Consider the following 140,600-nt stretch of genomic DNA (forward strand, 5'->3'; position numbering starts at 1 on the left):
CCATTCATCCATTCCCGACGAGCCCACCTCCTACACGGAGGCTTCTAAATTTTCTGTTTGGCGTACTGCCATGGCTAGTGAATTTGAAGCACTTCTCCGAAATGATACTTGGACTCTCGTTCCTCCCCATCCCAGTCAAAACGTTATTGGTTCAAAATGAGTCCTTAAGACCAAACGTCTTGCCGATGGGACCATTGAGCAGCGCAAGGCTCACCTTGTCGCCAAAGGGTTTCATCAACAAGTCGGACTAGACTACTCAGAGACCTTCAGTCCTGTAGTTAAGCCAGTTACCATTTGGCTTTTGATCTCTATTGCAGTGTCTCGAAAATGGCCTCTTCATCAGTTAGATATACAGAACGCATTCTTACACGGGGACTTGGAGGAAGATGTCTTCATGCAGCAACCAACTGGATTTGTTCATTCTGATCTCCCTCATTTTGTCTGTAAATTAAAAAAATCAATCTATGGCTTGAAACAAGCCCCTAGGGCTTGGTTTGCCAAACTTAGTTCAAGATTATTGGCACTCGGTTTTCATGCCTCCATATCTGATTCATCACTTTTCATTTTTTCATTTGGTACTGCTTCCGTTTATGTTCTAATTTATGTTGATGACATAATTGTTACTGCCTCAGATTCTTCTCTTATTATTGATTTTATTCACTCTTTGTCCAAATCTTTCCCTGTAAAAGACCTCGGTTCCCTTAACTTCTTCTTAGGGATTCATGTTTATCGCACGGCCGAAGGCCTATTCTTATCTCAGTCTCGTTATATCTCTGATCTCTTGAGGAAGACTAATATGCATGAGTCCAAAACCGTGTCAACACCGATGTCCACTTCTGATAAACTGTCCATTCTTGATGGGTCATCATTTGAGGATCCTCACCTCTACCAAAGTGTTGTCGGTAGTCTCCAGTACCTTTCCTTCACTCGTCCGGATATCTCATTTGCAGTCAATAAAATTTGCCAGTACATGCACAGCCCTCGTAACTCTCATTGGCAAGCTGTCAAACGCATACTGCGTTACCTCAAACTCACAATCTCCTTTGGCTTATTTTTCTATTCTGCCTCACCTCATAAACTAATAGCATTTTCTGATGCTGATTGGGCTGGTTGCCAGGATGATCGAAAATCGACGGGTGGTTTCTGTGTTTACTTTGGGTCACATTTAGTGTCTTGGGACTCTAAGAAACAACCAACAATAGCTAGATCTACGACTGAAGCAGAATATAAATCCGTTGCAAATACTGCTTGTGAACTTTTGTGGATACAAGCTTTATTTAAAGAATTGGGAATTTTTATTTCTGAAGCACCACACTTGTTATGTGATAACATTGGTGCAACTTATCTTTCGGCCAATCCTGTTTTACATTCACAGACTAAACATGTGGATCTTGATTATTATTTTGTCCGTGATCGTGTTGCTAACAAAACTCTCACTGTCTCCTTTGTCCCAAGTAAGGAACAAATTGCAGATATTTTTACAAAGCCGCTCTCCTCGGCACGATTTGCCCTTCTAAGTTCAAGCCTCACCATTCTACCGGTGCTGCTTGAAACGCGGGGGAATATTAGAACACATGGACCTGCCTTAGAGGATACTACCTCACAAGCCACGTTCTCCACGTCCGCTGCACATTCGCAACAGAAAGTCACCTCCACTCCTTCCGTGGCTGCCTCTCAACAGAATGATAAAACCAATTCTTCTCAATAGAATGTTGTAGACTCTTCTAGAAAGATTCTCCTGTAAATATTTCTTCTATAAATTGAGTGTTACTGTATTAAGGAAGTAAAAAAATATACACAGAATACTTGTTCAGACTCTAGTCTTCTTTGATGCTTTTTCTCAAACACCTTGGGTGCACTCTGTTATTCACTTGGTTTAACGGGGGTTGGGGGTGCTACTTTGCTTGGTTTTGTGTCTCTCAGCTACGCTACTTCTCGTGTATTATTTTTACCCAAATGTAACGTTTGTTGTTTACCTTGTCGAATACCAATAGTTACTTATTCATCAAAGACAAATAGAAAACCCAACATGACCCTTCATTATTTTATAATTTTACTACTCTTAATAGAAAGTGAGGGAGATTTTCTCACATACATAAGATGCTATCGATGCTTATGAAGCTTATCTATTGAGTAGCACTGACAATTAATGGGGGAACTCCGATCCGGAGAAGATCAATATATATTTCAACTTTCAAAGATGGCTGCTTTGTGAAGGTGAGAGACGTCACTAGTCCTACTTGTTAAAGGTAGCCACAAAACTGATTGGTCCTTTGCCAGTTGCAGCAGCTTGGATTGCAAAGATGAGGAAGACCACCATAGCTAGCCTACCATGCTTGATCTCTGCCAACTGAAGCCTGGCCTTCTCGTCGGGGTCCGCAGCCAAGCCGAGGGGATCGAAGAACTGGCCTCCGGGATATAGCCTTTTTTCAGGATCGAGTTCTGCGTTCCTTTGGATTTCAATGTAGCCAATAATTATTACCTCAATCCATATCAGTGTGGTCAAAGAGAATGGAAGCGGGAGACCTAGGTAGGACGATCCTTCCACCAACTCCACCTGATCATCATCATCACCATGATCATCAAAATAACCCCACGCACGAATTTATTTTGTTATGAATGGTGACCATGCAAGGAAAAGCTAATTAAGGGTAAGTACTAGAACGAGCTAATAACAAAAACAATATTGCACAAAGTTATGTCTTTTTCATCATCGCTGTCGTTTCTGTCGCTGCCCTTATCATCGTCATCTGCAACAACGACCGTAAGTTTTGAGTGGATTTACAATAAGACACGATGAGCAGAAAGCTGCGTCAGGTACTTCAGCTCCTATATACAGGGGACCATGTCACTAGGTGACAAAGAAAACTTCCAACCGAGTGAAATAAAAAATCAACCTCCATACGAGGGAATTAAGGATTAATTATCGGCCTTCAAGAGACATTTTCCATATTAACTTTTTCGTTTCTTTCTGTCAACTTTCTTTGGATAAAAAGAAAATAAAATCCAGCCAAATCAATGCTAGCTATGATGCACTTCGAAGAACAATTAATAATGCGTTACCTTTCCTGCGTCCTGCCATGCAACCCCAGTGAGAGCCTCGACAGCAAGGGCACCAAGTGCGCCCAGCATTGCCCACCTACCATGGATGAGTTCGCATTCTCTAAATCTCTGCAACCCAAAAACCTCCGAGTATGGCTGAAAAGGTGTCGGATTCAGCTCCGCGACCTCGGACCGGGTCCCGATCACCTCACCGGCCTCGTTCTTCGCCAGGTTCTGGTCCAACGAGTCGAAGTCGAACTGCAAATACTCCGCCGGCTTCCCGAGCCCGAAAGGGTCGAAACCACGGTCCCCCACCATGGTCCCGTCGAGCCACTCAGGAGGTTGTGCGCCGGGGAACCATACGGGACGGTCCGAGACCAGCTTTGGGGCAGGTTTCTTTGGAGCCGGAGGTGACTTTTTGGCGCCGAATGGCCCGAACCCGAAGCGGGCTTGGAATCTTCCGGAGCCAGGGTTTGGGTTAAGGAAACGAGTTCCGAAGAAGTAGGAGGTGGCGGCAGATGTAATAGTGGTGGCCATATTTTGTGGAGTGGTGGAGCAGGGAGGAGGGACGGTGTCAGTGTGTGCGTACAAATACGAGGTATATATTATATAGTAGATTTTGCGAATGCCACATCTCATCTTTTTGCCTTATCTGCTGGCCTGTGGTGAAGCAGAATGGTTGGTCTCGCATTTACCCCTTTTTTTCTTTTCTTTTTTTATTTTTATTTTTTATTTTTATTAGATTTTTTTTTTTAAAAAAAATTCTATTTACAGATTGCAATGTACAAATCTTTTATTAAATAGAAAAAATATTATTTTGATAAAAATATTATTATAATTTTAAAAAAAATTAAAAATAAAATTGACTAAACTTGTAATGTAATCTTTAAAATAAAAACTGTACCTAATATTACTATTTTTTTATATCATTTTTATTAGAATCTTGTAACTAAGTTATTTTGTAGGTTAAAATATGAAAAATATATACTTTTATAAAAACAAGTAGAGGAGATCTAACATATTAAATTTAAGCACGTCAATTCATTTTCCAGAACACTCTATATTGAATCTGGCAATTTTTTAAACATATAAAAATCACTTCTCAATTATTGACTTCTTCGTTATGTTCTCGGATTATACTCACGAGTCGCGAATTTGGATGTTGAAATAGGATGGAGTAAGATGAGAAATTTAAAAATAATAATGAAATATTACATAAATAGCAGTTAAATTGTTTGAATTAATATATTTTATAAGATTTTAAAAAATAGAGAGAAAAAGTTTAATAGAAAAGTTATAAATTTAAAATATTGTTAGAATATAATTTTTATTTTAGAATTTGAAAAAGTTGAGTTATTTTTTATATTTTATTTGAAAGTTTGAAAAAGATATAATGATTAAATAATTATTAGATGAAATAGTTAAAAATTTGAAATTTAAAAATGTTTTATGTTTGAATGATATTTAAATATTGAATGAGTTGAGATTATTTCAACATCCAAATATGATCTAAAAGATTTCAAATGAAATATAAGATATGAAAATGCAGCACACCACTCTACCATTTTATTTTTATGCTACTATGTAAGATATAATAAATTTATTATCATTAGATGAAAATCAAAAGGTAGTGTAGCGTATAGGATTATCACATATATAGATCTTTTCTTTCTTTTAGTTACATTGAAGTTTGCGGTTTGAATGTGTCAGATAGAAAACGGTGTGTCGTATTGGAACGACGTCAAGGGAGAGAAGCCACAGTCGCCCAGAGTGCAAGAAATGAAACAAATTGAAATACGCAGGGGGTGAGGTGTCTAAAATTGGCCATTCCTCACTCAGCAGGTTACGCAATCATAGCCCCCCAAAACGAAAAATTCTCCCCAAATAAAGTGACCACGTGTCGCTTTCATGGAAGTCCCACAAATATCTTCTCGGCATCTTTTCTCAGTATCACTGCTTAACTTTCGTCTTGGATTGCTGTTTTCCTGATCTCTTTGGTGTTTGCCTAGTTATTCCCCTCTCTTCTATCAGAAGAGGTACGTTCAATTTCTGTTAAATAGTTTCTAAATTTTAATCGTAAATTTGGGCATGCGATGCTGAATATTATCTGTCGTCTTTATCTTCTTCTTCTTTTTTTTCCCTAAAATTTGAGCAAATAAAATGGGTACGTATTTATTTGTTCTTTTCGAGCAGAGTCTTATGAATATATATATATATATATATATATAAAGTTCTGGACTTTAACTCTTTATGGGTATTCAGTATTCTTGTTTCAGTTATTATACTTGTGATTTATTTTAAGCTATTATAGGCAACATAGTCACGTTTGCAAGGAAGAAAGGGAAAGAAAAAGCCTGCTGACATGTGCTTGACCGATCGATTTTCTTTCGAAGAAGGCAAAAATATTGTAGTTTTATGGCTTTGCATGGAAAGCGAACATTTATTTTGCACATGAAAGCTTCAACATTAATATCTTATGTGATCATAGCTACTAAAGATCCATATATAACGCCAAACACAGCTTTAAGATGTGTAGTCAGAAATTTAATGACAATGGCAATCACCTTTTGCGGGGACTGCAGCCGTGTCAATCTAGTTTTAGCCAATTTTAGATCAATTTCATTGTTTATCTAGCACTTAGTTGATGGTGTACTGCATAGACTTGGCTTTAACTGAATCATTTTATGTTAGGGATCTTTATATTGACAATGAAGATTGCGAAGGGAAAATCGTCAACAAGGAAGGACAAAACAGAAGTATCAAAGCCGGTTGAGGAGAGGTAGTTCTGTTTCTATTGGATTTTGCATCCGATCATTTTTTACTTTTTGAATTGCTTACTTATTAATTTAAGGTTAATCATTTATTAGAGAGTCTAGGTGGGGTTTGGATAGTGAGATGAGATGAGATGGTTTTAGATGAAAGTTGAAAGTTGAATAAAATATTGTTAAAATATTTTTTTTAATATTATTATTGTTTTGAGATTTGAAAAGATTGAATTGTTTATTGTATTTTTTGTGGAAATTTGTGAAAATTATAATGATGTGATGAGATAAGATGAGATAGGTCGAGATGGTTTTGTTGTCCAAACGGAGCCAGGCATCCTTGCTTTGCTCATGAAGTAGATGTGTTTTTTACTGAATGCTAGTGTCAGATGTGTTTTTCAGTGAATGCTAGTGTCATGTACGCGTTTTCTTCTTCTATTTTATTTTTATTTTTATTTTTCAGAAAGGTTGGAAAGCGAAAGGCAGCAGTTAAGGCTGATAAGAGTCGCTTGAAATTGACCAAGAAAGCAAAATTGGACAAGAAAGATCCCAACAAACCAAAGAGGCCTCCAAGTGCCTTCTTTGTTTTTCTGTAAGTCTCTCCTAATCTCCAACGGTTTAGTGTGCTGCTCTCTCTTTATTTTTGTTTTTTATTTATTTATTTATTTTTTTTTTGGGGGGGGGGGGGGGGGGGAGGTTTGAAGAGTTGCTAAACGTATACAATGGAATCACTGCAGAGAAGAGTTTCGAAAAACTTACAAGCAAGAGCACCCCAACGTGAAAGCTGTTTCAGCTGTAAGCAGCTACCTAAATTTTGTGTTTCTAGTACTTACGAAGTGTTTTTTCTGAGTTTGATAACTCACTTTATCTGTAGTTGAAACTAATCTAGCTACGGCCTGCTGTGCTGCAGGTTGGAAAAGCAGGAGGTGCGAAGTGGAAATCATTGTCTGCCACGGTAAGTAATAGACTATTTTCCTTGGAAGGTGCTTGAACAGGTTGAATGAATTAAGGACAAGTCGTGCAATCACCTCTTAAGCTGGTTACTTCAACTTTGAAAACCTATGGATTCTGTTTGTAAAGGTGCTGCGTAAACCTTTCACTGTTACTTCTACTGGACCTGGCTATCGGTGACTTTGAACTTCAATGGTGTGGCCAAGCCAATCCAGTCTGTTGTAGACTACAGATGCCCTTAATATTTTGTATTGCTTGGGCCTGAAGAAAGGACTGGATAGTGGAATTTGACATATATATCCCTTAATTGATGCAGCAAGTTGGAAATTTAGCACATACATGAATTAGCTGATATAACTAGTTATGCACAGGGTATTAAGTTTTTTAGTGCTGTAAGTTCTATTCTCCATCCATGGCTTGATTCATGCCAACTGAATATGTAGAGATTCTTGCATTTGTTAATTGATTTTTAATTGGACTGGATTTTGGCAGGAGAAATCTCCATATGAAGCTAAAGCAGCACAAATGAAGTCAGATTATGAGAAGCTTATGACAACATACAATAAAAAACAGGTGAAATTTTTTTATCTTTCTTTTGGAAGAATGAAGTGCTTTATACTTTTATGCTTCATATAGTACTTTACTCAACTGTTTATTCAGGAAAGTACGAATGATAATGATGATGAAGATGAAGAGTCAAAATCTGCTCTGAATGATGAAGATGATGAGGAAAGTGGGGAGGTAATAACTACAAGCTATGATTCCATGCATACTTAGGTGCATTGTCTTCCTTCAAGTCTTGAATGTGCAGCAGTTTGCATCTAATAGTAAAGCAAACTTTCTCGTCTGCATAATTTTCTAACTATCGCTGACTTTTTTGGCTGTTAAGTTAGAAATAGAAGTTATCCATCGTAACATGAGCAGTATAATTTTAAAGTACTCTTGAGACTGAATTATTCAAGATTTCAGAAAGGATTTAATGTCTGCAATTGTTCTTAATGAGGCAGCATCCCCCCCCCCCCCCCCCCCCCCCCCCCCCAAATTTTCTTTCTCCTCTCCGTCTTTCTCTGCATCTACATCAGATCACCAAAAACTCCATTATTCTGACCTTTTTTTTTGGCCGTTCTTTGGACTTTTTGTTAGACATTTTTTAGAGAAATCGTTTGACCTGCCATCTGCACACATACAAGGATTTGACCAAAAAAAGAAGATAAAATAGTTTTGCGAAATGTATTAGACAACTACCCTTCTACCTAGGTGGAGAGCTAAAAACTTGTGAACTTATCTAACCTATTGTTGGTAAATAGGTGCATTTGGTGTGTAGCGGCACTTGATTTTTTTTAAGGAGTTTTGGTAGGTAATAGGTATAATCATAAGAGCTTAGAACAAGTTTCCCTTAAACAATCAGTGGCTTGCTTGCCTCACTTAAACCAAAGGCACATTACTTCGACTGTGAAAAACTGATGCAAGCAAAGTTCCTCAGTACTTATAGGCCAAGCGTTTAATAAAGCTTCGCATATTAATTACCGATTGCCATCATCAACTATTGCTGCTTGCATTCTCATCTAAAGACGCAGCTGCAGATACGGTCTTTTTGAATATGTCATATCTACTGGCTGTCTATTCACCTTCCGTTACTTATCATATTGTTTGCATTTATACCGAACTTAGATCTCTCCTGACACAAGTTGGCTTTTACTTATGTATAGGATGAGGAAGACGATGAGGATGAGGATGACTGAATCCAGCATGCTTTCTAAGTGTCCCGAGCGTGAGCTCCGGACCTTGTACTGTTGTACATTTGGGGATGTATAATATGATTGGTTTCCTGAGATGGAAAATGCAGCTCTTAAAAAACTACTAAGTAGGAAAGGTTGCTCCCGTATGTGCATTGAAGTTACTCTCGACAGTTGAAAAGCTGACTGGGAAATTTGACCTCAACTAACAATTACAGGCTCTTGTAGTTGTATCTATATTGCTCATCTTTTTCCTGTCTCTGGCAGTTAGAGTTTGTCTTCCCATATAAATCTAATACAGCAAGTAAATGCCATTTTTAAGCGAAAATCTCACACTGATCTGTGTTTGATATTTTGTTCGCTATTATCAACCATTTTGTTATTAATGACTCTCTCTTTAAAGTTATCAACACCCCCTACTTGGATGCGCACAGAACCCCAAAGCACAAACCAAATTTATTCTAGCATCTAGACCATCACACTTCCATATTCCATGTTTGATGCCTTTGTTCAAAACCAATGTCTGTTTCAACGTCCATAGAGTCCATCACATTTGTGTCCACGTCAGCAGATCATGGTAAGCGGTCATGGGAGGATTTGGGAGGATTAGATAGCTGAAACCGACCTGAAATCCAAATGGGCCTTTTCTTTTCAAAACTGGGGGAAACTTCAGACCGAAACAGTAACACAAGCAGATGTCTCTCATCAGAGTCTGATGCCTAGAGTACAGAAGAAAACCGAAACAGATAAGATGCCTATTTACTCCAAGCTCCCCATTTCCCTGTAAAACCAATTTTCCATATATCGTCTAACAAACATTTCTTATGATTTTATTTCCCCTGGCTTATGGGATAGAATCACAGAATTAAATTAAAAAGGAAGGTAGAAACATAATGATAGGTTGGGTCCATTGAGGAGAAAAATTAGTCATAGTGGACTCTTATCATTGTCCATGTTGGATCATGGGCCACTGTAAAGAAAAGAAAAAAAAAAAAAATCTTTTTTAAGCCCCTATTATATTCATTTAGAGTGCACAATCCAACTTTGTAAAAGTCTGATCAACAAATAGACTGTAAAGAAATGCATATAATAAGATTAAAAAAAAATTAAAGGATTTAGCAAATGATCATGAGGTGGATGCAGAGAAAACATGATTCCCACGTGCGGATGTGGGAACATGTTGCCGGAAAGCCAGAAGGGGGATGCCCACCTGGTCGCTTTAGAACCGTCAAAGTGGAGGAGTACTGCAAGTGCCATCATCGTCGATTAAAAGCTAAAGCGAAAAGAAAAAGGCCTCCCCCACATGAATGACAACATAAAACCATTAATCTTATTTTTCTTTCCATGTGTTTTTATTTTATGCTAATCATGATTTAGCCTATTATTCAAGCTTTTATCATTGTATCGCATAATCTCCAACATTAATCATTCCCGATGTCAGTTCCATTGACAACATTGATGGATTCTGTTATTAGCGTGAATCTGTTGTTTCACACCTTGATGTCGGAATTTTGTCGGTGATTCCAGCATTCACGTGTGGTATGGGTGAGAAATAATTCTGATCTTCCTGTACGTGTTTGCTTGGTTTAGGCTTTAATGATCAAAAGATGTTAATACCGGATGACGTGACTTGAGACACTATCTTTTTTGGTTTTTTACGACTTAAAGAGTACGTATTATTCATGTTGATGTATTTTTCTTTTAAGAAAAAGATGGTAGCTATAGCTCGATTTTACTATTATTCTTCTCGCTTACAGTTGAGTAATACCTTGTGATACAAAGAGAAGAAACTTGAAGGTTATATGGATAGAAAGAGAGTCCCAAAATAAAGTTCATATAAAATAACTAAAGATTATATATAAAAACATAATACAACGATCATATGAATTAATGTAAATTAGGGGGTCAGCAATGGGGCCCTTCAACCCGTTCGCCTCGCCCCCGCATGGGTCAGGCAGGGATCCATGTTGCCAGATGCGGGGGGTGGGTGGCCCCGCCTGCATTTGGCTCCCCAGCAAAGATGGGGGATGGACTAGGCCCAACCCCGCCTCGATTTTCCTCCGCCCCACTATATTATATATATATGTGTGTATTTATATAATAATAATAATAATAACTCTCAATCATAAAACAACGTTGTTTCGTATCTGACAAAACGGCGTTGTTTTATGGCTAAGGGGTTTTTAAAACAACCCACCCATACTAGAACAACGTCGTTCGGTCATAGTTTCCCATGGTGACTCCCTCTTTCTTGGCCCCTTCTCTCTTTGTCCTCTGAAAAGTGAAACCTCTCTCTCTCTCTCTCTCTCTCTAGTCGTCTACTTCGTCACTGTCCATCCGTCGTATGCACTACATTGTCTATTTTGTCGCCGAAGGTAAGTTAATCGAATCGATTCACTTTATTATTATTTTTTTAGTTATGGAGATTGGAGGAATGATGAGATTAAATGGAAGAATTGGAGGGTGGTATTGTGTCATTGTGAATTTTGTGCTGTAAAGATTCAATTTGTGCATGTGGATTTTGTGACTTTAGGGTTTTAGATTGGAACCCTAAATTAGTTTAGGATTTCAATCCGAAACCCTTAATTATGTTAGGAGTTTCAATTAGTTTAGGGCTTACGTAAACCCTAACTTAATTTAGGATTTCTCTAAATTAATTTAAGGAAACCCTAAGTTACAACTTATAAAGTTACAACTTACAAATGATTTGAAAATTGGTTGTGTTGTTTGCTGAATATATTAACTAATTTGAAAATTGAAAATTGATTTGAATATGTACAATTGACTTGAAAATTGTATTTTATATTAATTGCTGAAAATTTCTAAATATACCAAGGATTCACATAAACATGTTCGTGCTGATGTTAGTGGTATGTTTTCATTTCAAATTTTGACTGTTTTGGAGAATCAGGAATGTCTACTCTAACAGATTTTAGTGATAGCTTTCCTACCCCTATCCCAACACCTAACCCTATACCTGCCACTACCCCCACAAATCGTAGTCCTAACCCTACAGAGACGAAACTTTGCCCTGCCCCCAAGCCCACACAAAGCAAAAAATCAGTTTCTATAATTTGGCCTCACTTTATCAAACAAGAGAGTGGTGACCCTAATAACCCCTAAATAAAGTGTAACCATTGTGGTAAATTCTATGGATGTCACTATAAGAAACATGGTACATCACAATTAAAGGTCCACTTAGAATAACAATGCAAGAAGAGTCCAATATTAAAATTCTAGACTAGAGATTGAACTAAAAAATAAAGAATGGCAGATGGGAGTAGTGGGGGTTCAACATTGAAAGGATATACTAAATATGATCCTGATGAGTGTAGAAGAAAGTTAGCTGATATAGTGATCATGGACAAGTTACCTTTTCAGTTTGTGGATGGGAGAAGGTTCTAAGAATATTTTAATTACTTGGAACCTAGATTTAATCTTCATTCTCGCCACACAGTGGTAAATGATATTAAAAAATATTATAAAAAAAAGATTTGTTGAGGGGCCAATTGGCGGGTCAAGTAGTTTGCCTCACTGCCGATACTTAGACATCCAACAAAAATTATAATTACAAGTATTTGACTATGCATTTTATTGATTGTAATTGGACACTACACAAAAAAATTGTAAAACTTTCTCAAATTTCCGATCACAAGGGCGAGACGGTTGGGAAGGCCTTGGAGGCCGCAATAAAGGAGTGGAGGTTGTCACGGGTTTTGACATTTACAGTTGATAATATGTTGTTTAACGATGTCACCTTGGGACATCTTAAGACTTATCTTAGAAAGGCAAATAAGACAATATTGGGTAGTGACTGTTTGCATGTTAGATGTGTTGCACATATTCTGAATTTAATTGTCACTGATGGTTTGAAATATCTTATTGAATCGGTTGCACAAGTCAGAAAAGCTATAAGATTTGTGAGATCTTTTCTTGCTAAATTAGAGAAATTCAATGCTGCTATAAGGAATACGGGCATAACATCCTAGAGGGACCTTTGTACTGATGTTTCTACAACACGGAACTCAACCTTCTTGATGTTAGAGGTAGCCTAAGAATACAAGGCGGTCTTTAAATTATTGGGTAATGAAGACATTCAATATGTCAAATATTTTGATGAACACGGGAGATTAGGAAAGCCTATTGATGATGATTGGGAGGTTGTTGCTACCTCAGTAAAATGTTTAAGGCTTTTCTACGAGGTCACATTAAGACTATCTGATTCTTTGTACCTTACATCCAATTATTTCTGTCAGCAAATACGTAAGGTGAAAGAAGAATTAGATGAAATGTGTAGGGTAACCATATTAGGATGCGAGAAATGACATTGATAATTAAGGTCAAATATGAGAAGTATTGAGAAGATTTGAGTAGGTTAAATATTTTGTTATATGTGACTGTTGCTCTTGACCCTAGCTCAAGATTGATGGCATGATATATAGTTTGAGACTTGTGCACGAGAATGCATGGGCTGAGCATATTGGGACAATGGTTAGAGAAATTATTAATAAATTGTTTGATGAGTTTACCGTGATCAGGGGTGGTAATGCACCTACACCTACACCTACACTTACACCTACCCCTCGCCTCCTCCAGAAGCCGGGACAAGGAAAAAGCGTAGGTTGGCGTGAGGTGAGAGCCTCCACATAACCTAGTACGTTAATCAACGGAGGCGAAGTCAAAAGTTGATAGATATTTGGCAGATAATCTTTTTCCATATACACGAGACTTTGATATATTAACATAGTGGAAGACCAATATCGTGAAATGTCGTCCTTGGAGAGATAGCCCGCAATATTTTGGTCATCTCTATTAGCACTGTTACCTCAGAGTCGACCTTTAGTATCGGAGGATGCATATTGGATCCATTCTGGAGTTTATTGTCTACTAACACTGTGGAGGTATTGATTTGCATGCAGAATTGGATAAACGAGATTAAAATTCATGTTCCAAATGTTCTTGACTTTAAGGAGACCAACAAGGATGAATATGGTGATCAGCCTAGATTGGTAATCGTTGATTTCATTTTATTAGTTTGGTTTATTTATATTCATTTCATCGGGAGTAATTTAAACTTTAATTGTTGTAGCAATACATGAGATAACGTCTACTTCTGCTGTAGTATGACTTCGTGGTATTGGACCCACCATTGCCATTTGCCATAAGTTTGTACAATTTGTATTGTCTCTTAATTATTTTTTATATTTATATAATTTTTAGTATCTAATTGTTTTTCTTGTATTTTTTTAACTTTTATAATCTTATTATCATATGCTCAATCCTAATCCCAAGCCCAAGGACCAAAAGATCTATTCTCATCTTTATCCCCATCTCATATTGGTTTGTCAGATTTTAGTTTGTAATTTTAATTTTCGTTTCTTGTTTATAATTCTAATTTATTTTCCTATTAAATTGTTAATGTTTCAGATTTTATGATCTCACAGTCTCACTCACAGCAGACAACACTAATTACATGTCTTCTCCAACCATGGCAACTCACCCCAAATGTCAAACAACTCACTTAGTTGTATTCAATGATTCAATTATTTGTAATGTTGATACAATGTCCTTTATATGTTTGTAATTTTTTTCCTCTTAATTTGTATTATTGTAATAGTTTAGTTATAATTATTAATTTATTACTTAGTACTTCTGTAGTTGGTTGCAACTTAGTAGTATATTGTTTTTATTATTGTAAATTCATTTTTTTTGTTAATTTTTTAGCCCAAAAATGTTTTGGGCCGTTTTGGACCAATTTCAACTATTTCTAGGCCATTTTGGGCGGAGAAGCATGTTTTATTTTAGTTGATGGTGTTAAGGGGGCAGACGGATGGGGTGTCCTCCCCGATACCCGAACGAGATAACCTGCTCTTGCAGACCGAGGGTAGATTAAGGGGTGGAAAGCCCCACCTCCTGCCCATACGGAGGCGGGGAAGGAGCTACCCCCATAGGGTGGGGGTGACACACTTAATGTAAATATATTAGTGCCAAATAGAAAGAAGACCTGCACAATCTATGGAGAAAAGAACACAATCATATATTTAGGAAGTTGAGATATATTATTCATGTTGATGTTAAACCCTTAGCTTTGAAGTATAATTTTATTGTTCTAATTATACGTTCCCTTTAGTATTTACATAATTACACATGCATAGATATTCTTGTGCTTGCAAAATTAAAATTATTACACTTGCGAAAAGGAAAGAAAAATTAAAAGGGCGTGCATTGCATGCACCATGCATGCTTGGCTAAAATCAAAATGAATCGTATGTCCCGATTTTTTCATTTTCTTTTTCTTAGTTCAGATATATTTATATATTTATTTATAGCATGAGCTTCCTAGATTTGGAATAAAAGGTTTTGGGTCTGTAGTGGGAAAGTGGTTGAAAACTTGGGATACTATATACAGTTTAAGAGATGTGAAAAGCATAAACGTACACGCATATCTCCCGAAATATAAGTAAAGGATATACCGACAATTGACGATTCCAAAACAAAGCCTAGCTGGATACTCCATTGATATGATTTTCTGGCTCTGTCCCCCATTTTTCAAGCAATCCGAACCAAAAAGTACTCTGATCTCTCCCGATGATCTAAAGATGAATATACAGTAGTCGAAACCGCGTTTCACTTTTGCTGTTTCAATTTTTGTTGTTTTGTCAAGGAAAAAACACTCTTGGTTTGATTATTTTTGGGAAATTTTAGAAGCCCAAAGAAAGCCAAGTCGATTGGGGAATGATTGGTGGAGGAGATCTAGAATTAGAAACTCTTGAAATTCTGCATGCGCACAGTACTATACGAACAAATTAAGAATGGGGCATTAAAGGACAACAGAGAAGAATTTTAAGTGGGTTTTATCGGTCTAATTCGACTTGATTACAGATAAAGCAACCAAACAACCAAAAAATCAAAACAAAGTGGCCACCATTGTCCATCAAACTTATGACTAACCACCACTTTGAAGAGAGTTCTAAAGTAATTAACATCAAAAGCTCTCTGGGGTTAAGATTCTGCTATGATCCATCTCCAAAAAGAAAGCTGCCTCCAACACTTTTGGTACCATATATATATATATATATATATAAACGTTATCTAGCTATATATGTCTTCTTGTAGTTATTATATATGAAGTCTTGATTATGCATACATGTTACCATATAGATTAGTAATTACGTAATTAATTTTCATATGTAGTATGATATTTTATGATAAGATTAGAGTATAAGTTAGTAGATCATAGAAACCTCATGCTTTTCACTAATTTTCATTTTCTTCCCAAGTTGGATGCAGTACTAGTACTGCAATCAAACCAAAATACGTACTACAGTGTCTTATTCTGAAAATAGAAAGCTTTTAGTCACCTTCAAATGCATCGATCACTCACTCTACGTACGTACCATTATGTTATTAGAAATATTGAAAATCAAATTATAATATATGTTCAACTACAACATTGATTCTACCATTTTAAAAGCTGTTAAATCGAATTTTAGAACTTTTATCAATAACATTGATATTAAAATAAGAAGTCTATTGATTATTGTAGATTGAATATTATTTAACATGAATTAAGTAGTTATATAATAATTTTATTTAATAAGATTATTTAGGTCTGATTTAAATAAATAAAAATACTTCTATTTGATCTTATCTTATCTTAATATCTAAAAAAAAAAAAAAAAAAAAAAAAAAAAAAAAAAAAAAAAAAACAATGACAATCACCTAAAAGAAAAATGCTGGAGGCAGTCAGCTGGTGCAAGTGCTGGGTAAACGGCACTGACGTGGACAAAAAAAAAACGATGTTGTTTTCGGTTTTTTTTTTCTTTTTCTTCTACCCCTCTCCCCCTTTCTCTACCCATCTACCTCGTCTGTCCTCACTGTGTTTCGAAGACCCTCAAGAAATCTCTCCAGCTGCCCCGTCCATTCTTACATTTTCAAAATGCAATTTCTCTCACTCGAAGCCCTTTTGTTTCTTTGAATCAACTTCTAAATGCAGAAAACACCATGAATCCTGCTTCAAAGTGTCCATTTTTTCACTGCCAAGTATAAAAGGTTTCTTCCTACGATCATCTTGGAATATTCAAACTAACAAATTCATTAACCTTAAGAGAACCAATCTCTTTTCGATTTCAACCAATTCTTCTGTTTCATTCATTGAAATCTCAACAATTGAAAATTTTCAAGATTTATTCATATCAAACAAAAAGGAAAAGTCATAATTCTCAAGCTCAAATCAGATATTTAAGAATGACAAAACCCATGATTCTTACCTCAAATAGCAAGCTTTCCAGACTAAAAATAAACTCACAAGTCCCAAAATCTCTTTACAATCAAATCCAAATTCACGCTCTTAAAAAAAAAAAAAAAAAACCTAACATAAAAAATTTGTAACCAGTTGAGAGTAATTCCAAGACAAAAGAAATTAGAAAGGCAAATGAGAACAAGGAGGAGAGGAGATGGGCACCCAACGCAGTTGGATCGAGGTTTGGGTTGATGGATTTTTTTTGTTTTTTTTTCTTAAGCTGCATATGGATTTCAATCGATGAAGAAAGCTTGACAAATGGGTTTAATCCTTGGAATTCATTTTTTTTTTCTAAGTTACAGATAGGTTTCGTTTGAATCAACTTCCGTTTCTTTGCAAGAAAACTCAAATTCTTGCCTCTTATTTTATCTAATTTTTCTCACTCGTTTTTAAATTTTTTGTTTTAATATTAACTGACGTGGCCAGCTACTCGACCTATTGCACATAAGCCGACTGCACGACGTCCACATGTAGAGACTGTATATAGAATAACTACACAAAAAGAGTTCATTGAAATTCAAAGTTGGTAAAGCAGACTACGTCGATCCTGCTACTCGGCCTACTTGGCAACTTTGGCATTTTGCTAGAGCCTACAAGCAGGAAAAGCTGCCCTCCGCCTTCCCCTATAAAGGGTCGATGACAGTCACCTAGAAAGAGTTGATTGATTCTTTCCTAATGCGTAGGGCATGTGATCATTTTCCTATATATATATATATAAACAGATTTCAATGTGATAGACGCGACTTCGTGTGATTTATCTGTTCTCCTGATTCCTGAACATTAATATCCACGCTATCGGCCTACTTGTCGTAAGTGTATTGTTGAGTTCTTCGTGGCCAAAATGCTATCAAACTTACGTACGGGGGACTTATCTTATTTGGTTCGAGTTTTCTTACTTCAAGAATTTTGTTGTCACTGTAGTACTTCGTTGTTTTTTTAACACTTTCTAGATAATTTGACACGACAGATGTTCCTAAAAGAAGCACATGCCAATTGAGATTGAAGTAGACGATCTATACATATATCCAGATATTTAATCATATCTTATATATATAGCAAGCATGATCATGACAATCAAAAATTAAACTAAATACGTACACACGTAACTAGTATATATGATATTCCTAAAACCAATTGTTCTGTTCAAGCTAATAACACTATGAAAAACATGTCAACTAAAAGAACGGTGCTACTCTGCCGCCCGAGTAGCACCGTTCAGTATTACTATTAGTTGTAAAATTAATTTTTTTTAATTTTTTTATTTATATTTTTTTAATATTTTTAAAAAATAAAAAAATATATCAATATATTTACAATCACTTTTTTCATCATTTGACAAAATAAAAATAAAAATCAAACGGTCAAATCGAATGGTATGATTTGGGCGGCATAATAGACTCTTCCTAACTAAAAATCTCATAAGTTCAATCAAAATACTCCAACGTTGAATCTGACCTTAGATTTTGGACACCCAGAAGATCATGGGTGGTTTTAACTTGCTGTCAATCCCTTTCGCCTGGAAAACTAGAGGCCAAAAACCCAGAAACAGCCTGCAGAAGCAAGCGGACAAATACTCTTAAGGCGTGCATGTGAACTTGCCTTGTTTGAACCTGATCAGACCCCTCTCTCTCTCTCTCTCTCTCTCTGTGGCTCCGTGTCATAGTCATTAACATTTCTGATATTGGTACCACACGTGCACCTCTGAAGGACCCGTACGTTCGTTCGAGGAGCAGAACAATGCAGTACATTATCGAAAAGTGTACGCAATATATAGCATAGCATCTCGTCTTCAATTCTTCAGCAGAAGAGGGGCTCAGTCCACACGTGTGCCACAGACCTCGTGTCTCGTAGCTGACCGGTTGACTTCTGATGTCATTGTCTTTCTATGATCCTGATCTACTTAAATATCTATATTTATTTAATTTGTAAAAATTATGCAAATATATATATATATATATGAAGAACTTGATGGTCTTTCCATAGAAATGATTATGACAAAGCAAATTATTCTAAAAAAGAATGGCATTCCAACTGCTCGACCGTCACAAGATCAGTTAGAGTGAGCTACAAATTTAGCTAATGTCATCAATAGAGTCACATTGAATTAGTCAAATTAAAGTTATTAGTTATAGTAAATCTATCCCACAAGTCAAATACGACTTGACAGGTAGCAAAGTCCTCTGTATTTTTTATAATTTTTCACAATTCATATGTATAGATCATTGTTAGATTGTCAAGATAAAAATGAAAATGATTGATTAAGATTGTCAGAGATTGTGAAAATAAAAATAAGAAATAATTAAAGAAATAAAAAATTTTACCTTATAAATGAAAATAATAATATTTTATTATTATATAGAGTGCAATGATTAATTCAATGTGGAGTTCAACTTTTTAGTAATTAGCCAAAAATTAAAAAATAAAATATTAGCTAAATTTTTTATATAGCTAGCTAATCCAATGCTAGTATACTTAGAGCACTCTCATTGGATTAGTAAAAGTTAAATTCAATGAGTATTTAGCTATTAGAGAGCAAAATATACTCACATTAGATTAGCCAAATTCTAAATATTTGGAATTTAGCTACAGTGACTTTCAAATGTTTTTCTAAATTTGAAAGTTACTGTACATACATCAAATACATATTTGATTAATTATTTCTCTCTCCCTTTCTTTCTATCACATATTTTATCACAATTGATATATTAATTTGAGTTAGTGATATATTAATTTAATAAGAATATGATTATTAATTAATATATAATAGGTAGAATAATAAAATATGATAAAATTAAAAAAATTAATAATTAAAAAAATTAAATATTTTTGAAATGATTAGTTATTCATTACTATATAATGAATAAATATATAATCTAATGTGAAGATTTGATGTGAATAATTAAAATCAAATTCATCTTATATTATTTTATTATTATATAATGAAAAAATAGTTATTCTAATGTGAAAGTTTATGTGAATAAAATAGCCAAAAATTAAATTTATCTTATATTCATAAAAAAAAGTCCTTTAACTTTAACTAATCCAACGAGACTAGTGCTCTAATGGCGAATTTCGTACATAAAATTTTTATACAGGGCTCGATTTTATTTTTAATGGAACCAGGCCGAAGGCTTGATCTTATTAAAAAAAGTACCCTTTTATATATATATAGATATAAAGGTACCTTCTGAGTGCCATCACATCTGACCCAACGTTCCAATTACACATGATTATGAAGAATAGAGGACAAACCGCCCAAAAAAATCGATACAATAAATCAAAAAAATAAAACTATATTAGTCACTCATGTACGTAAGTACTATATAATATAGTGGGAATAAAATATTCCAGTCAGATAGATGTTAAATATTAAATAATCTCTTTTGATCAGAATCTTAAAACGAGATTGTTTAAGTTTCATTCTTCCGATGATATCAATATTAGAGATTAAAGAAATGAATCTTTCATCATGAAACACTAGGAAATTCTTCGTTTGCCTGGCTATATATATGTGGTGCATGCAACATGCATGAGTACTGGCAACTCAAACGTAGAATAGGAAATCGATCGACATCGTGATCGATCCATTGAATAGCTTAAAACGGATCAATGAAAGGATCATGATTGGGCAATTATTGGCATGCATCGGCAGACATTATCGCATGAGGAGTGGCAACAAATTAAATTATTTCATTTTTATTTTTATTGTCTGTCCAACGCTAGTGCTTGATGATTGAGAAATCGCAAATGGATGCATGCATGCCACGTACCTGAACATGTATTATATATAAATCCAAATAAACATGGTATTTGAGTCCGCTTAGGAACAAATTACATCAGGCTCAGCTTGAAAGCTACTATATATGTCGTAAAAAAGAAGCTCTACCAAAAAAAAAAAAAAAAAAAAAAAAAAATTACAGAAGGAAATCGAAATTAAGGGATACTAACGGATGATAATGAAATAGATATTGACGGCCTCCCCTAGCCTTTGGCACCAACGTTAGTCGTGAATAATGTACGTTGCTGTCCAAGAGCGAGAGGATGTATCATATATAGGTTCTACTTTGTAAAAAATGTAATTACCGAGAGAGAGAGAGAGAGAGAGAGAGAGAGATCACGCGATAGAAAAAATGCCAATTGATATCATGCATGTGGTTGCTATATATCCTTTTCTTATCTCAAAGAAGAAGATATAGCCTTCTATCGGGTACATAGAGGAAAGTGCGATGCCATTTTTATCGCAGTTTAAACCGGCCTTGACGAACTTTAGGTAAGCTTGAAATTAATTGGCATGAATCGGTCTCTGGTCCCACTTTACAGAGAAATAAATGGGTCTAAGAATTGATGAGATTTTGACCGGCACATTTGTGCACCACAAAATCTAACCAACTCATATACAACCGGCTGGCATTGTGGTGCCACGACGGTGCCGGAAAATTAAAATAAAGGATCTCGAATGTTTCTCATGATCATTTCAACGATCCCTTATCAATTCTCAGTTACAAAACAGAACAAAAAACTATATATATAAATTTATATATATATATATATTCTGGATAATTATCTCTCTCTCTGATCTCTCGGGGAAAAATAGTGTCGGCAAGCTTGCATGTACATAGATATTATCGATATCAAATGTTGATCATCATGTCCCACATGAACAACGACGAGCAACGTCCTCTTCTTTGCACAAAAACAAATTGACCACACACAGCTTGCATGATTTTTTCCACGATAAATAGCTTTCAATTCATGAATGAATGTGCCATATTAAAAGATATATTGCTTTCAAAAAAAGAAAAAAGATATTGCTTTCGTGTTCAACCTAGCTAGCTAGCCATAAATCTCATCTTTTGCCATGCCTAACTAGCAGCTTGATCAAGATACATCAGATAGAGCACGGACCCGTACGTACCGCAACTAGTTGGATTCCCATAAATCTCATCAGGCTGTTCTCTCGATCGGTTAAGTGCACGTTCGGCTGTTACAGTGATCAATCGTGTTGCTAAAGTGGACATTATTTATATGGGCCCTGAAAAAAATGGACGTAGATAACACCTAATTACAGCTAATTCCTCATTTGGCAGACGCCGTACTGGTCAATTCGCACTTGGACAATATGCTTTGGACGGGCTCTTCGTTACAATTAGCTAGCAGGGCCAACAGTGGTACGTAATTATACCCTTAACAAAAAAAGAGCAACAAATCATAGTGATTCTTAATCGAAATTATTGTTTTGGCCGGAGGATCATGATCAAGAACCCATATATAATACATTAACTGTCAAGAATCCGTAGGCTAGCTGGAGATCATGAGGTGTGATGCGCGCGGTAAACTTGACAAAATACGGGTTAGACTTCAAAGTACTGATCCCATAATCCAGCATGCATCAAATTATAATCATCGCAGAATTATAATTAATTAATTATATATGTCGAAACCCACTAATGATCGATGGTTGTAATTAAATTGTCTGGAAACGACCAACCTACCTACCTAGGATTAATATTAATTGATTAATGTACATATATATATATATATACACCTCCATTATAATTATAAATCCTTTCTTTAAATTAATTTAAAGATGGTGATCATGAGACGGACGTAACATTAATTAATATTGATCGATGCTAATGGGTTTTTAATTAAGAAATAGAATTTTATATGGTATCATGATCGATCTGATGTGTAGAGCGAAATTAGTGAAGCGATTAAAAAAGGTTTGGAGAGGGCAGGCAGAGACGTAGACATGAGATATGATGATTCCCTCTCATCGATCGATCTAATTATTGCAATAGCAAAAAGGTGGTGTGGGTGCTACTTGGGGATCATAATTCTTATGGGGCTGTCCAGTGGGTGGAAAGCTTAATGTCCCTTATGGGGACCATCATGTGGATCCACGAACATGCTTGCTTTCATAAAACTCATATTAAAATCCCATCCCTATTATTGAACCATATTCCTTATTATTCATGATCAACACGTGTCCGGTTGTTAAGCTGCATGGATGATCAATTGCTTTATATATACCGTCCAGTACTACTACTTATAATTCTAAATTAGAAGCTTCATTTGTACGTGGGATCTCACCCAGCTAGCTAACTAGTAATTGCCTTGCCTGGGGCTCGACTCCATGCATCTGCTTAATTAATTGATCATCTACCTACCCATGCTAATTAATATATCAAACCTAGCTTTAATTAATTAATTAATTTGCATCAAAAGTAATTAGGGCTAGCTTGATCATCTATATATACATATATATATATATATATGATCAAGATCATCAGAAAAAAGCTAGCTTTTCCTCATCTTTTCTTTGATACACTGATCTGATCATAAACTCGATCCTGATCAATTCCGATTAATGTATAAAACTTAAAAAAGGAAAAATATAATCATACTTGGGTTCATTAAAAGCTCCTCGGTGCGCGCATTTCCTTGGAATTCTTTTACCCTTTGGCCTCCATATATATAATTATTTTTCAATTTATTTCTCCAAAGACTTATCTGATCAGAGACAGAAAGGGGAGGAAAAGTTTCTGCTGAAAAAAGGTTGTCATGAGATACGAAAATCTATATCGACCCAGACACGGGTTTAATTCCGATCGACGACTTACGACTTTCTCCCCCCTTTTGACAGATCGCATACTCTTCTAGTACGTACCGTGTAGCATCCGGACACATTAATACATATTTCTCAATAAAATTAAAATTATTTCATTTTAAAAATAGTAATTACAATATAATGGAAGTTGGAACAGCTTTGAAAAAGTCCTATATTTGACTTGCTAGTTATGTCTATTTGAATTGGGATTTCAACGGAATTATTGTTATATGAGTAATGATATACATATAATATATTGTATAATATATTACATACTAATATTATAAAATGAAGATATTTTTATAAAATTATGTTATTTTTATAAGATATTTTATAAAAATATTTTTTATTTAAAATATAATTGTATAAAATGTTATAAAAAATATTGTTTGTTATATTCATCCGAGACATCTTTAGAAAATTTTTAACCTCAAACTCGTCATTTCAACAAACTTATGATCCCGAACAGGGACTCGGAACTGTCACCTCCTTTTTTCGCTTTAATTCTTCCATTTTAAACGTCATTTTTTTTTCCATGTTTATTGGAAATCTCCATTCTATCTATTATATTTTCAATGTTAATCAATTTTTTATTCAAAAAAACCAATCTTAATTTAGTAGTAAATGAACTAAATTAGCAGATATATATATATATAGATATATATATATATATGTACAAGTTGATCTGTACGAACAAAAAGGATATAAGATATTAAGATCCCCCGTCCGTCTGATCTCTCTCTGCCCTTCACTCTCTCCCCGTAAAACCCTGCATTCACATTTCACAGGCTCATGGATTACCTCCATTGATTTCCTTGATCCAATCTCAGCGGCCTTGTCCGTAAACTTCATGGCGGCCTTTGTTTGTCTGCTTCTTTGTGTTACTCTCGCTTCTCTCCCTTTCTTCTTCCTGTTCCGTGCCTCTCGGTGCCGGAGGCGGATGCTGCCACCAGGAAACCTCGGCCTCCCTTTCATCGGGGAGACTCTGCAACTTATTTCGGCTTACAAGACCGAGAATCCTGAGCCGTTCATCGACGAGCGGGTGAAACGGTTCGGACCCATATTCACGACCCACGTTTTCGGCGAGCCCACCGTATTCTCCGCCGACCCAGAGACGAACAGGTTCATCTTGATGAACGAAGGGAAGCTTTTTGAGTGTAGCTACCCGGCCTCGATATCGAACTTGCTGGGAAGGCACTCTCTGTTGCTCATGAAGGGTAGCCTTCACAAAAGAATGCACTCTCTCACCGTGAGCTTCGCCAACTCGTCGAACATCAGGGACCATCTTTTGGTCGATATAGACCGGTTGGTCCGGCTCAATTTGGATTCTTGGAACGGTCGGATCTTTCTCATGGAGGAGGCCAAGAAGGTGAAATCAATTTTAATGTAATTAGCATTCGGGACTAATTCATTTTTTCACCGAGGAAATTTAAAAAAAAAAAAAAAAGAAGAAGAAACATATTGCCAAAATGTTCATTGAGTCGACTCGGTTCTGTTTGGTCTGATGTTACCACGGTTCAGGCTTCAGGCTAGGGGTCCTGTGTCGCACATTAGAGTTTCTCAGCACTTTACCTTGGCTCGGGTTAGTAATAATTGAGCAAAGACATTCTTCCCTCTTAATTTGTCTAATTAATGGCGTGTGTCATACTTCGTGTTAAAGAAGTAGGGGCGATTAAGATTCCATGTCTAGTGGGTGACATGCATACGTGCCTGTGCACGTTGGTGTGTAAAAGTTTACTGCTAAAACTCAATTCTCTTTAGGTCATCATATCATATGCACACTTGGAATATGCTATTCTCTCTCTCTCTCTCTCTCATCATCATCATAGTTTTTTTTTTTTTTTTCTTTTGTTGGATAAGTTCATTAATTTTCATAATAACCTCTCAAGAGGCTTGTTTTAGGTTATATAAGAGACCGCTTCTTTTTTCCCCCGTTGCAGATAACATTTGAGTTAACGGTGAAGCAGCTGATGAGCTTTGATCCAGGGGAATGGACTGAAAGTCTGAGGAAGGAGTACGTTCTAGTCATTGAAGGCTTCTTCACCGTTGCTTTGCCTATCTTCTCGACAACTTACAGCAGAGCCATCAAAGTATATTGTTTCTCTCACTTATGTACAATGGATTTTATTGCCGTTTAGCTTTTACGTTGTCGAGAAAACTGCATGATCGAGTTTTGTTTTCTTATACTAAGGTTTTCCTAGCTAGCAAATAAACGACATTTTTTTTCCTCTCTTAATCATCCCTATTAAGTTTGTTTTTGCTATTCCGTTATGAAGGCCAGAACTAAGGTAGCAGAGGCATTGAGCTTGATAGTGAAGCAAAGAAGGAAACAGAGCGAAGCGGGAGAGAAGAAGAAAGACATGTTGGAAACCCTCTTGGCCGGAGACTACGGATTCTCCGACGAGCATATTGTAGATTTCTTGCTGGCTCTGCTTGTCGCCGGCTATGAAACAACCTCAACTATTATTACTCTCGCCGTTAAGTTTCTGACTGAGACACCTCTAGCTCTTGCTCAGCTCAAGGTTTGTAATTTTGTATACCTCTCTCTCTCTGCCCTCGTGCCGTCACGTGCTCCTTTTTTTATATTTATTTTTTGCTTGTTTTATATTTGGTCAATAATTCTGTCTCCTAGTAGACCTAGGCCCCACTGCCAAAGTGATAGAGTTGCCTAACTCGATAGGAACCTCATTTTCATTATCTGAAAATCCTCATCCGTCCACATTGGACGCGTTTACTACCGATATGTGGGTAAGATCTCATGGTTTGTTTTACTGTTTGTCATTGACAAATGAGATCAGTAGTACTTGAGCACGCACGTACGTCTTTAACCTTTCTCTATTTTTATTTTTTACTTTTTGGTTTGTACATGTCTCAACTTTTTGGCAAAAACCGAAACTTTATGCCTCACTCAAAAGGTAATTAATTTCATATATTGTTGTGTAGTATGATCACCCTGCCCTCTCAAGTTTGCTACATTTTGAGGATAGACTGCGTCGAACCATTCCAATATATAAAGTAGATAAATGTTTGTGATAAGAGAGCCCTTTTCTTCCAGTAGGCAGTAAAGTATCTTTTAAAAAAATTAAAATAGGATTTATAAATTGCGTTTGCCGGGAAGTGTAATTACATGGTCAAAAGTAGAAGGCAAGGTGCAGACCGTAAAGTCAAAGTAATAGGAAAAAAAAAATAATGATATATCACAATATTTTATATAATATATTATATAATAATATATTAAATAAAAAATATTTTTATAAAATATTTTATAAGAGTAATATAATTTTATAAAAATATCTTTTATTTAATATATTGTTGTACAATATTTTATATAAAATGTCGTGGGTAAATATTTTTTAAAAGAAAAAATCGTCGAAACCAACGGACAAAATGATGGTCTTTCTTCCAAAACTGTACGTCTCAAGATGCGCTTAGACGTGTCAGATTCTGATTACACATGGTCTTTGACCACAGAGTCCCCCACGTGCAACTGTATGAGGGGTATTTCTCGCACCGAAGATTCCACGGTCTCTATGTGTCATCGGAAATCGTGTGGTTCAGAGTTCGAGGTCTGTAAAATGATCAGACGGTGAAAAGGGAAGGAAGATGAGGTCATAGAGTCACCACCCTAGCGTGCCCCTCTCTATATTCCTAGGATTGTTTTTGGTATCTGTGCGCACACTTGATGGTTGAAGCGTCACCTTTGGATTCTCTTTTGAATCGTTGAGGGGTGGGGCCAGTCAGTGGTACCCACCAAGTCATTAGGGATACCGCATTGTCCACTCGGCTTCTATTACTGAACATTAAAAATGGGCTTAAACCCTCTCTCTCTCTCTCTCTCTCTCTCTCTGGAGTCATTAGGAACACCAACGCCCACATGGTCCATGTTGGCTTTTAACACAACATTAAATGGGCTTAAATACTCTTCTAAGGTATATATATACTTTTCCTCGGCACTCGAAATGGTTTTAATCAGATATAGCTTCGGCTCAAAAAACTAGAGGTAGCGTGTGGGGCTTTAATGCAGCAGGTTGACCTTTTTTGTTTACGTTTATCCAAATTCTATAAAGCCAGAAAATTATATGAAAAAACCAACCCCATGTGTTGTACAGTTTGTGCCAAATCCTTACCATTTTGTGTAGTTGTCTAATTGGTTGATGCGTATGGTGTGTATGGCAGGAAGAGCACGATCAAATTAGAGCAAAGAAGAGTGAGAACGAGACTCTTGAATGGAGTGATTACAAGTCTATGCCATTCACTCAATGTGTAAGTACATGGTTTAATGAACCCAACATCACTACAGATGGCAAAAGCTTGATTTTGATGTGGTTGCCTTGCTGAGATGTTCTTTTTTTTTTTTTCCCCCCCCCTTGTGATTTCAAGGTTGTTAACGAAACTCTGCGGGTCGCAAACATAATTGGTGGGATATTCAGGAGAGCAATGACAGACATCCATATAAAGGGTAAGGAATTCCTGAAAAGTCAAGGATAATTTTATATACAGATCAAGGGTAAGACGGTGTATTTATCTCATTGGAACAGGTTATACAATTCCTAAAGGATGGAAGGTTTTTGCATCATTTCGGGCTGTACATTTGGACCGTGACCACTTCAAAGATGCTCGCTCTTTTAATCCATGGAGATGGCAGGTAACTACTCTCTGTTGACTGTCCTTCAAATCTCTCACACTCTGCATGTACATGTCTTGTGTTTTAGCTGCTCCTAATTAAAAGAATCGTCACGATTTTGAATATGTGTATCTAAACAGGAGAATTCGGGAACAACAAGCGCAGGGAATGTGTTTACGCCATTTGGAGGAGGACCGCGGCTGTGCCCTGGCTATGAGCTTGCTAGAGTGGAGCTCTCCGTCTTCCTGCACCACCTAGTCACTCGTTTGAGGTTAGTGGACTAGTGAACAATTGGCATTCATACAATATTATCTTTATGATTCGCGTTCTATTATCCATTTATATAATGCATTTGTCGTCATTGGGAATGCAGTTGGGTTCCTGCTGAAGAGGATAAGTTGGTTTTCTTCCCAACCACCAGGACGCAGAAGCGGTATCCGATCAACGTGCAGCGTCGAAATCATGTGTCCAAGTTGTGTAAAGAGTAAAAGATCAGGAAAAATTAAAAAGAGATGCAATTTGTAAGAGCCAAGAGGGGTGTAATCCCTCTCTCGTCGTGTCAGTAGGAAATAAAATCAAATAATTCGATTAGTAGCCGATGTAAATTAATTTTGTTCAAAATGTTGTTTACTTACAGCAGCTGTATCAATGGCTGCGTATTATTTTTATCCTCATACATTCAATTGCAAGAAACCTTTAGAACACAAAGTCTTTAAGAACACCCGATATGTGCGGATATATTTCACACCTTGTGCTTCAGATTCCAGCTCCCAATTCATAAGTTGCTCTCGCTTGTACGCAAACTTTGTTGTAAAAGTAAATATTAATATGTTCTTTTGGATTGGTCTGGAAACTAGTATCTGGGAGATTAAGAGAGAAATTCTCAAAATTTCCTCCCAGATTACTCAAATTCAAAATATTTTTCAATTTTAAATTTTTTAACATTTTCATCTAGTCATTACTTAATCATTATAGTTTTTATAAATTACAAAACAAATTACAAAAATCAATACAACTTTTTCAAATTTCAAAATAAAAATTATATTAAAAAATTATATTCAAACAACCTTTTAATTTTATAATATTTTTATTCAATTTTTATTACCTCTTTTTCCAAAATCTAATAAAACATTTTAGCTTAAACCATTTCATTACTATTCATAGAATTATTCATAGAATTATGTTGAAAAAAAAAAAAAACTCAGAAGCCTTAAAAATGTGAACTCGGAAATTACGTTTTAAGGGCAATGATCAGTACTAGTAATGTTCCATATAAATCATCATTTTGCAATTATGTTTCTTTCATGTTAGCAATGGGAAGAGATTGACATCACTCAGCAGTAAAGACCCAGGAATTGTAGCACAAAGACGTAGTGCCACCAGTTCTCCCAAGAAGTGCATGTCAAAATATCACCCATAAGACATACTATGCAGACTCATATCATCTACCTCGCAGAACATGCAAAGAACTATCTCTCGAACTGCTCGTACCCACCTGGCATGCCCATGGGGCGGGGCCGGGGGCCAGGGTTTGCAGAAAGTTAAATGGGTACGCAGTCGCCAGGCGATTGTTATGCAAAGTGCAAACCACCGAAGCTCGAAAGACCCAGAAGTGGCTCCAGTAATTCTTCTTCATACTCACTAGAAGGGTATTTCAATCGCCAGGTAATCCGCCATGTAAAGTGCAAACCACCCAAGCACCAAAGGCAGAGAACGGCCACTATAATTCATCTTCGCAATCACTGAAACGGTAGATTTCAGAATCTGCTGCTTTCCCGGCTTTTTAACGCAGCCTCCACGAGCTTTGCTTTTTTTGTATTCTCACTATTGACAAGTGAAAGCTTCTCGAGCGAGGATTTCAGCTGGGAGATGTGGGTATCATGGCCAAAATCCTTCTTCGCTGATATTTGTCTTTGTCGATTTGATATGTTATCCTTTGGAGATTGTGTATGCCTTCTTAGCCTCGCAGCCAAAGCATCAATGGATGTGTGTAAGGCATCCAATTCAACTCCTGTGTAGTGGTCTACATAGCGATAACAGTTTATGTAGATAAAGTGCAAGCAAAATGCAAAATCATAATGATGTCTACAAGATCACGTTACGAATAATCTTGATAAGCATTTAGTCAATCATGGTCAATTGAATTATATGAGCAATAATATTGAGCTACCATGCTAGGAAAATTTGTATTGTTGCAAAACTTTTTCTTTCAAAGGATTTCACCACAGTATTTATAATGGACAAGAAGTTCATTACCAAGCTCAGATTTGAACTGACGCTCTGCCCTCGACAGTGGTCTTTTGTGAGCCCCAGGCAAGTTTCTCAACCCTTGCAAGCGCAGCTCCAGAAAATTGTGCAGCTGGATTGCTCGATCAATCCTCTCCTCCAACCTTGAGTGCTTATCTGCAACTTTCTGAAGCTTCTGCTGTGCCTCAACTAAACGTCTGTGCTGGTCATCGATTATTCTCTTCAAGTGAGGCCCATGATGCTTGATCTCAAAGTGAACCTAGCAAAATAGGGGTAAAATGTTGATATGATATCATCTTAAATTCACAACAATCTAGTAGGTAGTCTGCTGTTCGTCTTCTAGGCAGATCAAGTTATTACTAGGTATGAGCAATGCATGACAGTGATGGACATTCCTAAAATCGTAAGCCTCAGGATTACGGAACTGAGAAAGCAAACGTATTTTCACAATACTGGATATACTCCACTGATGCATTAAACGCTGTTATAAATCTGTATGATCATTTAGGCTACCCTAAAAGCAGATTCTGCTGAAAACATGGGACTGCTTTATTGACTACTTACAAATATTTACTCTCTCTGAAAGGAGTCAAACTTTAACCCATGATAGTTCATCCAACTTTTGGGACTTTTTTTCCAGCTGGTTTAAAGCCAAACAAACTTTGGGAAGATGCTTAGTTCATGAATGGGCAAATTCTTATGTGTTTTCAGCATTTTGCCCAAGATCTCGCCTAACGCGCACAAAAGTTAAAAATGAAAAAGTGAGATCTTGAAAGCTAATTATGTTAGCTGAGAAAAAGAAAGAAAAAAAGGGAACTTATTATCTCCTGCAATGACCGAAAGAGTAACCATATATGAAGAGGTCCTATTGTAAATATACCCTGTTTGGTATGTTCTCACCTTATGTGCATACTCCACATAATTTTCATGAAAAAGCTTGAAGTACTGATGAAGAGTTTGCCGACCTTCGATAGAATCAGCAGCAACAGAACGAAGATTTGGTGAGGCCTGTGGAAGAAGAATAGCCTTAGGTCCAATGAGGAGTTCTTTGCTTATAATATACGGAATATCTCTCTCCTCCTGTTCTTCTGAGCTAATGGATTTCTTCTCAATATCAATATGAATAGGCAGCAAAAGATTCCAAGTTTTCATCTCTAGCACAACACATTCTTGAGAAAGAGTGACTCCAACAATCCATGAATATCCAAAAGAATCTGATAAAGATACAAAACCACAAAGCGGATACTGCATGGAGGTTTCCCCCTGGCATGTACTTAGAACAGGATGCACAGAGGGTGTTCTCATGGTCTCATCCTTGCCAGTAGACTGACATGTAAATGGGAGAAAATGCAACACTATTGAATCAATTCCTCCATCGTGAAGGCAAAACAGTCTTTCCGGCATAAGGGGATCAACAAACAGCATGATAAGAGAACCACTATTTGTTTTTCTTGGCAGAGCTAAATCCACTATAGCCAGTCTCAACAGAGGGGGTGGATGGCCCAACCAAACAGTATGATCAAGTGGTTGATCAAGCTTCACTACAGGAAGCTTCCCTTTGAAGGATTCACATATCATAGCAACACCAAGAATATGGTCATTTGAATCAACACGAAGATGAGGTGGGCTACCAACACTCCAGACCGGCTGAATTTCATCAGCTAGTGCATCAATTTGCAGTTGCCCACCACTCCAGGCAGTTACCAAAATGGAGTCCTTGCTTACTATATTATAAAGAAAACTGACAGCACGGCCTTCGCATTCTGCACCCCGAACTGCTGAATCTTCATCTCCACCATGACCTACTTTCCGCAGTGGACCCTATTAAATACAACAAAATAAGAATGTTGGCTTCACGGAAATGTGTAATAAACAAGGCCAAATTTCAAGTGGTAAAACTCGATGAACTATGTTACCACTAGTCAATTACACATTTGAGCATCACTATTCCATGCTAACTTGAGTGTAAGTACAGATTTAGACAGACTTCAGCACATACTAGGTAAATGTGTCTAGATGTCAGATCGGCTCAACCCAGCAAATTTCTCTAAATCTCCCAATGTTACACAGAGCAATACTAAGTATAATGGATGATTCATCCACAAATAAAAAAATCCCACATTTTAGAAACAGAAACTTCAAATCTTCCACTTCTGTGGCATATCCAATAGGTATATGACAATCATCTACAGATATAGGCAACCATGAAAAGTGAGTTACATATCCCATATCTGGCTTCACGTAAGTAATTTACACATCTCAGAACATCTATGGAACATGGGCAAGTACCAGATCACATTGGCAAGAAAGTATAGTTACCTGCAAGGAAAGTGATGCATCAAATAAAGCATAAGGATGAGCTCTTAGCATAGAAAGATCTCCCCCTTCTGATTCTGAGTCCACAAACTCAGGAAATGTTGCTTCCAGCCAAGAAATTGCTACATTAGAATTGCTAACGGCTGTTGAATTGGCCGATTGCAGCCCAAATGTATGAGCATCTGTGTGTATCTCAAGTATAGATTCCCACTTGTAGAAACTGTAGAAATTTTAAAAATAAATAAATAAATAAATAAAATTTCAAACATACTCATTCAATAAATATAGTCAGCCAACAAGCAACGCTCAGAATAAACTTTCAGCAAGCCATCAAGACAATGCAGCCTTATTGAACAATCAATACACTGAATAAGGAATCCGGGTGGATCATAAAACGATGCATCCAGCTTCCTCCATGACATGCGACTCCAATAGTAATGAGCAAAATAGGTCTCTTCAGATTGAATCTTTATCATTGACGTATCAATCAATAACTCTCTCAAGAAGTAACTCTAAAATATCAAGGAAAAAAACAGAACAGGCAGATCATAAGTTATCATTACCTTCCAAATGGAACAACTGGGCAGAGGATGTAAATTGCACCATCGGTGTATAAAACAAAAACCTGCACAATCACAAAAAAGTGAAAACCAATGGATGAGAAAAACGACTACAGATTAAACTGCTAATCGCAAAATCTATTGCAACAAAAAAGATTAATTCATGGAAGATTATATGAAAATAGTTCAAATCCAGATTTACTAAGTCAAGAAGTGCAAGAAACAGCATTTAAACGTGGACATTATTCTTAATTTCCAGAAAATATCAGCTGAGCCGCAGGAAGAACGGAATGGTTTGATTTCCATGGAATGTCATTTGCAATTGTTCAGAGACAATTGCAAGCAAACACAAAGCATAGTAATGTTTTTACAAGTAAACACAAAGCGTAGTGTATTTTTTTTTTTTATATAAGTAAGAAGTTTTATTAATCCACATAAAAAGGCAATGTCCATGTACATAGGAAGTATACAAGAAAAAGCCTAGTTACAAACTACACGCTACGGAAAGTAGCATAAAAGTCATTAAAATTCACTCCATTCAATATAGTAGAAGAGGCCCAAAGCAACAAAGTGTGATAGAAAAAGGCCCTAAAGCTATCCAGAGAGCGTTCCCTATTTTCAAAACATCAACCATTTCTTTCAATCCATGTGCGCCGCATTAAGCATAGAGGCACCATCTTCCAAACAGCTGCAATGTGACAGTTGCCCCAAATCCCTCTCCAACATGACAATAAATCCAATACCCTCCTTGGCATAACCCATGCAATACCAAGCCTAGTGAAGATGTCGTCCCATAAAGCCTTGACTACTTCGCAGTGGAGAAGTAGATAGTCTGCTGATTCGCTGCTGTGTTTGCACATGAAGCACCAATTGGTTAAGTAAAGGCCTTGCTTCAGCTCATCAACAGTCAATATCTTCTCATGGGATGCCAACCAGCCAAAAAAGGCAACTTTGAGGGGTGCATTGCTCCTCCAAATGCTCTTCCAAGGAAAGGCATTGGAGGGATAAACCGTCAAAAACTTGTAATAAGAGCGGACTGAAAATTTCTTGTTCCCGGTGTGTATCCATCGTAGTTTGTCTTCCCTACCTGCTTGCACTTTCAGCGCGTATAAAACATTGTAGAAATCAACAATGTTGTTCACCTCCTAATCTTGAACAGCTCTAGAAAAACTCACAGACCAATGAAGAGAATTAGCAGAAATGCTCATATTATCAGCCACGGAAGCATCCTTGTCTGACACAATCCTAAAAAGAGAGGGGAAAACATTTTCCAAGGCCACATCGCCACACCAAATATCATGCCAAAACCTTATTCGCGTGCCCCTTCCCACCTCAAGTTTGAAATTACTGAGTAAGTCTTCCCATCCATTCAGAATGTATTTCCAAACACCCACCCCGTAAGCCCCTCTTACTGCATTAGAGCACCAATCTCCCCAAATGCTCTCGTATTTATTATCGATGATGCTTCTCCAAAGAGCGTCCCCTTCTTGATGATACCGCCATAACCACTTTCCAAGTAAAGCCTTATTGAAGATTCTCAATTTTCTAATCCCCAATCCACCGCAAGCCAAAGGGGTGCAAACTCTATTCCATTTCATCAAATGGAATTTTTTCTCATCTTCTAGCCCTCCCCACAAGAAGTCACGTAAGATCTTCTCCGGTCTATTTGCCACCCCTGCAGGCAAAGGGAATAAGGATAAAAAGTATGTTGGAAGATTAGAAAGTGTGCTCTTAATAAGCGTGGTTCAGCCGCCTTTAGACAAGTAAATTCTCTTCCAACCTGCCAGTTTGCATTCGATTTTCTCAACAATCACATCCCACATTGCCTTAGATTTGTGAGGAGCCCCCAATGGAAGTCCCAGGTGCTTCATAGGCAAGAATGACACCTTGCAACCCAAGATGGCAGCCACTTCACTTAGATTATTAACCAAGCCAACTGGAACTAATTGGGACTTTGATAAGTTCACTCTGAGGCCGGAGACAGCTTCAAAACAAAGAAGGAGGGCTTTCAAGGAGCGAATCTGGTCGAGGTCTAAGTCACAAAAAATCAACGTATCATTGGCGAAAAGTAGATGAGCTACTAATATACCTTCATGCAAGGAACTACCCACCGAGAAGCCCAAGATGAAACCCCTATCCACCACCCCCTCCAACATTCTACTCAATACATCCATCACTAAAATGAATAATTAAGGAGATAAACCGTCCCCTTGTCTCAATCCCTGAGAACTGCGAAAGAAGCCTTCGGGGGTACCATTGATCAAAGTGGAGAAACTACCAGTTGTGATGCAATGTTTTATCCACTGACATCATCTTTCCCCGAAACCGTGCCTACCAAGAATATACAACAAGAAATCCCAATTGACATGATCAAATGCTTTCTCCATATCCAATTTACAAGAGACTTGGGGTGCCACTTCTAACTCTAGACTCCAAGCATTTGTCAGCAATAAGAACAGAGTCTAGAATTTGTCTTCCTTTAACAAAAACACTTTGTGACTTCGAGATGATCTTCCCCATAACCTCACTTAGTCGCTTCGCAAGAACTTTTGAGATAATCTTATAGACCCCATTCACCAAACTTATGGGCCGGAAATCATGCACCTCCACCAACCTCACCCTTTTTGGGATAAGGGCGATGAAAGTGGCGTTTAGACTTCTTTCAAATTTCATAAAAGAGTGAAATTCGAGAAAAACCTTCATGAGATCCTCCTTGATAATGTTCCAATAAGTTTGAAAGAAAGCCATTGTGAAGCCATTGGGGCACGGTGCTTTATCTTTGGCCATCCCTTTAAGCACACTAAGCACCTCGTCCTCCTCGAAGGACCTCTCCAACCAAGCCCGCACTTGCTTGATCAATTGAATCGAAATCTAGTTTGTTTACCTTGGGCCTCCATTGATATTGCTCCATTAAAAGCTTGTCATAAAAGTGAACAATGTGATTTTTTATCTCAACACTATCTGTCAAAACCCTGCCTTCCGAATGAAGGACCTCAATGGCATTGTTTCTACGATGGGAATTTGCAACTCTATGGAAAATCTTTGTGCTCCTGTCCCCTTCCTTCAACCAAAGGGCCTGAGATTTTTGTCTCCAAGAGATCTCCTCCATAAGGGTGATTTTTTCCAGCTCTGCTACTACTACCATTTTCCTTGCTTTGTTGTCCTCTGAAAGAGTCCCCCCCACTTCTTTGACATCAAGTTGTTGCGGCTCCTGAGAGAGAGTAAAACGCTGGTCATTAATATTCCCAAAGACTTCCAAATTCCATTTCCTTCGATCATTTTTCAAAGCTTTAGCTTTCCAGCCAAAATAAAGCTAGGGGTGCCCGTGAGTTGATAAAGAGTCCCACCACGATTTGACTTTCTCCAAGAACCCGTTAGCCTTCAACCACATATTCTCGAATTTAAAATATCTCCGTCCCCCGTGAAGACCCCCACAATCTAATAAGAGGGGGAAGTGATCGGAGCAAAGTCTGGAGAGCCTTTTTTGGCAAAGGTTGGGGAAGTGAACCAGGAGGAAGAGACAATGAACCTGTCCAACCTAGACCAAGCTCTCCTGTTAAACCAAGTGAAATCTCCCCCTGCCAAAGGTAGGTCAACCAATTTCATCTCAAAATAAGTGCAGAAAAATCAGCCATGGCTGAGCCCATGCTAGAATCCCCTGATCTTTCACTCAGGAACCAAGTGACATTGAAATCGCCTCCAATACACCACGGGATATCCCATCAACTACACAAACCAGCAATTTCATCCCAAATGAGTTGTCTTTTGCTGTCAAGATTTGGCCTGTAAACACCTAAGAACCCCCACTCGAAACCATCTTCTACATTTGAGAAAGAGCAAGCTACCGAAAATCTGCCAACGAAATCCTCCACCAAATTAACTACTCTCTTATCCCACAACACTAATATGCCCCCTGAAGCACCCTTAGAGACAAGGGTGGTCCATCTCACGTAAGGACAATTCCACAAGCTTCTTATTAAGTGCCTGTCAATATATTTCAACTTAGTCTCTTGCAAACAAATCACATCTGCCTTTCATTCCCATAATAAGTTCTTTATTCTAAGGCACTTGCTTGGGTCATTCAAGCCCCGAACATTCCATGAAAAGATCTTGGGCTTCATGGAGCACCGAGGTTCACCCTATCATTGTGTCTTCCCCTGCTCGCACTTCCTTCCCTTGCATTATAATTAACGAAGCAAGCAAGCCTCTTGAGCTCCTTATCTTTTTTTCCGGCAGATTTGGCAAGATGTGGTTGTCCTGCTTCTATGGCAATGAGGAGAGCTTTAAATTGGTCCTCATAACCGTTGCATGAAATCCCAAGGTAGTGACGAAGAACATCAACCTTTTGTAATACCTAATCAAATTGTAAACCAGCCCATGAAGGCACTGGTGGCAGCGAGCATAAAGGACTAGGTACGTCTCCAGGATCCCCCAGATCCATGTCAACTCCAAACTCCTTGCAAACTAGCTGTAGATCATAACCGTGTGAAGACTCATTGTCTGAGAGAATCCCTTCATACGATGACTCATCATCCCCTTCTTCCACAGTGCACAGAACCATTTAAGGGGTCTCCAAAAGATCAGATGAAGAAGGCAATCCTTGAGCCCTAAAGAGAACATCTGAGAGTTGAGGAGGGACCAGAATCAACCCAAGGCAACCTAGTAGAGGTCAAAGCCTCCAAGCAAATAAATTCCCCAGCTGAGGCCATACTATTAGCCAGAGGCCTGGATGAGGCCATCTGCACTTTCTGAGACACAGACGAGGTCATCAGCTCGCTCTGTGTCGTGAGCGAGGTCCCCGAGTCCAGGGTGCAAGCGGGTGAGGGCATCGGCACTTTCTGTGGCACAGGCGAGCTCGTCGGCTCATTCTGTGTCGCCGACGAGGTCACCGAGTCCATTGGCACTTTCTGAGGCACAGTCGAGCACGTCGGCTCGATCTCTACAATCGACACCTTCTCTATGATGGTATGTGGCGCCCTCAAGGTTCCCGTAGATTCGCCGATGACCATTGGCGAGTTATGTGTCACCAGTGAGGTAGCTAGGTCAACTGCGAGAGGGGAGCCTTTACGGCCCAGGCTCTGGGGCTCTTGGGCTCGAGAGAGCCCCTTGGCACTCCAGAAAGGATCGAGCCTGGTGGGCCTGATGGGCTTGGGTCTGAGGCCCACAGGCTCACAGACACCCCTTTGCACACATTGTGGGCACACGGGCCCCCTCAAGCCCTGGCCCAGACCAGAAACTCCTTCTCCATTTCCCACCTCCATTAACAAGCTAAGTCTTGCATCCACTTTATTCATCAACACTGAAACTTCCTCAAATACCCCAGACAACTGTGCACTGACAACCCACAAAATACCTTCCACCTCCCCCAATTTTGTACACTCAACAAAGGGCATCCCACTACCCCCAAGACAGTGAAAGTCCCCTGCAACACAAATCTCCTTACCCCTCGATGCCATGGCAGAGTTGCCTAATGCCAATGAGGTTGCTAGTGACCTCAAAATAGAAGCATAAGAGACACCCTTTGAGGGAGGAGGCTTCTCTGTAACCACCCCACCCCAGCGTAGGCCAACTATCTTCTTGAGGTGGTAAGAAAAGCCTTCCCAGCCACATCCCTTCTCAGTTCTCACCTTCAGGGACAATCAGAAAGCCCCTCCTACTACCATTCCAAAACTCCTCCAAGCACAAAAAGCATCCCCTACTATTCCTGTGGCATTGGAGAATGAGAAACCCATTGCCCACCCTCAACTTTCTGAAAAACTCTTCGCATAGACATGAAGCAAGAGCTTCCTCGACCATCCTTGCCACCCATGAAGCTGATGTCCCATTAATGAAGAGAAACAAAACCATTCATCTGCTCCTCTCGGTGATACGAAAACTATTAGCAGCCACCTTCTTGAAGCTAAAGGTTTTAGACTCCACCATAAAGCTCCCATCATCATCCGTACTAAAACAGAAGCAGAAAAGGAAGAAAGAAACTAAGAAAAGAAGAAAAAGCGAAGAAAAGGTGCAAGAAACAGAGTATCAACTCCGGCTAGAAGCGCCGGAGAAAGGGTTACGTGCGTGCATGAGAGCAGCAAAAACAATATAGAGAGAGAAAAAAAAAGGTGACTATATTAGAAGTAGATTGATGTGAACAAACCTACCGTGAATGAGCGCACACAGTAAACACAAAGAAGACAGATTCAGGTAAAAAGTGCACCAATGTATTATTGACATTGGTCACAGTTTTATTAATTTGGGGTTTGGGGGGGGAGGGGGGGGGGAATTTATTTTTTTATAAGTGGGGAGCAGGAATTTATGCATTAAGAATGTCTCAAAAAGTCAATGTCATTGTGAGTTTCAACTGAACTTACGCTAAACCTGTCCCATAAGTGATCACCTCCAAAAGAAAAATCAACAGGGCAGATTGATGTGGCATTCCTGGATCGACCTGGTTCCACAGGCTGCAAATAATATTCTTGCTCTGGTAGCACAAGATCTGAAGACAAATCAAAGATTCTAAAAGAAAATGAAAAAAAAAAAAAAACAATAAGTACTTATCAAAAAAAAAAAAAAACCAGTAAGACCAGATAAGAAGTAACCAATGGTTCTCGTGTATAAGTCTTAATATAACCACAAATCTTTTACAGAACCCATAAATTATTAGCAGCATAACACTTCACATGGAAGGTTATTTTTAAAAAACTAATCGAATAATTTATCAGAGAACAAAAGGCATAGTCCAAGTAATAGAAAGTATATGAGAGAAACCCCTAACTGGGAATAAAAAATAAAAAGAGAAACAACAAAATCACAAAAACTCAGCCCATTAAAAACTAGAGAAGCTGCCCAAAGGAACGGAGACTTAGAGAGTGTTGAAAAAGAAGAAATAAATGGAAGGTTAGTAATTGGGTTTTTTTATATGATGCGGCCATTTTGTTTTGAACATTTCATTATTATACTATACTCCCCTACAAAAATAACCCATTAACCGATCAATATTGTGATACCCCATATGATAAGGATAAAGGTAAGCGGTGTATGAGATCTCACATTGCTTGGGAAGGAAAAGTTTTTGCTCTTTATAAAGTTCCAATGGGGCTCTAATTGTATCATTAACTAGTCATTTTGGAGTATAGGTCATGTGGTTCGAGCCTTCCATTGAGGCGTTACAAATGGTATCAGAGCTTATCCCAACCAGAAATGTGGGACTTGAGCCATGCCAGCTACGAAGGACTGGCCCGGGAATTTAAGTGGTAGATTGTTATACCCTATATGATAAGGATAAGGATAGGTGGTGTATGGGATCCCACGTTGCTTGGGAATAAGAAGTTCTTGCTCTTTATAAGATTCCAATGGGACTCCAATTGTATCATTGACTAGTCTTTTTGGAGTACAGGCCATATGGTTTGGTCCTTCAGTGGGGGCATTACAAATATGTAGTATAGTTTTGATGCAATAACATGCATGCCGGCACCTATACTAAGAACCTGATAAGAACCTCCCCCCACCCCACCCAACCCAAAAAAATAAGAAACAAAACAAATAAAAAGTAACTTATACCTGAAAACTGAATCAGAAGAAAGAATTCCCAGGTGCGTGTCACTATATGGGTGCCATGAAACCTGTAGCATATGTATGGCATTGCTGCCATCAGAATAGGTTTGTGAACCGACGGTAACAGTCCTGTAAAAAAGGTACAATAAGAATATTCTCGATGGAAACACTATAGTGACCAAGAAAATAACCAAGAAAATTGAAAATATAACACATCAATACACCCATTATATCGTAAGTTAAACTTCCCTGCCCGCGGGGGGGGGGGGGGGGGGGGGGGTGGGTTTGGGCGGCGGTGCAGACATATCAAGAGTTACAATCAGATCGGAAGGGTTTAAAAGTTTGTATTCTAAAGAGAAGTGCACCCCAACTTGGATGCGAAAATAAAATTCAGTCACTAGTCAACCAGAGTAAGTCACATTTCACCAGGTGTTGCTTCCAGAGACGCCCCACTCCACATGCAGAAAATGTGACAAAAATGGCATCATGTTGCTAGTACCTGCAAATTATTGTATTCTCTTCAGACGAATTATGCCCATAGAGGTACATGATGTATAAACGCTCTGAACCGGCAAGCAGTAGTGCCGATCCATTCCTATTGATGGAGATTTTATGAACTACAAAGTTGGGCTCCATATCTGCTTGCAATACCTATTAATCAATGATATTATTAGCGAAGCACTTCAAGCTAAAAAATGAAACCGAATTGAATGTAACATTCGAGCATGAGGGAGAAGAAGGGGTTCAAAATAAATATAAAAGAGGCCAACTTTCAAAGCCTGTATGCTTGCTTAGCTCATGTGATGATACTAAGCCATCCAATTTTAGCACCAAAACGATGATTCTCAACTCAACTCTTCAAGAATTTATCCCAACTTCCCAGACACTCAAGTTGGGCTGCAATACTACCGCAACAACATATAGAACTAAAAGAAGATCAAATTTTAAACCAAATTGAGTTATACCTTTCGTTTACTAGCAAAGCAGGGGAAAAGAGCGTAAAAATTGTAAATTTGAGGGAGAGAGAGAAAGAGAGAGAGAGAGAGAACCTTAGAGGGCGAAGCAGCAAGAACAGAAGTGGGTTCGGGCTCGCCCAGGCGAATGGAGATGCGGTGGAGACAATTGTTGTGCGAGTCCCAGAAGTAGAGTCGGGAGGCACCGTCCCATGCCACCAGGTTCCCAGGAAACGAGGCGATAGACGCATGGGCGGCGGTGGAGGTGAAGACGGGGTGGTTGTGGAGAGGAACCCATTGCACTTCGTCTTTGGGCGTGACGGAACGCCTTTGCACTATATCCGACTCGTACAAGTCGAAATTGAACCTCATTTTGGTTCCCCAATCTCTCTCAGGCTCTCTCGCTCTCTTGCTCGCTCTTTTGATATGCTTCTGCTATGAGCCCGCACTGACTGTTGGAATTTGTTTCCAGGAAACGGTACGAGAAAACCTAGCAAACGCTACCATACTTTTTATTATTTGTTTTCTATGAATAATTTTACATATATAATTGTCAAATTCGTAAATATCAAGTAGTTGGTTTTAAAAAAAAAGTAAAGAATATTATTAAAAAATATATATATATTTGGATCCTATAATTTATTTATTTCGATATAGTTATATAATTTATAGTTGTAAATATATTTTCTCTTTTTTTATATATAAAAATATTATTTTTAAAACTTTATTTATTTACAGAAATATTCTTTGTATTTTAAACTTTTTTTTTTTTTTTAATTTCTCAAAGTTTATAACCAAGTCCTTCTATGATCTATCTTAATACACTGAAATTAAAAAATCAGTAACTTTCTTTTTAACAAACAAATATTCAACACTGACTTTCATTTAATCCATTTTTATGAGTTGAATTTTGGAAACAGCTTTTATATATACCACCGGCTCTTGTAATCGTGAGGAAACCGGCTCACGTCAGCTAATGTATTGTTTAAAAAAAATGAAAATTTAAACAAAACATAACGAAAACGGAGAGAAAATTGTTGAAGAGGGAAGTTGGAGGTTGCGTCGTCTAGAAAAAGGGGAGAAATGCTCTGCTCTACTCGATCTCTAAACTGGAAAAAGAGATTTCGCCGCTTGGGTCTGGGAACTGGAGATCACGTCATCTAGGTTTTGGAAGAAAAACTCATATCGATCTCAGGTCTGGGATGAAAAGCTGGGAAGAAAAGGTCGGCTCTATTCGACCTCGAGTTTGGAAGAATGAGAGATCGTCGCCGCCATCCTCGTCGTCTTCGTGTTTAGAAGAGAAAAACCTGCTTGAACTCGGGTCTGGTTTCTTTAATTTGTTTTGCTCAAACTCATACTCGTTTTCTCATTTTGATTTCTACAAACTCATACTTATTTTTTCATTTTGTTGGTTTTTTTTATGGTTTTGTTTTACTCTTGATCTGTTGTGTGAAGATTTCATTAAGATGGGTATATATTTTGTGTCATTGTAGTACTGAAGAAGCAGACTCAATACCACTCTCGCACTGCGTGACTATGTCTATGTAAGTTTGAAGGGGAGACAAAGGGGTTGCAAAGACGAAGGAGAGAGATGTTGTCGTGCTAAAGGGATTGAAATGGTTGAAGACCAAAATCACTAGAGTAAACCGAAGCTTCTTGAAATGGAATGGAGGTACGAACAACAGATTAGAGTGAAATCGTTGGGAGGGAAAATTGTTGAAGACGAAGGATCATTGGCGGAGTGAAATTGTTGAAGGTGAAGGGAAGATGCAGAGAAGACGAAGGAAGATGAAGAGACGAAGTCTGAATGAGTGAGTTTCGAAATAGAGTGAAGGAAAAAAACAAAAAGAAAATTGTTCGTTTCATTCAAAACGCGTCGTTTCACTTGCCACTGGGGCAAGGGTTCCCCTGCAGTTACCCATGGCAATTGCAGATAGACCTTTTTTTTGGAAAAGTGGGTAACTGTTTGTCTCTCCTGGCATGTTCTAGATGTCACAAATATAACAATACTCTCAGTTGAATAGATTTTCATATTACTTGAAAATGGAAAATTTTTACCTTTACTTCTCCTATGTTTTTATAAGGGTTTTATTAAATCTTCACAAATGATATCAAAGTCAAATAAAATTATAAGTGTGTGACTTAATCATGTCGCTCATAATAAAATTATTTGACGAGAATGTCATATATTTAAAGGCAAGATTTTGTATTGAGTATATGAAGTTGGTGAATAGAATTTCATTACTATTTACTTGTGAGGTAGATTTTTTTTTTTTTTTTAGTGATGATAAGTGATTCAAATTATACCTTTGATTGATTTTCTCTGAGTATGGAAGCATGACTTACAATTTTCTTGAATTTTTAAATACTTTTTTTTTTAACTAATAAATTTGCAGTTAAACATATAAATGTAAATGTTTGAAATTTGCTATACATAAATTACTATTCATCCTCCATCTGATAGTTTATTATTATGTCAGACTCATCATTTTCGACCTCTCTCTCTCATCAAGCTCTTTCTCTTCGACCCCCCTCTCTCTCTTCGAGCTCTCATCATGCTTCCTTCGAGCGGGATCGAGATGGAGGGGTTGGGACAAAAATCGGTTTATTTGTTCGTGAATCTAATTTGCCACATAAGATGTGGAGTGTAGAGTAGTAAATAGTAATTAATGAAAAAAGATATGTTTAAAGCCCCATAAACTCTAATAAAAGTGGCTGTCGAAGCTTCACAATTAAAATTTTTACAAGCTGCTCGTGTCTGTCAACTGAAACAGAACAAGGCCCTTTAAAACCCCGAATTCCACACTCAATCCCCCGAGAAGGAAAAATTGAACTGCACCACCGGCCTCGTTTGACCATGACCACGAAGAATTCATTTGCTTTTGCTTTTTTATTTTTATTATTTATTTATTTATTTCCCTTTCTTGGGAGGAATTAATTTTCTTCATTGGCTGGCTGTACAACTGAAGTGATCCCCTGTTTTCGCAGGGGCCTACGCTTGTTTGAATGCGCTGCATTTTGGACACTAAATTAATTGAGGCATGACTGCGTAAAGATCCATCCATGCGCTGAATTTACAGGAAACCTCGATGCGGTGACACAGAGATAGCTCACTCTTTAATTTCTTGAGAGATAGTACTCTTCATTGAGTATCAAAGAATAATGAATATTGTATGGTTCAGAAGAAAGCCTTCGGCCAATTCTTTCACCCTTCGATCTTCATTTACAAATATTGAGTATACATCTCTAGAAAGAGAGAAGACAACTATAAGTTAGACAGACATGCCGACATCATAGCCAGCCAGCCAGCCTCTATAGTGACAAATAAAACTTATCCAACACTTGTTTACAACAGTATAGCCCATAGTTAGTTTCCCACATGTTCGTTCTCCAGGAGCCTGGTTTTCCTCGAATGAACGAGTCTGTACCAAAAAAAAAAAAAAAAAAAAAAAAACAAAGAGGCATAAGGCGACAGTTGGTTGGTTACTAGAAGTTGGTGAGACATAATAGATTAAGGAGTCAGATGTGCGTTTGGTGGTAGCACATGGACATGGGTTTTGATGAAATTTAGTTCAAAAAACCAGTTTTAAAATATTACCTGAAATCTCACGCCTCTGAAGATTTTGTATGAAAAAACATATCATAATGATATCTGCTTCATTGTTAGGTTCACTTCACCCTTTCTTTCTAGCAAAATCTTCTGATAACTTAGAAACCCATTCTTGCAAGCTGAAACCTGCGCACATGACATAAAACCTGTTATTTCAAATCCTTTCAACATCATTTTTCTTTATTATCAACGGTCACATTTTCCAAGCTGTTAAAGATTAATAATAAAAGAGACAACATTAGTATTCGATTTTCCAAGTAGTGGTTGTGACTGTATTGTCAAAAAATGGCACATGGTCAACATACTCTCATGCTGTTTAGTTCCCCAAGGGCGGCTACCCATTAAACAAACATGAGGGCTGGAGGAATAAGTCAAATCTCAAATTCTCAATATTATAATAATTATGTGACCACGCCTTTTTTATTTATTTTAAACACGAATAACATGTTTCGAGCTCAATTTAATACTAGCTGATCTTTTTTCTTTTTTGTTTTAATCTTTTATTTTTCTGAGTATATAAGATATTATTAACCAGTCACATCCCAAATAGAACGAATAGTTGTAACTAAGGATAATAATCTCTCAAAAAAAACTTCAAGGATACGTGAAAGAAAGAAGGTAATCAGGCACATCAGCCAGAGGCAGTAGTAAATAATTCAAGTAAAAATTGCGCACATAAATTCGGGACAAAATCATCGATGAAACGAAATCGAGCACTAGCTAGGTGATAACAGAGAGATCATCATCTTCTTTAATGAATATAGAATAAAATCAAGAGAGTATCGTGAACATTCAAGAGATATCTACTTGAAAGTTCGACATAATTTGTCCGACCCAACGAGGAATCCCCCTAAGAAAGTCGTTCTTTCTAGGTTAATGTTATAATCTTGACCTTCCAGAAGAACAAAAATTCAAACCTTGCATTGAAAGAATGCAGAAATTTCATTTGTTCTTTCATCTGTAATGGTGTGGGGCCAGATACCCACCAACCGTAATATATCACAGACTTTTCTAATCTTAATCAAAGAATTACACCCCTAATAATAATCAGCGCAGATTATATTTCCAAGCTATCTTTTAGAGAATAGAGAAGAGACTTACTGCTTCAATGTCGATTTTGTAAACCAGAAGCTTTCGTCTCTCCCTGCAACTTGTTCTATATGCCACAATGATATGCCCAACAGCCAGAACCAGCGAGCATATGAACAACGCTACTTCCGTGGTCCTAACATATTCACCTCGAGCGGTTCCCGAAACGCCGAACATATATGCAGCTTTCAACGACACAAACATTAGAGATAACAACGAACACATCGTCGTAATTCCCAAATACGGTCCCCGTGAAAGCCTTGGCCCATCACACAAGCTATAAACACCTGGAAAAATGGAAGAATACATACCGAGGGAAAAATCAATTATTTTAGTTCCAAAAGGGTAAAAAACGATTGTTACAAAATTTTCTTTTTTCTATACTTACAGATTATGATTGCTGATCTTATGAAGGATATGAGAGGTATATCGATGAGCGAGTACCGAAAATCATAGTCTTGGAAATGCGAAGAGAGAGTCTGAAAGGAGAGAGGAGCAGAAGAAAGAAAAGTAGAAAGAAGCGCGGAAGGAAGCACCATATCCGCTACAACCAAAAGAACCGGTGCCGAGAAAAGCAGCAAAGAAATTAGCATGGTGATCAAGAAGAACAGAGTCTTCAAAACCCTCAAAACCCTTTTTGATTTCTCATCCTTTGAGAAACCCATTTCTATATCTCCCTGTTACAATTTTCGATTGTTACAATTGAAGGATATATATGTGCCTGTAAGAGGAAATCGAAGGCAGTGAACTGTACAGGGAAAGATTTGGAGAGGGAGAACGAGTTGAGAGAGGCTCGAACTATATGAGAAGATTTTGGGGGGGTGCTAGAAAGAGGCTTAAACTTATTAGGGAAGGGAGACAGAGAAGGGTGGAAGGTACAGGCCAAGGTGCAATGTTTTGACTGGACTTCTCCACTGGACAAGTGATGACGAGGACTTTGGAACTTTACACGATGAATTTACCGGTCAAATAGTGGCATTGCCTCTCTCTCTCTCTCTCTCTCTCTCTCTCTCTAGTCGACACCAACGGCGATACGATGTCTTTAAAAGACAAACAACGACATCCTTTTCTTTCTTTCTTTCTTTGTTTTTTTTTTTTATTTTTTTATATATAATATATATAAAATAAAATGAAAGTTGATTTACTGATTTATCGGGACATAATTGTCTGGTCTGGCAGTCTGGGTGTGCGCCTTTTAACGTTGAGAACAATTTTTTGGTTCCCAGTTTAAGGCGTTGGACATGTGACTCGAGTAGACTTGATTCAAAGAATGTAGAGGTATCGATTGTCGTAATGGTACTATTGATGGAATCTCTTCTATTTTCGTTTGTTTTCACGAGATTACGTGCAAATCAAAACATAGTTTCGTAAATATAGCGTAGATATCTAAATTTAATAATTTGCTTCAAGTTAATAATGTCGGATGACATTTTATTTTACTTAAAACGATGAAAAAGTTAACCAACTTTATTACTTATTTGATTGTACGAGTGATTTTTTGTAGGAATCGAAGGTTACAAGAATCCATCAGTTCGTGGAAGTAGCTAATAAAAAAGCAACCAATTAGATGAAGTTAATTAAAAGTTTACATTGCTTATAAATTGAAACTTAATGAATAATGATACCATCTTATTATATTATTATTATTATATATAGTTTCAATCAAATAATCGATAAATATTTTATATAAATAAACGGGTGCATGCTGGTCTGTTTTTTAATATTTACAACCAATCAAGCGGATATTATGGTGGAGCCGACGGATAGGACCATGTGATATCACATGCAACATTTGTCTTTATGAATCATTCGTGATTTGTTTTTGGTACCTTCTTTCTCTGGCTAATATTTTTAAAACACTTCACAATTATCAAGTTTTCAATATGGTTATAACTTATAATTACATTCTTTGGGGGTTGATTTCACAAAATCAGTATACTGTTTATATTATTTTTAAGACAAGTAATAATTTCACCCACACGTATATATATATATATATATATATATCAAAATAAAAGTCTTAAATTTGAATTTTAACTATACTATAATAATTAAATATATATCTTCCTATTAGCTTAACATTTTAGGATATGTAACAATTTCAAGCAGAAAAGACAATATCATTTGGCATCTACGATTGCAATTCCAGTCTAGAAGGCGAGAGAGCTGTTACGAAGTAGATTTCGTTTTAATTCTTTGAATACGTAATATCCCACGTTCCCATTAGATATTGACATGCCACGCATGGCATGACAGTAGCCCAAGTTTATTAAATTCATAGGATCACATTTTTGCCTTTTTTTTAGTCAAAATGAAAATTAAAAACAGTCATGCAGATATAATTATTTTATAACTTTTTTTTCAATGACTGACATTTTTATAAAACAATAATACTCTTAAGTCTTATGATTATACTGTACAAAAATACTTTATTTAAAACAGAATTATAAAATAATGGTAAAAAATATTATGTTTTTATCATTAATTAATACTATATACAGTTGTGAAACGTACAATCTTCTTTTGAAAAAGAGAAATTCACTGTTAAACAATTTATCTTTTTTATATAGATCTTGTATTTCTTTATTTTTTTCAAAGAGATCGTGTAATATTTACACAACTCACAATTATAAATATAATTTATCTTTTTATCATTTCTTAAAACAGTTATAAAAAGGATTGGGGTTGGGACGAATTCTACGATGTTAGTTGAGGGATGGTTGGGTAACTCCGGAAAATTGGTTTATTTTTCTTGGGTTATTGGTTGAAATGCCAGTGCTTTTGACATAAACATCTAGAAGAAAAGTACGTATATGCATTTGATTGATTTTTTATAAGTAAATGGTACAGACAAGTATGACCAAACAGTACTTATGGGTAATTAGATCGACGATTGAGAAATACCTACCTGTTGCTTGGCGGAATTGACCATATATCCGCCAATGTAAAATACGTTTTTTTGGTTATTAGTCAAACCCCACAGGGTCGGATTTATGATATTGTGCATGCATGTTTTAATTTTGGGGTTTACTAATTTGAAGCCGGCTTCGGCCGTCAAATGTCACGCACGCCGTGGCCAATCTTGGCACCCGACATCATGCATGGCCTGTGACCCCCACATACATAGCTGCCTCATTCCATACTTCTCTTTCCCCGTATCATAGAAGCTCATTCTAGGATTACTACGCCATCAATTAAATATATAAATAATTAATAAATATTTTTAATAATTAAATATTATATTAAATCATGGAAATTAATAGAATAATAAATAATATTAATTTGGATAATAGATAAATAATTTTCTTTAAATGGGAGAATTATTTCCAAAAGATTTATAAATTACAATATTAATTCAAGGACTAATTTTTTTAAAAAATATTATCTAAAATATTTTAAAATCTTCAAGTTTTTTAATCATTGATTGATACTTAAATATTAGGTTTCGGCTCGTTTAATTGGCCCTAAGTAATATTGAGATTTTATTAATTATTTAATCTCGTTTACTTTTACAGATGAGATGAGATGAGTTGAAATTAAATTTAAAAATTGAATAAAATATTATTAGAATATATATTTAATATTAATTTTATTTTAAAATTTAAAAAAGTTGAATTGTTTATTTTATTTTATATAAAATTTTAAAAAAATTATAATGATTAAATAAAATAAATTAAAAGAAATTATAAAAATAAACGAGGGCATTATAGTCCTCGATCACACTACACGCGGAAACTTGTCTTTTAAGATGTAACCATTATAACTTGGCCACGCAAGCAACCAGAAAACTGCGTGTTGGAGCGTAGAAACGGATGAAAATGGGAGAAGGCCCCCCCCCCCCCCTTGCTTATTAGCTACAGGAGAAAAGGATCGATGGCCTTTGCATCAATCCAAACACGCGTACTACACGCGGACTAGTAATCGGGACACGACGATAAGATTGGTGTTGTTATAAATAAAGTAATATTGCTATATGTTTTTATTTCTTTATAGAAACCAACCCTTTATTTATTTATTTATTTATTACTTTTTGGTGTAAAGGCATGTGTCATACATTTTTTAAAAAGCACAAGTCATGATAATGAACATTTGAATGCGATCAACAAAAGGCAGCCCATTAGCTAGATCTCTTGAGTCGTGTAGTTCACTACTTTATTTATTTATCTGAGATGCTGTACTTTTTGGCAGTTATTTTTTCCTTTGTATCCATAAATTTTGTTAAGCAGGTCGTAAATGTAGCCGAAAGTGGTGATTTGGGGGGCTCTAGAGAATTTCTTCCATCGATATATATATGTGCTTAAAAGTTGCATTTGGCGTGTTCAGATTTCAGACCACGCTTGGTGCAAAAACTTAAAGAAACCGATGGATGGAATCGATATGGCAATTGCGTTGCTTTTGACACGTACTTGTCGGAATCGAAATCCATCTTTTGGGGGGTGAGCTGGGATGTCAAAGCATACAGACAACTTTAAAACCCAATTAAAGTGGTTTGGCGTATGATTTTTGATCCGATTATTAAAGAAAATTATCTTCATCTCCAGCAATCAGCCTTACATGTCTAACTTTTATTGCTTTATCGTCGTGTTTTTTAAACATGAAGTACGCCAATCTTGTCTGTAAAATAAAAGCGACCGAGGTTTGGTTGGTTGGTTGGTTGGTTGGAATCCCATTGTGAGTGGTAATGGTGGCAAATAACTCATTATGTTTATGTTAATTTACATGTAGCAATTGCGTTGTAGGAGCTTTGAATTTCAATATGTAATTTAAATATTGAAAAAGAGAAACGTTAATTGTACTTAAAAAAAATTTACAAAAAATTAAATTTTCACCTATTGATATTTTAAAAATGATAGAAATTTGAAATTCAACCACCAAACTGAAGTGCTTGACTAGTTTATGTGAAAAATAAAAAACAAATTATTATTATTATTATTATTATGTCAAAACGAACATTACTTGGATCGATTTCTGTGACTCAGCCGAAACTCATCGGATATGTGAAGTTGAGTTTGGGCAGAAGAAGGTGGCCCCAACAGTTGTCTTGGGCTGAGCTCGTTCGTGTGAACTAGAATCTAAATGCAACACATCAGGGGAAAAGCCCGGACTTATTTTTGGATAGGCCGACCGCTAGCTGCCATATGATGAAAACATGATATTTGGAAGGTGTGAATGAAACTAATGGGCAAAGGCCCACATAGCCGACCCATTAGCACTGGGTCCAGCCTGCTACAATCTCGACCCTTCGGCGTGTGCTCGTCTTCTGCGAGCACACGACACGGCAAAAACTAACTGGATAAACATTATACAATTAAATAACCATTTGTATGAAGTTGAATAAAATCGTTTTCATGATTTGAGTATTTTAGATAAAATACTGTTTTAATTTTTTCCTATATATATAATTTTTTTAAATTTTGATTCTTTTAACTCTTCCAGCACTCTTTCATTAGTTATTGCACATATCCAAGAATTTTTAGAAAGAAAAATTAAGAAAAAACAAATCATAAACTAAGGCTTCGTTTGGAAGCCAAACTCCTCTCAACTCATCTCAATTCATCATTACAACTTTTTCAAATTCTAACATAAAATATAATAAATAATTCAACTTTTTTAAATCTTAAAATAATAATAATATTAAAAAATAATATTCTAATAATATTTTATTATCTCAACTTAACTCAACTCAACTCAATTCAACATCTAAACGCAGTCTAAAAGCAACAAAATGGAGGTGACCCGTGGCCGTAGGTGGGGGTGGGTGGCCATGCGGGCCTTATGCAAGTTTTTGTTTATTGTTTTTAATTTAATGGATGATTTATCGGTGTTGAAGAGTTACATACGATTAATTTTGTGAACCGAAATGTATGTAGAGAAAATAGAAGTTTATCTGTTGTCATCAATGACGACGAGTGCAGTTCTGCCAGATATACTATTTATTGCGTCCTACTATTATTTTCGGTTAATATATTCTTTTTTTCATATATTAAAAATATATTTATACCTATATTAAGATTTGATAATATGAGAATTTCAAGTGTAAAGTATAAGGTTTGTTAGAGCTGAATGTTGTTACTTCAAACAAAGTAAAAAACTGGAGTGTATTTTTCACCTTTATTTCGTGCGGCACTGGTTTCACTGTGCTCCAATTAAGGGGGAGACGCCAGGCAGTGGGCAGGGATCAAACTCCCATCTAGGGGAAAAGGAAAGTTGGTGTTGGCGTAGAGGAGAGTGCTTTTTCAATAAAGAACCAGCTTTGGAGAGACATGGTGGGACCAGCGAGGCCTCAGTTCGTTCTCTTCGGATCCTCCATTGTTCAACTCGGCTTTGGCCAGGGGGGTTGGGGTGCCATTCTTGCTGATATCTACGCTCGCAAAGTATCCTCTTTTTCTCCGTGTCTCTTTGTGTATGATCTGTTTCAATGTTGGTTTATTAACTTAATTTTGTGAATTTTGGTTGACGCTCCATTCCGATTATTACAAGGAAGTAAACCATGTTGAAGCCCATCTCTTTGTATGCTAAAAGGAAACCGGTTTTGGGTGGAACTGGCTATGATGGTCTTTATTTAGGTTTCTTAAGAATTTGGGCTTGTTGGGTGTTGAATACATTTTTGTATTTTGCTTTCGACTACGAGATTTTGCCCTAAAAAAGCAATAACTTTTTCCCGAAAGGGATCATGTACTCGGACTCAATGTTGCTTTCCATGTTGTGATTCTATCAAGTTTAGATCTTTACTTATTTGTGATTAATGTTCTAGATTATCTCCAAAGGTCGTTGTAAGGATTAGTTTGTATCATTCTTATAACATTTTTTTAGGGAGGGATAATCGGGACCAAACCCAGTAAGCTCTATCTGTTGAATTATATTACTGTTTTAGATGCCTACCGATCATAATTCTCTTCTTAAAAAATTAAGCTTCTAAATGTTTTATATATCCTTCCAAGCTCATCTTTTTTATTGTACCAGTATAAGTGAACTTCTTGTGGTATAAACTGGCCGGTATGTAAAAACAGAACAAATAAAGAAGAAATGTCATGTTCATATGACAATGCTTATCCAATTTATCATTTCACGTGCTCATTTTTGGGTGTATACGAATTTTCCTCTACCATGAGAGAGGGAGAAAGGAAATAATACTTGAATAGTTTTTCAGTAAAAAACCAGTTCGCGTGCTCATGTGAGTGCGTACTTGATCAGTAGTTAGTCTTATGTTCCTTTGTGCATTATGTGGTGTATCTAGATGGAAATGAATGATCGGTGCTTTGAAGATAGGGAGCACACAATGGAGGAACTTCGGAACTTTTTTGTACACACCTCATTGGCATTGGTTTATCTATATGCAAATGCAAACACATATTTGCATAACTAGACGTTGGATTATGAATATGGAAATATTTCCATAGCTATGAACAGTGTCAATACATCTTTGGAGATGCACTATTCACTCCTCAAATATTATTTTATTAATTTTTTCTCTCTCCTCCTGCTCTCTCTCTCTCTCACAACCCTTTCCTCTTCTCCCTCCCTCAACAACACAACCTTCACCTTCACTTTCATTTTATTATTATAATATATTATATATATATTTTTTATCATTTTATTATTATTATTATTATATTTGTATTATTAATACCAAATGTATGTAATGGGTGCTAATTTCAAAACATATATAAAAAAATTAATTTTAGGAAAAAAAATTAATAATAATAAAAAAATAATATTTTATTATTATTTTGACTCAAAGATGCATAATCCAATGTGAGAGTTTTTTTTGAATGACAAAGACAATCTCTAAAACTTGTGATTTTGCATTTGCATGTAGAGAAACCAATGTTAATGCTCTAATTGATTTTGTTTTCAGCCATTGTGCTTAATAGAACTAGTGTTCATGATGTTCAGTCTTTAATTTCTGGTTCCTAGAATGTTCAGGTGTTCTTTTGTATACTTCTTGTGTACACAGGCTTTGCCTACTTCATTCGTATCAATAAAATTTTCATTTTACTTACAAAAAAAATGTAGTTGGTCTTATGTTTATATCTACAATGGGCTCTCTTACTAATAACTTGATTATTTTGCATCATAATTGTTGTATGGAAATCTTTTTTTATTCATGATTCGCTGTAGGCAGATATTGTGTTGCGAGGGTATTTTGGGTGGAACTCACGACGTGCTATCCAGGTCCTTGATCAAGTTTTTCCCAAGGTATTATACTTCTAGCGGAAAATTCCTTTTGCCTTATAAGGTATTCAGGTGACCATATTATTTGCAATGAGATCTCAGATGCACTTTGGTAAACCGTAGTAGTTCCTATTTTTGTTTCTTTTCGTTTTTTGGTTCTGGGAATGCAGTAAACATCAATAATGCTCAGATGGTGTAAGCAAGTGGAGATTTTCTTGTAAAAGTTTTGTCCTTTTCAAGGTAAACCTAAGGATAGACCTTATAGGATGAGATATCTCCGTACATCTGTATGCCCGTTGATCTCCCTTTAACTTTGCAAACTGTGGGGTAATTCCATATTGGAATGTGCTTGAACACACAGATGCTTATTAGTAGAATCGTGGAGTTTAGTGGCCATATGTACACAGACTCCCATACTCTTGGAGCCCTTGTTGCTTATGAGGGCTGAATTAATATTCCATCTTCTCCTGACCATGGCTGTCCCTCATAATTTAATAGAGACAGTGGAAGGTTGGTTCTAGTCGAACATATGCAGTTCATTGTTGCTGGCGACCTTGCTTTGATCGTGACAGCTCCCTATGTATCCTTAAAAATTGGTATTCATGAGGAAATGCTTCTTCTATATGATGCCAGTTTTCCAACTACATTAGTAGAGCTTTCGTTAATTAGGCCATCCGGTGTTTTTATCATTCAATTATGCTCTGAATCCCTACATTACTTTTCTTGGTTCTAGGATGCTGCTTTACAGCCTTCTTTGGTGATAGTTTATTTCGGGGGTAATGATTCAATGGGGCCTCACTCATCTGGCCTAGGCCCACATGTACCACTTCCTGAATATATTGAGAACATGAGAAAGATTGCAACTCATCTCCAGGTACTTTCTTCACCTACTAATTTATGCAATGTTGCAATGTTTCATGCGCGAAGCAAATATGTGTGTATTCAACTGTAGACCATAAGGGAACCTGACACAGTGACTTAGTGAAAGGTTCAACAAATAACTCGTCCAATCTGATTCTTGGGAACCACTGAAGATATTATTTCAGCTCCTGGAAACTGCTCTGGGAAGAATTGATTTAGTTTCAACTTCATAATATATATCAATGGAATGAGATGAAATCTTCACCTGTCTCGTGTAAATTATATACATAATCTTTATTTTACTGTCGAGTAAGGTGGACTCAAGTTGTTTTGGTTTCTAACTGCTGTGTGTGTCATTGATCATCCTTAAATTTTGCCATATCTGATGCACATCCTATTGCAAATTTGAACCAGAGCCTTTCAGAGAAAACACGCATCATTTTCTTAAGTTGTCCTCCTGTCAATGAGCACAAGGTTCACGAAAACACAAGGTGCTCTCATTGATATCTCACATGTTTTTTCCTGGGCTTTCAATGCTAGTGTTAATTTTAACACGGGTTTCTGTCTTAAACCAGTCAATTTTTCAGCGAGCTAGTCAGAACAAATGAGTTATGCCAAAGCTACTCAGAAGCTTGTAGAAAGCTATGTCAAGAAATGGGCGTGGAAGTTGTTGATCTATTTAGTGCACTTCAGAAAAGAGATGATTGGATGGATGCTTGCTTCACGTAAGTTTTCTTTGCCGAGTTGCTGGATCTTTTTTTTTTTTCCTCTGTAAACACTTAATTTTCACATTCACAGCATAATCATTCATCTTCCTGTCTTATTCCTTAGGTCTTCTCATCTGTCTATTTTCACTGATAGTTAATTGAGTGCGGCAGTGGAACTTCTTATAATCATACTAAATGCAATATTATGTAATTAGACCCGGAGGACTCCTCGGCTCTAGATGCGTAAAAAAATAATAAACTAATAACAGTGAAAAAAAAAACTCCCCAGCTCCTCTTCCATTGGATTGTGAAGAATGTCCTTCAGGCTTTAGGTCATCACAGTTTTACGTTTGGTCTTCTTTGAAAGCTTATGCTTTAAGTACAACCTTTTCGTCCTCCTTGTGTTTGTCAGAAGATGCCTAATGCATTCATGTTATGCAGTGATATATTTGTGTGTTTGAGAGAAGAGTCCCTTTGATCTTGAAACTCAACAACTTCCCTTCCATTTTCATTCTTCCCTAGAGATGTGTCATGTTAAAACAATTATTTGGTGCGTTGACCCTGTTTTGACTCTGGAAATTAGTGTCAAAAGAGCTGGTGCTAGTTTTATAATTACTTTTACTTTTTTTTTTTTTCCCCCAGAGATGGGGTTCATTTATCAGCTGAAGGAAGCAAGATAGTTGTTGGGGAGATACTAAATGTGCTCAAGGAAGCTGACTGGGAGCCATGTCTGCACTGGAAGTCTATACCGACCGAGTTTGCAGAGGATTCGCCATATGATCTTGTTGCTGCTGATGGCAAGACAACCTCGAATCCTTCGGAGTGGACTTTCCACTGGGAGAATCAGTGGGACTAGTTTGTAGAATCCCGGATAAACGATCCTCTAGTATACATACCTATATATAAAGTTTATGGACTATAGATCTAGAGTAATAATAGGTACAAATTCTAAATGTACAAGCTTTGTGCAAGCCTTTTCTAAAAATGTGGATCCTATAAAGAAAAAGTGAGTTTTTCATACTTTTCTATGGTGGGGTCATTTTTTTATAAAGTATTTGCGTGAGACTTGAACATATGGGCTTATATATATCATTTCTCATAGATCTAACTCTGAAATTCGCTGAATTCCATTTCGGTTGGAGCATTACAATGTTAAAAACCATACGCTGCACTGAAATCGGTTCTCCTCCAATTTTATTTGAGAATATTATCTCATAATCATCTTCTTCTTCTTCTACTACGGCTACCAAATAATAACTAAAGCACTTCGTATAGCACAATCACTTAGGACTCATTTGGATTGCAAGGTAGTCTTATATCATTTATCTCGTTACAATATTAAAAAATAAAAATTTTTTAATTTTAAATCTTTAATTTTTTTTATTTAGGCTAGGTTTGGATACAAAAAATATTTCATTTCAATTCATGTCATCATTACAAATTTTTTAAATTCCTACACAAAATATTAAATAATTCAACTTTTTTAAATACCTAAACAAAAATAATATTATAATAATATTTTATTCAATTTTCATCTAAAACTATCTCATCTTATCTCACTATTCAAACTCCACCTTAATCATTACTCAGTTATTATAACTTTTCCAAACTTGCAAACAAAATATAAAAAAAAAATTCAAAATTTTCAAATCTCAAAACCAAATTAATATTAAAAAATTATATTATAATAATATTTTAACTTTATAATATATTTAATTATTTTTTTTTTAAATTTTATAAAATATTTTAACTCGAATGATTTTATTATTATTTATAAATTATTTTATTACTATTTATAAATTTTTTCTTCCGTCTCAACATTCAAACGAGACTTTATAGATCCATATGGTTTGGAATCCAAATAATCATAAAATAATTGGTATATATATTTTAAATTGTTTGGCTGTTGAAAGGTGTGGGTAATTTCGGAAGTGAATTTTGTGTATATTAATCTTGAGAGATGTTATTTATTATTATTTCTATTTAATAATATTATTATTATATAAAATAATAGCGATTGAAAAAAAGATGAATAATTTTATTTTATTTTCTGCGTGGATTTTTATCCGAGGTCCGAAGATATTTATGTCATGTGAGATATTTTCTGATACGAACGAGGTAAAGTTTCCGCCGTGGCAAAACATTGGTTTCGCTTTTTCCCGTCTCTGAGATATTTATGATGCTACTGCTCGGACGCGAGGCGCGTGTTGTGCTTTGTTAAGCGTAGTTCCACATTCCACGGTTTTTCCACCCACCCGCCTCATCCAAAACCAAAACCCACCAAACCTCTCCAGTTCGGAAACTCTCGTATAATCCACCTGCTGACTGCTCCAGCTTAGCTTCTCCGTGCACATGAGCACACCCGATTCCTCCATCTCCGCCGCCGAGTCGAGTATGGACCTCCCATCCAACCACAAGAAAACCCTAACTACCACCGGAGAATCGGCGGACGAAAGCGGCGACGGTGAGGTGTGGGATGCCTTTAACCAGAGTTTCCGGCAAGTGCAGACGGTGTTGGATCGGAACCGATCGCTGATCCAGCAAGTGAACGAGAACCACCAGTCGAGAATCCCGGACAACATGGTCAAGAACGTGGCCCTCATCCAAGAGATCAACGACAACATCTCCAAGGTCGTCTCCCTCTACTCCGACCTCTCTTCCAATTTCTCCACCTTGTTCCATCAACGCACTGCCAAGAGCGGCTCCGAAGACAAAACCTCAAGTCCCCAGGCCTGAAATTCCGTCCCTTGCCACAATCCTCAGTAATTCACATCTAATTTATATTTATTAACTGGCTTGGAATTGAAACTATCGGTCTGTCTGAGTAGCGTTTGTTCACTTCAATACGCTTGTTGGTAAGAGTCTATTGGGAATAAATCTGTTTTTTGGTGTGGTACTCTTGTTATGGACAAAAGTAATGAGTTACGTATGCTCTGTTTAGTCCATGCTTTTGTATTCGTTTTTTATGGTACCAGATTATGCGAGGAAGTTGGGGAAAGAAGCATATGAGAAGTTGTCCAGCTAATGTCTATGTCAGTGTGCGGATACGGTATGAGCTTAGTATGTTTGAGACGAGCGACGGAGTTGAAAAATATGGTATCCCGTTATAAGGACAATTGATTTGGAGAAAAATATCCAAGCTGGGTCACTCTGCAAGCTTTCTTAGAGCGCTGGATCTTCTACTTGTTCTGCTTTCATGCCTGCTTAATTTTAGATATGTGTTGTGTCTGTTTGGAATTTGATTGTTCGCATAGAAGCTTGGAGGGATTGGAGGAAGTAAAGCGAGGAGTTTATTGGCCATACATGGTGAAGGGGAATGGGGGTCAACCGCTCTCAAAATTAGGGGACGTGGTGAGTGAAGATTCCCCTGTAGAGAGCCGGACGAGGGAAGAACTTCGCGTCCAGTTTGGAGGGTTGGGATATCCCGACCCTACTATTATTTTGCCTTTGCGATGATACTTGGATCAACTTAGATCTCATAGAATTTCATTTCATTTCTCAACCCATAATGGATATGAGCTCGAAGCTTCCTTTGTAACTTTGGGAACTTCTTCATGCTGGCTCCGTCCCTTGCCTCATTTCATAGGGAACACCTCAAAGTGGCTCTATTTCAATATATTTCCATACATGTCCCAATTCCATTCATTTAATATTCCCTTGGTGTCATTGAGATAAGAGATACTTTGTAGTCTATCTGGCTCTATTTCTATACATTTCTTTCTGTCTTTCTAAACATCAAATGTCAAATCTAATGTTAAATTAGCTATTAGTGGTATTAATCATTTGACTGTTGATTAACTCTACATACCTCAATGTTATGTCAGCCGGTTACCCAAAAACAGAAATGAGTTAGGGAGTTAGTTTACCGCCCATAGGTTTGGTTCCATATATGTTCTTATTTTTTATGGGTGTTCCCCTTCTTCTACTGTTCTTGGGAAAGATCTATAATGCTTATTCAGTGATCTGTTTTGTTTTACAAGGAGGATTAGAGTGGAATCACCTACTTACCTGTTGAATCCACCAACCTGATAAGGTATTTATATTTCATTTGCTCATATTTTGTGCTTATGCTCCGTATGGTGAATAATTGCTTTTGTTTGAAGGTGGGGGGAATCCACGGTTTTTGAATATGATATCATCGTAGTCACCTCCATTACAAAGATGAGTTCAACGAAGGAAAGGATACGGCCTCAAATGGATTTGTTGTTGATTGAGCTCTTCTCTTGGGTGGTAAAAAGGATTTATGTAGCTTGGCACAAGTAGTTGGGAATTAGGGTTTTCCTAGTTCTGTAGAAGTGTATCAGCTATGCCATGATGTGTTCAAAGATTTTTGTTGGCCCAACCACTTTGGGTAATTACCCTGTTACCTGCTTACGTTATTTAGCTGGTTATGTCATAGATGTCGCCACAAATTCCATTCGTAGAATGTAACCAGTGAATGGTTCTTGTAGTTATTATCGGAGATCAAATATACTGGGACTTAATATTTTAAGTAGGCATCACAGAAGAAAGTCCTGGTTCAGTAATTTGCCGTTAAAGGTTCAGTACCTCGCTTATAAAGATATCCATTGGCGCCTATAAGTTGGAAAATGGCAATCAGAAAACTTTGATTATGTTGGGTTTCGGAAAATCTGAGTTTCCCCCCTCGTTAATTTAGCTGGGTTTGCATGTTCATGCACTTGTCAAATTAGTTGTCATCGTGGGGGCATCGAACGTTGGAGATATTTTTGGAGTTTTGGTATTCTAGGAACAGTTTGCGAATTTTGTCATCAAATATCGTAAGTGTACGTGACAACCACATGAAGAGCAAAAACCAGGGTCGTAGTCCACCACCATGGAATGTTTGTAAGATGAAGAGAAACAAAAAGAAAGACGGGGAACCGGAATTACTTAAGAATTAAAGCAACGGTAACATGCAAAATAAGCCTATTTTTGATAATGCACTGAGTGCCTAGGAGAGGGAAACCAATAAAATAAAGTCATTTTACAGAGAAGAGAGACGGCACAGAGCACCATTCGTGACAGTTAGCATTTATATGTAAAAATGAGATAAATAGGGCGATCACATGGTAAGTTCACCACTGTCTGAAATGACAACCTCGCTTTTGGGCACGCCATTCTGTCTTCCTTCCCCTTCAATCTTGTAGACAATATCCATTCCAGAGAGTACTTTGCCAAATACAACATGGCGCCCATCCAACCTTTAAAGGAAACCAGAAGCAGTCGCGAGTAAGAGAACTGGGGTACGCAGAGATTTATAGCATATTTTACAGATCCCATGCAAAGTTTCAGACGACTATATATATATACCACTAAATTTATCTAGTTGCAAATGTCTGGCCGGCGGAGCCAATAGACTATAGGACCATAGGTGACTAATAGATATGCCTCTACTACCCCTTGTCATGTAACAGATCATATGGTGGGTCCTAAATTGGGAGGATTCGTACCTACTCAAAATTCCCGGCTGCAACAAGTACTTTTTTTTTTTTGATTTGGGGGAGGGGGGTTTGGAACTCCAAGCCTGTGGGTTATGCCAACCAGGCCTTTAGTGACACTAACAATTTTACTGATGAACAACATTCTTGAAAAAATAAAAATTGCTATTCTACAAAGTATTTTACACATGCTCTCAAAAAGGACCATTACCAGCTAGTTTTGACAGTGGTAATGAAGAATTGAGATCCGTTGGTGTCTGGTCCAGCATTTGCCATTGACAGATTTCCTGTCAAGTGAAAAAAGATTACGGCAAATTAAAATTCTCTTTGCAACTTACATTTTTCAGTATACTTGGGAACCAATTACAAGATATTTTATCGGGAACATAACAAATCTGACATCACGGAATTTAGCTTGCCTGGCCCGGTGTGCTTTAGTTTAAAGTTCTCATCAGCAAACTTCTCGCCATAGATCGACTCCCCACCTCTCCCATCACCACGAGTAAAATCACCTCCCTGTATCATAAAGCTCGGAATGATTCTATGGAATGTGCTCCCTTTGTAATGAAGAGGCCTCCCACTTTTTCCAATTCCTTTCTCCCCTGAAATGAGAGGGATCCTTAAACTTGAATGAAGAGCAAACAGTTATATAAGCCTATTGGCAGTGGAAGTAAACTCCCATAGGATCATAAAAAGGCACGGCAAAATATAAGAAGCGGCCTTCATATGATAAGAGTTATAAGAAGGGAGCAAAAGTTACTTGGCTACCAGTGCAAAGAGCTCGAAAGTTGTCTGCGAAGGAAAAAAGTACAAAGTTAGTAACTTCCTATAATGGTGAAAGATCTCAATTGAAACATGCACAAGGCAGCAGCTTCCATTGTCCTTAGGTACCATACCTACAGTCTTAGGAACTGTATTACCAAAGAGGCCAATGACTATGCGACCTGAAAGAAAAATAAAAAAATACTTTATATTATACTAAAAGAGCAACCTTGCAGTATGTAGAAGAATGTTCAGACTAAATTCATGCAGCCAATCAACACTATGCTCCTTCACAAATCCCATGGTAACAACATTTGAAATGGCATTTCGGATCAAGTCCATTTTGTTTTATAAAACTTCGAGTCCCTTCACCTTCAAAGGTCATGAAAAACACTGCCCCTATTCTTCTAACAGATCAAAAGACTTTGTGACACCAAGAAAAAAAAATTGATTTCACAGACAGATAGAATGTCAATGAAAGTAAAGTAAAGAAATAATTCTTTAAAAAAATTAATGATAATGCTAAAAAAAACCCGAGTTTAACCAGTTGCTGCCATCTTGAGATGCTTACCATTTAACTCATGCTTACCATTTGTTTTCACAACTCCTCTTAACCCATTTCATCTAATCATTACAATTTTTTCAAATTCCCACACAAAATAAAATAAACAATTCAACACTTTCAAATCCCAAAACAAAAATAATATTAAAAAAATATATTCTAATAATATTTTATTCAATTTTTAACTTTAATCTCAATTCATCTCATCACACTTGCGAGCGAAAACAAACGATGCTAATTTCAAAATTCTAGTTATCACGTGAAAAATCATGGTGAACATGTAAACATTTTGTCAAACACTTAGAACACAAAACTAACCTGGCCAATGCATATATGCCTAAATGAATTCCCCAACCACACAAAAACAGCAAAGCTGCAATACTGTGTAGAACTAATAACAAAGCACATTCATTCATAAAAACAATAATAGTAATAATAATAACAACAAAGCACATCCACATGGTCAAACACTCCCGCCGTCCCGAGCTACCAGGTCCATACCCATATGTTTTCCACCAGTTTCAATATCAAAGAAAACTTTATTGGTAACTTCTTCCAGCTCCTCCTCCAACTTCTTCTCCTGTTGTACAGCATTCACCACTTACTCGAGTTAATAGTCATCTGAAGGCACCCAAAAAGGAAAAAAAAAAAAAAAGAGAAATAATTCGTAAGCCTCCGTTTACATGAACCAAAAAGTAGTTTCCAACCTCCTGGCGCTGACTTCTGGTAACAATTTCAATTTGCTCAGATGAGGCTCCGGTATCGCTTAATCTATTCTGAATTGACACCAAAGCAAAAATTTATAAGAAAAACTACTTATGCATATTTTCTGAATCTCCCGGGGGTGGGTAATACCCGGAACAGCTAGTTATGATTCTATGCAATTTATAGCATCAGATGCGCAGACAATCTGCATGGAATTAGCCACTTCAATGGGATCCTTTTATTCTGGTTGATCTCCATGAACATTTAATAGCAGGGCGGAAGTACCTGAATGATACCTAGGGTTCCGAACAAAATCAGGACCCACAAAAGAGCTAGTGTCACCAACTTTGTCGTGGTGGCCATGCCTTCAGGCTTCTCAGCTCCGAGGATGTTTGAGTTTAGACGCTGCGATATTGGATCGGATTTTGGGCTTTTATTCAAGCATTTTGATAATTTGACTGTAAAATAATTATGGTGCGTGGCTGTATTTATGGCCAGCTGATATACGAGCTTGAAGAACCAACTAGTATTTTTGTTTTTAATTTTATTTTATTTAGTGAGAAATTATTCAGGTTGACCACTTGTTATTATCCGAAAATAACTAATCGAGAATGAGAAATTTGGTGTGAATAACGGAATTATTTATTTATGTTATGTGACTAACGTTTTATGATTTTAGTTATAATTGCTATAAAATGTTTCATGGACGAGTTACGCTATTTATATGTTTGAACTGTAACATATTATAGTCCGATTTTATAATAAAATAATTTTTTTTGAAGTTTTTAATATTTATAAAATAATATTAATATTTTGAGTTTTTTTTATATATGCTGATGTGTGTTTAGTGTGCATGTCAACAAGTTATTCATAAATTTATTTTTCATAAGGTGAAATGTTGACTTAATGAAAATAATTACCAGTAAATGAATGAAAATAGTGTTAATATCTTAGTTTAAAACCTCAAGAAGTTTGTGGTAATCCACGGCTATTTTTGCTAAGTATCTCTTTATATAAGAAACTATAGCAAGACAACCGTTGCTGTCGGTCACGTCCAACGATCCAGCTTCAAACACTCCCGAGTTATAGGCCACCTCGTAAGTCCCGCACTTCCCCCTCTCTCTCTCTCTCTCTCTCTCTCTCTCCCCCCCCATTCACCTTGTAGAATTCTTCGAGTTCAAGTCTTCGAGACATTTGTAATTCTCCAAACGCATTGAAAAGCCAATAACAGAGTGGGAGAGCGAGTTTTTGCGTGTTTCAATGGCGAACTACAAGTACAAGATGTTGGGGTTCAGTAGGAAGTTCAAGATGAACGAGGTGGGCCCACCGGCCGACGTGAAGAAAGCGTTCTCGAAGTTCGCCGAGGGTGGCGACCACATGTCCGCCGACCAGCTCCGTCGCTTTCTGGTGGAGCACCAGGGCGACATGGACAGCACCGTGGCCGATGCGGACCGAATCATAGAGCAGGTTCTACATGAACGCCGCGATGCGAGCGAAGGCCTTTCCCTCTCCGATTTCTTTCATTTTCTGTTTCACAGTGATCTCAACGGCCCCATCAAATCTCAGGTCATCTCTCTCTCTCTCTCTCTCTCCCTGTTGCTTTGGCATTCCTCTGTTTGGTCAACGAGGAAATTCGGAAAATAAATTCAATCTAATAGTGTTTCTAGTTATTATTCTTAACATTAGGGTATCTAGGAAAAGAAAATTATTCCCTAATAAGGGTTCATTCGACGATCTCGTTTAGAGAGATTTTTTTTTTTTTTTTTTTGTTCCCTTCTTTCAATCATAACGCAGCAGTTTGGTGTGGAATGAAATTGATATGGTAACAGTGAGACCTCTAGCACATATCTAAAACTAACTCACAGATTGTTCACCGGTTTTAGATATAATAATGATCGTACGTATACATTGAAATGGATCACTTATTGTTAAGGGCAAGCTTGACAAAGAAACTTTGATAGGTCCTTTTTAGTTTTTATTAAAGCAACCCTATTGTTGGTAAATGTCAAATAGACAGTTTATTTTCATCTGAAGGTTTGTTTATCAGAACATGAAAGACCCCCAAACAACTTCTGTTGCTGGTCTTGGACACTAATGTGTTGATAAGAATGTATCGTTGTCTTAGGCACGTAATCATTTACTATCATTATTTGAAGAATTCAAAATAAGAACAAATGTAGGTTTGTTATTGACATATTATGTGTGATATCAGGTACACCATGATATGACTGCTCCATTGTCACATTATTTCATATACACAGGGCACAATTCCTATTTGACAGGGAATCAACTCAGCAGTGATTGTAGTGACGCACCAATCATAAAGGCATTGCAGAGGGGTGTGCGAGTAATTGAACTTGATATATGGCCAAATTCTACAAAAGATGACGTCCTTGTTCTTCATGGAAGGTATAAGTTAATTCTCAAATCTCTCATTTAGTGATGTCATTGTTCTTGTGCGTACATTTGTGGCCGTGCTATAAGATGTTTAAGTATCTTCGGGCACCCAAGTCCCAATGGCAGAGGAATTTCTTATCATTATTTCTTATCTATCTATTTTAGCAACTCCCATATCTATCTTATTTTGCCGCACCACTTTCTGAATAACTGTAGGACCCTGACCACTCCTGTGAAGCTCCTCAAATGTTTGCAGTCCATTAAAGAGTACGCTTTTGTCAAATCTCAATACCCTGTCATTATAACTTTAGAAGACCACCTTACCCCTAACCTTCAGGCCAAAGTTGCGGAGGTTAGACCTCTCTCTCTTTGTCTCTCACTATTATTTAAATTCAAGGTGTTTTTTTTCTTTGTGACCGCAATTCACTTTGCATGTAGATGCTCATTCAAATATTTGGAGAAATGCTGTATTATCCCCAGGCAGAATGCTTAGCTGAATTACCATCACCAGAATCATTAAAACATCGAATTGTTATTTCTACCAAACCACCAAAAGAATACCTGGAATCTAAGGATAGCAAGGATAAGGAAAGTATCTTGACTGGTGAAAGGGCATCTGGAGGGGAAACACCAGGTTTTATGGCTGAGCAAGAAGCGAATGAGAGAGTGAGCTGGAACATGATGTAAAAGTTTGCAGTTTGAATCTCAAAGCATGCTTATTTACATCAACTCTTTTGATGTATGGCAGAGCGACAGCGATCAAGATGATGAAGAAATTAGTGCGTGTGATCACAAATCAGGCCAACGAGGAGCACCAGAATACAAATGCTTGATTTCAATCCATTCTGGGAAACCAAAGGGTAGTGTAAAGAACGCATTAGAAGTTGTAGCTAACAAAGTTAGACGTCTTAGTTTGAGTGAACAAGCACTTGAGAAGGCTGCCACAAATCATGGCACTGATGTTGTAAGGTATCTATTTAACTTACTTGACAGCAGATAGTTGCAATACAATTTAGCATTCTTATTTTTTCTCTCGCTTGGACAACTCTTTCTGGTATCAGATTTCATGCTTTGTAGGTTCACACAGAAACATGTACTAAGAGTATACCCTAAAGGAACACGTGTCACCTCCTCTAATTACAAGCCACATGTTGGGTGGATGCATGGGGCCCAGATGGTTGCATTTAATATGCAGGTTAGGTTCAAATTTCATCATTCAAATGAATCTTGCTGCGCTGTATTCTACTAAGCTTCCAATTTTCTAATCCGTATTTTGTTTATCTGATAGCGTGGATGAATATGGGAATGCTTACAGTGTAATAAGATTTTCCTTTACCACATTTCTTTCATGCCATATGAGGGCTCTTTATTTACTTCTCACTTGAGTTTGATGGCAAAGTTTTTCTTCTCTTCTGTTGTCAAGTCATTTGCCCATGTGAATGTGAATTGACATAAGATAACTGTCACACAAAAGAGGGACAATGGTAAACAAGAGAACAATAAAGGTATTTGATTAAAGGATAACCCTTTCGTAAAGAAGGCTTTGGAAGGTCAATTCTAAATCAAGAAATGATTAGTCAGCATGAAACTACTAGGTCTTCCAAGTAAACCATCATCGTGATCCCCACCAGAGAATTATCATTAACTTGTGAGCTTTCCTTTACCAGGGATATGGCAAATTGCTTTGGTCGATGCAAGGGATGTTCCGAACCAATGGAGAGTGTGGTTATGTGAAAAAACCTGATTTTCTGATGCAGAAGGGTCCACATGATGAGGTGTTCGATCCTAAAATAACCTTGCTAGTGAAGAAGACATTAAAGGTGTGAAGAATGTTTTAGCTTAGAACCGAATGTGGTTTGTCTAATGACCCTTTCTTATCATTGACGTTGATTATCAGGTGAAAGTCTATATGGGAGATGGATGGCACTTGGATTTTAGCCAAACACACTTTGACTCATTTTCTCCTCCGGATTTCTATACAAAGGTATAGTTATATTGTACAGTAAATATACGTGTGACATGCATTTTTTTTTTTTTAGATTTAATTATCTTAAAATTCATGACTTTAAATGCTGGTCAGCTCTATACATACTTTTTTTCATGGGTGGACTCTTGAAACATGTTGTACACGTACAAAATGATAGTTGTTTTTGGCAGGTTCGCATTGTTGGGGTGCCGGCTGATGTTACCAAGAAGAAAACGAGGATAATCGAGGATGATTGGGCTCCTTTTTGGGATGAAGAATTCAAATTCCCTTTGACAGTTCCTGAGCTCGCCCTGCTTCAGATTGAAGTACGCGAGTATGATAGGTCTGAGAAGGATGACTTTGGAGGGCAGACATGTTTGCCTGTCTCGGAACTAAGACCTGGGATTCATGCTGTCCCACTTTATGACAAAAAGGGTGAGAAACTAAAATCTGTGAAGCTTCTAATGCAGTTTCAGTTTGTTTAGGCTTTCGGATTCCATTCATCCCGGACAGATGGTCTTGGTACGAGTCCATGTTACATTTTTACAGGGTTTCATTCTTACTTCTAACAGCAATCTTGTATTTGGGTTCGCGGATACTGAGTCATCATAAGTTTTGGCAGATGATTTTGGATTAGAGACCTCCACCCATTGGGAATCAAAGCCTTTTTAAACAAATCTTTCTTTATTGTCGTACTAATTTAATTTATACATTAAAGAAATATTAAAAGAAGGCTGGGGGCGGGAAAGAGAAGGCTGGTAACAAATAAGAAGTAGAGCAGGTCCGTAATAAATTCACCGACATAAATCATGAGGTCTTGAATCACACTCCGACAACCATACTTTTGGCATCTAACTATGTATGACGTGTTACTAAATTCACCCACCTAAAGTCTTCTGGAAAACTTTAATGCTCTTGTTTGGATTGGGAATTAACAAAGCCAATTCCTTCCTTTCAAATTATAAAAAAATAATAAAAAAAATGTTTTCTAAATTGTACAATTATTGCTCAGTGTGGAGGTTATAACTTTTTTTTTTTTATTTTTAGAAAGAGGATGGTATTTCAATTTTATTGATAGTCTTTACTTATATTAGAGGAAAATTATCGTTATAACAAAAAAATATTGGGGTTTACATATATTCAAGAAAGATCAAAATTTAAGCCTAAAAAATCATAGACATGAAACCAAAATTACAAGATATCAAAAACAACATAAAGATAAAAAAAAAAAATAAACCTATAAAAAACAAAATGCAAGAAAACACCAGCACAAGCAAATAAATTATCCTCAAATAAGATATCCTCACCAGCAAGAAAACACCAGCATAGTAAAATAACAATGAAAACAGAAGTAAATAAATTATACCTTATTAAGATATCCTCAAATAAGAAACATCAAGTCTATTCATCTAAAAAATACCTCTTAACTGGACAGAAAAACTCTATCTTCAATCCCATCCATATTCAGGCCCCAGCTCCCCTGTTTCGCAAGAAAATCTGTCGAGGTTATAACTTATCTCAATTCTTAAAGTAAAGCAAAAGTAGCACTTGCATGCAACTTTCCACCATGTTCGAGTGACAGAAGTGTCGCAACGTGTAGAAAATGAACATTTGTTGTTTTCTGAAAATAAACGAAGCCCAATCCCAACAAGTCGACTGAGGTTCCGTTAAAGGAGTATAAAGGATAGTAAAAAAATAATAAATTATAAAAAAAAATTGTTTTCTAAATTGTAAATTATTGCTGTCAGTGTTCGAGTGACAGACGTTTCACAACGCGTGGAATATGAACATTTGTTGTTTTCTTAGTATTCGATTGTCGTCATCTATCTATTATTTTATAATAAAATATTAATTATAAACCTATCATCTAATATTATATTATAAAATAAATAACTGAATAGATTTTTTAACATAATCCCCAACAGGTCGACTGTGAGACTTTTCAAAGCCTACTTTTTTCGTTGATCTTGATCCGACCAAAGCCTCCCGCGTGTATAACGTTCCGCTTGGGTCCCACACCGATCATTCCTTTCTTCCTGGAAATATTAAACCGCCCTCGTTGTCAAAACCATTTTTCCTCATCTGATCAGAGAGTAAACCTGAGCTCTCTCTCTCTCGTCCACACTCCCTGTATCTAGAATTCCACTATCCCGATGTCGAAACAGACCAACAAACAGACCTACAAAATATGCTTCTGCTTCCGCCGGCGATTCCCTCTAACAGCAACTGAAGCACCGGACGAGGTCAAAAGCCTGTTCGACCAGTACTCGGAGAATGGAGCAATGTCCGTCGACCATCTCCGGAGGTTCTTGATTGAGGTCCAGAAGGAAAATAACCTTACCGTAGAGGACGCTCAGACCATCATTGACGCTCTCGGCCACCTCCACGAGCTCCGGCACCTCAATATTTTTGCCCGAAAATGCATCACTATCGAGGCCTTCTTCAAGTACCTCTTCTCTGACACCAACCATCCTCTCCCGCCTCCTAGGGTAATGCTCATGCTCTTTATTTGTTGTTTTTCTAATATATATGTGTGCGCGCGCGCGCGCGCGGTGATATAACTTAGACACTGTAATTTGTATTCATTATATTTAAAGGCTCTGTTGGCTGTACGGAATTATAATTCCACGTTTGGTCGTGAGTACAATATAAAAAGAAAAGAGAGGACAATGCTAACGAATTTGATGGTTTCTGCTGACTGCTTTGTTTGTTTTTGGAAAGAAAGGAAGAAATGGACTTAGCTTAAGTTAAGTTTATTTCTTTGAATTTACCAATTTGGCACTAGTAGAATTTCTTCCCGTCAGAAATCTGTCCCCAGCAGTAATGGACATATAATAAATGACATATGGAGGGACACCGCCATCATGCTTGAAAAACGAAGAGCTTTGGTAATTTCGATGTTTTATAAGTTTCTTAACGAAACTTTGATAATTTCGATTAATCCCTTATCGCTGAAATTGCAATCTCCTTTTTTTTTTTTAGTTCAAGTGGCATGCTGTGACAGATGATTGTTTATTCTATTTAAAAAATCGGTATTTAGTTGTTATAAAGTCGATGGTTTTTACTTTTATTTTTGTGCTTACAATTTGTTGTCTCACGGGTATATAACTAATAGTGAAGCAGATTAAGGACTCAATAATTAACTTGCTACTGTAAATTTTAAATAACATAAATTTTTATGGTAACCATTTGTTATATTCTAGGTACACCATGATATGTCTGCGCCATTGTCTCATTATTTCATATATACGGGTCACAATTCATATCTGACGGGGAATCAACTCAGCAGTGCCTGCAGCGATGGCCCCATCAGAAATGCACTGCAGAGAGGAGTGCGGGTAATTGAATTGGATATATGGCCAAACTCCAAGAAAGATAATGTGGAGGTTCTTCATGGAAGGTTTGGATTTAGGGTCGAAATTGTTGTGAACTTCGTAATTTCTGCAACAGGCTTAGCATCTTTTTGACAATGACCACCTAGTAATTGCCACCCAAATAAGTTGAGTTTAGATGAATGAGAATTTAAAAGTAGATTCCTATACAGGATTGTGCTTCTATGCTACGATAATATGCTTTTTCTAATAGTGCGTTCTCCCTCCCTCTCTTTTGGATACACTTTCACAAGTATCTTTAAATTTCAAAATAAGAGTTGTAGTGTATATTGCCTCAGATTGGGCTGGTTGTTGAAAAAATGATTTATGTAGCCAACTCCGCTTGGTTGGGATTAACCCTTGTTTGAGTTGAGTTGAACTAAGTTGATTATATGCTACTTAGTGTAAACCTAGTTAAGAGATATGTTTCGCGTACAGGACACTGACTACTCCAGTGGAACTCATAAAATGTTTGAAGTCTATAAAGGAGCATGCCTTCACTGCATCTGAATATCCAGTTGTGATAACTCTAGAAGATCACCTTACTCCAGATCTTCAGGCTAAAGTGGCTGAAGTAAGTATTTAATTTTATGTTGGTAATTCAGCGCCCTTGTTCTAATAATTTACAATCTTTTCACCAATTTCTAGATGGCCACTCAAACTTTTGGAGACATACTCTTTTGCCCTGGCTCAGAATCCTTGAAGGAGTTCCCATCCCCAGAATCGTTGAAGAAAAGGATTATCATTTCAACCAAACCACCTAAGGAATACCTTGAGGCCAAAGAAATCAAAGAAAAAGAAAGCGATTCACAGAAAGGGAAAGCTTTAGGCGATGAACAGGCTTGGGGGAGAGAAGTCTCTAACCTTAAAGGCATACCTGTGGCAAATGACAAGGTGTGAAGCATAATTTCCTAGTTCGCTGATTTATTCAAGGTACAGAATTCTTATTTTTCATTTGCTGACATAACATCTTCTAGCAGAATGATTTGGATGAAGATGATAATAATGAAGGGGAAGGTCTTGATGATGCAGATCCTAAGTCAAACCAACATGCAGCACCTGAATATAAACGTTTAATTACCATTCATGCTGGTAAGCCAAAAGGTGGATTACAGGATAGTTTCAAGGTGGATCCTGAGAAAGTGAGACGACTTAGCTTAAGTGAGCAACAGCTTGAGAAGGCTGTACAGATTCATGGAAAAGAAATTGTTGGGTATTATACGATTTCCTTTGGTATTTTTTTTAATTTAGGTGTTGCAAGAGATTTAATTTGCGCCTGTGGTGTGTTTCATTGTGTCATGTTACTAGAATGCCACCATTTTAGTATTCAAGCAAAAAGCCTCATTCAGCTGGTTTTTTTAAGTTTTGTTCTGTACTGCTTGGTGCAGAGAAGCTCAAAGCTATATGATATTCCGTATTGACAGACCTTGAGGAATAGTTAAATGACATTTTAGCTTGACAAAAAAGCCCTCATCTCTTCATCTGATAGATCGTCACCCATGAAATTTTGACGTTCCCCTCAAATCTTCTCAACTTGTCCATTGAACTTCTAGTTTTTCTTTGATACGTTTATTTAATGATTTTCCCTTGCTGTAAATCTATCTAATTGCAGATTCACCAACATTTGTTTTATGAGCACCTACAATCATTTTACCAGTCAAAAGAAAAGTAATCCTTACTTGTTCCTTTTACTCTCTTCAAAGTGTTCTACCACGCTTGTGGAATGCCAAGTTGCATGAGAAACAGAATAATTTTGGGAGAATTATAGTGATTTGCTTGCCATTTAAGAAAGAAGATTGCTGATTTACCCATGTGGAGCACACTTTATGTTCTCTATGCCAACAACAGGAAGAAATGAGCTACTTCTTGTTCCAATTCACAAGAATTGCATGGTTGGAGAATAATTGGGGTTTCAGATTGGAACAATCCAAGCAAGACTCAGGCTTCTAGGTCCTCTTAACCCACAAAGACCAAACCAGTATTACGAGGTTCCTATGTTGTTGCAAAAGCTCTTGCTTGAATCCAAACCACAAACCCAAGGAATAATAAGATGACAAAGCCACCCAATTTGCATTGTTGGATCCCTCTGCTTGCAAATGCATCAAGTTAAGTATTGAGATATCAATTACATAAGGACACGGTTGCTTGGTGTCATTGCTAGAGATCATCACGCTAAAACACTGCTTACTTGGACTAGAATAATCGATTTTTAGCAGAGGCCCTAGCTGGGAGATAGGCTCTAGAACTAGTGCAACATGGGTGCTGGAGTAATGTTCTAGTGGAAGGCGATGCAGCACTTGTAATGGAGCCCATTCTGAAAAAGGAGTTGCTGGCTAATGGGAGTATTGAGACTACAGTTTAATATGTGTGGTGGATTATGGGTACTTCTGTGTATTTTTATATGTCTAGCATCGGAAGAAATTCCAATTCTGCAGCAGATGAGCTATGTCAATGTGCAGTATTGGTTTGGTTTTCTGGTATTTTTAAGCCAGACCAATTCTCTGTGTCCCTTGATACAGCTCTCTTTGTTCCTTGGCAGTGCTTGATGCAGTAGATGTGATAAATGAGCCGAGATGAAGAACCAAATATTAGAGATCCTTCAATGAGTTGAGCCAATTTGGTGGCTAGAATTTTTTTTTTTTTTTTTGTATGACATAGTTTAAAGTGCTGATAGTCATGGTTAGGAAGGGCATCTTTTGGTGGGATGGCAATTATCTGGTTGAATGAAATTATTGCCTTAAATAGGAGGTCTCAGGCTTGATACTCAATGGTGGCTCTTATTTTTTTTACCCTGCCGTAGCCATCATGTGATGTAGTGTTTTCTGTCTCCTGCAACTATCATATAGGTTATTTACAGTAACATATCAACAAGCTTTCATATGTAATAATATAAATTTCTATCTGCTTAGAAAAAATAATAATATAAATTTCTATCTTTATTGTTAAACAATCGAATCTTCCCATGTTCTGATGATAGACTTGCTGTAGGTTTACCCAGCGAAATATTCTGAGGGTTTATCCAAAGGGTATACGCATTGACTCATCAAATTACAACCCACTGATTGGGTGGTCTCATGGAGCCCAAATGGTTGCGTTTAATATGCAGGTTTGTTTGTTCTTTGTTCATTATCTTTTGTCAGTTGGGAATATCTTGCTGTAACTACTCCCTTTATTGTTAGATCAAGGAAGGTGTGATATTTAGCTTCTAACATTCTAGCGTGTCACAAACAAAATTCAAATAAAATAAAATAAAAAACATTCTACGGTATCACTGGTACACCCTATGTTCCGAAGTTATGAGTAATAATTAATTAATTAGGTATTTGTATATGAAATTTTTTTAGCAGTGTTTGCCTTTTAAATGGAGCTATTAGATAAGAAATCCGCACATGTATGTCTATGAGTGTGCATTTTATTTCCTGATAGGAAAGATTGGATTTGGGATTGGGTACTATGGTGAGTGTATGTGTGAGACTCTCTGAGCGGTGAATTAAGCTTGGTCCTACTATTGATCCCTGCCTGTGAAAGATGTTCCCTCAAAGAGTTCTACATCTGCTAATTTCCTTATGACAGGGACATGGAAGATCACTGTGGTTGATGCATGGAATGTTCAAAGCAAATGGTGGGTGTGGTTATATTAAAAAACCAGATTTCCTATTGAATACTGGTCCACATAATGAGGTCTTTGATCCTAATGTTATATTGCCGGTGAAAAAGACTCTGAAGGTTAGGCTTCTGTCTTAATTTAGTTTCCTTGATCCTTTTGTGGAAGTGCTTTCTATAGTATATATGTATTATGTTCACATCTTGGCCAAGGGTTATAATTCTCTTGTTATTCAACAGGTGACTGTCTATATGGGGGAAGGATGGTATCATGATTTCACTCACACGCACTTTGATGCGTTTTCCCCACCAGATTTCTATGTGAGGGTAAGATGATTGAATCTACAAAAAATGTTCTCATTCATACAGCTGCATTCTATTCTAGTTTGGCTTGTGTTGTAACCGCCTTCCTTATCTGCTATGATTCTGATAAATATCTTGAGTTACAATAGTTTTGCCTTAACGGTGGGTGTCTTGCCTTTTATTAACAAGTATAGCTATGTAATAATTGTTGATCTTTTTGCTGCACCCACCCATTCCCCTTTTCTCCCGGGTGCCCTTCAGCAACTCATGATCTTTTTGAAATTCTTCCTTATTTGAGAAACGATCAATATGTATGCAGGTTGGAATTGCTGGGGTGTCTGCTGATACTATAATGAAGAAAACAAAGACATTAGAGGATAATTGGGTGCCTGATTGGAATGAAAAATTTGAGTTTCCACTGTCTGTCCCAGAACTGGCTTTGCTTAGAATTGAAGTTCACGAGTATGACATGTCTGAAAAGGATGATTTCGGAGGCCAAACATGTCTACCTGTGTCCGAACTGAGAAGTGGGATTCGAGCAGTTCAACTTCATAGCCTTGAGGGAGAGAAATACAAATCTGTAAAGCTTCTTATGCGCTTTGAATTTGTGTGATGCATTGGTGGTCCCAATCTATGGGCGGGTTGAAAGAAGGGTAAAATAATGTACAGCTTTTAACTGTTCTCGTCCTTTTTTATAGGAAGTTTTATTGAGAAGATTTATATGGTTGTACTTGTTATACTTGATGCCTGTTTTGTGGTATTTATACATGTAAAGCCTTCCTTTAGATCTGTTCAGGGTTATGGTGTGCGAAACTGCGATGTATTTTCTTGAGTTATGGATTTCCATATTTGTATTAAAAATATGGAAATCTTTCCATATATATATTGGATACTCTCGTTCACTTCTGTCTGCCTATGCACTTAACTGGGTCTTGAAGGACGGGCTTGGGCGGATAAGTAGGTGCATCTACACGGCTATCTCAACGTCTGTTATCTTCACTTTGAGCATTGTAGTGGAGTTGTTGATTCCTGCATTTCCTGATCAATACTTCTTGACATCTGTTGCTATCATTGCCAAACAAATAGGCCTTTTTTAGCCACAAATACAGCTGTTCATCGAAGCTTTGCAATAGGAGATAGCCTTGGTGAATTTTCTGCGAAGGCACAGATTCAAACAGTATGCTTTGATGACCTTGGCTTATTGCTTGCTGCACTTCTTAACATGTTGTCAGAGCTTTGCAATATGTTGTTGCACATCAGAATAATGAGATGAGACGAGAATTCTGTGCATGGTAATAAAATAATTTATAAATAGTAATAAAATAGTTTGAATTAAAAATAAATAAAAAACTCAAAAGCAATTTGCGGTCAAGTAGAGCGGGCTATTTTAGGTGGCAGAGTAGCCAAACTATAATGTTTATGTGATATACTTAAATGATCATATACATAAAATGACTAATTACTATATCAAACAATAAATTAAAAGGTAAAAATTTTATTTAAAAACAATATAAAAACCAACTTGATTTAAAAACAAACAAATATTAAAAGCTAGCTTTGCAAGTATTGCGGCAAAAACAAAGCAAGATAAATTTGTTTGTTTTTATAGATGAGATGATATGTGATAAGATAAGTTGAAATTAAAGTTAAAAGTTTGAATACAAAAATTATTAGAATATATTTTTTTAATATTATTTTTATTTTAAAATTTAAAAAAATTGAAGTGTTTATTTTATTTTATATGAAAATTTAAAAATACTATAACGATGTGATGAGAAGGTTGAAAAGTTTCCTCAAATCAAATTTTAGAGCTAGCCTCGATGGATGCGAGTTCGGAACGACTCTAGTCCTTTCCGGATATCTATTAATTGTGATTTTGTTGGCATTATAAATCAACTGGTTAACTTATAAAAGTGAAGTCTTTTTCTTTAGATAGGAAAGAAAAAGATTGTTCAATCAGGTCAGTGATCGCCAAATATAATTAATTACTTATATATTCTCAGGTATTACTACCATATACGGAATTGGTTCCACGGCCCGGCCTATATATATATATATATATATATATATATATTATATATAATATATATATATATAGGCATCCATAATTTTCAAAATAATATTAGATATAAATTTTAAATAGATAAATTTTATATAAATCTTTTATAAAATATTAAATCTCCCTAATAAATAATAGTTTTTTTATACTTTTTTAAAGTAAAATCTATTTTTTTACAAAAACTTATATATAACTTGCCTATTTAAAACTTGTAAAAATCATTTGTCTAATTTCCCAGGGCACAATTCCATATTTTACCAAGTAGAGAGTTCGAGGGAAGAACGGGAACTCAGAACACGATCTACGGCCGCATAGACAAAACCACGGTTCGTGATCTCCTTGTTGCCACTGCTGATCTCCGGCGATCTCCAGCTTGTTGCCACTTCGAACTCCTTTGCTTTTGATCATTTCAATGGAATCCCAGCCTGCTGATCTTCCACCGGATATGATCTTCGAGATTTTAACCCGACTATCTCTGGAAGATATTGGGAGATGCAGGCTGGTTTCGAAGAATTGGAACCGGACTACGTACGAGTCAACTTTCATGCAACAGAACTGTCAAAGAGCAAAAACAATATCCGGGTGTTTCATACAATGCTGGGACAAGTACGAGCCGTCTCCTGAGTTCGTCTCCATCAACAACGTCTCGGATTGCGACCCTAAACTTTCTCTAAGATTCTTGCCCGCTCCTGTCAAAATCGAAGCCGCCACTAAACAAGGTATTCTGTTATGCATGAATGATTATCGAACAAGAAGACTGAGAATACCCGAGTATTATGTGTGCAAGCCCAGCACCAAAGAATGGCACCAGATACCGAATCCTAAAACTCGGTATTTTACTCAAAAGATGGCGATGCTGGTTCTAAGATCAAAGCCATTACGCTACAAAATAGTTCGATTTTCACAACCAAAGTCTACGTTCACCAGGTATAAGTCTATATGGTATAAATGTTATCGGTGTGAGATTTTCGATTCAGAAACATGGGCGTGGAAAAGACTGAAAGATGTGTTGTTGCCTGATGGCAAGTTCATTGGATTCGAGCCTGCTGTATCTGCATGTGGTGTGCTTTACTCGCTTATGCCTGACAATGAAATCTTCGCGTTTTATGAAGATACAGAGAGTTGGACAACCTTCGAACTGCCTTTCCCTCTGTGCAAGAAAGATTATTTCAAGCACATGAAGCTTGTGGAATACAGAGGCCGACTTGGGATGCTTTGCATGGGAGAGAACTTTATGATGCAACTCTGGGTAATGGAAGACCATGACATGAAAATATGGAGTAAGAGAGAAACAATAAGCATTGAAGCCCTTCGAGACGTGGAGACCCATACTGTTCCTGCTGCCATGCACAGTACTGGTGTTGCGCTAATGCGGGGATATTCCGCCGTAGTTTTTTATGATTTTAAAAGTGGCAGGCCGTCCATTAATGTCTGCAAGGTGGGGAAGTTTTTCGATGCAATTTTTCCCTTCCAATCTGATTTAGAGCCGGTTCATTTGAAGAAGAAATCCTTTACAGGGGGTGTGGGATCAGCTGGGGGCATGAGATTTCCCTTCCTATTATCCGTAGTTGTTCTTTCTTGGGTTTTCTTGTTTATTTGCAGTTATTTGGCGTATTACTCTTAGAACCCACCCAGTACGCAGTAGTTCTTTGAGACAATTTATTAGTATGTTATATTTCTTATGGTTTGAGGAATTTTAATTTGTAACTAAATATGTACACGCAGTAGAAACATTAATTTTTGTATAAACCCACGAAATGACGTCGATTCATGAAATCTATTAGATCTACTTTATAATAAAAGTAACTTTATAATCTAACGTACCACATCAAACTATATCAATTTATAAATTTATTTTTGTGTAATCTTTTTATGATTAAAATATTTTTCTTATTTTTTGTTCTGTAATTGTTTCAATTTAAACTTTGAATCTGATCAGTATTACCCATTGATATGTATAAGAAAACTGTTTTTTTTTTTTTTTTTTTTTTTTTTTTTTATGATAAGAAAGATATGATCTGTTTTGATTAAATTTCTTTGTGTGGTTTTTTTTTCTTGGGATCTACTTTCTAGATACCTGAGTGCAATGGGACAAGGAGCAGGAACACATGGACTCGGTGAACAAAATGAGCGATTGAAGTGTAATATGATACAACCTACCTGAATAACCAAACATCCAACATATTAAATTTCTCATAAAAATTAAACTTATAACAAAACATCTCGATACGTATTTCTCGTGTTCATGGGCTTGAAGAATCCACCATCTGGCAGGGAAAAGCCCAAAACCCTCCAACCTACCGTAACTGTTCCTGTGTTCAGCCCAAATCTCAGAAGGGTGAAGAAGGAAACTTACAAAACATCTGAATAAGTACAACTCCTCGAAGTTCTTAGATAATCGCGCACAGACTGAAGCAAAACACGACGCTATCAATACCGAATCCCCAAAATGACCTCAACTAATGACCACCGCCAACAACCTCCCTCCGATTCAGACTCCGACTTCGATTCAGACACCGACTACGGCCACACTGGATCCCGGCCCTTCCGCCACACCGATCTCTCAAACTCTATTTTCAAAGCCTACTTCGAATCCACCAACCAATCATCACCTTCCACCTCCGACCTCAACAAAATACAGTCCTTCCTCAACTCCTCCTCCTCCGGCGCCCTATCATGCCTCATATGCCTGGAGCGCATCAGGCCCTCCGACCCCACCTGGTCCTGCTCCTCTCTCTGCTTCGCCGTCTTCCATCTCATCTGCATCCAGAGCTGGGCCCGCCAGGCATCCGATCTAGCCGCCGCGCGCGCCGCCACACGCCTTTCCGTATCTCCGGAACTCGCCTCCGTCTGGAACTGCCCCAAGTGTCGTGTCCAATACACCAAATCCCAAATCCCTAAGATCTACCTCTGCTTTTGTGGCAAATTACAGGACCCGCCCAGTGATCCGTGGGTTCTACCACATTCTTGCGGCGAAATCTGCGATCGCCCTTTGAAGCACAACTGTGGCCATCGTTGCTTGCTTCTCTGCCACCCTGGGCCGTGCCCCTCGTGCCCTAAGCTGGTGAAATCAGTGTGCTTTTGCGGCGCCGTTAACGACGTTCGTCGCTGTGGCTTCAAGAAATTCTTTTGTAACAATGTGTGTTCGAAGCTGTTGGACTGTGGGGTCCATAGGTGCACTGAAACTTGCCACGACGGGCCGTGCCCTCCGTGCCATGCGCGTGGGGTCTACAGGTGCCAGTGCGGGAAGGTGGAGGAGGCAGAGAGGGAGTGCTGCGAGCGGAATTTTCGGTGTGAGAATCCGTGCGGGAAGGCGCTGGCTTGTGGGAAGCACGCGTGTGGGAAAGGATGCCATTTGGCCGGGGAATGCGGTGGGTGCCCGCTTCAGGGGAAGCGGACGTGCCCGTGTGGGAAGAGAGTGTATCAAGGGATGCCATGTGATGTCGAGACACCGCCACTGTGCGGGGCGACTTGCGATAAGACGTTGAGCTGTGGCCTGCATAGGTGCCACGAGAGGTGCCATCGCGGGCTCTGCATTGAAACTTGCAGGATTGTGGTCGCCAAGTCCTGCCGGTGTGGGAGCCTCAAGAAAGAGGTACTTTCTTTCTTATTTTTTGTCTTTGCGCTTTGGTTGTATGGATTTGAAGAATTCCTGGAATCTCAGTATGGGAAAAATGAAACTGAAATTAGAATAGGTTCCTTGCTATCAAGATTTGCTATGTGAAAGGAAGTGTCAGAGAATGCGGGACTGTGGGCGCCATGCTTGTAAGCGTCGCTGCTGTGACGGGGATTGTCCTCCATGCTCAGAGGTGAGTGTGTATGGTTATTGTTGTTGCCTCGTTTTGTAACAAATAATCTCTGATTCTGTTTTTTTCTTTTTAAATTACTTCCAGGTCTGTGGCAGGAAGCTACGGTGTAAGAACCATAAATGCCCTTCTCCATGCCATAGGTATGTCATATGTAACCCTTTCCCATTTGCAGTAACCAACATGTGATGGTGCTGCTATCGTATGGTTCTCTGGTTTGGAGATACTAACAGGAAATTTGTGGGGGGTGGGGTCTCTATGGTTTAGCCAATGAGCTGAACAAATAAGATTTATACTCAACTTTAGCTATTACCGGCTCTGGAATTTTTAGCGTAGGTTCTGCAATTGTAAGAAGCTTTTGGTAGCTATAATTTGTGTAATCCTGAATTACTCATAAAAAAAAAAAAAATTGTGTAATCCTGAATTAATAAAAAAATTGTGTAATCCTGAATTAATAAACAGAGGCGTTGTATGATGATAGTCAGTTTTGTTCTTGCAGAGGTGTCTGTGCTCCCTGCCCAGTGATGGTGACGATTTCATGTGCATGTGGTGAGACACACTTTGAGGTGTGAGTTTAATCTTTTGGATCCTGTAGTTAGTTTCTTATTTGGGAGCTGGTTTTCATTTCAAGCACCAGTTTTATAAGTACTGAATGAAGTGTGGAGAAGTTGGGAAACATATTATCTTCTGTTATTACTCAAATTGAGGGCCTAAGAGCGCAATTATTCCATAGTTATGTTGTAGCTGACCCCTTGCTAGTGTTTGTATAGCATGTGCATTGATTACATATACTAACCTAATAAATGTATAAATAACGTTGCCCCTTCTATAATTTGGTGTTTCCTTGTAACTCGAGATAAGCTTTTGTATTTTTCATGCGTCTCTGATTGATGGTATCAATTGGCCATTTGCACAGTTTTTCTTTGTGGCTCCTGAAAATGCAGGTTTCCTTTTTATGAAAAATTTTGGAAAGAAAACAAAAAAACTTTCCTGCAACAAATGCATGATTGACAACCTTCATTGAATAGTCTCATGGTTTCCATACTAGGTCCCTTGTGGTACTGAGGCGGATCAGAAGCCTCCTAGATGTCCCAAGCCATGTGATATTGTGCCTCTATGCAGGCATGGATCAAATTGCAAGGTACCGTTGGTTGTTCTCATGCGGCTTTTCGATTTTAGTGGTTTCTAGGTTTTTTCAATTATATGTTGAATTCCCTATTTTGATTTCCGGCAACCCTTATCATATCTGACCGCATTCATTTTCACCATGTGTGGTTATGAAACTAATGGGGCCGAGGACTCGAAATTCCTTGAAACATTGATGATTAGCTGATTCTGGATATCTTTACATTTTCTTTAGGTTTTTGTCTTAAAATTTCCATCATTATACTTGTAAGTCTTGTAGAAAAGAAATTTAGTTATTCATTGCATGTCCTTGCCCCTGGATATTTTAAACATTGACAAGCCTTTATTGTTTCCAGCCACATAAATGTCATTATGGAGCTTGCCCCCCTTGTCGTTTACCTTGTGAAGAAGAATATCCATGTGGCCATAAGTGCAAACTAAGGTTTTCAATATCTCTCATTTCATGAATGTTTATGTTAACATCTCCTTTCGATACTAGATAGTCTTTTTTCTGTACTACTTATTGTTCTTTTCCCTTATTTTCCAGGTGTCATGGCCCTAGACCTCCTCCTAATTCCGAATTTACATTGAAACCAAAGAAAAAGAAGTCAATACATCAGAGCGAGTGTACACCAGGTTCTGTATGCCCTCCTTGTCCAGAACTGGTTTGGAGGTCATGCCTCGGGCAGCACATTGGAGCAGAGAGAATGGTTAGTTTCAGTATTCTTGCCATCAATTTTCATTTTTCCTATATGCATACAAATAGGATAATGGTTTCCTCTGTGTACCAGATGGTCTGCTCCAATAGAACACAGTTTTCCTGTGAAAATTTGTGTGGAAATCTTCTATCTTGCTGTAATCATTATTGTACAAAAACCTGCCATACTCTGAAGAGCCTACCTGCAACACCCATCCAGAACGAAAGAAGCGAGTCTTGTGAAGAGTGTTATCTTCCTTGCCAAAAGGTGTTTATTAAACTTCTATTCCTTCCTTTCCAGTGTACTTTTTATCTTTCATGTTCCTCCAGTGATTAATCTGTATCTTAGGACTCATCACTTTAAAACTCATTAGTTGCGTCCTTATTTTCAATGTCTTTATCCAGGAGAGGAAGCCCACATGTTCTCATCATTGCCCCCTGCCATGTCATCCTGGAGAATGTCCCCATGCAAAGTGCTTGTAAAACGATCATGCCACTGTGGTGCAATGGTCCATGTTTTTGAGTGCATATACTACAATGGGTTGTCTGAAAAAGAGCAGATGATTGTTCGCTCATGCAGTGGGCCTTGTCATAGGTAATTTATGAATATATGCTCATGCTAAGTTATTATGGAGCATGCTTATTTTATTACTTAAAGTAAACGGAGCCTCAGGCTTCGTTTGGAAGCCAAACTCATCTCAACTCATCATTATAACTTTTTCAAATTCCAACACAAAATATAATAAACAATTCAACTTTTTTAAATCCCAAAATAATAATGATATTAAAAAATAATATTTTAACAATATTTTATCATTTCAACTCAACCAACTCAGTTCAACATCCAAACGCAGCCTCAATCTAAACTCTCTAAATTCTTCCTCGTGCTTTGGTATTCTTCTTGTGGTCTATGAAATAAAACAGGACAATGGACTTAAGAGTTGATATTGATGCTGCAGGAAGTTGCCCAATTGCACCCATCTATGTCCAGAGACATGTCATCCTGGTGAATGCCCATCACCTCAAAAGTGCTCTAAGAAGGTAATGATTTCAATAAATTTATAGAGAAGACCATGTCATTTAGTGGAACATATGGAATCTCAATTATTATGACACAATTGTAGCATTTCAACTAGCATTTGTATATTTGATTACTCTTTTCAACTGTTTCTTTTGCTAGATTTTTGTTCGTTGTAAATGCCAAACCTTGAAAAGAGAGTGGTTATGTCGAGATGTTCAAGCAGCCTATAGGAATGCTGGCTGTGATCCCAGAGATATACCAAAAAATCAGTATGGGCTTGGACTTCTTTCATGCAATTGTGATTGCAAGAGCAAAGTACAGGTTGCTACTTCAGAATTACAGTTGCGTAAATCAAAGGTGGTGGAGGTAATATACTTCTAATCCTACCAGAACCTTTTTTACTTTCCTTTCTCTCTGCTTGGAGTCATTGTGGGTCTACTACAAGATTTTATTGGGTATGGCAATCGAGTCTCATTTTTCCAACTTTTATACAACCGTAGGTTAATATGAGGGCGTTTATGTAAAGTGATGTTACTTATATAAGTTGTTTTACAAAAATGTCCCTCAAACATGGTTATATAGAAGTTGTAAAAAATGATTGTAAGTGTATCATTTTCCATGGCCAATCGGTTGGCACAAACTTTTTGCCATGTACTGTGGAATAATTCCTGTAATCCCAAACATCAATATAGAGAAATAGATGCAAACATGCAGACTTGAGTTGTTAAAAGATCTGATAGCACTCAATTCTCCCCAGGGACCATAGAAAGTGGCGGGAATGGCAAAATGGAGCCTTTTCTATCTTCCTGCACAACCCATAAACCTGATTTTGGATGGAATTTCTTGTCCGCTGATAAATATTCAGTTTAAAAAATACAGCTCTTAGCTTTTTGTACATGAGAATTTGCTTATGTGTGCGTTTAAGATTCAGTAGCTTTTTGACAGATGAACTTTATTCAGATGAAATCTAATACCACAGTTAATTCTTTAAAGGAAAAGGAGCCAGATACTGAAAAGAATGTACGAAAGCGCAGAAAAAGACGAGAACGGATACAAGACGCAGAGCAAATCTCACGACTACAGGTTTGATATCTTTACTAGACAAAAAAGGTAGCCCTCCCATGTACCCTCTTGTTTGCTTACCAACAGAAACTCTCCTTTGCAAACAGAAAATTGCTGCGACTGTGAAGTGGCTTCTTCTTTTCATCGCCCTCGCGGTGGTCATAATTGCTGTGGCAAATTATTGTTACAAGGGTCTCATTTGGCTCTCTGATTGGATGAATCAAGTTGAAGAACAAAGACACAGAAGAAGATACACTCGGGTCTAACCATTCTCTAGTCTTCTTGCTTTGCTCTTCTAATGCTTGATGTGGATTGATTTACAAAAGGACACTACTACTACAATGAAATTCTTTTTGCATTGATTGCTTACCAAATAATCTTTACCATGATACTCATCCAATGTACGGACACACCTATTTGATCATGTCGGTCAATTAAAAAAAATTGCAAAGAGATAGTTTTGCTACTTATATCGTAATACACCATATACCATATTTATTTTAATTTTTAATTTTTTTTAAATTAATTTGTTTTTAGTTTTATTATTTCTAAATTAATTGAATTTTTCTCGCACATTATATATTTGATAAGAGAAACAATAATACAAAAATAAAAAATTATGTGTAGAATTTTTCATTTGCCTACGATTGATTCAGTCAGCTCTGGCGGCCAAGCCCATTTAACATCTCTCTACGCAGTTACTACATTTAGACCTCGGTTCTCGGGATCAATATCGAAGTACCCAACTATTCTAGCATCTTTCATCAGCTTATAGTCACGTATCAGATTCTGAACCAACGATAAACGGTCCAAAGTAAAAAGAAAAAATCTATTTATTATCTATTTTTTTATTATATTTTCATCATTTTATAATGCGGTATTAGATGATAAATTTATAAGTGAAATATAATAAATAGTCTTCAATCATATAATGTCATATCAAATAATAAGAATTGAGATGATAGCAGGATTACTCTTTTATCCACAAGCCAATATCAAGCTCGTGTGAAACCAGCTATCTGACCAAAGCAGTACGCGTTTGACTTGGTCCCTGGGTTTTCTTTTACACGTTGCCAGCCGTGTGAAATGCGAATGGTTCGTGACATCTGAATGCAACAAAACGAGGGTGTGAGAATATGTCGCCAAGAGGTCAATGTCGTGGATTTGGGGGATTTTAAATGGACATGTTCCATTGATTCTAAAACCATTACGTATAATGAATGTGTATGTATAGAGCTTTAATTTGTTTGTCAAACTTATAAAACTTTGAGCCAATAACGAACAAATCTATTTTGTTTATGTAAAAGTGATTAATTATTAATCTCGTATGACCTGATATTAGGCTTTACTTATCAAGTTAGGTTCAATATTTAATTGCAATTACAAGTTTCTTTCACTGCGTAAGGAAAGCCCGAGATGTTAAAAATTGAAGCTTGTATGGTTCCCAGCTAAGACACGTGATAGGTTGATCAAGCTTCCTAGAGTCTGTAGTTCACACTTGTGCTGTGCGGACTGATCCCTTCCTCCCATCCATAGAGTAGTTGTTCAATTTTCATTCGTTCCTCGTACCTCAATTTCAATTGGGCAAGAAATGGATGATTATTGTTAGTCATTTTATTCACGTGCAAGTTCAACCGCAAGGCTCCTCTCTAGCTATGGTGTTTCGCAATTAGTTGCATTTTCCTCGTAAAAAAAAAAAAAAAAAAAAAAAAAACAACAATAGGCAGTGTCTTATTTAATTAAAGTTTGTGCGCATAGTCCTTCACCCAACAGCCTAGTAAATAAAAAGGAGCAAATTCATAATATCATTAAAAAATACTTTCTTAATCTGAGTAAAAAAAAAAAACTTCGGGGCACACTTTTGAAATACTTTTTCGGTGGATTTAGTATTTCTGAAATTATTAAGCTAAGCCTGGAGGAGAAAAGACTGGAGAGTACAGAAACCGCTGGGACTTTTCCCGGAAACTATTAGAAGTCAAAGTGCCCCAAACATGGAAAGTGCAAGTTACACGTTCTCTTTCAAAAGGTCGGACGGACCACTTTCCCATCTTTTCATTCGTAAAATAGAAAGGATTGACAGAGTTTGAGTACGTGTGGGGCTCAAGTGCAAAGCGCAAGCCGCGTATCTGGGCGCACTTACAAGGTGCATCATTTTATATATGCTCCCTCCAAAACCCAAAAAATCTTTGTTCACGTACTTGTATTTCTGTCATATGCTCATCAAATTGAGTGAAGAATATTCTGAACCTGAAAAGCCTTCTTCCGACCCAGTCAGACTTCGTTTATACTTGATTAGTACGTTGCAATTATGAAAATTAGAAAGCTTTATTAACAACTCCAAGTTAAAAAGGAAACATAAAAACCTTTTTCCTTTCCTTAAAAAAAAACCAGGTAATCTTTCTTCCTCGCTGTCAGTGTTCACATAAATCCTACCCTACAGCCTACTAACAGCTCAATGTTAGATGAAATTCCTAAACTTTACACACACACACGCACACACCCAAGAAAACACATTTATACCAAATAAGAACTCTCCAAAAACAATAATGAAAATGGATAAAAAGAATTGTTTCTTTTCTTGTTTTCCAGTTCGGAACTTCATTCTAAAACGATGGAGATTGCACCACTAGAGATGCTGCCACGACTAAAATCGCAGACAGACAATGCTCGGTCCAGATTCGTAACAATGTCAGCCATGGTTGGCCTGTCCTTTCCTTCCAAATTCACACAATGCAGTGCAGTATATGCCATCAGCTCCACCGCCTCTACTTCATTCACCTCTGGTGGCCCAACCCTGGAGTCCAGGATCTTTACCATTTCTCCAGCCATAATTGCTGGCACCGCAAAGTCCACCACGCTTATGGGCGTTCCTCCATCTTCACCATTCCTGAATATTGCTCTCTTTCCTGTCAAAAGTTCTAGCAGTACTATTCCAAGTCCATAAACATCACTCTTTGCTGTTAATAGATTTAGACCATAGTATTCAGGATCAATGTACCCAACTGTTCCAGCCGCTTTCGTTGGCCTGTAATCGCAATCGGATTCCGGGCCCATTAACGACAATCCAAAATCAGATACTCTTGCTGTCCAATTCGCATCGAGTAATATGTTAGAAGACTTGATGTCTCTATGAATTATGGATGGGACGGCATAATTGTGGAGATATTCAATTCCTCGTGCAGCATCTAACGCGACTTTGATCCTCATCTTCCAAGAATTCAAAACGCTACTACTCTTTTCCACGTTGTTCTTGTCGTGTATATGATCGTAAAGGGCACCATTCTTCATGTAGTCGTAAACCAGGAGCCTTTCATCCTCTTCCTCGCAATACCCAACAAGCCTAACCAAGTGTTTGTGATGAAGGCGGGACAAGAAGGCCAATTCTGAATCAAATGCGCTTTCTTTCTCTTGAAACTTCTTCGTCTGTGAACCTGTTTCGCCCCTTTTTATCGCAACCTCGCGACCATCACTTAATTTACCTCTGTATACAATGCCAAAGCTTCCAGCACCGAGCTTGTTCTGTAGGGAGAAACTGTTGGTGGCTTCTGCGAGCTCAACTAGTGAAAATTCCTCGGCCATGTCTGCGCGCTTGGATGAGGTTCCACTCCTCTGGCGCCTCATAATGAGCGAGGCCTGGCGCCTAATGGTGGATGATCTCGAAGGCGGGCTATTGTTTGAGGCCGTGCCATTGTTAGAACTGGGAGCTCTTGTGATTGTGGGTTGCACTGAATTGTGCACTTTCTTCTTCCCAAAACAGACTCCAGTCCAAAAGCAGTAGACTATTGTGCAAATACCCGCAAAAACTCCAACCGAGCCCACAATGCAGAACGCCAATAATCCCTTTCTCAGACCCTTTGATGGAGATGACCGAGCCGAACCTGTTGGCCCCGGGGGTAATGGTACTGGTGGCGGCGGCGGCGGCGGAGGAGTTGAACTTTGAGTAAAACAAGGGTTGCAAATATTCCCAAAACCAGAGCACAAGTTTTGAGACAGTGGATACAGACCACACTCGCTGCAAGAAGAATGATTGCAAGGCCCAGGAAGAATTGCAGGAAAATCAGCCCCTAAACTGGCCTCACCAGCCCAGCCGGGTCCCCAACATGTAATTGACAAACTCTCCATCGTTAATCCACAAGTAAAATTTGACCCCGACGCAATGGTTGCAAACGAAACACCTTGCGTCACATTCACCGAATACTCTCCTCCACCACCCCAACACACAACCGAATCATTAGGTCCCCTAATTCCACAACTATGGCTCGCTCCAAGCGCCAACGTCGAGAACTCCCATGCCGAATTCGAAGGAACATTCAACTGCCCAGAATCGTTATTTCCTTTGCAAAACACAAACCCCGTAGAATTGAGGCCGCATACATGAGTGCCACCAGCTACAATACTCGCCATCGGTACGATCCCAAACTCTGTCTGTATACGATTCGCTATAGTAGTATTACTTCCCCAACACCGAACCTGACTACTGTTCCTTAAGATACCGCAAGAGAATCCTATCCCAGAGGAGATTGACAAGAACCCATCAGATGGTGGTTTAGACTTATCACCTCTCCAGCAATTGACGGAGCCTGTACCAACAACCGTGGCGCAGACTTGGTCGTCACCGACCGAAAGGTTCTCTAATAGGACTTTTTCATTGAAGTAAACTCGTTGGGGGTCGAAGCTACTGCTAGAAAAGTTGGTCGTGTCCCAGCAGTGGAAGCTGTAACCACCGGAGCGGAGGCCACAGAAGAAGTTCTGGCCGCCGGATATGGAGGAGAAATTGACGTTGGGATTGATGGGGATGATTTGGCCACGTCGGTAGCATTGGATGCTTTGCCTAGGCTGCGAGGCGACGATGCCGCAGACGGTGGCGGAGGCGTAGCTGATTGCGAGGGTGGCGCCGGAGCCAAGCGCATGGGCTGAGGGTGTCCTGTAGATGAAGAAAATGACGGAGAGGATGACGATGACGGCGGATGAGGAAGAAGACGGTAGTTTCGTCATCTAAAAGACTCTGTTTTTACGAAAGGAGTGGTGGGTTGGAGGCTGGTCAGCTTCATTGGCGGAGTTGACCGAGAGAGAGGGAGTGAGAAAACAGAGAGCACCTTAGAGACGGAGAGAGAGTCACAGAGGTCGAGATTGCAGGTGGATTAGTTGTGTGAGAGAGATTAGATGGAGAGAGGGCCAGACGTTTCGGAGTTTTCAGTATGGAAACAATTGAACTCTCTTTCGGGGAAGTCTTTTGAGGTTGTGTTTGGCAACTTCGTGCGAACCGGTCTTTAAATTTTCGTATTTAAAAACAAACAAATTTCAGTAGTTGGTATCAAAATCAATGGAAGTGACAAAAGAACGTTAGAAACTTATACGATTTATGATGCTTTGAAGGATTTTTACTTTTGAGTATATTTTTACAAATTTAATTTTATATATTTCTTGATAATATCCAAAGGATACTCTTTCCAAATTTAAAGGCTTATTCGTATGGTAGGTTTTTCTTTTGGTCTTCTTTTAGCATTAACTTAACTTAATTCCTTATGATCATAAGTTTTGGTGCTCTTTTGAATTTGAAAAATTATAATTATAAGCTGATGTATAGGATATATTATTTGTAGTATTAACGTTACGTGATTTAAATTGTAAGAGAATTTAAAATTATACACTCTTGCAAATTAAACTTGACACGTCAACGATGTAAAATATATGTCCATCACATCAGTTTGAAACTAGCATTGCTCGATTGATTATTGAGAAAATATATTTGTAATCGTGAATTGTATAACTGTCGCGTAATCGTTTTAAAAAAAAATAAATAAAATATGAGACCCACATAAAAAAATTAATTTTTTAATAATAGACTCTACTCTTTTTTAAAGTGATTATGTAATATTTATACATTTCACGATTGTATATAGAATTACTCAAATAAAATACACATGATAAATCACCCACTTATAATACCAATTATCTCTTGCCTTCGTCAAAAATGAACAAGGATTCTTTCAATAACATCGGTTCAATTTAAAACATGAAATATTTTAGTAATTTTAATTCTCATCGTAATGTATAATAATAAAAATATCTCATATTTTAAACTAAGTGAAGGTTATCCATTTCAATTGATATGGAGAAGATTCTATTGTTACGAAAAATCATATGAAAGCTTCTATTAATTTAAAGTATAATAAAATTTCCATAGTGATCCTTTTAATTAACAGATTTTCTCGCGTGTCTTTTAAGTTTTAATATTTAGCTCTCAATAAAACATTTCAATTGTTGTTTTGTTTTGAGGCACCTGAAATATATCTAATATCATTGATCATGGATTATTCCCTATCCTCCCCCAAACCAAACCAAAGGGTAAAAATGAACTTTCAGTCATTTTTAATTGTAATTTTTTTATTATTTGCCATGAAGAAAAATTACAGTTCTCTCATTGTCGAATAACTGTGGAAAATGCAGAAAGAGTATATATTAATTTAGAGATAATATAATAATTTTATTAAATTAGTTTCGTTTATTTTTACAGATGAAATGAAATAGGATAAGATAAGTTGAAATTAAAATTTAAAAGTTAAATAAAATATTGTTAAAATATATTTTTTAATATTATTTTTATTTTAAAATTTAAAAAAATTAAATTATTTATTTTATTTTATATTAAAATTTAAAAAAATTATAATAATAAAATAAAATAATATGATATGAGATGAGATAATATATTTTTTAAAAACAAACGACAGCTTACTTTTCAGTACAAAATAGGTTGGAATAAGGAGGAACCAAACAGATGGTTTAAAGCTTGTTGGGAGAAGGAGAGACAGCAGTTGTACGCGGAACACGGCGCACCCAAAAGGAAAGGAAAAACAAGGGAGACTCGGCTCGCCGCCACTTGCGAAGACGTGGCGATGTGGCATTGCTGCTTTTTACGCGCCCTGAGACGAAGCACGTGCGTACAGGTGGCGGATTTTGACCGAGAAAAAATGCCGTGATTTCTACATGTTTTTTTTTTTTTTTTTTTTTTCATAACAAAATAAGATTTCATTACTTACTAAATTTTACAAAAAAATAAAAAATAATATGTAATGTGTGAAATAATAAATAAAATTTTTCATACCTTCAAGAGAAATGTTATTTCGTACAGTTTGTTAATTTTTTTATTTTTTATTTTATCTCAGTAGTAGATTTCAAATTTTTAATAGATATACATAATTATTTAAAATATATCACACTAGTACGAATTATTAGAGATGATGAAATTTAAACGAAGGGTCTTACATCCTAAATATATTCAAAATAATCATTTTATTTGTAAGTAAGTTTAGAACATGAATAGTTATTAAGTAATTTTGAAATTAAAAATTTTATGTAGAGTCACTTTTATATATTTTTTATACATTTTATTAATATATAAAAAAAATTATTTTTTTCAACCACATTAATATAATATGTAAGGAATACATAAAAATGATTCTATAAAACAAAATTCTCTTGAAATATGGATATGTGACATTATGGAATGTTTTTTATAGGCTATTTGTAGAATATAAATCAGGATTAGGAGAACACATTTCCCTCCGCATGACCACTATCCTATCAAATTAAAAAAAAAAAATTAATGTAAATGTCTTATTTATTTACTTTTAAATTTTTAATAAAAATGTGAAAGTACTGTTGGCGTTAAAAGAGCTTACCTCAGGGTCATTCTCAAGAGCTGGATCTTCGGGTACTGCAGAGGGGGAAGAAACTGCAACTTCGTGATTAACTGCTTAAGAGAGAGTCAAAGAGTCGAGGCGTTGCTTCGTACATGGTTTCATTTGTAACTTTCTTTGGACTATAGAAATGACTCCATAACGTCCGAGAGGGACCCCAAGTGCATGCTACCCTGCCTGGTTAATGCATCCTTTTGTAGAGGAGTAATACTATATAGAGTCATGAAATGCATAAATATGATACAATCGTTTTAAAAAAAGAAGTAAGATTTACTATTAAAAAGTTATTAGTTTTTTATATGGATTCTGTATTTATTCAATTTTTTTAAAATGTACTGTACTTATATACTCATGATTATAAATATCATTTTTCTTTACAAAATGTCACCATCTTTCCCTTTTTTTTCCAATAATTATTTTTTAATTTATCACTTTATCCAATCTCCTCTACCAGTTCATTTGCGAAGTTATTCTCCTTCTTCTTCATTCTTTTAAATTTGATAGTCAATTTATTAGGTTGCATTCAAAAACTCACCTCAATTCAACTTAATTCATCTCATTATTACAGTTTTTTTAAATTTCTATATAAAATATAATAAATAATTTAACTTTTTCAAATCTTAAAATAACTTTCTTAAATTTCTACACAAAATATAATAAATAATTCGATTTTTATTCTATTATTCATAAACCATCTCAACTCATCTCTGAATCTAAATAATTCATGTTGCTTAAAATTCGAGATTTCACACCTGTATTTAATTATGTTTTTTTTTTAAATATTTTTTTATAAAGGATTGGGATATGAAAATTCGATGCTTAAGGGTGCATTTGGTTACCAAACTCACCTCAACTCATTTCAACTCATCATTACAACTTTTTTAAATTTCAATATAAAATATAATAAACAATTCAACTTTTTTAAATTTTAAAATAATAATAATATTAAAAAATAATATTCTAATAATATTTTATCATCACAACTCAACTCACTTCAACATTCACACATACCTAAGACTTTGTCACAAAAGAGATGGAGGATAAATACAGTCAAATCAGGAAATCTGTTTTATTCAAATTCAAACACGACGGACGCCGGATATCAGAGGGCTGAAGCTGCAAGCATATATACACACGGTGACGGGTCAATTAATTCAACCATTTACTCCATTTACAGGTTATTTATTTTAAAGGAATATTAAAATTGAAAATTGCTACTTATTATCTGTACACTATTAACCGATATGAGATTTATTATTTTTATCATTTTATATAAACACATACATATTAATGAGTGTTCATGAATGGACAAAATAGACACATTTCATTTTCTGTTCTCATGTACCCATATAGTATGACTATTTAAGAAATACAGGACATTTAGGACATTTCATCAGTCAACTTAAGTTGAAGAATTCTAGAAAGAAATTATTCTATTGCCTTTTCTTTTTCATCTTTCGTTTTTGTGTCAGCATTATTTAAAAAAGAAGTTGTTTTCTTTGACTAATCTTGGATTTCAGATTGAAACAACTAGATGTCGTCACATTGGTGCTGATAACATTAAGCCTTCCAGATCTTTTATGGGAATGAATCGAATAGATATAAAATCAGACGATAGTTATTAAAAAAAAAAACAGCTATAAAAAATATTGAATTCTGTGACATAACTATATATAAGAAGATTGCTTTACTTTTCCACCCTCTATATGACGTGAATGAAATGATCAATTCCATATATATATATATATATATATATATATATTCGTGTAAAATATTAACTCGTGTTTAATTTAATTTCATTAAGCATGTGTATGGAAATTTGCTGGCAATTTCCCATTCTAGTATGAATAACCGAGATACTAATTTCCTTTTTCTAAGGATATTATCAAAAGAGAAATGACAGTTGTAATAGTAAGTACGTAATAGTAAGTACGTAATAATAAGTACGTAAATGTCGCGTAATTATTTTAAAAAAATTGAATAAATACGAGATTTACATAAAAATAATTAATTTTTTAATAGTGAATCATTCTTTTTTTTCAAAATAACTGCATAATAAGTTAATAATTATATAATACTTACACACTTCATAACTATATGTATCATTATCCTTATCAAAATTATTACAAAATGTACTACACATTAATACACGTTATTTTACAAATACATTACGCAGTATAGTCCGCGTTAGCTATTAAATCGAGGACGTCCACCCACGTGTCATACAGTACCGCGACAGTTATTCAAAAAGACAAATTATAAACTTTTTAAATACAAAAAAGAAGAAGAAGAACAACCACCACCTTTCTCGAATCATTTTCAGTCTTTTCAAATGTCTCAACTTTATGATTACCACTCACTCAAATTGAAAAATATGAAACTGGTGCAGTGTTTTATGCACGACCACGCTTCTTTTGATCCTACTCAAGTACCCATCTTACGTTTCTTGGCCATGAACATCTCACACGATCTAACCCTTGCAGTCAGGACTTTTACTGGCTTGATCTCCAATACCACAATTTCATAACAAGGTAAAACCATGAAAAAATTGCGAACGAAAATGAAGCATATCATAGAGAGAGGCAAATTCAGCAATTCGATCGGTCCCATACAGTAAAGTTGGGCAGCAAGGTTGTGCAATTCTGTCATTTCAAACTTCAATTATCGGACCCGACCCGAAAAAGATACACAGCCTGAGGCTCGGAGCAATGAGAACATGGAAAGGAAAATTTTAAGACAAACTTCGAAAAAAAAAAGACATACAAAGAAAACAACGGGAGCTTAACATAATACATAAATATACATATATGATAAAGGTGGAGATATATATATATATATATATATATATATATATATATATATATACATCGACAGAAGATCGTCCTTTTAGAAGGGGATAGAAGTGTTTCCAACGCAGTTGATGCTGTTGCTTGACACTGAGATGGATAAGCTTTTAAGGACAAACAAAGCTGTAAAAGTTTCATTTGGTAGCCTGCGTTCCTAACATGATGTTGGAGTGCTAACTAATATGATAAACGGTACATCATTGGCATTTTTCAAAAAAAAAAAAAAAAGGGTTACCACCGACCATGTGGCCATGCAAAGTGTCCTTACTGTGTCCCATTATCGGAGACTGCCAGATATTTCCCAGATGCTCAAAGATCACAAGCCCAAGACAATGTGAAGATGCGCACAAACTCACTCTGGTAAAGGAAGTTAAGGTATCGTTTGGATTCGAAGATGAGTTGAGATGAGTTGTGAATAATAGTGAAATTTGTAAGTTAAAGTTAATGAATAGTAATGAATAGTAGTGAAATGAGTTGAGATGAATTGCGAATCCAAACTGGGCCTTAATTATCATGAATTTACCTGGGCTCAAATTACCTATGCTTATAGCTAGCTCGTCTATTCGAGCTGTGGCAGCCAGGGGGTGTACTGGCTTTATTACGTAGAACTCCCCAACTGGGAGGGCAGCCATATGGGCTACAAGGCTTGAATCTTGAAAGCATGAAAAACCTACCTATTGACAGCAGTCTAGGGTTGCGGCACATAAAAGGTTTCCAGTCTAAGAATGAGCAGCCGGGCTTCTCTTCACAATGAACCTCTTAACTTTCTTCCCTCTATCTAAAAGAAGGAAGGGAAGGAAAAAAAATGGATAGGTAGGCCGGTTGAATCTTGTCTTGCAAATGACAAACCGAAAGGTTAGACTTGATAAATCTACATGCATCTGATAGATGCAACGGACGCGTAACGCGTTCGTCCGTTGTACGTGCTCTAGTTTCATGCCCATAGCCATCACAAACACGCATCTAGATCTCAAATAATTGTTGAGCAATGCTGCTGTGAACATTTAAACAGCTAATAATTATTGATTACTGTCATAACAAATTTCTAACAAGTTACAGAAACAATCAAGATGATCACAAGCCTGAAAATCAAGTTTCATAACAATCAGAACTTTGACAAATCTACATGCATAAATGGTGTAGCTAGGGGACCAAGGAGTGCAACAGTTGAAATCTTCGGATAGAGCTTCAAACGAGGTTTCATCATCTCCCGTGTACAAATCGTTGCTATACAAAAATTTTGAGTCCATTGATGAGGTGTGCTGCCTTCGAAAAAGAGGAATTGTAGGTGATTGTACAAAGAAGAATGGCGGCTCTTATTGCATAGTCTTTATTCTACAACATCCAAGCAGAAGTAGGAATTCCTTGCTTTTGAAACCATTCAGGCATATGGAACCTTTCATAGAGCACTGGTCTCACATCTTTCTGCTGAGAAAGGTGCTTGAGGAGTGGAAGGAGGACATCCAGAAGCTGATCAACAGGTAAATAGTAAGTACTGAATAACAGGATAAAAGAGCCGAAGAATAGATGATGAAATTATTTGTGAAAAGATACCGAGATATCAAATGCAAATATTGGTACCTGTGTGTCATGCGGTTGCCCAGCAGTAAATGGAATGCATGGAATTCCATTCAATGGTTGCAATAAGAAACTAAATGGATTGTTGTCAACAATAACAATTCGGGATGGATTCTTTGACAGGCAGGAGAGGTCCTTCACATGCTCCCGGTACTCCCTATAGTTTAGCAGAATCAAAGGCTTTACCAAACCAAACCAAGTCGTTTTGAGCTAGGGAGCTTTTGAAAGTTCATTCTTCCAATAAGTGCACATAAATCACAGGAAGAAATGCGTGCTCATGGAATTAAACTTGAAGTTTCATACTTGACCAAAATTTATGAGATGGATTGGAGCTTTATAAAAGTGGAGTATATAAACATGTGAATAGTTTGGGCATTTCATAAGAATCAAACAAATCCTTCAATACTTAAATAAAAGTCTGTGACCCCATGATGTTTACAAAGGATCTTAATCAGCCAGTAAGCGTACCAAAAAGATAGAGGAAAACCTAGTCATTTACAACAATTAACTTTTTTTTATAAGAAAACTTATTGATCCTCATAATTAGGCAAAGCCCAAGTACACAGGTAGTTACAAGAGATAAATACCTAATTACAGCCTAAGAGCAAGAAAAAGAAGCATAAGTCATTAAAATTGACCCCTCTAAAACAATGGCCTTGGCCCAAAGTAACAAAGATTGGAAAAATAAGTCTCTAATCCGCCCCAATGAGCGTTCTCTATACAACAATAAAAAAAAATGAAACGCGAGGAGGACAAAGACACAGGTGCAGTCATCAAAATAACTTTTCAAAGCAGCAAAAAGTCCCCAACAGGTACAAATAAAATTTCACAAGAAGGTTTCCACATTATTGGCTATGATTTGCAAAGAAAGGAAACGGGAAGGGTGGAGGGTGGGAAGGGAGAAGATCACAAAAGGGAAGTGGAAGCAGTACTTACGTGCTAATTGTTGAAGGTCGATAGAGTCGACTACCAAATCGATTTTCCTTATCTATTTTGTCAACAAGTGGTCTAGCATAACCTATGCGCATAAATAAAGATATCATGTGTAAATGAGAAAAGGGGCAAATAGAGGTGAGAAGGACATATAAAGTTTTGAAGTAATGCTAAAAACAACACTACTGCCCCACCATTATCCCTCTTTGATGATGTGACAATGTATAATAACCCTTGGAGTTTTATCTTTATCTCCTTCTTCTTCTTTTCTTTCTTTCTTTCTTTTTTAACAAGGATTATTGTGCACTCCTACATCAGTAGAGCGAGATAAAGATGGAAGAGTGGGATAATTTCTAGCATTTTCCTTTTAAGTAATAACAAACCTTCAAGACCAGCAGTAAACAGCACAAGATCCGCAAATTCACCAAGGTCTTTTAAGAATTCTTGCAACCCAGGACGCTCAAAAACTGTAACGTAGTTGACCTTAGGTTTTCCTTCACTTTCCTTCAATGCCAAAACATTCATGTGAAGACATTTTTATATGAATGACTACCGTACAAACTAGATATGACATGTTTGTTATGCAAAGCACCTTGTCTGAAGAGATGCATTCCAGTTCAAACCACTTCAACCCAGCTTCCGTGGCTTGATTACGAACAACAGCTGGCAAATTAGATGTCTCATAGGCACATACTAGAGTTTCATCCAAGTCAAGAACTACCTGCAAGTGAATTTTTCATTTGCGATATCTACCAAGGTATCAGCTTTCAATTGAAACCCAAAACAAAGATGATGGTAAGAAAAGAAACGAAAGAAAATAAAATTATACACATTTTGCAAACCTATGTTACCATTTTCTTTTGCTCGACTGCAGTTCCTTACCTGAACTAATTGGGGTTGGCATATTTTGCACTCATGTTCTTAAACTTTCTTAACAAACTTGCACATCCGAAGTTTGTGACGGTCAAAAACATTGTACACCTACACCTTCCAAAAGTCTCTATGAAACAGATACCGGTACCATAGTATGGATGGGAAGCAAACTAAATGCGAACTGCAGAGAATAATGGTAGCAAATTTGAAAAGCATACCCGCAAGATCAACCCAAACAGCATAAGCAAATTATATAGGTAACCACAAAACAAAGTACTAGGTGAACACCAGTATGCTACCTATGGTTTTGATAGCTTTTGCAACCAGTGGTGGACCCACGTTATACTTAGGGGGGGCCATCCCCCCCCCCCCCCCCCCCAAAAAAAAAAAAAAAAAAAATTGCTGATCTCAATATGCTCTCTTAAATTTTCTAAAAGTTCAATATACCTAGAAATGCCTCTCTCAAATTTTTTTTCTTATAGTCCCAAAATTTTGTTTAATTTCTATCTATTATCTATTTTGAAGGATGTGGCCTCTCCAAAAACTAAGTTTAGGAGAAATAATAAACTTATTAATATGGATCCCAAAGTTTTTTGTTATATAATACTAAGCTTCTTAACATGAAATCTAAAGCGAAAGTACAAGAAAATTTTTTAAGGTGGATGATATATATGAAAAATAGTTTGGAGTTATGTTTTTATGATTTTTCAATCCCTTTTTAATTTAAATAAGAGAAATAATATTTGTAGTCCTATGATGTGCAAGTCTCGCCTACTCTCTTTGAAAAAAGTAAGTAAATTTAAGACCCACATGAAAAAAATAATTTTTTTAATAGTGGACCCTATTTTTTTCAAAATAAGTACGTAGAGCTTGCACACCCTAAGACTATATCTAACATTTTTTAATGGTGGATTCTATTTTTTTCAAAATAAGTGCATAGAGCTTGCACACCCTAAGATTATATCTAACATTACTCATTACATAAATGTGTCGAAAAGTTGAACCCCGTTGACACAATTGCCGGTTCTGCTACTGTTTACAACCCCAGTACCTTCCTATAAATAGCAGCAACATCTAGCTTATTCCCGATTCAAGTGGTTCCTTTCATGTCCTCAATATACCTATTTAATGCCCGCACTAATCACTATATCTCAAGCGCAACTTAATTTCAATCTTAGAAACAAAAGGGTTTACATATTTTAATTTTTTGAAATGAGGTTTACATTTTTTCTGGCATATCTAGTAAGCTCTCTACATATGTGAACAAAATAAAATGAAAAAAAAAAAAAAAAAAAAAAAAATAGTTTTAACCAGCACAAAACGTTTCTCTAAGCAAAAGCAACGTTTTTGCCCCAATACACCTAGAAAGCAATCGATTATCTAACCCACCATGCAAAAAGACGGGGCTAATATCTCCTACAGACTAATCTCCTACAGACTAAAACCCCCTGCAATTAACGAAAAAAAAAAATACTTTTAACCGATGAATGTTTATACAATCGAAACACAGTCATTCAATTTGAAAAACCAGATCAAATGTAAATTTGACATAAGGGAAAAAAAAAAAAAAAAAAAAAAAAAAAAAAAAAGAAAAAAGAACTTTAAAAAGAAAAGGTGGGTCGAAACGAAGCCGTACCGTGAGCTTCTCGAACTGCTCGACGGAATCGAAATCCCCGGATGCGGTGGCGATTTCAACGGTGGAGGCTGCCGGAGAGTCGTGTTCCGGGAGCTCGACGACCGGCAAGGGCTTGAAGGAAGGAGAAGAAGAGGAGGAGGAAGAGAGCAGAGCGTGGTGGCCGAGAGCTCTGAGGATCTGAAGGAAGATCTGAAAGAACAAGGCCAACCAGTTCAGGAGCGTCCGCCATACTTGCAGAGACCTCGGCGAGTACACCTCTGTCTTAGTCAACTCGGCCATAGCATAGCCAAGAGTGCGTCTCTTTCTCTCAGAGAACAGAGGGCGAGAGTGATTAGGGTGCGTCGGATATCAACGAATGATCTGCTCGCCCAGATATGTACGTTGATAATAGCTTCTGTAGTTTTCTCTTTCTTTAATTTTCTCGGAGATGCGGTCGTGGTCTTCGTCGAGAAAGAGAGATGGTAGTCACGCGTTCTTCAGGAGAGTAGGACGTACTGTCGAGGTACGTGGCCAGAGTTTCTCTTTTTTATCTTTTGGTCGGAAGATGCTTTTGTTTGTTTCCTTTTATTTTTTGTTTTGTAGGTTATATTATTTATATATTGAGAAAAGATATCTGTACTTGTTAATTGTGTAGTTCGTATAATTCTTTTAAAAAAGATAAATAAAATATAAAATTTATATAAAAAATAATAATTTTTTAATAATAAACTTAATCTTTTTCAAAAAGATTATGCGATAGTTGTATAATTTTTACTATTTATTATCACATATACCACATTTTATGAAAAATAACTGCACTACTTATGAAAAAAAATTATAGATGTTGGGTGTGAGAGTGAGTAGTAGTTAATGAGTAGAATTCATCTATATAATATATTTGGATTTGAATTTCTTACAATTATTTGTTGTAAATTAAATATGCATATCACCATATATTTTAATTTTATGTGATCAACATATGTGTATAAAAAAAGTTTAAATGATCAGAAAAATTAAAGAAAATATTATTTAATTAAAAAATAAGGATCAAATAGGCATATTTAAAAATTTATTTTACCTTAAAGTACAAAGTTAATCTCAATAGAATCCATCCATGATCAGTATGGGCAGTAAATAATTTACAAGTACGTATAAATAGTCATTTATAAGTTATATTTAAGTAAAGGTAAAGCTTAAAATTCATTTTTTTTTAAATAAAAATTAAAGTGAACATGATCACTTGCTCAAAATCCTTCAAAATAGGTGAGGGCAATGTGGGACGGAGGCTTCAGGCTTTAGGGACTGATTGATCGATTCAGGGAATCCACGCGCAACTGCGGAAACGTGGGCTTGCATATATTTCGGGCGACAAAAGTGATAAAGTGAGGGAAAAAAAGAGAGAGCGAGGCTTCGGACTTGGAGATGTTAGAACCCGCCAATCAGAAAGAGACAATATTTCCTTCTTTAAGACTCTGTCCTTTGTAATTATTACTTTTGATTTTATTACATGCTATGATGAAAAGGAATTAAAATATATATATGGGTGATGATTCATAGGAGGGGGCTAATTTGGTGCCCTCGGGCGTATTCAAAGGGCATGGAGTTCCTTTCATTGGACTGAGAAACCAGTGATCATTGAAAAGTTGTCGTAGAAAGATATTGCTTGGACTTTGTAGACGTGGAATTACGTGTGCTTATTTCATCATGTGTGTGTACAATGGTGGCCAAGAAACATTGTATGTTTGACCATTGTCGTTGAGCATGTTCAATGTTTTTGGCCAAAATTTCAAATTGGCAAAGTTTGGTCAATGATCAACCCTATGTAGATAAAATGATGACTTTTTCAAAAAGTAAAAATTTAAACTATGAGATAAGTAATTTTAAATATATCTTTAAATTTTGAAGATGTATTATTTATTTTTAAAAATAATATTTTATTGTAAAAATTATCTTAATTATTTTACTTTTCAGTTTTCATTTTTCACGATTTTTACTTTTTTTGAGCACCATTTCACTTTTATTTTTGTCAATTTTGATGTATGTGAATGAAGAAATATTATTAACATATAGTTATTGTAATTACAAAATATAAAAAAAAAATTATTATTAAAAAATAATATTATATTATTATTTTGACTAACTTAGATTATGATTAGACAGGTTTTGAATTTCAAAGATGACTTTAATCAAATCAATACTATTGCTTTAGAAAGCTTCTTATAACTTTATTTTCAGTTTTATGATCCATATTTTTTTTTTTCCTAGTGTAAGCAAAACTAGTCAAACTTTGCTTGCGTCAACAAAAATAAATAATGTTAACGTCACCGAAAAATTCTTCCGAGATTGTATGCCATTTTTTTTTTACTTAATAATTAAGAAAATATTTTTTTAATGAATTTATAAATTTATTTTTAAAAAAATATTTAAAATGATTTAAAAAATACTTAGAAAAAACACATAAAATAAAAAAATAAATTTTGCCTCATCGATAAAAGCTGTCGAGGCCACCAAGTAGCTGCCATAATAAATATCGTGCTTTTGAGAGTGGTACCAATTTTCTTATTTAATATATAATATATGTATGTGTTGAGAGAGAGAAAAAAAAGCAAAAACAAAAACAAAAAACAAAAGTGAAGCTCAGCAAAACACCGTTCGGCAAAATCTGTGGAACGGAATGAAACTGTGTACAACTTTTGATAGTACAGAGGTTTACAAGGAGTTAAAACTTTGTACTCACCAGCAAGCATATAGAACCCAAATTGGTTCGGAAAGTCTGTTTTTGGTTAATTACAAACCAACCATAACCTAAAGGGTAAAAAGAATTGAGTAGAAACTTTGAACAAAACATATGTATGTGCTAATTAATAAATAAATTGTACAATACAAAAAAAAAAAAAAAAATCATGTAATGTAACAACATATATGCAACCAAAACTGAAGTCAGAAATGCATTCCATTCTCATCCTCAGGGAAATTTGGCTTATGTGAACAATAATCCTCAAAAGAACGAAAATTCCACCACTAATATTCGAAAGAAGTGGACTAGTACCGGTGGGAAAGCCATGGGTGCTCTAGTGCCTCCATTGCTGTTGGGCGCCTCTTTGGATCGATCTCAAGCAGACTTTTCACAAAATCGATAAACCCGATATCGGTAACCTGCAGTTGATGCTCCAACGAGGATGACTCGGGGATTATGTATTCCAGTTCGTCTGTCTCCTGGTCACAACAACGTGCATGCTATGAGCTAAAATGTAATTCTGTATTAATGACATGATCACAGCATCACCGTATATGCGCTACTTTTGTGAAGCATTTTCCTTATGGTTAGACAATCTCCATATGCGAGTCAATGACGAATTATCACTTATGGTTAGACATCATACTTCAATATGATTTCGTAACACCTGAAGATAGTTCCAGATTTGTTAACCTCTTTTGGTCAAAGGAGTTTCAGCTCTTAGAAAATTTATACCATTCAAGGAAACCTTATTTAATACCTTATCTTTCAAATGAAAAAGTACACGTTTTCAAAACCATACCCCGTAATTTGAATGAAGTTAGTGAGCACATTTAAAACACGCAATTTAGTAATTAGAACTTCTGATTGAGTCTGCCTTTCATCAAGCATGAGAAATGAGGTTAAAGTCTCATGTGTTGAGCTGCAAGCAAGACGCTATACATTCACAATATCTTGTTCAGATAAAACGGGTAATATGCTTGAAGTAGTAAAACATGGGAAACAAACCTCATTTATATGATAAAGATCATATTCTTTTGTGAAATACTTGTTTGTCTCCTGCCCCTGTTCCAACATCTCTAAATCAATAGGGCCAAACATCCCAATCATGCGTGCAAGGATTGTCACAATTGAATCGTTTGGAAACAGCACCTGGCAAACACATAATTCACTAATTACAGGATATAATTTTTTTTGTCAAATTGGTTGCAAAGAAAAACATCAGAATGAACAGTTATAGAGAAAACTCAAAATTGGCATATGATACTTTAAAGCAAACATCTATGACAATGAGTTTTAACTTCAATTAAATAATATACATGAAGCAAAACAAAGACATACTTCCCCAGAGCATAGCTCAGCCAATATACAGCCAAGAGACCAGATGTCAATCCTTTGGTCATATGGAAGGCCTAGGATTACTTCAGGAGCTCGATAGGAACGGGATTGTACATACAGGCACAAGTTGTCTGTCAGAAAGCAACTGCTTCCAAGATCAATAACCTTGATCTCACATCTTCTGTAACTTTTGATAAGAATATTTTCCGGCTTTAGATCACAGTGAATAATTCCCAAGTGATGTAAGTACTCCAATGCCTCCAAACATTGATGGGTTATGACCTGTGAGAAGGAAAGGAAATTTTTGAAGCATACCATTAAGTTTCATGCTCATGGTAAAATGCCTATATAATTGCTCATTAACATACACAAAAACTTCATTGAGAAAATCTATAAATCCAGTGTAACAAATATGAACTGTGTGAATCAAAGGCACCCGTACCGTCAGACTAGACTCCCAAACAAAACAAACAACATAAGGAATCAACTGGAAGAAGTACTGCAAGTAGATATTCTAATTGAACAACCTGCAATCTGCTCAGGGTAAAATAAGCCTCTCCACCAGATTCTTGATTGAATTTCTGAAATTCATATAAGTTTGCTCGGAGGAGTTCACAAACAATGAAGAGATGCTCCTGCATTATTTTCATGAAGAAAGAAGTTGCCCACAATAAGTTAATGAGCTACATAATAAGTAAATAGCATGCCAATCATATAAAAAAGATCAAAATCCATCATTCTAACAGAACTATCTCAGCCTATATGCATACCGAAACACATAAACAGAATACAGCAATCATATGGTGTTGAAATATAGATTCAGGAAATTACATTTGGTAATCTTTGAGAGACATAAAGCAATAATGAAGCACACACAATAAGTTACTTGAATGCTGTACCACATTATCATACCTGATGATAAAAGAAGTCATAAAGACGCAAAATGTGCCGTTCATCAGAAGGGTCATACTTGTTGACAAGCTTTAAAAGTTTAATTTCATCTAAACTTTGATCGAAAAAGTCTTTATCATTTTTTATGATCTTCAGGCAAACATCCATTCCAGTGTGAAGATCATGGGCCTGAACAACCTTACTGAAAGCGGCCGAACCAAGGTACTCTGTAATATAGTATCTACCTGCAATGACAGTATTCAGCACAATCGGCAGATCCTTGTTTTCCTCGAATCCAGTCCTGTAGATGGCATAACCCATGACTACAATTGATTGCTACATCTCAACCCGGAACACAAGATTCAAATCTCCAATAAAACAAAGAACTAATTGTATGAACATTTTGATGACTAGAATCAACTTCTAATGATCTTATGCTCCCCAGTTAAAACCAAAATTCAATTCAAACAAATTGAGAAAAAATTGCTGGATGAAAAAAGAAATTTATTGAAGACTAGAAACTTAGAATTGATCAAGATGCAACCAAAAGTAAAAGAGGAAAATTTCCAACGAACCTGTTTTTCCTGTGTATGATTCGAAGGTCAAATACTTCATACTCATCCTCATGAGTATCATACATTAAAAGATCATCAATAAAATCCTCCCCTTCTGCAGCAGCTTCAGGCTTGCTGGGTTCTGAATTTACTTTTCCACCATCTCCAAACTCATAGCTGTCGATTCCATTTGGTATGAAATCTTTCTCAGCAACCTTAACATTAAAGTGATGGGAATCCTTAAACCCTTCAACCCAGTCATTCGAGCAGCCCCTTTTAGCAGAGTAGCTAGTCTTCCTTATTTTATCTTGTGTAGCAGCACCACAGTCAGTGGGAATATCCCCTACAACCTTTAACTGAGAACCATTCAAATCAGTTTCTTTAGAGCTCATGTAGCTGTTATTTGCAAGATTGTCACCATAAAATCCTCCAGCTCCAACACTGTATGTATAAATGGGGGCTAGACAATCATAAGCGGTAATACCTTTGGTTTGCTCCTGAATGCATCCTCCAGGGTCATACTTTCTATCAAAATTATCATAATCCACCATATGAACCTCATTTTCATCATTTAAGGGATCAATGTAAAAAAGACATTTCTCTTCCAGTGGGTTCCCATGTTGCTTCTCATTCTCTGACATCATGACAAACTTATCCTCACTTGGACAGCCAAAGAAGTCTGGTCCATCAAATGAGGGAGTCATGAAGTCACCGTCATCTTTCTCATCATACCAAAACAGGTCATTTTGCATATCAAAATCATGATAATCGCGTGCTGTGCCAAATTGAGATAGGTTTTCTGATGAGGCTTCAGAGGTATCATGAGATGTTGACCGAACTCCATATGGGTTTATGAATTCTGTGATGATAAAAACTTTTTGTGAGTGCTACAGGGTGAAATCAAGAAAAAGAGAGGAAAAATGGGAAATATAATGAATAATAGGAAAACAAATTAGACACTTTGTTTGAAATTTAACAAGTCCGGCGATATGGCGTTTCCTGACTCTTTAGTTGAAAGAAGATTTGAAATGCAAATATCAGACAAGCATAAGTGACAGAGCAACAGTGGCAATCAGATTGATGGTTTAAATCATAAAAGAGAAGCCTAAAGGTAAGTTTCAGAAACAACATGGCGATGAAGTTGCAAGTGTTTGAGTAATTATAGAAAAGAAAGTGGTAGCAATGGAGTGATAGTGGAGAAAAAAGATTGTACTCCATTTCTAGAGTAAGAAACCGAAGATAGACTACAGTAAAGTGAGATCACAAAATCTAATCAGGCATATCTGAGTGAAGCATCTCACTCTCGACAGCAGATTATAAGTACACAACTTGACATATAAGAGGAAATGGTGGAAAAAACGAAGTTGACTATCAAGACCAAGAGAACAACTAAAGTTGATCATCCCGATAAAGAGATCAATTTTCGTGCTATGCAAAGATGCCGCTTTGGTTGCCAATACTTCATTAAAAGATATACGCTAAATGAAATTTTGTCTCGTGAACCGGCTTGGATAGAGTATCAGTGGCGTGCTCATCAGCATCAATTAACATCGGAACAATTTGTTAACCAAATACTGGAAGATCATCGGACCATAAGTTCCTTTGATCAAACAAAGCTACAATTCGATTCTTGAGCCATGATATTCCATAAATTGGTACCAGAAAAAAGCAAAAACATCCGCTCGACTGAATCGAATTAATATACCAGATTAGCATGTGTGAACTAAAACATCGTTTCGTTTCTTTTGTTGTCATCGGTTATCTTGGAAAACAGACAGAAGGTTAAAAAAGAAATCGAAAAGGCAAGAATTTTATGCTTACGGAGCACGCTGTAGCACAAAGATAAACATAAACTCAATCCAAGAACAAGCACCTGAAGAACACACATCCGAAGTGGAAGACCCTAAGCTCACGAACTCGTCGTCCCCAGACCTAGAGTTTGACCTCGAAGATTCACCATCATCAGGAGGAATCCCCGATCCTCGGAGAGTCGACGGAATTCTCACCGGTGGGGAGGAGGCACCATTGGGAAGAAGAATTTCTCGAAATCAAACGAACCCAGTTCACTCTTTTCAATCATATCCTCTTTGAGAGCAGACTCGGCCTCCGAGAACCCGTTGTTCCTCAAGAACTCTAGCACTGCCTCGACGTCTGAGACCGCCATGAACGTGAAAAGTCAAATGTGAAGTGTGAGCTGAGGGAGAGAGAAACGTGAGGGCATGGGAGTTAAGTGACTTAGGAGGGGTAGAAGTGGAAACTATGACATGGTTCAGGGTTTGCATGCTTCTACGAGACTCGAGTTCTAAAAGGCTCAGCTTTCTCTCTTTCTATGTCTGCTGTAAAACACAAGCTACGGGAAGGGAAGGGCCGAAGGGGTTGTGCCTTACCAACTTTGACAAGTGAGAGGTGTGGGTTTTGGGGGTTTTTGCTCAGTGGGGCCGCAAGTGCTTCGACCGATTGACACGTGGAAATTATTCTATCTAATCGTTGAAGACGATATTATTTATTTATTGTTATTATTATTTTGCTAACAAGGTTTTTATGGTGGTACGAGAAAAGTGGGACGTCGGGACCGTTTGATTTTGACCTTTATGCACTTTCCAACTGGGAGAATTTCTCACCGAAAAAATAAAATAAAGAAAAATCTTCCAAGATGATGTGATTTTTCCTTTTCTTTGCTTTATGCTTGTATTTTTTTTTTTTTTAAGAAATTTCTGATTTTTTTTTTTTACTAGACAACAGTTATAAGCTTAATTAAGAATATCTGTATTAAAATATAGTGAAGAGACAAAGTTTGGTGATCAACATGTTTCTGTTTCGGTTTCGGTTGAAATGTTGTGTCTTTATTACTCCTATTACTCCATACGCATTTGGATTATACGGAAGGCTTTTCGTGTTCATTTGGTTGATATGATGAATAAATACATCAACGGAGAAATATGTCATCGAAAATAAGTGAATATATCAACCAATGGGAAAGTTCTATAAATGGAAAAAGAGAATGTATCACTTAAAAGGAAATATAATAAATAGAAGTGAACATTCGTAACTTGGTCTCCATATTTAAATGGAATGTTCAAATAAATATATCCTAATATAAATAAATAAAATATTTGCTGATGAGTTTGGATTAAAAAACAATACAAATCTACTTTTTTTATTTGAAAAGTGTGACAATATGATGTATCATATTAAATTACGTCAGTTTGTAAATTTATTTTATAAAATTTTTTTATAACTGAATTATTATTATTATTTTTATCTTGTTTCCAGTTTGAGCAAAAAAAAAAAAAATATCAGGAAATTTGTATACTGTTTTCTCGAATATTTAATTGAGGGGTGAAATTATGATTTATGAGGTGCAACCTCTGGGTTTTGGATGATGAAAATAGTAATACGACCCACCGCAGGCCATAATGTTGCTCCTACACAAGCAGTGTGATGGACTGGACACAGCTTTTTTCACTTTCTAGCTTCTTTTCCATGTGACCATCGTAAAGAATGATTAACCTCTATTTCTTTTTCTTTTCTTTCCTTTCTTTCTCTCTTCTTATTATTACTTGCTTCTTTTTTTTTTTTTTTTTTTTTTTGGGCATCTCTGCTATTCTTGTTTTCAAATTTTCAAATTCAAATGAACTGTTGGTTCGTACTTGGTGTGGTGAGACCACAATCGTAAAGTCTTTTATTTTTGCAAAGAACTGTTGGTTCAAATTTAATTCACATTAATGAAAATCTGACCACAATAATAAAATTGTGAGGTGAGCAATACGAATCAGTTCGAATTTGTTAAGTGATAAATGGTCAGCATCAACCATCGACTCAGAGAAAAAAACAATAAAAAATTATGAAAACAGGGTATCGACTTGAGAAATTATTAGCTTTTTAGATGGGTTGGGTCCAAGTTAGGACCCCCTTCTGCTACCAAACTTATATTTTATAATTTATTTTTCGGGTGGGATAATGAAACGACCCAATCTGATTTTGGGCACGTTTCTTTTTTTTTTTTTTTTTTTTTTATAAAAAAAAAAGAAAAAAAAGAATCATTCATGTAATGTTTAATTTGAGTGCAAGCCAGGCATGCCTCTCTAAAATTTTTTACTTGCAGAAGGAAGGGAGAAATCACATATTACTTTTCACAGGATACCTCGAAACTATAATGATCACGATAGATGTCCTTTAATTAATATATCTATCATCGTTTTAGCTAATATTCAATTAATTTTCATTTGATTATTCGCTATAAATAAGCATGTTTTCCGCCCCCACCCAATAGTGAAAGTACCCAACATGATTCAAGTGGCCAAGTTTGAAACGAAATTGGTGTTTGCCTTCATTGTTCTTTTTTATTTATTTTTAAATATTTTATAATTATATTATTAAAAAATCAGCAAGCAAGCAAGCAAGCAAGCAGTTGCATTCATCTTGTAAGGTCAAAATTCATAAAAGCATCTTTGGATTCCCATATCTTGAAGCATCTTTGAAAAAAATGGACAAAAGTTTGAAGGTTTCCAATTTCCATCCACAATGAAAACGACTCGAAGAAAACTAACAACAATTTCTAGAAGGTAGATTTCTAAGCCAGATTGAGGGAGTAAATAGTAATTACACATTTCCCAGTACCATTCTCAAATATATAATTAATTCTAATGGCTACAACGAATTTCCAACTCCAATTCTATTGGCTGCTTGCTCGTCTTCTGTGGCCTAAAATATGTCGTTAAGGATAAGTGAAACGTAGAGGATTTTTCTCACGAAGCTTCCACAAAAGGGCTCATTTATGATTTATTTGGAGGGACCACGATCGGGTTTCTTAAAGATCGAACCACGTCGAAACAGCTTTGGTTGGATCTATATGGTGTGAGAAGGTGTCTTTGAGAGAGTGCAATGGTTTTTGCATGTATTAGTCGACTTCGATGCTGAAGTGCGTTTTTGGCGTATGTATAGTGAGTTAAGATGAGATAATTTTAAATGAATTAAATAAAATATTATTATAATATTATTTTTTAATATTATTATTATTTTAGAATTTAAAAAAATTAAATTATTTATTATATTTTATATAAAAATTTGAGAAAATTATAATAATGAAATAAGATGAATTAAAATCACTTCTCAATCCAAACAGATGAATATTTGTCTAAATTTATATAAACGAGCTATATTATCTTCATTCGCATCCCACCTCTTTTGAAAACGACAAGGTACATGAAAAGATCCCAAAAATCCCATCTCTATGGCCGTACCAATTTGGAAGCTCACTCCCAAACAAAGAGAAACGTACATATACATGTTTATTACTTTCGTCTATTTCCACAATTTTTTGGCATTATATATTACTCCACTGAAGGACAACGAGGTTATATTGGTGAAATTAGAGTGCTAGAGAAGCCATCTTAGTTCTTTGGAATGATATTCGTAGCATCCTTTCCAGATCCACGGCATTCATTTGTAGCAATCTCAAAATTATTATCTGAACAAATGGATTGGGTTTCCAAAGGTACGTCTTCTTCGAGTATGGGCACATTTAGGATGGGACCCTCTTCTGCTCTCGATCCCATATTCCCGCGCAATCTAATATATACATATTTGTGCACATTAAGGGTGGTAATATGTGACACGACCCGTTAATCTAATACGAACACGATACGATAAAAGCGGATTAGAGTTTAACCTTAACGGATTCGGATAAAAATAGATTGACCCGTTAAGACACGATTGCTTAACGGATCACTAACGAGTCAACCCGTTATGACCCATTAAGAAAATTAAATTTACCTTTATACCCTTAGACCTAAAGGGCAAAGAAGACGCTCCACTTCCTTCTTCAATTTCTAAATTTGTTTATATCTGTGTTTTAAATTTTTTATTATATTTGAGATTGTAACATTAATATATTTATACTGTATGTTTTGTTTATTATATTTGGGATGTAATCTTAATAATGAATATTATTACAAATTGTGTGGATCATATTTGTTTAGATTGTAATTTTAGACCTGTAATTAGTTTTTTATTTTTTATAGATATTATTTATATTTAAATATTTATATTAAATCAAACGAGTCAGGTCGTGTCGTATCGTGTCTGTTCAACCCATTAACATAAACGGGTTGAAACGGAACGAGTCGTGTCATATCGTGTCAATTTATTTATTATTCATTAACGGGTCGTGTCGTGTCAACCCGTTATCTTACCGTATGTGTTCGGGTTTGAAATTTTGACACGAAATCCTTAACGGGTCGTGTTTGTATTAACCCGTTAAGTGTAATATACATACCTTGATACGACACGAACACGACCCGTTAACACCATTTGACACCCCTAGTGCACATGTATGTGTTTATAAAATATAAAAGCATATTGTCCTTCTTCCTTCCTTCCTTCATCTCGTATAGGATCATGAATCCTCCACTTCTCTTTCCTTCCTTCCACTTCCTTCCTATAAAAATAAGAATACTGATACTAAACTACAAACAACGGGTACATTGATGGCATTTCCTTGTCTGCACCGATAAAGAAACATATATACAACATCAAGGAATCTGCCCAGCAACCATATCATCTAGCTAGGAAATCACAACTTATTGTAATGAATATTCATATGAGGAATTTTTTGTAATTTTTCTAATGCGCTTTTCCATTCAATAATGCTTCTTCCTAGAAGATAACAACCCAGAGCTTCAAGAGAATGTGGAATTCCTCCAACATAACCCACTGCATCAATCGAAAGCTGTAAGAAACCATCTTTTGGATGGGCCATTCTAAAGGCATGCCAACTGAAAAGTTGAAGGGACTCCTCAGGATTCAATTCCAGTACCTCGTATTTCTCATTTACTCCTAGCTCAGTAAGCAAATGTTCATCTCTTGTCGTAGCAATAACTCTACTTCCTGGAGCCAACCACTCGAGGTTTCCAACTAATGAACTAAACTGGTTTAAATGATCCACATCATCAAGAACAATAAGAACTCTTTTGCGACAAAATCTTTCATTGATTCCTCCATCAACATTCCCAGCCTTCAAGTTCTTTGTTTTCAAGATATCAGAAACAAGTTGTTCTTGTAAATGAATTAAACCGTCAGGTTGTTGTGACATTTCTTTAATCTGTAGAAGACAACTGCTTCCTTCAAAACCATTACATATTTCATTATAGACAGCTTTAGCTATGGTTGTTTTACCGATTCCACCTATCCCATAGATACCTACAACACGAACATCACTTGTTCCAATATTTAATAAAGCTTTCATCTCTTCAACACGAGAATCTATTCCTACAGGGTGGACAGCAACATGCAAGTAAACTTGGTTTACTTTACACAAAATTTCTTCAACTATCTTCTCAATAAGCCTTGATTCGAACCTGATCATCATAATTCAAATAGAAAATAGCAAAATAAAATAAGCACAAGGAAAGAAAAAGAAAAAATATTATGTCTGTATCTTAAATAATTGAGTCGTCCCAAATATATAAAATATATCATTTAAATATGTTTCTCTGTAATTTCTTGTCCAATACCAACCCCCACTTTTTCTTTTCTTTTCTTTTTTTTCCTTTAACTGTTTCAGGGAGGATATTGTCACAATATTGTTTCTCTTGTATATTCCATTTCATCTAAAAAGCCACCTAGACTTAAATATCTAAAACCAACATCTGTTTTAATATCTAGATTTATACAGGAGAAGTAAGGTTCTAGGGCATGAGATATCACACTCACATTGGCAGATGGAAAAGATTTGACTTACTGTTTTATTCTCTGGGATGAACTAAAATTATTGTTGACTTCGTCCTGGTGAATAGAGTTGCAATTATTCAAACACTATCTATCACACTTGCCAAAACTTGTTTATTCTTTTTAATGGGATAAATAATAATAATTTAAGACATCCAGTTACAATATTATGCAGGGATTGTCAAAGGGTAATTATGTACATTAAAGATGATGCAAGCATGCCCAAATTAGTCTGAAATCCTTTAAAATGGTCAGATTTAGATTAAATTTGGTTTAAAAATAAATTTAGAAATTTCTCCAAAATTTATGAAATGAAAAGAATTGAAAATTGGGTAAAAGGACCAAAAAAAAAAATGCATAAAGAAGCAGAAGTGACTGTAGCATTATACCCATTTGCATCATTCTGGAGATCCAAGCCGGAAACATTTGCAGCTTCGGTAAGAGCTTCTCTCCACTTCTGCACCCTCTCCATCTCAGCCCGAAACCGCTTTTCATGGCTAATGAATGCTTCAGCAAAAGTTTGGGTCTGTTTTCGGACATCTCTGGGAATCACATCAAAAAATATTGGAAGAAGAGTGTGGCTCAGGGCATTCTTACAGCGCACAATCTCCACAAGCTCGTCAAGGCACCAACTGGAAGAAGCATAGTCTTTTGAGAAAACGACAATGTAAATTCTGGATCCTTGAATAGCATTGATCTGTTCACTAGAAATGTGCTCTCCTCTTGGAAGCTCGTCTTCATCTCGAAAGGTGTGAATTCCAGCTTGCTTGAGGGCACTATAGAGGTGGTCAATGAAGTTCTTGCGGGTGTGTTCACCACTGAAACTAAGGAAGACATCATGGCTCCAACAAGGATTGGGAGGGGATGAAAGGGTCTGAGAAGCCATGAAAAAGGAGAAGCTTTGTTGTAATCAAGCTTGTCTGGAAAAGGAGATAAACCTTATGTGAGTAACAGAAACGGTGGAGCTAGGCTAGCGGACGGAGCATAATTTAAATTTAATACATTTACAGTATATTTATTTTTTGTCTTGACTAATTTGGGAAAACATAATATACAATATTTGGCATAATTGTGAAGACATATTAAGTATCCTAGGCACCATGGATGACCTACCAAACTATGTTTGGTAGTCGCCTAGCAACACGTGAAAACTTGCAGAATACAAAATTGAGGGTCCATTTTGTAAGAATGCTACAGAACGCTTCCCCACGATCGAATCCCTCCTCGTATCCCAGTCAGACCATTACCTTTCCATTCATAGGCTCTCATTAACAATCTCTTGTGATTGTGGAGAAACTTTCCAGTTCCACATCTCAAAAGCATCACGAAATTACTAGGACCAAAGTGAAACACTACACACATAACTAAAGCTTTGAATTTCCAATGCGAAGTGACAAGATTGACCAGGACCCAGATCATTTGTTTTGCGAATTGCAAAAGAAACCCAAAACGAAACTCTAGATCTGATTTTTTGAGTTTAGAAAACTTCAAGATTGATCTGTCCAGAAAGTTTTGATATACAGGTGAGATTAAAACTAATGTAGATGCAACCATAAAATATAAATATAATAAGAACCCAGTTGAAATTTCCAACTCTATATAAACACTGCAAGTTAAGAACAAGACAAACCAACCGGAAAAATAATTGTTCTTTGCAAAGTGGAGAAGGAACGGCCGAAGACGAACCAGTACTGTCGTTCATGTTGCCTGAGCGATTCGATACTTGGGGCCTGGTGAGTGTCTGCCGGGGTTGGGTTGGGGCGAGAAAGGGACCGCCTCGAAAGTTTTTTAGGGAGGGAGAGGGCTTCTGTTCTAGCATTTGGTTGACCTTGGAGTTTGGTCTGGTCAGATTTTCGTCGACACGGAGCGTTTCTTTTTATAATTTTATATGATATCAGTCGGGCATATTTGCGCAGGGATCATTGAACAAGCCCGTATAAAGCCCATTAGAAAGAAGGGTAATGGTACCCTTTACTATTGCTTACAATTTCTCTGCTACCCAATACACATGTGTCTTTCTCTTTCTTTCTTCTACTTCTTTCACAAGCTAAGGTTTAAAATTGAAAAATAATAATTGTAATTATGAGTATAAAAATATTATATAATTATTTTAAAATAAATAAATAAATATGAGATTCACATAAAATAATTAATTTTTTAAAAATGAATCTCACTTTTTTTCAAAATAACTGCACAGTACTTACGCACTCCACGACTGCATGTAGCATTACTCTTCAAAATTAGTTGATATTCAAAATCGCAAGTAGACCATTTCTTTCGCAATTCGCGCCCACCCAACCCGACGCTCTCCTCCTCTCGCCCGAGCTCTTCCCTCTGCACCCAAAAGCAGCTGTCAACGGATGTAACTCGAGACAGAAAAATGTATATGACACACAGACACACACGCTCTCTCTCTCTCTCACTCTTTTCAGAAGCTCCCCTCAAGTGAGAATACGCTTCTCTCCCTCTCCGTCATGCCCAAAACTTTTGAGCTGGAAGTGATATTGAAAACATTTATGGGCCTCTAATGGCATCAATGGTGTTCTATGACCCATTCTAGATAGAGGACAACACTTTCCATAATTTTTAGAACGACAAGAATATGAATTCATGAGATAATGAGACTCATCCAATAATACACTATATTCCTCGAGTTATTACTCAGTATGATTCTTAAAATTTTAGAATTCCGCAAGAGCTACACTCTAGAAAGAATTAGGTTCCGTTTGAATAGTGAGATAAGATAGAAATGTTTTAGATGAAAGTTGAAAGTTGAATAAAATATTGTTAGAATATTATTTTTTAATATTATTATTATTTTAAAATTTGAAGAAGTTGAATTGTTTATTATATTTTGTGTAGAAATTTAAAAAAATTATAATGATGAGATAAGATGAGACCATTTTTATATTCAAACGGAGTCTTAATAGAACAAATGCCTCTTAACAAAGAAGCAACTCATCTAATACTTGAAAGCAAGACATCTACTAGCTAGAAAGCAAGACATCAACAAAGAAAGACTTCAATTGTCCTCTAGAAATATCCACTGCAAACTGAGAAACGATGTACCATAGGAAACAAGACATTTACCAGCTTGGTTCCAGGCCTAACTAAACTATTGCCAATGTATGTTGGCTTCTAAGAACATTTCCAATGGTTCTTTTATCCTATCTTTGAAAATATATCATCAAAATTCACTTTTCTATTTTACATACTGATTTTTACAATAGGTCATACATCAGCTTATCTAACTTTTCTCTATATAATTTAAATATTATTTTTTAATATATTTTATTCATTTCAAATATTTCTTCTAACTACCAATAAATTTGTAAAGGAGAAAGAAAATAATTAAAAATATTTTAAAGTTGTGAATAGTATTCTCTACATCTAGAGGATTATTGTAGCAAAATGTAAAATAAAGATCAAAATACAAAATCTATTAGAAGGGTCTTTTGATCAACTTTCTTTATATTTTACAGAAAAAATATATTTTACATGAGCTATTGTGAATGCTCTAAGACTCACCTAGACAGCATACAACATGTTTATAGCTTACAACCCCAAGCATCCAATACTCTAATCATATCTCTTCTCCATTAGTAAAACCAGAGCTTCAAAAACCAACTAAGCTTAACTCACATGTGACACAAGACTAAAGTAAAACTCTTGATTCACCACCAATCAATAACTTAGAAGCTTTTTCAGTGGACAATAGTCAGACCAGATTCATTATATTCAACTTTGGATATCCACATTTGAAACATGAAAAGAAAAAAAATATATCAACAAAACAACCAAGCAAGATCCACAAACACCCACATGCTAGTCCATCCACCAGAAATCGAATGCAGTAATCGTAAATTCCTTAAAAGTTCTTTTAAAGAGCAAAAAGGTGATACATGGGAGTTACCTGTTGGAAGGTACTTAGAGATGCTAGGATTGATCCTCCAATCCAAACACTGTACTTTCTCTCAGGTGGAGCAACCACCTTGATCTTCATGCTGCTGGGAGCAAGAGCCGAAATTTCCTTGCTCATTCGATCAACATTTTCAGGGAACATGGTCGATCCACCGCTAAGCACGATATGTCTATATATCCACATCACACTTCGTAATGGATTTGAAAGTAGTTTCGTGGATTCCAGGAGCTTCCATACCAATGAGAGATGGTTGGAAGAGTACTTAAGGGTAACAGAACCTTTCAGCTACAATCGTGATAACCTATCCATCAGGTAATACATAGCTCTTCTTAATTGCAGAGCTGCTCTTTGCAGTCTCCAACACTTGCTCGTGATCCACGGAAACATAAGCAAGCTTCTCATTTATGTCACGAACAATTTCCCGTTTTGCAGTGGTGGTGAAAGAGTACCCTCTCTTAGCGAGGATTTTCATCAAGGCATCAGTCAGATCACAGCAAGGTCCAACTGTGTGACCTTAGAATAACTATGTTATTTCGCCCAAATCTTCCAAACCCGAGACAAAAAGAGATGAGGGAGAGGGAGAGGGAGAGAGAAGTATCCTCACCTAAGATGACACTGTTGAACGGAGGCCAAACCACAAGACGTGCAACGTTGAGGGGAGCTTCTGGAGAGAGAGTGTATTGGATTATTTCAAATATCCCACATTAAAAAAAAAAAAAAAGAAGGAAACTTTTAGTGGTTTATAAGTGAATGAGTTTCATTATACATAAAATAGAATACAAGGGTAGACACACAATAGTAGTGTCTAACCACACACGCACGCGCACGACACATTAATGCTTTAGGCGCACATATCACTTCGCAAGTGAAGAAATTTTTTATTTGAATTAAATGATGTGTTCTTTCATCTTTTTTTTACAATTATTGCTAACTGTCAATTACAGTTATTTCTATACATTTTCAGATAGTAACTATTTCATTTAAATTCAAATTGAAACATTGCAACTGCTACTATTGCATATATTCGTTCTAATGTTTAGTGTTCAAAATTTGCAATCTGCACACTATATAAACAGTGTTATATCCTGATGAAAAAATTGCCAGATTCTCTTTTACAAAACTCAATTCTAGTGGGAGACAGTATTTGTTTAAAAGACAGATTAACAATTGCCTCACTGTATACTATCTGTTTGCTATTCTTATTTTCTAACTAAGAGAGGGAGAGAGAGAGAAAGTTATTGTGTCACAGGCACTTTTTTGTCTCAGGCTGCAGTCGTTGAAGGCGGCTTTTGGATGCAAAGGGAAGAGCTCGGGCGCGAAGAGGAAAACGTTGGATTAGGTGGGCACATAGGAAATAGTCTGCTTGTATGTTGGAATTAAATAATTGACTAGCACATGTTGCCGAAATACTTGGAATTAAATAACACATTTCTTATAAACTCACTAGGTAGAACTCACCCTTAAAACTAGCTTACAAGAGAAGGGTGCCTAGGGGCTTATAAACCATAATCCAATCACATACTTAGTTGATGTAGGATCGTAACAACCACCATGCTTAGTAGTCGACGTCCACAACAGTCCCGACGGTCACACGGGCTGGTTGTGTGCTAGGTCTTTTCCTAGCTTCGAGTGAACATTGTCATGCCGGCATCACTTCCCATGCCGCACAATTGCAACTGTCGCAACATGGCCTTAGACGTGGGGTGACTCTGATACCATTTGTTATGAACTCACTTGGTAAAACTCACCCTTGAAAACTAGCTTATAAAGGAAGGGTGTCTAAGGGCTTATAAACCATCAACCAATCTCATACTTAGTCGATATGGGATCGTAACAATTGTTACGGGTAGGCCCCATGATTGGGACTGCTATGTTGGGCCACCAGTGAGTGGAACATGATGCTCTCTTGGTTATTAGGCCCATAGGCCCATTACATTAAATTCTTGTTTATTTGGTTGAATGAGTAAATTGCAAATAACCAATTTGATACCTGAAGTTGTTGGTCTACAGATTAACGTGTGGAGTTGTTGGGTCCCATCTTTAATTTCGATCAGTTATTTAAGTACAAGTATTTTGGTAGCATGTGCCAATCAGTTATTTAATTCCCTGTAAGTAGGCAAATATTTTGCCAAGTCAGTACAGTCATTTGTCTATAAGTATTGTTTGCATCAATAAACAAGACAGATTATTCAAGTCAACTAATATCTCTGGAGAGTGATCTTCTCGAACAGATCAATTCCTATCCATTCCATTAATATCCTATTTTTTATCCTAACATTGGTATCAAGAGTCAGTGCATCCATGGCTGAGGGTAATGTCAGTACTCGTTATTTCCAGTTAGCCGACTCATTAGCCACTTTAAAACAGGTCCAGGAGACACATGAAAAACAGCAAGCACACCTGCAACAAACTGTGGAAGGATTAGCACAACAAGTGAAAGTAGTAGCTTCTAATTTAGAAATACTTTTGAAGCATGAAGGCAAGAAAGTGGACGTTGAAACCAATGTCGTGCTCACACACTATTCGAATCCTCTATTTGAAGATACCTATGGCATTCAAACCAAAATAATTTGCTTGGAGTTTCCCACATTTGATGGAGTTGACCCTAACAGTTGGTTGTATCAAGCCAATCAATTTTTTAAATACTATCAACCACACCCATAGCACCGTGTTTTATTAGCTTTCATTCATATGGAAGGCAAAGCCTTGACGTGGTTCCGGGAACTAGAAGCGACTGGTTCATTCACAAATTGGGAAGTATTTGAACGTGCCTTACTTACTTGTTTTGGGCCATCCGTTTATGAAGATGCCATGGAAGCCCTCACAAAGCTACAACAAACAACGACGATGGAAGCTTACAAGTACGACTTTGAGCATCTTTCTAATCAACTCCATGGATTAGCTGAATCTTACAAACTCAGCTGTTTCTTGGGTGGATTACGTGAAAATATTCGATATATGGTGCGCATGATAAGACCAACTTCATTATTGACTGCTTTTGGCATCGCTAAGATGCGAGAAGAAAATGTGGCAGCACTAAAGCGAATTGTTCGCATTCCAATGGGCTCTCCTAAACCCCAATGGGCTCTTTCGAAGCCAACAACCAAGATGCCCATTCTCATTCAACATTTATCTCCAGCCCAAATGAAAGAAAGAAAAGACAAGTGATTGTGCTATAATTGTGATGAAAAGTGGGGTCTTGGCCATCGTTGCAAATCAGCCAAGCTTTTTATTATGAAATGTGAAGATTCCAATGAAGAGGATGTGGTTTCATGCCCTAACAATCTTCTAGAAGTAAGAGAGCTGAGTTCAAAGCTTATAAGCATAGAACCTGATGCCAAAGAACCTGAACCAGCAATCTCCATCCATGCTCTTGTTGGTTCTCCAAACCCAAGAACCATGAGCCTTATTGGCTCTATTAGTGGTGTACAAATTGTCGTGTTGATCGACATAGGAAGCACTCACAATTTTGTAGATCCCTCAATTGTAACAAAGGCACAATTACCTCTATGCCATACACCGGGGTTGACAGTCAAGGTAGCAAATGGCGAAGCTGTCCGCAGTGAAGGACTTACGCAATCTAAAGCTTTTCAGATGCAAGGTATTCACTTCTGTACAGAATTTTTTGTCCTCACCTTGGGTGATTGTGATGTGGTCTTAGGTGTTCAATGGCTGAAAACTCTTGGGCCAATTCTCTAGGATTTTTTGAAGTTATCTATGGCTTTTACTTACAAGGGCAGTAAGGTGGCGCTTCAAGGCCTTACTCATTCTGCATTCTCACTTGTGGAAGGTGACGACTAGCGGCTAAAATGGATAAAAGAGGTATGGTGTTACACTTAATTGAGAGTCTTAATTTTCCCATCACTACTACTAAAAATTCACCCTAAACTCCAGCCTCTTTTAGACACTTTTCAATTTGTTTTTCAGATTTGTACTGGTTTACCACCGACCCGCACTCATGATCACCATATTGATCTCGATAAAGGAACCAAACCAGTTTTCACTAGGCCTTACCGTTACCCATATTTTCAAAAAATTGAAATTGAAAAGTTAGTCACAGAAATGCTCACTACCGGGGTTATTCGACCCAGCCAAAGCCCATTTGCATCACCTGTTTTATTGGTACGTAAACAAGATGAAAGTTGGAGATTGTGTGTTGATTATAGGGCTCTAAATAAAGAAATTATTAAAGCCAAATTTACAATTCCTATTGTCGACGAACTACTTGATGGGGCCACTATCTTTTTCCAAACTTGACCTTCGTTCAAGATACCATCAAATCATAATTTTTCCTAATGATGTCCCAAAAACAGCTTTCCACACCCATGATGGCCATTGTGAATTCCTAGTTATGCCATTCGGCTTGACTAATGCCCCCGCTACTTTTCAAAGTTTAATGAATAAAATTTTTCGCCCATATCTCCATAAGTTCCTTTTGTTTTTTTTTAATGATATTTTAGTCAATAGTAAAAATATGGATGAACATATTCATCACTTGAAATTGGTGCTTGAGACTTTGCTGCAAAATCAACTCTATGCTAAACTTTCAAAGTGTAGTTTTGGTTGCAATGAAATTAATTATCTTGGTCATCTCATATCTAAAGAAGGTGTGCAGGCCAATCCCTCCAAAATAGAGTCTATGCTCAAATGGCCTTTTCTTAGTACTCTAAAGTCACTTCGTGGGTTCCTAGGCCTTACGAGATATTATCGGAAGTTCATTAAAAATTATGGCATCATTGTAGCCCCATTGACAGCCTTACTTCGTAAGAACAATTTCACTTGCTTCGACGAAGTCATAGTCTTATTTCAGGACCTCAAAAGGGCTCTAACATCACCTCCTGTTTTAGTGCTTCCTGATTTTTCTAAACCTTTTATAATTCAGTGTGATGCATCAGGTTATGGCATTGGAGCATTTCTCTTACAGCAAGGCAAACCAATTGCTTTTACGAATAAAGCATTGAAAGGAAAGGCTTTAGCACTTTCCACTTATGAAAATGAATTGTTCGCTTTAGTCTTGACAATTAAAAAGTGGTGACCCTATGTCTTGGGACAGAAATTTGTTGTTCAAACTGACCAACAAAGTCTCAAATATTTATTGGATCAACTTGTGGGTACTCCCGCTCAACAACGACGACTCACTAAACTTTTGGGGTATGACATTGAAGTATACTACAAGAATGACAGAGAAATTTGTTGCAGATGCATTATCCAGGAAGGATCATGGAGAACTCTCAGCTCTTACACTTCCCTTAGTTTCTTGGTTATCTACTTTATGTTCTGAACATGCCACTACTCCTGAACTAATTAAATTGCAGGATCAATTTCGTAATGGGAACCTCGATACTTCTATTTATTCCATAAAGGATGGACTGATTTTTTACAAAAATAGAATTTTTGTTGCTGCACAGTCTCCTATGCGAGATATGCTTATGGAACTCATGCACTCCAACTCTTTTGGAGGACACTCTGGGTTTCACAAGACCTACCACAGATTAAAATCTGAATTTTATTGGAAAGGCATGCGTCGAGACATATGCCCCTTCATTCGGGAGTGTGAAAATTGTCAAAGGAATAAATCTGAAAATATTCATACACCTGGTTTACTTCACCCTCTCCCAATTCCTACTAAGGTATGGACGGATATTTCTATGTATTTTATCAAAGGTCTACCTCTCTCTCATAGGTGTAGTGTTATTATGGTCGTTGTGGATCGACTCTCCAAGTATGCACATTTCATTGCCATATCGCATCCATATACAACTTCAAAAATAGCTACTATTTTTCTGGAGCACATATTTAAATTACATGGAATGCCTGCATCAATAGTCACAGACCGTGACCCCACTTTTACAAGCCTGTTTTGGAAAGAAATGTTTAAGTTGTAAGGAGCCACCTTCAATTCTCTTCAGTCTTCGGCTTATCATCCACAATCTATGGCCAGACTGAGATCGTGAATAAAAGTGTGGAATAATATTTACGAAGTTTTTCAGGTGCTAAACCCAAGGATTGGAAAAATTAGTTGCCTTTAGCTGAATGATGGTACAACACAAACATTCATACTTCCACAAAGCTAACACCTTTTGAGGTCTTCTATGGATACCCACCCTCGAAGCTTCTTCCATTTTCTCCAGGTACAACAAAACTACAAGCTGTTGAGGACACCTTGCGTTCTAGGGGTGAGATACTACAATTATTACAGCATAATCTTCTCTTTGTGCAAGCTAGAATGAAGAAATATGCCGATATGAGAAGAATGGAGCGGGTATTTCAGATTGGAGATTTTGTCTATTTACGTTTACAACCATATCAACAACAATCTCTAGTCAATCGGCGCAATCAGAAATTATCTCCTCGTTTCTATGGTCCCTATAAGATTCCCGAGAAAATAGGGACAGTAGCTTACCGATTGGAGCTTCCAAGTGACTCTAGGATCCATCCCACCTTCCATGTCTCCAACTTGAAGCCAAAGTTGGGTCGCCGCAACCTCCTCTCCACCAAGTTGCCACCAACTGCTGCGGATGGATTACTTCGACCTGAGCCAGAGAAGCTTCTTCAACGCCAAGTGGTGAAACAAAAGAATAAGGCTGGCGTCGAAGTACTGGTTCAATGGAGATATCTCGCTCCTGAAGATGCTTTGTGGACAAATTACTACAAACTGAAGGTCTTTCCAGACCTTGTGGACAAGGTCGCCCAAGGGGAGGGATTGTTACAGGTCAAGCCCTGTAATTGGGACTACTATGCTGGGCCACCAATGAGTGAAACATGATGCTCTCATGGTTATTAGGCCCATAGGCCCACTGCATTAAATTATTGTTTCTTTAGTTGAATGAGTCAATTGCAAATAACCAATCTGATACCAGAATTTGTTGGTCTACAGATTAACGTGTGGAGTTGTTAGGTCATGTCTTTAATTTCGATTAGTTATTTAATTCCAAGTATTTCGGCAGCATGTGCCAGTCAATTATTTAATTCCCTATAAGTAGGAAAATATTTTGCCAAGTCAGTGGAGTCATTTGTTTATAAGTATTGTTTGCATCAATAAACAAGACAGATTATTCAAGCCAACTAATATCTCTAGAGAGTAATCTTCTCGAACAGATCAATTCCTATCCATTTCATTAATATCCTATTTTTTTTCCTCACAGTTGAATCTCGGGGCAAAAAGTAGAAGAAAGAATGAGATCAAATAAAACCACGTGGGCAGTGGATAAGTTGTTATTATTAGTTGCAAGGTATCATTCTAGAAAGGAACCAGAACAGAACACACTCCCGAGAAATATAAGGCACACGTGGCATCATCAGGAGCAAAAGTCATGCATAGCAAATGAGGAGTTCTAATCCATAGTGCTAACTGAACTATGAAAAATGTACTAAGAATTTATATATTTACATGATTTTTTCATCTGTATATTACTTAATTTTATTTAAAAATAAAACATAAAAAAAGAAAAAATTGTGAAAAGTCATATTTATTTTTTATTTTTATTTTTACTTTTTTGTGAGTAAAATACCATTTTCCAATCTCAAAATATTGTGAAATTATGATTAGAGAAGTTTTAAATTTATAAAAAATATATATTTCTCATCAAATTTTAAAAATGACTTTGATGAAACTAATGCTAATACGATTACGAGTCATTGAAGTTGAACAGCCAGATTTAAGTAAAAGATGTTGGCTCCTCTTGGCCATTATAAAATGTTTTGAATAGCAACTCCAACGGAAACATTGATGCCTTCAAACTTTGCGTTAATTTTTACAAGCCATATTTCAAAAAAGAAAGAAAGATTAAAAAAATAATAATAAATAAAAATAAAAGGAGGGATGACGCTAATTGCCCAAGCAAGAGCTAAATGCCATTGCTTTGCTTTAATACCAGCTTGGAGACACAGACTCTCGCACGTACCTCCATACCCATGTCGAAAGGGAAATGCAGTGTTAATAAGCCCACTGAATTAGACGATGCCATAGAGCTACAGAATTTTCCTTGGCAAGGCTAGTTAGTTACAAGAAATTGAAGAAACGAACCCAAGGAGATTGTTCGATCAGAAACACGTCTCAGAATCTCAATAAAGTGGATATTTCTCATCCCAATTTATCGTCTCATCTCCTCACTCGAAGAGTCGGAATTAAATAAAACCAACACTACTTGTACAACCATTATTGAAAAAATCACAGTTCAAAGACAAAATGGGAAAAGAATCAAATTTCAAAAGCTGAAGGGCCTGATCTTAGTTGCAGACCTTCTAGGTCAGATGATACATACATACATATTTATATATATATATATATATATATATCATCTTCATCATAAAGGACTTTCCTTCTTATATGCTTCGGCCTCCAGCCTCGACCTTTTAGGGCAACTTTCTTGAATAGACCAGTCATTGCTTGATCCTGCCTCATGTTCATCACGACCCCTCTTCATATACACCATATCCATTGCAGTATCGGCACCAGTAACAAAATCGACGTCTTTGACCAAACTTCCATGTTCATCTTCATCTATAACATCTGGCTCTGCCTCCTCAATTAATCTTAAATATATTCCACACTCCTTCACTTCAAAGGCTTCTCCAAAGTCGAAGGACACATTTATTTCCTTTCCACTTGCCATCCCAGCTTTGAAATTTGACATGGGTATGGAGGTCATAAAGGTTGTTCCCTCCCGCAATTCATCAAACCAATGTGATTGGTTAGTAAAAAAGCGGCTCTTAATTTCAAAAGAGCGTACCACGGGCTCAGCTGTGGTTTCTTTCTTGGGTGCAAAAGCAGCGCAAACATCCACCCCCACGATTTTACCCTCTGAAAGTGGAGGTACATGACAAGATATCGAAGACCCAACTTTCTTATGGCTGAACCGATCTGGAACCTCGCGACCAGGGTGAAATGGATAACCCCACTGGCTCTGCAAGTTTGAGGACTGCAGTCTCGAAAAAGAAAAAATAATTTACAACAAAAACGAAAGATAAATATTATTTTTCATTTTATATTGTCATTATTAGTCATGCATGTCATCATTAATCACTACTTAAAATGTGTTATATGATGGATGTGATTGCTTTAAAGAAATTTCACATCATTTAAAAGAAAAAAAAAAACAGAGAGAGAGAGAGAGAACCTGGAAAATATTCTTAGAGAAAAAATATGACACATTGTAGCCCTCGTCCGTGTGAGTGATTGCAAATTGTAGCTTCTCCAAACCTTGAATCTCAACCAGTTTGTTGCACTCAGATAGGCTAATTGACGACCACCGTTTCAGGTTAAACAGATTTGAGACTCTTTCCAATGATGTGCAGCGAGCTGCTTTCAACTCGGTTACACTTGTGGGAAGTTCTGAAATCAATTGAAGACTTGTACAGTCATTCAAACGAAGTTTAGCTAACTTAGGAAGGCGACTCATGCAGGGAGGTAGCTTTAAAAAACTGTTTCCTGATAAATCCAACTCTTCAAGTGAAGATAAACTCCCAAAATCAATGGGAATCCCGTCTTCACGTAAACTGCAGTCACTGAGATCCAATTCTCTCAAGGAACATAATCCAGAAATTGAAACTGGTAGCAAGTTCGTGGGGTTCGAACTTGGTAATATCCCAGATAATATTCGTGAGATCCAAGATTCCGAGGCATGTTCTTTGCATCCAGATAATGTTAGAGTTTGGAGATTTGTCAAAAGACCAAAGGAGGACGGGAGTCGCTTAATTGCAGTTTTATCTGCTCGCAACTCCCTCAGAGCCATCATATACCCGAAATCCTTTGGTAGCATCGTAAGTTTTGAACAGCCAGACAAGTTGAGAGTTTCAAGAGATTTTGAGTTAGAAATGCTTCTTGGAAGATTCCTCAGATTCTTGCATCCTTTCAAATTAAGCAAAACAAGGCTTTTCAGATGTCCAATAGACTCGTGAATCTCAGTCAAACTAGTACAACCTTCAAGTATCATTATCTCCAATAGAGGGACTCGCAAGAAGTTCGGTGATTTGGTGAGATATATGGAATTGCTCATATTTAAGACTTTCAACTTGTTGAATATCTGCCAAATAAAAAATAAAGGTTAAGAAAATATTTAAAATTAAAAAAAAAAATCCCCGATATAGAAACAAAAGGTAAGTAAAATTTCTCATACTTTGATCTCCCTCCAAACTTGTTTGACATTACTATGCTGCATGTCAAGGACAGCAAGGCTCTCGAGTTGGAAATTTGGTGGTAAAAACTGCAGAGGACACTTATGCCAACAAAGCCATTTGAGCTCTTTGGGAAGAAGTTCATAACAGCCTTTGAGATATACACCATCGATCTGGAGTAATCTCAAATTCTTCATCTCTCTAAATGCTTCGGCTTCGAAATGTACATCTTCAAGTGTTGGCATATTTAAGACGAGACCCTGCACTGCTTTTGATCCCTGACAATATAATTTAATAAGTCATATCTTGTATAAAGCTAGAACACCTTCAAACCGAAGGCAACCTTGATATTCTGACCACCATAATTCAAAACATACAGGTGTATGCGATTTAGACATGATTAAAATTGCCAAAACATGCTTGCATGCATCATTTTTTACCATCTTGAAGTATCAGTTGTTACTTTTATATTTTTTGTGAGCATCAATCAGTTGTTTACTTGAACTATGTTATGTTGCTAGAATATTTGAACTATGTTTATAAAATATAAATGTAAATATGCCTTTTACCATATGTTTGCGAAGCACTTTAAGACATCCTCATGAAACCATAATCTATTACGTTCGCCTAGATCATTGGGTGACTCTTCACGAACAATCTCTCTTCCCATGTCACGAATCAGATCGTGCATTCTCAATTCATTTCTTTCATTAACTGTCAGGAGAGATCTTTGAATGAGAATACTTATACCAATATCTGGAAAGAAACAACAGCCATCAAGTACCCTGTTGACATATTCTTTGTCTGTACCAATAAAGAAACATGCGATATCAAGGAATATGTCCTTCTCCGTAACATCTAGCGAATCAAAACTTATTCTAAGCTTCCCCTGAATCTGTTTGTCAGGAACTTTTTGTAATTTTTCTAATGTGCTTTTCCATTCAATAATGCTTCTTCTTAATAGAGAGGAACCCAAAACTTCAAGAGCTAATGGAAGTCCTCCAACATAACCCACCACATCAGTCGAAAGCTTTAGATACTCTTCTGCTGGATTAGCCATCCTAAATGCATGCCAACTAAAAAGTTGAAGGGACTCCTCGTTATTCAATTCCTCAACCATATATTTTTCATTTACTCCTAGTAGAGTTAGCACGTGTTCATCCCTAGTTGTTGCAATAACTCTACTTCCTGGACCAAACCATTCAACCTCTCCGGCTAACGAATTAAGTTGCTTCAAGTGATCCACATCATCAAGAACAATAAGAACTCTTTTGCGGCGAAATCTTTCCTTAATCAAACTTATTCCTCCATCAACATTGGAAATCTTCAAATTCTCCATCTTCAATACATCAGAGAGTAGCTGTTCCTGTAAACGTACTAAACCATCGGGTTTCTCTGAAATTTCTTTGATGTTCAAAAGAAAACTGCTTCCTTCAAATTCAAGACATAGTTCATTATAGACAGCTTTTGCTATTGTTGTTTTACCTATTCCTCCCATCCCAAATATGCCCACAATGCGAACATCATTTGTTCCAAGATTCAATAAATCTTTTATTTGTTCAACACGAGAGCCTATTCCCACTGGGTGTGCGGCAACATGCAATTGAACTTTGTTCACTTTGCGCAAAACTTCTTCCAGGATTTTCTTGATGAACTTTGATTCATACCTGATCAATAATTTAAATGGAAAGAATAAGACAAGCACAATTGGAAAAAAAAAAAAAAAAAACAACATTAGTTATGTACAATAGTAATTAAGATACATCAAATTCATTAAGAATATCATTTAAATATACGTATGTGTTAACGATATATACTTGGTCAGCTTTAATACACTACTAAATTGACAGCACTACTAAACTACAAGTTTTTAATACACAAGTGAATGTTGCAAATCCATAGATTTTTTCAACAAAACCGTTTACTTTTGATTTTTTTTAAATACTTATTTTTCTTTTTTGTTGGGTTCAATAACAACAATTTGAGATATAATATGGATTAGTAATTGATGAATTTAAAGAGAAACAACGATGATAGGGATTATAGAAGGAAAGGTCGAATTTAAAAATAATAGAAGCATGTCCAAAATTAGTTCCATTTTTTTTTTTTTTTTACCCATAAAAATATAGGTTCGATGGGGATTAGAAAATAATTTCCATTTTTCCTCTGATAATTCTACTTATTATCTCCCATGTCACACATTTTACTTATTTTAATTTTTTTTTATTTTTTTTATATCAAGTATGTAGTGTATGGATAATAATAGAAGAATTTAATTAGTTTAATAAAAATAAAATAAAATAAAAATTATTTAAAACTATATAAAATATGTTATGTGGGATAATGAGCATCTGTTCCTTTAAACTTTGTCAACTAGTTTGAGCTCAGCTCTAGATCCAGTTCGGAAATATTTTGTTTAAAAAATAAAAAATTATTATAATATTAATTTTATTTTAAAATTTAAAAAAATTAAATTATTTATTATATTTTGTATAAAAATTTAAAATAATTATAATAATTATATGAAATGAGATAGTATAATTTTGTGTAACCGGCCCTTAATTTTATAGCTCAAACCCATTTTATGAATTTTCTTAAAATAAAGAAAAACAAGTTGCATGAAGAAGAAGAAGAGGCGGTAGCATGATACCCATTTGCAACGTCCCGGAGATCCCAGCCGGAAAAACTTGCAGCTTCAATAAGAGCTGCCCTCCACTTTTTAACCCTTTCCATCTCAGCCCGAAACCGTTCTTCATGCCTAACGAATGCTCCGGCAAAAGTCCCGATCTGTTTTCGAACATCAGAAGGGTTCACATCATAAAATATCGGAAAAAATATCTGACCCACGGTCTTTTTGCAGTGCAGAATCTCCACGAGCTCGTCAAGGCACCAACTAGAAGAAGCATAGTCTTTAGAGAAAACCACAATTGCAATTCTGGATGCTCGAATGGCGTTGATCAGCTCGGTAGAGATAAGCTCTCCCCTTGGAAGCTCTTCGTCATCTCGGAAAGTGTGAACTCCGGCTTGCTTCAAGGCTGTGTAGAGGTGATCGGTAAATTTCTTGCGGGTGTCTTCACCTCTGAAACTCAAAAAGACGTCGTAACTCCATGTAGGTTTGGAAGAGGATGGAAGGGTTTGAGCATCCATGAAAAAGGAGATGCTTTGTTCGGATCAAGCTTAGACTGGAATAAGAGATCACGAACCCTGTAAGATAATAGGAAAGGTCAAATGTGGAGCCAGGATGACTCGTTTTATGCTGCGTCTGGGAAATTCAATCTATTTTAAGTTAATCTAATATATAAATTTTTAATTTTTAAATTATTAAATTAATCGCAATTCAAAATTTTTTTATACATAAAATTTATAATTTTTTTTAACTTAAAATATTATATAAGATCTTTAATTTATTTTAATTTTTTATATAAATATTAAATTAATCTTAATATTTAAACATATTTTAAATTTAATTTAAATAAATTTTATATAATTTTATCTATTATTTAACTTATTATTATTTATAAAAAATTTAATTCAAGTGAGCTCTACTCAGTATCTAAATGTAGCCTCAAGCTATATTTTCATTTACCACATGTACAATCATCGAGATTTATTGATTTTAGTTTGTGTACGCTAGGAAGAAGCTAAAACTGTACTTTTGTTCAATAGAAGTATGGTGATAAAGAAAATAATATTTTTTAATATTGCATTTTCACTTATTCCTAAAACTATGTTTGGTAGTCGTTTCGAAAGACGTGAAAACTTGTCGATTCTACAAGAACGCTACAAAACGCGTCACCTCGGATCCCTACTCTTATCCCAGTCAGACCTTTCCCAGTCAAGATTTGCACAGTTGCACACATGCATTTTCTTTTTCTTAAATAAAATAAAAACAAAATCCATCTCTCAAGTGGTAGAAAATTAGAAATTACTATGAACAAGCTCCAAATTTCGGATATGAGGAAAGTTAGCAAGATTACCCAGAACCCAGAATATGAGTGTTTCTGAATTTTTTTTAAAAAAAGGAACCCAAAGAGAACTTCTGGATTTTATTTTCGAAGTCGTCAAGAAAATAGGTATATATCATCATCGAGAGAAAACAAAAAGCCAATTGAAGTTTCAAACCCTGTAAAATTCACTAATCAGCTAAAAAAAGACAAACCAACGTCCAGAGAAGTCAATTGCTCATCTGCAAGTGGAGAAGTGACGGCAGAAGACGAGCCAGTACTGTTGTTGACGTTAGTTGGGGCAAGAAGTATTCCTGTGGGCGAGTTGACAGATCCCTGAAAATAAAAAATAAAAAAAATCCCTGGAGAAGAAGAAAGGGACGTACGGGCTTTCCAGCCACAGCTTGGAAAGGCGCTCAGTGTTACGACTGAGTGGTGGTCGCAGCCTCCTACGTTTATTCACGAGGTTGCGTTATCTTTTTTACTACGGAATGACAACTCATTCTCACTCGAGCAAGAATGTGTGGTATAATAAAAATTAAAAAAAGTGTGATGTTTACGGATTGTGTGAATATTAAGAGATTATATAGATTTTTTCTTTATACAATAGTTTGCACAATAATTTTAAAGCATTAATATTAGATTGACTATTCTATTTTTTAAATTTTGATTAATATGTAATTTTTTTATTTTTAGCTAATCATTCAAAACTTGAAGTTTACATTATATTAGTCATCACACTTTCTATAATAATAAAATAAATATTTTTATTTATTATTTTTATTTTTTTATTAATTTTTTTTCATAATCTCCAATAATCATATTCATTTTTATTTTCGCAATCTAATAAAAAAATGAATATTATTATATACATAAAATGTTTTAAGGAAAAATGAGAACAATATGAAGAATAATTTATACCATATCAATATCCAAATATAAAAGTTTCATCATTGTCCACAATACAACATTCATATATAGTTGTGATCCAAAATAACATTCACAAACACTCATATTTGTAATCCAAAATAACAAAAAATTACAAAATAGCATAGCTTATAATCCCAGAACAAATACAACCACAAAATAAAAATAATCCCAAATCATTACATCAACAAAAGTCTACACATCTTCAAAAGGTTGAGATATAGATGGAGATGAAAATCGCTTCCTTGATTTCTCGAAAACCTCTTTTTGAAAATTCAAGAAATACTCTTGTTGCATTCCATTCATGCCAATAAGATCCATCTTCATTATCTCCATATTGATCTTGTTCACCACTTTGCAATAAAGTGATAAAGAATGGATTTTTATCAAATGTGGTGTCCATCATCGATTAAAGTATAATTGTTAAAAATCAAGACTAGACTCATAACAGTGCTACTGAAATAGCAGCCACAATCTTAAATATTCACACATAATCTCATGCAAACAGGCCTAATATTGCATTGCTTAAAGATAATATTTCTTTGGAAAAATTTCATTTTGTATTGAAATGAATGGAGCATATCTGAAAAAGTTACCCAATATTTCAAGTGCTACCTATTTCACATCACGAGAATAGTTCTTGTTTTCATTATGAATATTATAGGAGCATATCTGAATGTTTTCATTGTGCTTTTAAATTCTTACCTATTGAGAATAATCCAAAAAAGTAAAGGAAAACTTCTTGCTCCTAACTATATAGATTTAAACAATTCTTGAAACTTTGTTATCAGAATGGCATGTCTTGAAACTTTGTTACCAGAAACAGTATTCACACAATTCTGTTTATTTAGATTTAAAAGTAGGTATTGTTCACCAAAAAAATTAAAAATAGTCGAGTTTTTTTTATTCAAAGAGTGAGATTAGCTTTTATCCCTCAATTGGAGTCTGCTTGCAATCCAAATCATGGTAACCTCTGATTACATGGCTGATGGTAATCTGAACTTCTTCAAGTTAAACAAATATGCAATATCTGTAATATGCAATCCAAAAAGTGCTTTTACTAGGAGCACTTTTCCCACCAACTTTTTTCTTCTACTTTTCAGAGTAACGAGGAATCATGCACCATCTCCAATTTACAGAGCGTTCTTCAAGTTATACAAATTAACACACAAAAATGAAATTTACAGTAGTTTCTAGAGTAAACACCAACACTAATAGCTATTTACAGAAGTTAAAGAAATTTTAATTACTTGTATACAACCAGCAAAACTAGGAAACAGAAATGAAATTGTGTCATATCGTGTTAAAACCAAAACTAGAATTTGAAAAACTCCTGCTGAAAACAAAATCAAACCTAAATAACGTCAACAAAAAAAAAAAATCCAAGCAATAAAATCAAGGCTAGAGTTTCGAATTTTACCATATTATTACTCGTCGTGTTGGAGAGAAGCTGTTACGGTGCCGTGCTAGAGAATAGTCGTAGGAGAGCAAGATGGTAGCTTTTTTAGCTACATGAGAGAAAGAGGGAAGGAGAGAAAAAAGAGAAAAAAAAAACCAAAAGAAGAGAGAAGGAAGAGATGCGGGAAAGGGATGAAGAGAGAAGAAGAGGGAAAAAAAAAAACTAGAAGAAGAGAAAATTAGGAAGAGATGGGGGAAAGGGAAGAAGAAGAGAAAAAAAAAACCTAGAGGAATCCAAAGAAGGAAGAGATGCGGGAGAGAGGAGCTGAAATTAATAAACAATACATTTAGACTCCATACAGTTCTTTTCATTTTTGAAAAAAAAAAGATAAAATTATTGTAGATAAAGTTATAAATGAAAAGTATATGGCTAAACCAATGTGGGCCAAATATTGATAAAATTAATTAAATTTGAAGATGAAATGTTGTTTGAAGAAGCCAATGCGGATGCTCTTAGGTGCCATTAGTTTTCTCTCTCTCTCTTTTTTTTTCACACAAGGGGCTAAAGTTGTAAGAAGTCACTAGATCTAGAATTTTAAACCCCACGCCACACGAGAGCTCACCTCGTCTCCCCCAAAAATTTCAAACCCCAAATCCAGCCACCATGGTGCGCTCAACAAAGCTCGCACTAAACAGTCTCCATTGCCAAGATTTCCATGACATAGCACAACCACATGGTGCGCTCATAAGAGCTCGCATGACTAAACATCTTCATTGTCCTTACATAAATTATGCTAAAGAAATTCTCAAAAATCAAATGAAAAAAAAAATACTAGAAGTATGTGTTAGAGACAAGCACTGCTTGTATCTAGTCCGATAGGTTGGGTTAGAATTGCGTGAGTGTAACTATGATTCTTTCTTAGGAAACAACAAAGAAATTTTTTTGGACAATTTTGTGCGAGTAAAGTAGTTAGTTTTTTTTTTTTTTTCCTTTTCTATAGAAGATAGGTATATTGTGGAGTTTGGTTGGGGACTCGGTGGCATGGGGCTGAGTTTGTTCTTGTGATTCCAACAACTTCAAGTTGGACCATGAGAGAGAAGGAAGAGTGAGACCGGAGCTCATCGAAGGCCTTAATCAGAGAGAGAACTCTCTACAACGCTGATGTGGAGGATGGTGGTGGCCGGATTTTGAGTTTGAAATTCAGGAGAGATGATGTTAGGTGCGGTGTGGGTTTGAGCATATTTTCAATTTTTTTTCTTTTACAATTTTAGACTACGTTTGGATACCAAGAGTACCTCAAGTACTCTCATTACTATTGACTTTAGTCTCCCCCAATGCCAGCCGCTTGTGCGAGAAAAAGGAAAAAATTAATGTCACATAGGGTGTTGTAACTTGTGTAAATTGATGTGGATATATCATTTTGATAAATTTTATAAAAAATTCTACCTGCTGAATGATTTAATTTATTAAATTATAAATCTCTTTTTATTATATTAGAAAATATATCTTCCTTTAAAATATGACTGTGTGTCTATCATTAGTTAAATTTTTAAGAGTAACCATAAGGCTACTAATCATACACCACTAATATTATAAGGATAATTTCTTCACTTTATCAACAGTTAAAAATTATTAATCACAATTGTGTTAAAATTATGTATAAGTTGTAACTCAATGATTTTTCAATTTTAAATACGGCTGCCCAATCCTGACAGTGAGTTTTATTTTTGGACTGCAGTAGTCCAGTCAGTTGCGTAACCTGGCCCGATTAGGGAATTCCGCAAGTCTACAGAGACTAGGGAATGGCAGTTTGAGGCCCATGGTGGTCCAAAGGGTAGAATCTTCAACGCCCAAATTAGCTATTTCCCAGCACTATTACCATACCAGGAATCATGTTGTCTCATGTGCATTGCTTGGTTAGACTCCGATCATAGGGGCCATCAGATGTTGATGCGGATCTAAGTTTATGGGCACGCGTTTTAGGGTGTGTTTGGCAAGTGAGAGTATTTGAGGTACTCTCACTACTATTCTTTATTTTATTATTACTTTTTACTTACTTTTTTAATATTCATTACTTTTCACCTACTTTTTAATATTTTATTATTACTTTTTCATTACCTTTTCATTACTATTCATAAACATTCTCAACAATTTTCAGGTATTCTCACTATCCAAACCAAGCCTTAATCTCACTATCAAATTGTGAGGAATATACATGATCTGCGTGCCCACGTGTTATTCCATATATATTGTGATGTAAAAAATATTAAAAAAATTGATTAAAAAAATAGAAAAATTTTATTTACAGTCTTGAATGAAAAATTATATGTACAATCGTATTAATGAACGAGATAAAAAGAAAAAAAATATTATTTTAAAAAAATATTATTATAATTTTATATTTTTAAAAATATATAAACTTGCATAAACAATCCTATTGCAAAGGGATTAGACTAACTTAAAAAAAATAATATTTATAAACATTTAATCATCACTCTTTCGTTATCCAACATCACATCATTGGCAATCAAGTGAAAAATAAGCAATAAAAATTTGGTGATTAAAATTTACTAATAGCATTTCCGTCCACGTGTAAAAGGGTCAAACTAAAACAAAAAAAATAATGAAAATATTGCTCGAGGTATAGATTATACATACCAGCATTTTTCAAGTTATTTTATTCTTAAATTAGTATATAAAGTATATTATTCACATCACTTAAATAAAAAAAATTAGATTTGTAAGATTTAAATTTTAAGATTTATTTTTCAAATCAAATTATATCATGTAAGAACTTTACTAATATGTTTTATAAACTAGCTTAAGTGCATGTTTGGAATTGTGGTAGAAAATATAGCTTATAACTTCAAGACTTATAGCTTATAACTTAAGTAATAAGTTATACTATTAAAAAATTATTTACTATTCGCTAACCATATGTTTAAAACACTTTTAGATGTGTTACATTTGTTGGAAACAGATTAAAAAGTGTTTTTGAGATAAAAATGACGATTATTTGAATTTTTAAAAATTATGACCATATCTTTGAAAGTTTAAAAGTTGTGATTATATGAAATTTGTATAGATAGTTTCATCAATTGACAGTCTTTTTAACTTATTTGAGATTAAAAATACTTTAATATATCATTCAAACAACTTAATTTTTCTATTAATGAGCTTCTAAGTCTATTTAAATACTTTTTAAGACTCCTATCGCAACCCCAAATAGATCCTAAGAATATAGTTTTTGTTTCCAAATGTAAAAATGGGTAGTATAATTAATTAAAAATTTTATGTACAATCACTTTTGCGTAATCGTACTTTATTAATGTGATTAGTTGTATAATTTTTTTAATATAAAATAACTGTTTTAGCTAATTACATTAATGAAGTGTATAAAAAATATATAAAAGTAACTGTATGCAGCATAACTAATAATTAATTAGATTCATTTTTCGTTATTGGTCTTTAACATCAAAATAAGTTTGCTTTGGAGCCCTAAAAGAAGATGATATAATTAAAGTTGGAAAAAAAAAAATCGTACCAAAAATTTCTCTCCGGCCCATCTTTTGCGGGGAATATCTGAAAATAGATTATCCTAATCCAAATATATATATATATATATATATATATATATATATCCGAGAGATTTTACTCTTTAAATTAGGTGCAAGTGTTACTATTATGACTTGCTTAGCTTTTGGCTCATTCAACAGATAAAGTAAAAATAGCTAACGAACAGTTGTATGCAGATAAAATACATTGTAATATTTATCGATATCTGCACAACTTCTGAAACAAAACAAGATTAGGAAGATTATCCATAAGAACGTTTAAAAAACGATATGGTTAAAAAAAGAAAGAAAGAAAGAAACTTCCGTGACTAAAGCCTCAACACAACTGTAAAACTAATCACAGGCGCAATTCCAGCCAAAACATCATCGACCTTCCATCCTATATTATATAATGCACAATATCTTGGGGGTAGAGATCTCCCTTATTATTGCCACTACCCTTAATTTCCCTCAACCTCCAAATCTCTTCTTTAATGCATTGACAAACCCATCTCCAATATCATTCATTCTAATTTCTACCTTGAAAAAAACTTCCATAGCGTTAGGACTCGTTGTCTATGGCTTAATTAGAGATTTATCTCAAGAAAAGTACCATTGTCTACAATTCTGATATGAACCATATTCCTCTTATCAATTTCCTGCATTCCGTCTCACTCGTTCTATTATATTGGTTCTACGTGTTTTCTTGAATTTTCTTTCACGTTTTAGTAACTTCGTATTTCTCAGTTTTCTTTAAGCTATAATACTTTTTTGAATCTATCGTTAAGAGTTCAGTAATACGGGAAAAAAGATGCCGTCCACACAATCTGCGAGCTCGGGGTCTGAAGCTGATGCAATTAAATACGGATTAATGGATGAGAAGAAAAGGAAGAGGATGCAATCAAACAGAGAATCTGCAAAGCGCTCGCGAATGAAGCAACAGAAAAAGATGGAGGATTTAGTCGATGAAAAGGCAATGCTGTTGAGAGAGCTTAAGAAGAATAGCGCAAGTTACTCTGGCCGGGAGAGAGGATGGCATTCCCTGGAGTCAGAGAACAATCTTTTGATAGCTGAAAAGATGTGCTTGGCCAAGCGTTTAGACAAATTTAACTCACTTATCGTCAATCTTGGGCTTGTAGAAAATAACACACCCAAAAGTCCGGAGCTAATAATGTTGAATACATCGCTGCTTCCACAATGCAGCTTGTCGCAGCCTCCGCCGGAAGGTTTTGGCTTGAATTCAGTAAGTGGCCGAGGATTTTGATCTCGTGGACAAGTCTGCATGACATTGGTTGATGTCTTTACGTGGATTATATAATTTGTCGATGGTGGTTTGGTTGCTCATTGTTTTCAATTGGTAATTTAAGTTGTCTTTCTTGACCCTGTCCATGACTATTGGATGTCGTACATAGTTTTCGTACGAATGAAGAGAAGAGCATTAGGATGGCATGATTACTCATATATACTTGACACTGATAAATTGAGATGCAATGCCTTAATTACATGCAGTATGGTCCGATATGCAAGAGGCAAAATAAGCAGAATCTCCACAGTTTAGAGCAATTTGTTGGAACACCAAAATCTGATCTAAATCACCCACTTGGGTCTGGGCCTGAACATGGATCGCAATCTGTGGGTCTAACAGTTGGTGGAGGTAGGCTATAGGATCAGGCCCGAGTTGCAGAAGCTTGGGCTTGTTATTGTATTTATCTTTTGATTTTATACTTGGGTCAAATTGCAATGATAAGTCGGTTGCTGGGACGAGCCTCTTTGTTGTTGTAGTCGTTGGTAATTTTTTTTTTTTAAAATGGTTGTCTTGTCAAATTATGTGCAATCGAATCAATAGGGACAAAGTAAGATGGCCAAATCTTTTGAAAACCAATGGATTTCTTACAACAAATGTCCTTTGAAGTTAATGTAATTTGAGAAAAAAGAAATGAAAAGGAAAAATGGTCAGAGTCAGTAGACTAATGGAATGAAACAAGTACTAAGGTTTGCCACTAGCACGAAACATGTATTCCTATTTATGGTAAAGTCCAAGGCAGCACCAAGGTATCCCACTTGGCCACCCACCCACCCACCCACCCACCATGCCAATGTCTCTTCATGTTTCCCTTTTCCTCTTTTCCACCTCTCCATAATTGTTTCTTTACGTGGAAAAGAAAAACTTTTTCCACAGTTGAAGGATCACTTCCTCTGCTCTGGTTGGCCATACCCATACGTATCTCCTACCGAGGAATAGAATTCCCCACATTAATTCCATTTTTTCTATCTTTTTTCCTAAGAAATTCTTTGACGTTGCTTCACTTTAGCGACTGAAGCAATTGAAAGTATCATGGATGGGGACCAAAAAATAAAACAGTATATAATGATATTATCTCTAGTATATGATAGAAAAGAACATACAAGTGGGGAGGTTCTTCTACTGTAACGTGTAGAGTGGCCATTGGCATTGGTGGGTGGGCTCCCTGTAACCCCTAAATGATTCGGTTTGGTGTTTGGGGGCCTTTTAATTTTGATTGTTTTCTATTGTCAAGAAGATATATTATCCACGCCATGCTACTGGTAATACAAGATTTTAATTTTTAATTTTTTTTAAAAAAAAATTTAAATCATGTCATGTCAGCAGTGTAAAATATGCATCATTTGTACCAATTTATAAAAAAAAAAAAAAAAAAAAATCATTTAGATAAGTGGGTTTTCATGTTTGAACCTTTGAAAATTATTATTATTATTGGTGTCATGTCTTAGTCCTTGATATTGCTTAATTTCTGTTTTGTTTGTTCAAATTATGGTCTTGTCACCAGTAGGGCATCCAGAAAATGAGCTACCTAAATATTCCTACCAAAAAGCACAGAAAAAAGGAAGTTTTGAATTTCCCAAGTATCAAAATCTATTTGCATAAATTAATGGTAAAAGAAAAAAAAAAAAAACAATATCAAAACCTTAATTTATAAGATAAAACAGCTACAAAAGCTTCAAATATA

The 140,600-nt window shown here is 36.3% G+C and overlaps 17 protein-coding genes, 2 long non-coding RNA genes and 2 pseudogenes across 24 annotated transcripts; 10 read left to right on the forward strand and 11 right to left on the reverse strand.

The window, feature by feature from the left end:
- Positions 1-2,018: 2,018 nt before the first annotated feature.
- LOC121247428 (chlorophyll a-b binding protein CP29.3, chloroplastic) lies at positions 2,019-3,635 on the reverse strand. The gene is made up of 2 exons (XM_041145798.1): positions 3,064-3,635; positions 2,019-2,557 (listed from the first exon to the last, which is right to left on the reverse strand). The coding sequence occupies exons 1-2, from the start codon at positions 3,577-3,579 to the stop codon at positions 2,237-2,239; spliced, it is 837 nt and encodes a 278-aa protein (XP_041001732.1). The 5' UTR covers positions 3,580-3,635; the 3' UTR covers positions 2,019-2,236.
- A 1,156-nt stretch (positions 3,636-4,791) lies between these two features.
- On the forward strand, positions 4,792-8,819 carry LOC121249427 (high mobility group B protein 1-like). The gene is made up of 8 exons (XM_041148156.1): positions 4,792-5,078; positions 5,734-5,821; positions 6,268-6,396; positions 6,542-6,599; positions 6,715-6,759; positions 7,248-7,328; positions 7,416-7,496; positions 8,465-8,819. Exons 2-8 carry the CDS (start codon positions 5,751-5,753, stop codon positions 8,495-8,497), a joined length of 498 nt encoding a protein of 165 aa, XP_041004090.1. The 5' UTR covers positions 4,792-5,078; positions 5,734-5,750; the 3' UTR covers positions 8,498-8,819.
- Positions 8,820-19,399: 10,580 nt separating this feature from the next.
- LOC121250667 lies at positions 19,400-44,451 on the forward strand. Its single transcript, XR_005937833.1, has 3 exons — positions 19,400-19,412; positions 23,561-23,570; positions 44,319-44,451. It is a non-coding gene; the product is annotated as an uncharacterized LOC121250667 (long non-coding RNA).
- On the forward strand, positions 24,091-28,703 carry LOC121250644 (cytochrome P450 90A1). 2 transcript variants are annotated; one of them, XM_041149825.1, is made up of 8 exons: positions 24,091-24,772; positions 25,344-25,493; positions 25,680-25,925; positions 27,580-27,666; positions 27,784-27,862; positions 27,942-28,048; positions 28,168-28,298; positions 28,401-28,703. In XM_041149825.1, exons 1-8 carry the CDS (start codon positions 24,254-24,256, stop codon positions 28,513-28,515), a joined length of 1,434 nt encoding a protein of 477 aa, XP_041005759.1. In that variant the 5' UTR covers positions 24,091-24,253; the 3' UTR covers positions 28,516-28,703. The 2 variants fall into 2 exon arrangements, with proteins under 2 accessions (XP_041005759.1, XP_041005767.1); XM_041149833.1 differs by lacking the exon at positions 24,091-24,772 and adding an exon at positions 24,863-24,985.
- Positions 29,259-42,147, reverse strand: LOC121250630 (nuclear pore complex protein NUP88). Of its 2 annotated transcripts, XM_041149805.1 has the most exons (9): positions 41,736-42,147; positions 41,186-41,337; positions 40,693-40,815; positions 39,504-39,648; positions 33,154-33,215; positions 32,594-32,810; positions 31,175-32,095; positions 30,284-30,533; positions 29,259-30,050 (listed from the first exon to the last, which is right to left on the reverse strand). In XM_041149805.1, the coding sequence occupies exons 1-9, from the start codon at positions 42,009-42,011 to the stop codon at positions 29,785-29,787; spliced, it is 2,412 nt and encodes an 803-aa protein (XP_041005739.1). In that variant the 5' UTR covers positions 42,012-42,147; the 3' UTR covers positions 29,259-29,784. The 2 variants fall into 2 exon arrangements, with proteins under 2 accessions (XP_041005739.1, XP_041005748.1); XM_041149814.1 differs by lacking the exon at positions 41,736-42,147 and having other exon boundaries at positions 39,504-39,628; positions 41,186-41,325.
- A 365-nt stretch (positions 44,452-44,816) lies between the features above and the next one.
- Positions 44,817-47,302, reverse strand: LOC121250657. The gene is made up of 4 exons (XM_041149844.1): positions 46,727-47,302; positions 46,351-46,625; positions 45,238-45,375; positions 44,817-45,061 (listed from the first exon to the last, which is right to left on the reverse strand). The coding sequence occupies exons 1-3, from the start codon at positions 47,001-47,003 to the stop codon at positions 45,280-45,282; spliced, it is 648 nt and encodes a 215-aa protein (XP_041005778.1). The 5' UTR covers positions 47,004-47,302; the 3' UTR covers positions 44,817-45,061; positions 45,238-45,279.
- Positions 47,303-52,384: 5,082 nt separating this feature from the next.
- On the forward strand, positions 52,385-57,308 carry LOC121248721 (GDSL esterase/lipase CPRD49-like). Its single transcript, XM_041147270.1, has 6 exons — positions 52,385-52,712; positions 54,460-54,537; positions 55,247-55,387; positions 55,789-55,865; positions 55,950-56,099; positions 56,724-57,308. Exons 1-6 carry the CDS (start codon positions 52,602-52,604, stop codon positions 56,935-56,937), a joined length of 771 nt encoding a protein of 256 aa, XP_041003204.1. The 5' UTR covers positions 52,385-52,601; the 3' UTR covers positions 56,938-57,308.
- An 890-nt stretch (positions 57,309-58,198) lies between these two features.
- LOC121253683 (protein EARLY FLOWERING 4-like) lies at positions 58,199-58,968 on the forward strand. Its single transcript, XM_041153690.1, has one exon. The coding sequence runs from the start codon at positions 58,434-58,436 to the stop codon at positions 58,815-58,817; it is 384 nt and encodes a 127-aa protein (XP_041009624.1). The 5' UTR covers positions 58,199-58,433; the 3' UTR covers positions 58,818-58,968.
- A 349-nt stretch (positions 58,969-59,317) lies between these two features.
- Positions 59,318-67,602, reverse strand: LOC121253699. The gene is made up of 3 exons (XR_005938432.1): positions 67,592-67,602; positions 66,305-66,310; positions 59,318-59,549 (listed from the first exon to the last, which is right to left on the reverse strand). It is a non-coding gene; the product is annotated as an uncharacterized LOC121253699 (long non-coding RNA).
- Positions 60,991-64,060, reverse strand: LOC121253660 (peptidyl-prolyl cis-trans isomerase CYP20-1-like). 2 transcript variants are annotated; one of them, XM_041153672.1, is made up of 8 exons: positions 63,834-64,060; positions 63,551-63,619; positions 63,345-63,423; positions 62,416-62,463; positions 62,288-62,311; positions 61,939-62,121; positions 61,731-61,806; positions 60,991-61,282 (listed from the first exon to the last, which is right to left on the reverse strand). In XM_041153672.1, exons 1-8 carry the CDS (start codon positions 63,909-63,911, stop codon positions 61,144-61,146), a joined length of 696 nt encoding a protein of 231 aa, XP_041009606.1. In that variant the 5' UTR covers positions 63,912-64,060; the 3' UTR covers positions 60,991-61,143. The 2 variants fall into 2 exon arrangements, with proteins under 2 accessions (XP_041009606.1, XP_041009598.1); XM_041153664.1 differs by having other exon boundaries at positions 63,527-63,619; positions 63,834-64,046.
- On the forward strand, positions 64,558-68,782 carry LOC121253626 (phosphoinositide phospholipase C 6-like). Its single transcript, XM_041153619.1, has 11 exons — positions 64,558-64,713; positions 64,747-65,114; positions 65,761-65,957; positions 66,162-66,297; positions 66,384-66,611; positions 66,694-66,914; positions 67,023-67,140; positions 67,613-67,765; positions 67,843-67,929; positions 68,103-68,472; positions 68,542-68,782. The coding sequence occupies exons 2-10, from the start codon at positions 64,809-64,811 to the stop codon at positions 68,394-68,396; spliced, it is 1,740 nt and encodes a 579-aa protein (XP_041009553.1). The 5' UTR covers positions 64,558-64,713; positions 64,747-64,808; the 3' UTR covers positions 68,397-68,472; positions 68,542-68,782.
- A 1,189-nt stretch (positions 68,783-69,971) lies between these two features.
- Positions 69,972-76,025, forward strand: LOC121253616 (phosphoinositide phospholipase C 2-like). The gene is made up of 9 exons (XM_041153608.1): positions 69,972-70,400; positions 71,115-71,311; positions 71,721-71,856; positions 71,931-72,176; positions 72,263-72,495; positions 74,271-74,388; positions 74,856-75,008; positions 75,126-75,212; positions 75,508-76,025. The coding sequence occupies exons 1-9, from the start codon at positions 70,065-70,067 to the stop codon at positions 75,799-75,801; spliced, it is 1,800 nt and encodes a 599-aa protein (XP_041009542.1). The 5' UTR covers positions 69,972-70,064; the 3' UTR covers positions 75,802-76,025.
- Positions 76,026-77,659: 1,634 nt separating this feature from the next.
- LOC121248490 (F-box protein At5g49610-like) lies at positions 77,660-78,871 on the forward strand. The gene has a single exon (XM_041146969.1). The coding sequence runs from the start codon at positions 77,660-77,662 to the stop codon at positions 78,869-78,871; it is 1,212 nt and encodes a 403-aa protein (XP_041002903.1).
- Positions 78,872-79,677: 806 nt separating this feature from the next.
- On the forward strand, positions 79,678-85,409 carry LOC121253590 (NF-X1-type zinc finger protein NFXL2). Its single transcript, XM_041153587.1, is given in 14 exon segments — positions 79,678-80,842; positions 80,943-81,056; positions 81,141-81,196; positions 81,553-81,619; positions 82,102-82,194; positions 82,535-82,620; positions 82,726-82,888; positions 82,970-83,143; positions 83,281-83,335; positions 83,338-83,470; positions 83,835-83,916; positions 84,056-84,262; positions 84,890-84,979; positions 85,066-85,409. Coding segments are annotated over 14 exon segments (2,625 nt in total). The 5' UTR covers positions 79,678-79,696; the 3' UTR covers positions 85,225-85,409.
- A 1,891-nt stretch (positions 85,410-87,300) lies between these two features.
- On the reverse strand, positions 87,301-90,200 carry LOC121253601 (putative serine/threonine-protein kinase-like protein CCR3). The gene has a single exon (XM_041153590.1). It carries the CDS (start codon positions 89,951-89,953, stop codon positions 87,557-87,559), a length of 2,397 nt encoding a protein of 798 aa, XP_041009524.1. The 5' UTR covers positions 89,954-90,200; the 3' UTR covers positions 87,301-87,556.
- Positions 90,201-96,501: 6,301 nt separating this feature from the next.
- On the reverse strand, positions 96,502-101,027 carry LOC121253650 (carboxy-terminal domain RNA polymerase II polypeptide A small phosphatase 1). Of its 2 annotated transcripts, none has more exons than XM_041153643.1 (6): positions 100,525-101,022; positions 98,608-98,736; positions 98,399-98,519; positions 98,019-98,100; positions 97,086-97,239; positions 96,502-96,974 (listed from the first exon to the last, which is right to left on the reverse strand). In XM_041153643.1, the coding sequence occupies exons 1-6, from the start codon at positions 100,801-100,803 to the stop codon at positions 96,840-96,842; spliced, it is 900 nt and encodes a 299-aa protein (XP_041009577.1). In that variant the 5' UTR covers positions 100,804-101,022; the 3' UTR covers positions 96,502-96,839. The 2 variants fall into 2 exon arrangements, with proteins under 2 accessions (XP_041009577.1, XP_041009585.1); XM_041153651.1 differs by lacking the exon at positions 96,502-96,974 and adding an exon at positions 97,721-97,798 and having other exon boundaries at positions 97,086-97,237; positions 100,525-101,027.
- Positions 101,028-103,140: 2,113 nt separating this feature from the next.
- On the reverse strand, positions 103,141-108,411 carry LOC121253608 (dual specificity tyrosine-phosphorylation-regulated kinase 2-like). The gene is given in 8 exon segments (XM_041153596.1): positions 103,141-103,719; positions 104,249-104,392; positions 104,582-104,860; positions 105,106-105,213; positions 105,491-105,770; positions 106,045-106,882; positions 107,897-108,035; positions 108,038-108,411. Coding segments are annotated over 8 exon segments (2,112 nt in total). The 5' UTR covers positions 108,188-108,411; the 3' UTR covers positions 103,141-103,545.
- Positions 108,412-112,480: 4,069 nt separating this feature from the next.
- On the reverse strand, positions 112,481-115,619 carry LOC121253635 (disease resistance protein RPV1-like). 2 transcript variants are annotated; one of them, XM_041153636.1, is made up of 3 exons: positions 115,438-115,619; positions 114,141-114,671; positions 112,481-113,381 (listed from the first exon to the last, which is right to left on the reverse strand). In XM_041153636.1, exons 2-3 carry the CDS (start codon positions 114,635-114,637, stop codon positions 112,598-112,600), a joined length of 1,281 nt encoding a protein of 426 aa, XP_041009570.1. In that variant the 5' UTR covers positions 114,638-114,671; positions 115,438-115,619; the 3' UTR covers positions 112,481-112,597. The 2 variants fall into 2 exon arrangements, with proteins under 2 accessions (XP_041009570.1, XP_041009562.1); XM_041153628.1 differs by having other exon boundaries at positions 115,386-115,619.
- A 1,989-nt stretch (positions 115,620-117,608) lies between these two features.
- LOC121253672 lies at positions 117,609-118,145 on the reverse strand (annotated as a pseudogene).
- Positions 118,146-125,641: 7,496 nt separating this feature from the next.
- LOC121253692 lies at positions 125,642-131,026 on the reverse strand (annotated as a pseudogene).
- A 7,088-nt stretch (positions 131,027-138,114) lies between these two features.
- LOC121240220 (bZIP transcription factor 44-like) lies at positions 138,115-139,196 on the forward strand. The gene has a single exon (XM_041137619.1). The coding sequence runs from the start codon at positions 138,425-138,427 to the stop codon at positions 138,875-138,877; it is 453 nt and encodes a 150-aa protein (XP_040993553.1). The 5' UTR covers positions 138,115-138,424; the 3' UTR covers positions 138,878-139,196.
- The last annotated feature ends 1,404 nt before the right edge of the window (positions 139,197-140,600 follow it).

This window comes from Juglans microcarpa x Juglans regia, chromosome 1D, assembly GCF_004785595.1.
Source record: "Juglans microcarpa x Juglans regia isolate MS1-56 chromosome 1D, Jm3101_v1.0, whole genome shotgun sequence".
NCBI classification, from domain to species: domain Eukaryota; kingdom Viridiplantae; phylum Streptophyta; class Magnoliopsida; order Fagales; family Juglandaceae; genus Juglans; species Juglans microcarpa x Juglans regia.

Coding starts and splice junctions, on each gene's coding strand:
- LOC121250630 (XM_041149805.1), bottom strand. CDS start 42,011: ATGAGGTTCAATTTCGACTTGTACGAGTCGGATATAGTGCAAAGGCGT. Junction 40,816..41,185: donor GAGAATACAATAATTTGCAG/GTACTAGCAACA, acceptor CCTTTTTTACAG/GACTGTTACCGTCGGTTCAC. Junction 30,051..30,283: donor TCAGTTCAAATCTGAGCTTG/GTAATGAACTTC, acceptor ATCGCTATGTAG/ACCACTACACAGGAGTTGAA.
- LOC121249427 (XM_041148156.1), top strand. CDS start 5,751: ATGAAGATTGCGAAGGGAAAATCGTCAACAAGGAAGGACAAAACAGAA. Junction 5,822..6,267: donor TCAAAGCCGGTTGAGGAGAG/GTAGTTCTGTTT, acceptor TTTATTTTTCAG/AAAGGTTGGAAAGCGAAAGG. Junction 6,600..6,714: donor ACGTGAAAGCTGTTTCAGCT/GTAAGCAGCTAC, acceptor GCTGTGCTGCAG/GTTGGAAAAGCAGGAGGTGC.
- LOC121253683 (XM_041153690.1), top strand. CDS start 58,434: ATGAGCACACCCGATTCCTCCATCTCCGCCGCCGAGTCGAGTATGGAC.
- LOC121250644 (XM_041149825.1), top strand. CDS start 24,254: ATGGCGGCCTTTGTTTGTCTGCTTCTTTGTGTTACTCTCGCTTCTCTC. Junction 24,773..25,343: donor TCATGGAGGAGGCCAAGAAG/GTGAAATCAATT, acceptor CCCCCGTTGCAG/ATAACATTTGAGTTAACGGT. Junction 27,667..27,783: donor CTATGCCATTCACTCAATGT/GTAAGTACATGG, acceptor TGTGATTTCAAG/GTTGTTAACGAAACTCTGCG.
- LOC121253660 (XM_041153664.1), bottom strand. CDS start 63,911: ATGGCCACCACGACAAAGTTGGTGACACTAGCTCTTTTGTGGGTCCTG. Junction 62,464..63,344: donor AACTGGTGGAAAACATATGG/GTATGGACCTGG, acceptor TTTTTCTTTCAG/GTCGCATAGTCATTGGCCTC. Junction 61,807..61,938: donor ACTAAAGCACACCGGGCCAG/GCAAGCTAAATT, acceptor TTCACTTGACAG/GAAATCTGTCAATGGCAAAT.
- LOC121250657 (XM_041149844.1), bottom strand. CDS start 47,003: ATGGGTTTCTCAAAGGATGAGAAATCAAAAAGGGTTTTGAGGGTTTTG. Junction 46,626..46,726: donor AAGATCAGCAATCATAATCT/GTAAGTATAGAA, acceptor CCATTTTTCCAG/GTGTTTATAGCTTGTGTGAT. Junction 45,376..46,350: donor ACAAAATCGACATTGAAGCA/GTAAGTCTCTTC, acceptor TCATGTGCGCAG/GTTTCAGCTTGCAAGAATGG.
- LOC121240220 (XM_041137619.1), top strand. CDS start 138,425: ATGCCGTCCACACAATCTGCGAGCTCGGGGTCTGAAGCTGATGCAATT.
- LOC121248721 (XM_041147270.1), top strand. CDS start 52,602: ATGGTGGGACCAGCGAGGCCTCAGTTCGTTCTCTTCGGATCCTCCATT. Junction 52,713..54,459: donor CTGATATCTACGCTCGCAAA/GTATCCTCTTTT, acceptor GATTCGCTGTAG/GCAGATATTGTGTTGCGAGG. Junction 56,100..56,723: donor TGGATGGATGCTTGCTTCAC/GTAAGTTTTCTT, acceptor TTTTTCCCCCAG/AGATGGGGTTCATTTATCAG.
- LOC121248490 (XM_041146969.1), top strand. CDS start 77,660: ATGGAATCCCAGCCTGCTGATCTTCCACCGGATATGATCTTCGAGATT.
- LOC121253635 (XM_041153636.1), bottom strand. CDS start 114,637: ATGGCTTCTCAGACCCTTTCATCCCCTCCCAATCCTTGTTGGAGCCAT. Junction 113,382..114,140: donor CTCCAGAATGATGCAAATGG/GTATAATGCTAC, acceptor TATGATGATCAG/GTTCGAATCAAGGCTTATTG.
- LOC121247428 (XM_041145798.1), bottom strand. CDS start 3,579: ATGGCCACCACTATTACATCTGCCGCCACCTCCTACTTCTTCGGAACT. Junction 2,558..3,063: donor CATGGCAGGACGCAGGAAAG/GTAACGCATTAT, acceptor GATGATGATCAG/GTGGAGTTGGTGGAAGGATC.
- LOC121253601 (XM_041153590.1), bottom strand. CDS start 89,953: ATGACGAAACTACCGTCTTCTTCCTCATCCGCCGTCATCGTCATCCTC.
- LOC121253626 (XM_041153619.1), top strand. CDS start 64,809: ATGGCGAACTACAAGTACAAGATGTTGGGGTTCAGTAGGAAGTTCAAG. Junction 65,958..66,161: donor GTCCTTGTTCTTCATGGAAG/GTATAAGTTAAT, acceptor GAATAACTGTAG/GACCCTGACCACTCCTGTGA. Junction 66,612..66,693: donor AGCAAGAAGCGAATGAGAGA/GTGAGCTGGAAC, acceptor GATGTATGGCAG/AGCGACAGCGATCAAGATGA.
- LOC121253616 (XM_041153608.1), top strand. CDS start 70,065: ATGTCGAAACAGACCAACAAACAGACCTACAAAATATGCTTCTGCTTC. Junction 70,401..71,114: donor ATCCTCTCCCGCCTCCTAGG/GTAATGCTCATG, acceptor GTTATATTCTAG/GTACACCATGATATGTCTGC. Junction 75,009..75,125: donor CGGTGAAAAAGACTCTGAAG/GTTAGGCTTCTG, acceptor GTTATTCAACAG/GTGACTGTCTATATGGGGGA.
- LOC121253650 (XM_041153643.1), bottom strand. CDS start 100,803: ATGGCCGAGTTGACTAAGACAGAGGTGTACTCGCCGAGGTCTCTGCAA. Junction 98,737..100,524: donor AGCAGTTCGAGAAGCTCACG/GTACGGCTTCGT, acceptor ATTCACTTGCAG/GTAGTTCTTGACTTGGATGA. Junction 98,520..98,607: donor AATGCATCTCTTCAGACAAG/GTGCTTTGCATA, acceptor TTGGCATTGAAG/GAAAGTGAAGGAAAACCTAA.